The 142,251-nt window shown below is 43.2% G+C and overlaps 1 protein-coding gene, 2 long non-coding RNA genes and 1 pseudogene across 5 annotated transcripts, besides 22 other annotated features; 1 reads left to right on the top strand and 3 right to left on the bottom strand.

Annotated features, from left to right (window-relative positions):
- On the bottom strand, positions 34,173–37,364 carry PBX2P1 (PBX homeobox 2 pseudogene 1; annotated as a pseudogene).
- Positions 42,110–42,249: an enhancer, noted in NCBI's record as "active region_20652". NCBI's record gives its function as "activates an Ori minimal core promoter by ATAC-STARR-seq in GM12878 lymphoblastoid cells {active_cell/tissue: GM12878}" and the evidence as "EXISTENCE:reporter gene assay evidence [ECO:0000049][PMID:35858748]".
- Positions 70,327–70,850: an enhancer, noted in NCBI's record as "H3K27ac-H3K4me1 hESC enhancer chr3:142861418-142861941 (GRCh37/hg19 assembly coordinates)". NCBI's record gives its function as "activates a minimal SCP1, AML or CMV promoter by ChIP-STARR-seq in primed H9 embryonic stem cells {active_cell/tissue: H9 hESC(primed)}" and the evidence as "EXISTENCE:reporter gene assay evidence [ECO:0000049][PMID:30033119]".
- On the top strand, positions 80,628–85,730 carry LOC105374137 (uncharacterized). The gene is made up of 3 exons (XR_924554.3): positions 80,628–80,715; positions 81,492–81,540; positions 85,357–85,730. It is a non-coding gene; the product is annotated as an uncharacterized LOC105374137 (long non-coding RNA).
- On the bottom strand, positions 89,412–93,655 carry CHST2 (carbohydrate sulfotransferase 2). The gene is made up of 2 exons (NM_004267.5): positions 92,885–93,655; positions 89,412–92,782 (listed from the first exon to the last, which is right to left on the bottom strand). The coding sequence occupies exon 2, from the start codon at positions 92,607–92,609 to the stop codon at positions 91,017–91,019; it is 1,593 nt and encodes a 530-aa protein (NP_004258.2). The 5' UTR covers positions 92,610–92,782; positions 92,885–93,655; the 3' UTR covers positions 89,412–91,016.
- Positions 90,053–90,182: an enhancer, noted in NCBI's record as "active region_20651". NCBI's record gives its function as "activates an Ori minimal core promoter by ATAC-STARR-seq in GM12878 lymphoblastoid cells {active_cell/tissue: GM12878}" and the evidence as "EXISTENCE:reporter gene assay evidence [ECO:0000049][PMID:35858748]".
- Positions 91,014–91,655: an enhancer, noted in NCBI's record as "H3K27ac-H3K4me1 hESC enhancer chr3:142840613-142841254 (GRCh37/hg19 assembly coordinates)". NCBI's record gives its function as "activates a minimal SCP1, AML or CMV promoter by ChIP-STARR-seq in naive and primed H9 embryonic stem cells {active_cell/tissue: H9 hESC(naive and primed)}" and the evidence as "EXISTENCE:reporter gene assay evidence [ECO:0000049][PMID:30033119]".
- Positions 92,113–92,472: a silencer, noted in NCBI's record as "silent region_14797". NCBI's record gives its function as "represses an Ori minimal core promoter by ATAC-STARR-seq in GM12878 lymphoblastoid cells {active_cell/tissue: GM12878}" and the evidence as "EXISTENCE:reporter gene assay evidence [ECO:0000049][PMID:35858748]".
- Positions 92,113–92,939: a biological region, named in NCBI's record as "H3K27ac hESC enhancer GRCh37_chr3:142839329-142839970".
- Positions 92,298–92,939: an enhancer, noted in NCBI's record as "H3K27ac hESC enhancer chr3:142839329-142839970 (GRCh37/hg19 assembly coordinates)". NCBI's record gives its function as "activates a minimal SCP1, AML or CMV promoter by ChIP-STARR-seq in primed H9 embryonic stem cells {active_cell/tissue: H9 hESC(primed)}" and the evidence as "EXISTENCE:reporter gene assay evidence [ECO:0000049][PMID:30033119]".
- Positions 92,533–92,732: a silencer, noted in NCBI's record as "silent region_14796". NCBI's record gives its function as "represses an Ori minimal core promoter by ATAC-STARR-seq in GM12878 lymphoblastoid cells {active_cell/tissue: GM12878}" and the evidence as "EXISTENCE:reporter gene assay evidence [ECO:0000049][PMID:35858748]".
- Positions 92,793–92,872: a silencer, noted in NCBI's record as "silent region_14795". NCBI's record gives its function as "represses an Ori minimal core promoter by ATAC-STARR-seq in GM12878 lymphoblastoid cells {active_cell/tissue: GM12878}" and the evidence as "EXISTENCE:reporter gene assay evidence [ECO:0000049][PMID:35858748]".
- Positions 92,923–92,972: a silencer, noted in NCBI's record as "silent region_14794". NCBI's record gives its function as "represses an Ori minimal core promoter by ATAC-STARR-seq in GM12878 lymphoblastoid cells {active_cell/tissue: GM12878}" and the evidence as "EXISTENCE:reporter gene assay evidence [ECO:0000049][PMID:35858748]".
- Positions 93,003–93,052: a silencer, noted in NCBI's record as "silent region_14793". NCBI's record gives its function as "represses an Ori minimal core promoter by ATAC-STARR-seq in GM12878 lymphoblastoid cells {active_cell/tissue: GM12878}" and the evidence as "EXISTENCE:reporter gene assay evidence [ECO:0000049][PMID:35858748]".
- Positions 93,263–93,312: an enhancer, noted in NCBI's record as "active region_20650". NCBI's record gives its function as "activates an Ori minimal core promoter by ATAC-STARR-seq in GM12878 lymphoblastoid cells {active_cell/tissue: GM12878}" and the evidence as "EXISTENCE:reporter gene assay evidence [ECO:0000049][PMID:35858748]".
- Positions 93,543–93,832: a silencer, noted in NCBI's record as "silent region_14792". NCBI's record gives its function as "represses an Ori minimal core promoter by ATAC-STARR-seq in GM12878 lymphoblastoid cells {active_cell/tissue: GM12878}" and the evidence as "EXISTENCE:reporter gene assay evidence [ECO:0000049][PMID:35858748]".
- Positions 93,543–94,097: a biological region, named in NCBI's record as "H3K27ac hESC enhancer GRCh37_chr3:142838171-142838670".
- Positions 93,598–94,097: an enhancer, noted in NCBI's record as "H3K27ac hESC enhancer chr3:142838171-142838670 (GRCh37/hg19 assembly coordinates)". NCBI's record gives its function as "activates a minimal SCP1, AML or CMV promoter by ChIP-STARR-seq in primed H9 embryonic stem cells {active_cell/tissue: H9 hESC(primed)}" and the evidence as "EXISTENCE:reporter gene assay evidence [ECO:0000049][PMID:30033119]".
- Positions 94,098–94,599: an enhancer, noted in NCBI's record as "H3K27ac hESC enhancer chr3:142837669-142838170 (GRCh37/hg19 assembly coordinates)". NCBI's record gives its function as "activates a minimal SCP1, AML or CMV promoter by ChIP-STARR-seq in primed H9 embryonic stem cells {active_cell/tissue: H9 hESC(primed)}" and the evidence as "EXISTENCE:reporter gene assay evidence [ECO:0000049][PMID:30033119]".
- Positions 94,293–94,422: an enhancer, noted in NCBI's record as "active region_20649". NCBI's record gives its function as "activates an Ori minimal core promoter by ATAC-STARR-seq in GM12878 lymphoblastoid cells {active_cell/tissue: GM12878}" and the evidence as "EXISTENCE:reporter gene assay evidence [ECO:0000049][PMID:35858748]".
- Positions 102,335–129,714, bottom strand: LOC105374138 (uncharacterized). 3 transcript variants are annotated; one of them, XR_001740939.2, is made up of 4 exons: positions 129,208–129,714; positions 128,569–128,748; positions 104,586–104,750; positions 102,335–103,580 (listed from the first exon to the last, which is right to left on the bottom strand). It is a non-coding gene; the product is annotated as an uncharacterized LOC105374138 (long non-coding RNA). The 3 variants fall into 3 exon arrangements; XR_924555.3 differs by having other exon boundaries at positions 128,569–128,712; XR_924556.3 differs by lacking the exons at positions 102,335–103,580; positions 104,586–104,750 and adding an exon at positions 122,215–122,356 and having other exon boundaries at positions 128,569–128,712.
- Positions 127,936–128,584: a transcriptional cis regulatory region, noted in NCBI's record as "candidate enhancer chr3.4297 targeted for multiplex CRISPR interference". NCBI's record gives its function as "positively regulates CHST2 gene expression with high confidence in K562 cells {active_cell/tissue: K562}" and the evidence as "EXISTENCE:mutant phenotype evidence [ECO:0000015][PMID:30612741]".
- Positions 128,013–128,152: an enhancer, noted in NCBI's record as "active region_20648". NCBI's record gives its function as "activates an Ori minimal core promoter by ATAC-STARR-seq in GM12878 lymphoblastoid cells {active_cell/tissue: GM12878}" and the evidence as "EXISTENCE:reporter gene assay evidence [ECO:0000049][PMID:35858748]".
- Positions 138,852–139,633: an enhancer, noted in NCBI's record as "NANOG-H3K27ac hESC enhancer chr3:142792635-142793416 (GRCh37/hg19 assembly coordinates)". NCBI's record gives its function as "activates a minimal SCP1, AML or CMV promoter by ChIP-STARR-seq in naive H9 embryonic stem cells {active_cell/tissue: H9 hESC(naive)}" and the evidence as "EXISTENCE:reporter gene assay evidence [ECO:0000049][PMID:30033119]".
- Positions 140,416–141,198: an enhancer, noted in NCBI's record as "NANOG-H3K27ac hESC enhancer chr3:142791070-142791852 (GRCh37/hg19 assembly coordinates)". NCBI's record gives its function as "activates a minimal SCP1, AML or CMV promoter by ChIP-STARR-seq in naive and primed H9 embryonic stem cells {active_cell/tissue: H9 hESC(naive and primed)}" and the evidence as "EXISTENCE:reporter gene assay evidence [ECO:0000049][PMID:30033119]".
- Positions 140,853–141,051: a silencer, noted in NCBI's record as "fragment chr3:142791217-142791415 (GRCh37/hg19 assembly coordinates)". NCBI's record gives its function as "represses an EF-1alpha promoter that drives an FKBP-Casp9 reporter gene in an ReSE screen in phorbol 12-myristate 13-acetate-treated (for megakaryocytic differentiation) K562 erythroleukemia cells {active_cell/tissue: K562(+PMA)}" and the evidence as "EXISTENCE:reporter gene assay evidence [ECO:0000049][PMID:32094911]".

The raw sequence follows: 142,251 nt of genomic DNA, 5'->3' as shown, positions 1-142,251 counted from the left end.
TCAGTGACCACAGCTACTCCATCCTTGTGGATATACTCACTGTGACAGCATTGTGTCAGCCCTAAGGTAAATAGTAAAAAGGATGGCCAATGACAACTGAACACATCATTCCGTCTTCATGGTTGTTTAGTGCTTCTTCCATGGGATACCTTCTGGTTGGCATCAACTTGCATTACAGAGATTCTCACACTTTGTGACCATTCCCATAGGTCCATTTATGTGCCTCTTTCCTGGACCTCCTTATCCCCGTTCTTCCAGTATTTCTTCTTTCAGACCTCTGACTAAAAAGCCAAGCCATTTACCACTGCCTGTTAGTGCATTCATAGTCTCACCTTGAACCACTTCTCCTTTCGTAAAAGTTTACAATCATATGTACCACTCAATGTTCTGCCCTTTGAGATGATTGAGATCTTTATCAGTTATAATAATGTCTGCCGTTCTCCCCAGAATGCTATGTTGTTTTTTACTTATAATTGTTTAAGTTATCTGACACTGAATAACAAATCACTCCAAAATGTGGTGGCTTAAAACAGCAGCTATTTTGTTATTTGGCATAATTCTACAGTTTAATAGGGACTTAACTAAATCAGTCTTCTGTAGGTCTTGCTTGGAGTCTCCCATGCAGATGCAGTCAGTGGTCCAGCTTCAAAATCCTAGTTTGGATTTTGCTTCTTAAAATTATACCTGGCACCAACCTTCATAGGTGCATTCCCTCAAAGCAAACTCTTGAGATGGAGGTTTCCTTGTGTGTCCTCTTGGGAACGGCTCCTGTAAGCCAGTGATGGAGCAGAGAGGAACAGACCCCTGAGCTGATCCCATGGGGAGCTCTGAAATTGAAATGGCTCTTCAGAGATGTCCCATACTGAAGCCAGGGGATCGGCATTTGTACCCCCACTTCAACTTGTCACTGGAGTAAGGCAGCTCCCTTTATCCTAGGACAATTTCAGGAAAGGACTGTGCTATGAGCGGTTAGCAGGCAATGGGCCTGGCCACTGAGGGAATAAGTGCCTCAGTCCTGAGGAGCAGAGCTGAAAGGCACATGTAGCATCCACTGTATAGCCCAGATAATTTACTACACAAGCTTAATCCTCTAAGTGGACTTATTAATAATAATGAGATACTAGGAAGTATAACTGTGTTTCCAATAATACTTAAAGACCCAGCCGACATAACGACAATTCAGGACAGTGAGAAAGTCGAGTATCAAAAGCCTAAAAGCCTCAAAAACCTAAAATCTCATGACTACTAAAAGAAACAAATTTTTTAAAAAGTGGAACCAGCCAGGGCCACTAACCAGGGCTATAGTTTAAATCATTTTGAACTTAAAAACCAAAAGGTCCTCTGTCCAGACAAAGAATCAGCTGGTGCATCCCGAAATCTGCCGTCTAAGTTAGTCGGGTAAAATTACTGCTATTCTGAGAAGGTATGAGAATAAAAGTGAAAATAAGGACACAAGTAGGATAAAAATAATAAAACATTTAAGTCCATGGTGTAAGCGTAAGAATAAGATCTTCAATCACTGCGTGTTTTATCTCCTTCTTAAGGGTGTTTAGAGTGTTTGACAGAATGGGATACATCGGACTTGTGAAAATTAACTGTTGAAAGGGGTTTAATTAAATAAATTGCTAATCTACGTTTAAATGGGGAGAAACATCTCAAACTCCTAAGTTTTGGCAGATTAGTTGTTAAGTAGTGTGTTTATTTAGAGAAATATTAGTTATTTAATAATTAAAGAAATGTTTATTGTTTCATTAAATCCAAAAAGTTAATAAGTTGAGCATCAAAGGAAAGCTAATGATATAGTTTGGATGTTTGTCCTGTCCAAATTTCAATGTTGGAGGTGGTGCCTAGTGAGAGGCATTGGATCATGTGGCGGATCCCTCAGGAATAGGTTAGCACCGTCCCCAAGGTAACGAGTGAGTTCTTGCTCTGGGTTCAAGCAAGTTCTAGTTGATTAAAGAGTGTGGTGACCGGGTGCAGTGGCTCACGCCTGTAATCCCGGCACTTTGGGAGGCTGAGGCGGGTAGATCACGAGGTCAGAAGATCAAGACCATCCTGGCTAACATGGTGAAACCCCGTCTCTACTAAAAATACAAAAAATTAGCGGGGCGTGGTAGCGGGCGCCTGTAGTCCCAGCTACTCCGGAGGCTGAGGCAGGAGAATGGCATGAAGCCGGGAGGCAGAGCTTGCAGTGAGCCGAGATCGCACCACTGCACTCCAGCCTGGGCGACAGAGCGAGACTCCGTCTCAAAAAATAAAAATTAATTAATTAATTAAATTAAATAGAGTGTTGCACTCTCCCCCCAACCTCTTGCTCCTGGTCTTGCCAGGTGATGTGCCTGCTCCTTTCTCCTTCTGACATGAGTGGAAGCTTCCTGAGGTTCTCCCCAGAAGCAGACGGCAGCACCATGCTCCCTGTACAGCCTGCAGAACTATGAGCCAATTAAACCTCTTTTCTTCATAAATTACCCAGCCTCGGGTAATCCTTTACAGCAATGCTAAAACTGACACAGCTAGGTAGTAGTGAGTGCTCCCCTCCAAACACAACCCCCGCCCCCACCTCAGATAGTAAGTAAGAGAGTCAATAGAGATAATATCACCAATGTGAAACTCCCTTACACAGGCTTGGCATGGAATCTGTACTTGATATATGTTGGTATTATTTTAACCATAAAATCCCCCAGATTCAAACGACAGTACCAAATAAAAGACAGTTCAAAACTAAATCTATATAATTGGGTATTGTCCATGGCTTTTACTTTTCTAAGCCCGTTGTGTTCCATTCACCAGACAATTGTGAACCTACGTGCAGGTATTTATGAAATTCTCTCGGTTGGCCATGGTAAAGGAAGCTCTATCTGGTTCTCAGTCAACTCTTTCCATCCTTGTTCTTCCTGGAAGGCAGCAGAGAGAGTGTGTTCCAGTGTTCCAGCGACTGTCAGCTGGAACCAGCAATTAATTATTTGAGACTTTATCCAAAATCATTTTCACTGAGAAATCTGCTCTACTTCCAGGGTAGAAAAAAATCAGAAAAACAAAACAAATCCAGATTTATTTTTGTGTGGTACAATAAACAGAAAACGCTAACTACCAACACTTGAGAGAAGCCAAGAGCCAGGCAAAGATTCAGGTTTTAAAACCAATTCCTTCCCAAGTGTGTTTTTAAGCAGTCAGGGCTTCCAAAATGCACACTGTACTCTCAAAACAACTCTCCTGGAAGGATCAAAACAAATTCCAATGAGTTTATTTCCTTTTCTTTGTAAAGCATTTAAGCTCTGCTCCTGCAATGAGGGACCTCTGTCCCTGGACTAATAACCTCTCTTGGAAGTTTTTAATCCTGAAGCAAGATGTAGGTGTGTGAGCTTCCTGGCTCGAGTCAAAGCCACTTTAATGTCAAAAGAAGTGAGTGCACAATGCCCACTCTGTTCTCACAAGTTTGTTTTTGTTTTTGGATTGTGTTTTTTTCAGACTCTTAACTTCCTTTTCATTTTATGTTGAGTTAGTATTTAAGTTTCAAGTCACTTTCTCGAGCCACCTTGTCAGCAATATCAGCGAAGTTGACCCAAGACTGCCTAGCAAGAGAGAGACCCTGGTGGCTGCTCTATGCCTCACCATCATCCTTCAGCACTTTCTCCTTCTCAACAGATTCACAAAATACGGCAAGCAGCCCCTGGAGAAACAATCTTCTTGTCTTCCCAGTGGCTTTCCATGCGGTGCTATGGAAGAGAGGGTAAATCTCTGGTCTCCAGAGGCCTGGATTCCAGCACCAGCACTGCACTAGCTAGCTGTGTGACCTTGGGCAAGTCACATCCCCTCTCTGTTTCTGAGTCCTCATGGGTAAAATGAAGGCACAGGGTTAGATAATATATAAGACTTACTTATTATCAGCCCTCAAAACTGACAGCTTTTAAGCCTCCCCCTCCCTCTTCCCCTTCTGTCCCCCTTCTGAGAAATCTGATAAGAAAGCCCAGGTGCTCCCTTGGAGTTTCATGCAATGCAAGCACCTGCTAGATGTCAGAACTCTCACCCTGGCCCCATTCCCTAATCACCATAAAAACCCAAGCTAGTCTTCTTTCCCTGCTCTCAAGCCATTTGAGACCTGCTTGGGATCTATCCTGCTCTCTCCAGAAAGCCTCATTATATAAGAAACTAACCTTTTTTTACACTATTGATATGTGTGCAGCATATCAGCCTTGACATCTAAACCAAATTTGGGGTGGGAGTCCTTCCAGTTTCTACACAGTGACTGCAGATAATCTTTGGCATCTGTGTTCAAAGGCTGCACCATTCAAGAGAAACGTAATGTGAGCTGCACATGAAGCATTAATAGAAGCCACCCTAAAAAAGTAAAAATTTTTTAAAAGCCACGTAAAATAAATTCTAATAATATACTTTATTTAATCCAATATATCCAAAATATTATTATTTCAACATGTAATCAATGAAAGAAGTATTAATGAGATAGATTAACATTATTCTTCCCATACTAAAGTCTTCAGAAGCTGGTGAGCATATTGCACTGCAGCACATCACAATTTGAAGTAGCCACATTTCAAGTGCTCATAACACATGTGTGGCCAGCGGCTAGACAGTGCAGGTCTAAGGAATCCCAATGAAGGCCCCAGATTCCTGAAACTATTGTTGTTTATTAAAAGTATTACATATTTATGAAAACTAAGATGCTATCAGTTATAAGATGCATTATTTCACATACCATTTAAACATTTTAATTATGAATGCCATAAATTCAGAGATTTTAAACTGAAAAAAAGTATGTACCTTAGAACTCTTAAATATATATATTTCTTTAAATATATATAGTAGTTTCCTCTAAAGGGCCTGACCCCAGGGAAAGGTGTAAGATGAGAAAATCAGTGTTTTGGTACCATTACCAGTTTGGTATTATTACCCTGCAAGATCCTGTTTCTCTCCTTGGACCCTAATTCTACCTAATTAGGAATTCTACCCAATTCCTGTCAATCCTTGTTTTAATGGATTGACATCTATTATCTAATGATAATTAGATGACAAAAGAGCGTTACATGTCTCCCTAAAATGTACATGTTGAAATCCTAACCTCCAGGTTGATGGTATTAGGAGGTTGGGCCTTTAAAAGGTGATTAGGTCATGAAGATGGAGCTCTCATGAATGGGATTAGTGCCCTTATAGAAAAAAGGCCCCAAAGAGACCTCTTGCTCCTTCCACCATGTGAGGACACAGCAAGAAGTCAGCAGTCTGCAACCTGGAAAGGGACCCTCACCAGAACCTGACCATGCTGGTGCCCCAGTCTCAGATTTCTGGCCTCCAGAACTGTGTGATAAAAATTTCAGTTGTGTGTAAGTCACCCAGTCTATAGTACTTTGTTATAGCAACCCATACGGACTAAGACAGGGAGTACTCATTGTACTAGGGGAATCCTTAATGTGACACTTGCATTTTCAAAGAAGACAACTAAAATGAGGCATTTATTGAGCACTGTGCCATGCAGTGAGCTCATCTAATCCTCCAACAAACTCGTGAGTTAAGTATTATTTCATTTCCATTTTTCAAAAAAGAAGAAAAAAAGCAGACTCAGAGAGGTTAAGTAACTTGTCCAAGGTCAAACAGTATAAATGGCAAATTCAGGTTAAATCTCTCTGATTCATTAGCCCATTTATTTTCTTGATAACCTAAATAGGGAAGTGATAAAGATGGGTTGAAAGATAGAGTCCCAGAAGGCAACTACTTACCTACTCCTCTTTAGGAAGAACCCACTCACTCCTTCTCAAAGGCCTTAACAATTGACTTTCAGGTGGCCTCCTCCATCAAACCACCATCAAATGTCAGCTCTGACCACAGTATTTGGCCACCCCTGGTGACTCAGCAGGTTTTCTTTGCAAAGCTGCAAGCAGCCCTTGGAATAGGCAATCCCCTTTTTAAAAAATGCACATCTTGAGCTCCAAGGAAATGCCTCAGTGAGCAGAATCAAGAGCACACACCAAAAAAAATGGTTGTGTGTGCAGTTTTGGAGGTGAGACTTTGCACAGTTCAGTAGCCATGGCCTATCACTCATGGCAGGATGGCCACACAGCTGCAGTTCTCAAGAGCCCGGCAGCCAGGGCCAGGCAGACATTACTTGTTTTTTTGGGGGGGGATTTTTGTTGTTGGTGGTTTTTTTAGTCCATGGGCTTGAAGCAGCCTCAAGACCTCAGCCCAGTATAAAGGGCTGCCTAGCAAGCCAGCCAGACTGAATTCCAACCCAGTTCAGAGAATTGAAATGTGAGAAGGAGCTATTCTTCAGCATAACCAGCACCACGGCATAGGCAACGCTTCAAAACACACAGGCAAAGAAACCCCTCAATTAAGTCTCTCAGCTGGAAGTATGTGGGTATCAAAATTGTTCTTAAGCACTATTTATCACTCACAAGCTGAGAATATCAGGGGAAAAAAAGTAAACCTGAAAAGCGTCATTGGAGACATTACTAGAGAAATAAATAAGACAGTGCAAAAAAAAAAAAAAGAAAGGAAAAAAGGTGTTCCAGGCTCTGTCAATGATGAGGATTAGAAGTGGACCGTTTGACAAAAGAATTTTCTCTACCACTTTTAGCTGGGGGTCAAGGCATTTCAAACATTAACCTGTCCTGGACATCATTACAATTTAAAGATACTTTATAAATGCCTTGCTCATACCTTCCTACAAAAACTCACACTGAGTTATTTTTGTCATTATTTTCCAATTTCTAGGTATTTGGAATATTTAGAACTACTGCTGCTGCAAAGGCTAAAATAGTCTCATAACAAGCCAAGCCCTCACATGCTTAGAATCATGAATTAGCTCCTTCTTTGGCTTTGCCACACCCAATGACAGCCACACACCTCTCCCCAGCTTATTTGAGGTGGAACAGAACCAAAGAAAGAGCCAGTTCCATGATCCTAAGCAGTAAAATTTCAGACCAGTGCATTGCGGAGGACAGGCCTCAACTACTTAATCCTAATGGGTGGAAACAGGGGGAACATGCTTCATTTTTCTACAACCCTCAGGCCAAAGTCAAACTTCACTCATGCCTTCTTTGTCACTCGCTTTCCATAATGATGACTTGAATAGTATTAACTTTAACAATAAAAATAATAGACCCCTTTATATCTTGAGACCGAAGCCCTGGAGAGCCAGGGGCCTGTGATCGCCCTCCCGACCCCAACGAGGGATAGCCATGGAGGCAGGACCACCACCCTATGGGTCCAGAGGGTAGAACATGGGGCCAGAGAGGATTATTCTCAAACCCTAAGGTTTCATGTTGTTTTCCCTGTCAGGTTACATAGGACCTATGACCACTTTGTTCTGTCCTATTTCTCCCTTTCAGAATGGAATAGCCTACATTGGTCCTATCATTGTATTTGGGAAGCACATAATTGGTCTGGTTTCAAAGGTTTGAAGCTGGAGAGGAATTTTGCCTCAGGATGAATTGTACTTTGAGTTTCACCTATATCTGATTTAAACAATATTTAGATGAGACTTTGGACTTTAGACTTTAGTGTTGTCTTTGGAATGAGTTAAGATTTTTGGAGCTGTTGGGATGGAATGAATGTATTTTGCATGCAAGAAGAATATGAATTTGGGGAGCTAGGGGCAGAATGCTATGGGCTGAATATTTGTGTCCCCTCAAAGTTCATATGTTGAAATCCTAACCTCCTATGTGATAGTATTAGGAGATGGGACCTTTGTGAGGTGATTAGATCATGAGGGTAGAGACTTAATGGATGGGATTAGTGTCTCTGTAAGAGACCCCAGAGAGCTCTCTCACTGTCTTTCCTCTATGTGAGGGCACAACAAGAAAATAGCCATCATAAACCAGGAAGCAGGCCCTCAACAAACACCAAATCTGCCAGTGCCTTGATTTTGGACTTCCCAGCCTCCAGAACTGTGGGAAATAAATGCATTTTTTTGTTTAAGCTACTCAGTCTATGGCATTTTGTTATAGCAGCCCCAACTAAGTTACATTACTGCTTGCTTGCTGTGTGCCAGGCCCATGCTAAGCATTTTGCATACCTCACTTCACTTAATCTTTATAGCACTTGGCACTATCTAAGATTCTCTTGTTCACTTACTCATTTTTTATGTCTCCCTTACACAAATCTAGGCACCAGGAGGGTTGGAAGCTTGTCTCATTCAAAGCCATTTCCCCCAGTGCCAAGAATGATGCCTGGCACATAGCAGGCACTGATTAAGTACTTACTAAATAAGTTATTTTATCTTTATAAGAATTTCATAATGAAAACATTCTTATCCTAATTTTGTAGGTGAAGAAACAGAGACAGAACAACTCAAAATTTCATAGCTAATAAGTGGCAGAACCAAAATTTAAACCTAGATCTCTGGGACCAGAACATTTGCTCTGAAACATCTATGATCAGTTATGAAGCTTTGGCTGAATCTCTTTAAACCCTCCACAAAAAGGATTAAACAATGAGAATATTATATTATGTAGCAAGAAGTTCAAAGGTGGAGGTAGTTCCAAGATTGAGCATCCTTAGTGTTGAACATCATCAAGGACATAGCTTCTCCATTCTTCTCTTCAACCTGTCCCCTAGACTGGTGGCTCCCCTGACAGCCCTAAGATGGGTACCACAGGTATAAACACTATATGCAAACAATAACATTCAAAGGTAGCACTGAAATCTATCCCATCTTGCAAATCTTATTGAGACTAAGGGGAATTTTCCCAAAGCAGCCCCAGTCAACTTCTCCACTCGTCTTATTGGCCAGAATTGCATCACCTGTTGATACCCAATATAAACACATTACAAAAGAAATGAAATGACCATATTGCAAATAAAATGACCATATTGCCTTAGACAAATAAACTTTCGCCCTCAGGATTTGAGAAAGGGCCACAGCCCCTTATCCAGGACATAAGCATGCAGAGAAGAGTGAAAAATTGGGGTTCTGTTGGTGTCCCAGTTGTTATTGTTGCTTAAGAAAATTCCTTAAATTAAGTGGCATAAAACAACAACAATTTAATTATGCTAATAGATCATTTGGCAAGGCCATAGCAGGGTGGCTGGCATCTGTTTTATGACATCTGGGGCTTCAGATCAGAAGATTAAAATGGCTAGGGGGGTGCAGAATAATTGGAGGCTTTTTCATTCACATGTCTGGTACCTGAGTGGGAATTACTCAAAGGCTGAGCTCAGCTGGGATGGTTAACTGGAGCACCCACACACGCCCTCACTGTGTGGCTTGGACTTCCAAACAGCAAGGTAGCCTCATGATAATCAGACTTTTTATATGGCTTCCCTATGCTCCAAATATGAGTGTTCCATTGAACAAGAAAGAAGGTGGATCCTCTTTTATAATTCAGCCTAGGAAGCTATATAGCATCACTTCTGTTAGATGAGTCAGTCATAAGCTATTGGATGAATCAGTCCTAAGCCTACCCAGACTCCAGGAGAGAGTATAAAAACCCTATGCCTCCATGGAAAGAGTATCAAAAAATTTGTGATCATTTCTTAAAACCACCACTGTTATCAAAGGAGTAGACAAACAACAGTATCTACCTTTGGATCAGAAATTAGTTACATTTTCAGAAAACGATCACGGAATAATCACACACATAGAAAATTAGTAATGTCTTGCAGACTCCTATAGCTAATTCCCTGTTCAGTAGATAGGCTGTAGGATAGACCACCTACCCACTGAATTCATCTATAATTTAACAATCAGTAAGGTTAGTACTTTTCAAAATAGATGAAGAACACAATCTCTGCTTTAGAGTTGTAAAGTTTAATGAGAAAAAATGGGCTAGCTTACAGCTCTTTTCCTTTAGTTTTTTCTAGCAGTTAGAAGTTTTTTCTGTATACTTCCTCACTAATTCTGCTCATGTCGTATGGCCCTCTGTGCCCTGTTTGCTTCTGCTTACCTGTCTGTATAATGGAATCAGCCAGCCCTGGAGGAGCAGGTTCTTGTGATTTCTTTCCTCTATTCACAACTGACATTAAGGTCCTTGGAAACTGTGCTGTTTAAATGCAAAATGTTGTGACTATCATTTCATTATTTGAAAGCTGAACAGCACGAGGATAATTTTGTTGTCACGTTGCTAGGTTACTGACAGACCTCCCTGCCTGCACTGAGATGCTGAGACTTGCTGCAGCTTTGCACCAGGGCAGCCTTTCTCGGGCTGAGATATAGGTGGGGAGAGAGTTGACCTACAGCCAAACAGCTATGGACATCACTGGGAAGAGAGGATATTTAGTTTCCAGGTACTATGACTGTGTTTGCTTGCTCTGTGAATCCAGCAACTCAGCTTCTAATATCATGCTAGCCAACCGATGAGCTTAACCCTGACAATGATCAGATTGCTTATCTGGAAGGGCCAAATCCACATGCACTTCATTTTCCAGAGAATAAGGATGGAGAAAATCAAACACAGCAAACAGGCAATAATACCTGGAACGCCTTTCTTATGCTCAAGGCATGGCATTGCCCTTCTGACACATTTGCCCACATTTTTATAAAGGGAAGAGGGGAAAATCTCATGCTATTAACACTGCACTGTTAAAAAGTCTCTCCCAGGCCAAGCAATCTGTTGGCAGTCCCATAGTAGATGCTATTGTAAATGTCTAAAGAAAGATAAGCTCTCCGAGATATGACATTTAGATAAAGTGACAAATAATTATACACACACACAAAAGAAGGAGCTCTCACCCCACGTTCCTCCAGGTGAGGACTATTTATTGAATGTACTCTACTGCTAGAGAAAACTTTCCAGCAGTTTTAACCTGGTGAGCCTTTGTCTCTTTAATAATGATTTAAGCCAGGCAGCAGCATCCCGACTCTCAAAAACCCAGGCATATTTTCTCCCTGGCCATGTGACCGTGAAGAATAATTTTAGAAAATTCTGAAATGATCTCATCAATGGGGATGTGATATTCAGTATTCATCTGAAATCCTCTACCCATCTGTTTTCTTCTAGAGCAACATGGGAGAAAAAACAAGGAAACCAATAAAGTTGTTACAAATGAACATGGGAAAGAAAAGAAAGGCAGAGAAAGGAAAAGAGAAAGTCAAAAGGAGACAGATGGAAATCAAGCTGGTGGCGAATTCTGCCTGGACAAGGCAGGGGGATAGAGACCAGTCTTCCTTGGAAAACCACGAAGCTTACTCATTTGTCCCCAAGGATTTACTGGCACCTTCTCTGTGGCAGGCCAGTTTCAGGTGCTGGAAAGGCATCAGTGAACCCTGACTGGGATGTAGAGCCTGGCCAGAGAAGCCAATTAAGCACACAAATAAATGCGCGTTTACGGACAGTGGTGGGAGCTGAAAAGGAAACACCCACAAAATATCATGAGCGTATACAGCTGGTACATCTCATTTACATGACAAGGTCATGGAAGGCCTCCCTGAGGAGGTAACATTTGCTCTTGAGAAACACTAGGAACCCATGGAGGGTGGCTGGAAAAGTGACCAGCACAGCAGAGGCTGGTGGGCATGTGCAGCATTAGGGCATAGCCGCGAAAGCAGCTGGAAGACAAAGTGCACCTCGTCCACTGCCACCATTGCATTTGCAATGAAAAGTCCGAAATGAGCTGTAACCTGTGGAGCTCTCTCTACTCCTCCTCCCCTTTCCCAGGACCCCTAGAGAGAACAATTGTTCTGTTTACAGGAAGATTGGTTCACACTACATCTTTCTTAGGTAGGAATGAAGTCAAAGAAAATTATCTGTTTGGTTTTATAATTTGACAAATGAACCTCTTTCGATCCTTATCGCTTTTCATAGGATCTTCGTCACTCTTTGACCCACATAAACCCTCACCTCATCCCCTGGCATATAATTAAATGCTTTCCTAGAATCTAGCTGTAAATGAGGCTTCACAGTAAGCTATCTTTCACAATAAAATGGGAAAAGATCTCAGTGTATACAAACAGAGTGAATTTATGTTATACCATCTTTAAAAAAAAAAATCAAAGGTTTCTGGGGCTGGAAGAAAACCAAATATTTCTCTTGATTTTGAAAGAGTTCCTCAGGGGGCTCATCTCACAGAAACCTTCAGCATTGTTACATCAATTTGCTACAACTTAAATTAAAATTATATAAATTCTGTGAGGAAGACCTAATACTGTTTCTCAATCGCTTGAATCATTTTTCTTAATGCAGCATGGCCACATCCTCCAGATGCCGGTAGCCTGGACAGAGATGGGAGGCAAAATTCAGAACTGGCTCCACTTATTCAAAGTCACATCTGCCATCCTGCAATAAACATTCTATATGCAAATTGCCTCAAGAGACTCCAGAAATTGACTAGTTTCTTATGCTGTATCTTAACACCAAAAGAAATTGAAAACAGTTTTATGGCTTACGTCCATAATACATTCCATCAGTGTGTCCTGTGTTTCTATCTGTGTTTAATATATCAATATATTAAACCCTTCTTTGAGTATTTGCTTATGCATCACCAGTTCATTTTTTATAAGAGAAAAAAAGAGCTTCCAAAAATATTTATCCAAATGAGAGCTATTAATGGCCAAAACCAAGCTGAGTTCAAGCCTCTATTGTTCCTGAAATTGAATTGTTTCAAAAAAGCAGTAGGAAAAGTTTTGCAGGTTAAAACCATTTACGATGTAGAAATTAAACCCCATTTTTCCAGGAATTAAAAGTCCTGGGTGGACCTGAAGCTCTGCTTTGAGTTATTCTGTTCTGGCCATAACGTTTGGGCCACTTCACTGCAAAAGAATTTCCATCTCAGCTTTATAATCCAATTAAAGAGATCGAGCAAAGCCACTGTGCTTCGTGTTTTCTTTTTTAATCATGAGATGAAGATGATTATATTTTTGTTTTGTAGGCTCCAAGGGGGAGTATTAAATTCTTGGTTATGTTCTTAGAGGCTACATTTTCCTCCTAATTCTATTGCTCTTAAGAAGAGTTTGGCAGAGACCTTCAAAGCCGTTGTGTTTCTTTTATTTTGCTTCCCTGGAGCTTCGCAAAATGGTAACAGCTCATGCCTCCTACATGAGGCCCACCTCCTCCCCATTGAGAGCTCATATCTCACCCTAGCTTTGGAACTGCAACAATGGCATTGCGGAGTGGTTTTAAATTTGTTTTTATTACAGCACTGAAAGCTGAATATATGAGATGCAATTATGTCCATCGTATACACAGTTCTGTTTCTTGGTGAATTTCATCTAAGGAGTAAATATGTCCAATCAAGTTTCTGCGGATGCCTGTGACGTTGGTGCAGTGAACTATGGTAACATTACTCCTCCTTTGGGGGACACGTGCTATACAAATTTTGCATCATGATTCATAGAATCACAGACTGTTGTTGCTGGAAGAAATCTTAGAGAACTTAATCAAGCCTTCCTCATATTACAGGTGAAAACACAAAAGCCCAACGATACTTCCTGTCCAAGTTCACACAGCCAGTTGGTGGTAAAGTTGGGGCAAAAATTCAGGTTTTCTGATTTCTAGTCCAGGACTGCTTGGGCCAAACCACATTGCTGCATTATTCTATGGGTTTATTTAATATATTATATTGCAAATATTTTGCTAATTATATAAAAACAAGTTAACTATCTGAATAAATGAAAAGATAGACCATGTTGGACGGAGAAGCCTGAGCAGTATAAACATGTTAGTTTTCTTCAAATTAATTTACAGGCTTAATTCAGTAGGTTCCATAGATTAGGGATAGGAAAGTGTACAGTTAAATTATTCTGAAGTTTATGCAAAAGAATAAGCAGTCACTAATTGCTTTCAAATTTTTGGAAAAGGCAAATCTACCACATATAAGAATAAATTATAAAAATACATTATAAACTAATAATTTTTATAAATAAATTATAAAAATACATTAATTAAAGTACAGTACTGCTTTAGGAGGAAGCAGGTGCATAGGTTAGAAAATACTGATATCATTGAAGCAGATCTTAATGCTCAGTTATATTTCAAAAATAACATTTCAATTTGGTGGGTAATTAAAATATAATTCAGTGGATGATGTTGGTACAACTGGCCATTTGTTAAGATAATAAAGTTAAATCTCCGTACCACACTTGCACAAAGGTAAATTACAGATGTTTTAAAGATTTAACTGTCAAAAATGCCAAAGCAAATAAATCCATAATACAAAGTATTTAGGCAAAAAAAGTTAAACTGATCAATTTTCTAAAATTCTAAACAAAATCATAGACCTGAACATTGTTTATACTTATTAATACATGTATATCTATAGCTATTTGTATATATAAAACAGAAGAGTCAATATTATTCATCTCTAAAAGCCTTACAAATAAATTAGTAAAGGAGAAGCACGCTAACAGAAAAAATGGGCAAAAGATCTGAACAGGGAAAAATCACAAAAGAAGAAATGCAAATGAAATAGATAGATGTTTAATCTCACTAAGAATTAAAAAAAAATGCATGGGGAAACACTGAAAAATATTTCCTCCTATCATGCTAATGGAAAATCTTTTTCCCAGCCCTTTTCTTTTAAGATAATAAAGTTTAGATGCTAGTTCAGGCAAAGGGGGATTCTTACACACTAACAAAAAGGGTATCCAGTGATACACTCTCAACAGATGGGCAATTTGCCATTATGTATCAAAAGCTCCAAAATGTATTGAAACACTTTGGCCTATATCTGCCATTTTAAGAATTAATTCAATGAACTAATAAATGTACAAAAAAGCTTTATGAATAAGAAATTCCTCATAGTATTATTCATAATAGAAAAACTTCAGGAATATTTCAAACATCAAAAGCAGAGAACAGTTAAATAAACTATAAATAGCCATGTGATAAACATCATGTAACCATAAAGGATCATGTTTTTGAAGAATATTTAAAGACAAGAGCTATGAATTTTTTAGTCAAATAAAAAGTATATATTGCATGCTACCTATTTCTTCTCAAAAAATCAGAAAGACATGCACTGAAATATTAACCTTTTTCTGAGTGGAGAAATATTGAATGATATTTAATATTTCAGCTCTTCTGAATTTTTCAGATTTTCACAATAAACTAATATTTATGGGAGAAAAAGTATGCTATTGTAAAATAAACACAGAATACCAAGTTAGAAAGATGCCAGAGCTGGTCCCAGCATAGCATGCCCAGCCCCTTCTCTAGTCAATATAGATACAAACAATTGTTCTATGCTGTGAGTCCTGGAGGTCCACTGGACTGTTAAAGGTTATGGCTGGGGAATGACTCTGTGAGATACTCAGCAGCTGGAGGGGATAGTTCATGTTGCTGGTGTTTGTGGGGGAAAATAAAATAAAATTTATCACCATTAAAAAACCTCTAGGGCAGGGCTGTCCAATCTTTTGGCTTTCCTGGGCCACATTGTAAGAAGAACAATTGTCTGGGGCCACACATAAAATACAGTAATACTAATTATAGCTGATGAGCTAAAAAAAATTGCAAAAAAAAATCTCATAATGTTTTAAGAAAGTTTGTGAATTTGTGATGGGCTGCATTCAAAGCCCCCATGGGCTGCAGGTTAGACAAACTTGCTCTAGGGTATTTAATGTATGCAATCTTTACAATCAGCCTCATTAACCCATGGGAGAACTATCGTCTATAAAACAGACTCCCCTTCACATCTTCTCCTCAAGCCACATGTTGACTTTCCATGATGTCTTTTCCCTAAAGTCTTCCCATGATACTCACTTTATTCTAATTTCACTTAGATAAAATGTAAAACTGGCCCCCAAATACATATAACCCAGAGACTTTAGTGAAATCATATAAGCCAAAAGTAGATGTGACTCTATTAGGGAATAAGCTAATGGTGCATAGAAAACTGAATCTCAGAGTGCAAAGAAAATAAGGCTCAAGCAGAAGTTGGAACCATTTTTCCTGGAGGAGATGCAGAGAACCTCCAAGCTCAGAGTGAAAGGTTCAGGGAGCAAAAATGTATCTGGGGGCTGTAATCAGAGTGATTAATTAAAGGGCAGAATACAAAACAGCCAAACCAGAGTTCCTACATCTCTCACTTCCACGTTTATTAGTGAACATGTCAGCCACGTGATTGGCCTCCACATAAAGCCAGAGCTCTGTCCTATAAAAATGTTGAGTATTTCTCTTGTAAGTCTTAGTCTGCTTGTGCTGCTATAAAAACTGGGTAATTTATAAATTGAGACTCAGACTGAGGAATTTATAAAGAACAGATGTATTTCTCCCAGCTCTGGAGGATGGGAAGTCCAAGAGCAAAGAGGCAAATTTGATGTTTAACTGAGGATCCTGTCTCTGCCTCCAAAATGGTGTCTTGAATGCTGTGGTCTCCAGAGGGGAGGAATGCTGTGTCCTCACACGGCAGAAGGCAGAAGGGCAGAAAGGGACAAACTCCCTCCCTCAAGCCCTTTTATAAAGGCACCGACTCCCCTTCACCAGAGGGGAGCCCTCATGGCCTAATCACCTATTAAAGGCCACAACTCCTTGATATTGCTGCATTTAGGATTAAATTTCAGCATGAATTTTGGAGGGGACAAAAATACTGACATCACAGCATCTTGAGAATACTGACTTTTTCACATAAGTAGTGGTTCTGCACAGTAACGTCCATCCTATTTTGGCATTTTTTAAGAAGGGAAGTATGCTGAGATTTGCTGTGAAAATGGATCAACTCAGCTACAGAAGAAAACTTTAGAACTGCCTTAGTGGTCCATATTAATCAGTCTAATCCTTTTTTTACAAAAAGGAACAAGCCGCCAAGGTTTAACAAACATTTAAGGGAAATCAACAGCTTGTAAGTGAATCTCTAAGGCAAAAAGAATGACTGATTACCAAGGAGGCATGTACAGACTGAAAAGAGACTACAACCATCAAAACAGAACCAAACACTTCAACACAGGACAGAGAACAAATACAATGTTTTGCAAATTAAAAAATAACTGTCAAAATAAAAACCATAGGTACAAAAATATAATTAGAATGAATAAGATCTAGTATTTGATAGCACAACAGGGTGACTACAGTCAACAATAATTTATTATACATTTTAAAATAACTAAAAGAATATAATTGGATTGTTGTAACACAAAGAAGGGATAAATTATTGACATGATAGATACTCCATTTACCCTGATGTGATTATTACACATTGTATGTCTATGTCAAAATATCTCATGTACCGCATAAATATATCACCCATGTACCCACAAACATATATAAATATGTCACCATAAATATATCATCTATGTACCCACAAAAATTAAAAATAAAAAAACTATATAAGAGCTAGAAGACAAAGTCAAAGAAAGATTACAGATAAAAAATAGGAAGAAGAAGTTTTTTTAAAGGAAGAGAAAAACTTAAATGATATGATAGATTGTGTAAAGCCATTATTGCATTGCTATAAAGAAATACCTGAGACTGCATAATTTATAAAGAAAACAGATTTAATTGGCTCACAAATCTGCAGGCTGTAACAAATGGTTCCTGCCTTTGCTCAGCTTCTGGGGAAGCCTCAGGAGCTTTTACTCATGGCTGAAGGCAAAGTGGAAGCAGGCATGTCACGTGGTGAAAGCAGGAACAAGAGAAAGTGGGAGAGGTGCCACATACTTTAAACAACCAGATCTTGTGAGAATTTACTCACTACTGGGACAACAGCACCTAGCCACGAGGGATCCGCCTCCATGACCCAAACACCTCCCATCAGGCCCCACCTCCAACATTGGGGAATTACAATTCAACATGAGATTTGGGTGGGGACAAATATCCGAACTGTATCATAGCTCTAACTTCAATCCAGGAATTCTAATACCAACCCAACAGGAGTTCCAAAGATGAGGAAGAAAAGGAGTTGGAAGAAAGGAAATAAAACAACCATAGGAAAAAAAAACTCCTAGAGCAGTAGCAAGCCCATCTTGGATGCTGCAATTACTGAACACAAAGGCCTACACCTAAATATATTCTCATGAGATTTTGAAATATCAACAATAAACAGAAGAAGTAAAACTTCCAAAGGGGCATATATATATATATATGCCATATATATATATACTCAATAAATATTTATGGAGTACCTACTATGTGCCCAGCCTTGTCTAGGCTCTGGGAATTAACAAGATACATATCTCTTTTGCATATATATGTGTATGCATGTGTGCTTGTATGTGTATTAATATATATGTGTGCATATATATGCAAAAGAACTGGCATCAGACTTTTCACCAATCATACTGGATGTTAGAAGATGCAGCAATGCTGGTTAAGTTCTGATAGACGTTCATTTTCAACCTAAATTCTATAGCTAGTCATACTATCTATCAGGTGTGAGGATACAATGACTTTTTAAACATGCAAGCACTTGGAAATTTTACTTCCCAGTTACCCTTTCTGAAAAACTTATTTGTCATTTGATGTCAGTTAAAAGTTAAATAAAATGGAAGAAAGAGAAAGACATGGACCCAACCAGAAGTGCAATAAAATAAAATCTCACAATGACGGCCATGCATCAGTATCAAAACCAGAAGTACAAATCTAAACAGGAAGTCAGAAGCCTCCCTTAAAAAGGTCTTCAATAATAGTATACTTACTATACTATTATTGAAGTAATAATAGTATATTTACTTCAATAGTAGTATAACTAAGATGCTTGATAAGCTTACTAATCAAGTAAAGATATCCCAGTGTGGTGAAAACCTCAGCCTCCAGAATCATACTGCCCGACTCAAATCACAAACTACATATGTGACCTTAGGCAATGACTTCCATTTTCTGTGGCTCAGTTTCCTTATTTGAAAAATGTGTATAAAATAATTTATACTTTGGGGCCAGGCACCGTGGCTCACGCCTGCAATCCCCGTACTTTGGAAGGCCAAGGCAGGCGGATCAACTCGATCCGCCTTTGGAACTCGAGGGAGGAGTTCAAGACCAGCCTGGCCAACATGGTGAAACCCCGTCTCTACTAAAAATACAAAAAAAAAAAAAAAAAAATTAGCCGAGTATGGTGGCACATGCTTGTAGAACCAGCTACTTGGGAGGCTGAGGCAGGAGAATCGCTTGAACCCAGGAGGTTGCAATGAGCCAAGATCGTGCCACTCCATGCTAGCCTGCTCGACAAAGTGAGACTTTGCCTCAAAAATAATAATAATAATTTATACTTCATAAAGTCATTGTGGCTATTAAATGAAATAATGCATGTAAAATATTTAGTGTCTGGTTCTCAGTAACTTCTCTATAAAGGTTGGTTTTTATTATTGTATTTTTTGTATCAACAAGAAAAGAGAGACAATTCAAGATTTTGAAAAACAAAACAAAGCTGTCAAGAAATGTTGTATGTCAAGCCAAAGCAAATTAAAATGCAGTATGATTTTGAGCAAATGAAGACGGAATATGAAGCTGAAAACAGAAAATCCATTTGACCTTGAAGACTGAAGTTTTTGCCTTTGAGTGCCACAGGTTTGGTGATTTAGGATTATTTTTCCTTCTCTACAAGTCTAATCAAACCACTTGGTTCTCCACTGAATAATATTTACATAATCATAATTTCCAATTGCTATTTAATGGTATTCAATTTTAAGAAACTAACCTATCGTCAAAGCACAGAAGACTTAATTATAGTTACAGATTGGAATATAAATGTAATAAACCTTGATCATGTAAAAGTAATGATCAAAGCTGAGGAGGAGGGGCCAGAGAAGAGTAGAAGGAAGTGTAGGAGGCATACATGTTCTCTTCTTACATAATAGGTATCCAAGAAATAGTGGTTTAAGCATGCTGTTTATGATTATGAAAGTAACCCAAAGAAGACATTTTAAATAATAACATAAGATTTTTAATGTCAGGAGAAGAGAGGGGTAATGTAAAGTGCTAAATTCTATAACTTCTAAAACCAACTTAGTTCTAGGGAGTAGGACCTGGTAAAGGAGGTCCTGAAAGCAGACAAAAGTATAATTTTACTTTTTATTTTATGCCTTGATGCTATTTGAGACTTTTCTCATGCTCTTGAATTGAAACTTACAGTATTCAAAAAATCAAAAGGCACTGGTTCAGTCACTCAATAAATATTTATGGAGTACCTACTATGTGCCCAGCCTTGTCGAGGTTCTGAGAATTAACAAAATTCAGTCATTAGTTTCAAAAAGGTAACATTCTGGTCAGTGAGACTAATAGTAAACATGGAAACGATTTGATGAATGTATTCGTCTATTTTCACGCTGCTGATAAAGACATACCCAAAACTGGGTAATTTATAAAGAAAAGGAGGTTTAATGGACTCACAGTTCCACATGGCTGGGGAGGCCTCACAATCATGGCAGAAGGTGAAAGGCACATCTTACATGGTGGCAGGCAAAGAGAGAAATGAGAGCCAAGCAAAAGGGGGTTCCCCTTATAAAACCATCAGATCTTGTGAGACTTATTCACTACCATGAGAAAAGTATGGAGGAAAACAGCCCCATGATTCAATTATCTCCCACCAGGTCCCTCCCACAACATGTGGGAATTATGGAAGCTACAATTCAAGATGAGATTTGGGTGGGGACACAGCCAAACTATATCATTGGGTAAACTAATTTCACATAGTAATTGCTATGAAGAATACTGGGTAATGTTATATAGAGTGGCTACAAAAGGGGATATGTGGAATTCAGTTTATCCAGAGTGACCAAAAGAGGACTCCGGGAGGAGGTGACATTTGAACTGAGATGTGAATGAAGAGAAAGTAGCCACTCGAAACTTTGCAAAAGTGTCACATTCAAAGTCCTGAGACCAGAAGGAACTTGAAGTGTTTACACTCCAACTCGCTCAAAAGGAAGCCAGTTGGCTGAAATGGAGTGGGTAAGGGGGAGGCAATAGTGGAATCCAGAAAGTTTGGTGGGGAGCCAGATGTTATTGGGTCTTTAAAGCCATGATTAAGAATTTTATTTTGTTCAATTGCAATGCAAAGTAATTAAAGGGTTTTAAGTAAGAGAGTGCTATGATGTGATATTCACTTCAATAAGTTGACTCTCACTTTAATAAGTTTGTCATTTGAATCAGGCAGTCTTATGCCACATGCTGTGATTTTAACCACTTTCTAATGTCTTTCCCAATTAGTATCAGCATAAGTTGTAACCAGTGAAAGTGAAAGTAGGGTAGACAGCCAGGTATTGTGGTGGTTTGGACTAGGGCAATAGCAGTGGAGATGGAAAAACAGTCAAATTTAGAATATATTTGGAAGTAGAAAAAAACGACTTGAGAATGGACAGATGCAGACTGTTGAGAACAGCAAGGAATCAACTGTGGCTGCTAGATTTTTGAGAGATACTACATGAATGGTGGGGCCCTCTGCTCAAACGAAAAGGTGAGAGGCAGCAATTGAGGGTACAAGTAGGAGCTAAAACCCATTGTTCTGTTTTAGCCATGTTGAATTTAAAATGCTTGTTAGACATTCAAAAGGAGACATGAAATAAGCAGCAGAATATGCAAGTCTGGGATTCAGGAGAAAAGCTCTAACTAGAGATATAATTTAGGAGTCATCAGAGGAGGGATTTCATTTAAGGCCATGGGATTAGATGTGATCACCAAGATGAGAGTGCACCAACAAGAAGACATGCCCAGAGAGAAACCAGGGAGACTCCAACATTCAGAGACCCAGAAGAGGATGGGAAATCAGCAAAGACTATGATGGAGTGGCTGATGAGGTAGGAAGTCAACCAGGCCAGTTGCTGTGCCACTGAAAACAAGAGAATATGCTTCAAGAAGGTCAGCTTTGTTGGATACTGCTGAAAGGTCAAGTAACATGAACACACAGAGCTGACCATAGGCTTCAGTAGGATAAGAGCAGTTTCCACAGTGGTGGGGACAGAAGCTCAATTGGAAAGCCTTGAAAAGGGAACAGGAGGTGAGGAATTAGAATCAGGAAGTATAGATAATTCTTTGGAGGAGTTGTATGAAGAGAAGCAGAGAAATGTCTTGGTGGCTGAGGGGGGACACGGAGTCAAAGAGGGGTTTTATTTTGACTCATTTGTTTCGTTTAAGGTGGTGATATTAAGCCTGTTAGTATGCCAATGAGAATGATCCATTACATAGAGACAAACTGATGATATTGGAGAGAAAAGAGATATTTGTAGGAATGAAATTTTTGATGAGATGAGAAAAGATGGAGGATACCATGTTCAAGTGGGAGGGTTTGCCTTGGATGGTATCAGAAATTATTTTTCCACTTCAGCAGAACAAGGCAAAGTTTGCAAATGCAGTCATGTAAATTGAGGGATATAATGGTACAAAAATGAGGTACTTCTAATCTGATTGTATCTATTTCTCTATAAATAGTGAGATAAAGTTAACCCCAGGGTAGGCTTAACTAGAGGAGTGGGTTAGTTACCTAGTTAACTACTGTAGGCTAGAGGAGTGGAGTGCTATTCGGGATTTAAGGAGGGAGACAAGACTTAAAATGGAAAGTGAACATCCAGGAAACTGATAAGATTGTCTAGCAGTCTTCAGAGACTATTTGGTAATAATGTAAAAGTCAGAATACTTAGGGAAGTTGTGTGATTTTTCTCCGGAAATATTCAGCTTCTCAATTGCAGGCATGGAGCCTACTGATAGTTGGGATTGACCAGGTCAGGAATATTGCCATATAAGTAGGAAAGGGGAGAGGATAAGGGAGATACAGTGCTTGCAAGGAGAAATCATAGTGCTGTGTCACTATTAAATTAGGTTTCCAAAGATGGCTGCACAACAATCCTCATCATTCCACATGCTCTTCTGCAGTACAGTCTTTGGGTGGAGTATATTTCACCTCTCTTCAGACCTGAGCTCACCATGTATCCTGTTTTGACAAATAGAATGCAGCAGAAGTGATGCTGGGTAACTTCTGGAGAAGGACCTTAAGCAGTCTGCAGCTTCTACCTTTGCTAATTAGAATACTCACTCTTGAGGTCCAGGTGCCATGTAAAGAAGCCCAGGCTAGGCACCTGGACGCAGCCCTGTAGGAAGAGAATGACAGAGAGAGACATATCCCAGCCATCACCACAAAGGTTCCAGACAAGTAAGTGAAACCATCTTGGATGCTTCAACCTCAGTCACCATCTGACTACAACCTCATAAAACACCACAGCTGATGCCATGTAGAGAAAAAAGAACCATCCAGCCAAGCCTTGCTCAAATTTTTGACCCATAGAGTTGTGAGCAAATAAAAACATTGTTGTTTTGAATCACCCTCAGGGTGATTTGCTACATAGCAATGTATAACTGGATCAGGAAATATTCCCACCGCTCGGATGCCGTCATCCACTAAAAGGAAATGAAGAGTTCCAGGGCTGCTGATATAAGTGAAATAGTGGCAGGGTCAATGGAATTGTTGGATTTGAGATTTTCAATAAGGCTGGGAAATTTCTGAAGTGGGAGGACTACAATTGAAGAGTTGTAAAGACAGGAGGTGACATCAAGGAGGAGAAAACATGAAATTGGTATTTTGAGATGGTGCTGTTGTAACTGATGAAAAGATCATGGGTATGACCACAGGGTTGGGTGGCTGTAATAGGGCAGAGAAACCAGGAGGTCAAGGGACAGAGAGGCCAGGGTGTCAACTGCATAGATGTTAATGTTGCCAGGAACACCGACAAGGAAGCAGCTTAATGTAGTGTTTCAGTATACATGCCGTGGGGTCAGACTGTTTCCAACCCTGACCCTTTCACTAATGGTGTGTGCTGTTAGGCAAATTATCCCCCTACACCTCAGTTTACACATCTATAAAATGAGGATGATAGCAACTATCTCATGGCATTGTAGGAATTAAATAAAATAATGCTTTCAGAGTGCTTAGAAGAGTTTCAGGAGAAGAGAAAGCACTTGGCTAATGCCAACTCTCATTATCATTGGCAGTAGAGATAAAGGCAGCAAGCAAGTGCCAGAGGCACCAAGGACTAAGGTCAGTGAATGACAGCCAGGTGGGGTAGCAGGTGGTAACATCTGATGATGTGCTTCAAAGGGGCTGAGGTCTTTGAAGTTGAAAGTAAGAGAAATGATTAATTAGAAGCAGCAAAGGACAGTAAGGAAGAGACTTACCCTTTTTCCAGGCTTTAAGGTCCATGAGGTATAAAATCAAAGGTGTCTACCTGAAAGGGTTGCAGGGAGGCAGTGTCCTTGGGGAGAGCAAGGTTGCAGTTGGAGTGAGAAGCTAAAGGGGACATTCAGGGAAAGAGATGAGATTTTGCATCTGCTGGTGACAGACCATGAGCTCCTAAGAACATAGTGGAGGGGTTTGGACAGATGAAAAGGAATGGAAGAAGGTCAAACTTTAGGATGTGCAGAGCAGTGTGAGGATAAGGGAACATGCAGTGTTGGGTTATCTAATGGGGATTAAGGATTAAGGAAAAAATCTTAATGACCCACATGGGGTTGATCTAGAAAGTCTCCCAAGGGAAAATGTGGGAGGATCTGGGATGAGTTGTGTCCGTTCTTGTGATGAAACATGGTATGTGGGTAGGGAGGATGGGCAGGAGCCACTTCAGGGCTATTCTGCTGGACAACTCACTTCCCTGGTTAAGCTTTAAAAGGTACCTGGGAGGTGGTGGTGGTAAAGGGGTATTTTTCCTATCTATCTCTAGCTGTAAAGGTGAAGAATTGGAGCATTCATCAGTGATCCATTTATGGAAGCCCAAAGGGTGAGTATTCTCTTCCAGGGGCATAGAAGCTGGGTCACCTGGCCCTGAGCAATTAAAGGGTACCAGGTGTTGACATCTTCCATAGTAAGAAAAAGGACCATTACTAGCCTTTACATTGCTTTAATGCAAATCAAGAAAAGACACTTATTTCTGGCTAATGCAGCCTCCCAGATACATGGCTTGACCAGCACACAGTGTTTTATAGGAATAAAAAGGCTTTACTTCCTCTTAGTACATACAGCCCATAGCAAAGACAACATAGCTGGCTATGGGCTCAACCAGGTGCCCATATCCCATGGGTGGGCCTGACTAACTGCCGGGCTTTTGTTTGGCTGAACATATGTGCAAGACTGGGCCAATGTAGAATTACTCAGGATAACAGAGGAAGGCTGAAAACACTGTCCTCATGTCCTCCATCTCCTCACTCAGATTTCTTCCAAATAAATCTGGTACAAGACCTTTTAATTTTTTCCTTTGGGGACCCACCCTCCTACACTCTCATTCTTATAAACTAATTCCAAGAATGAGGATCTACCTGGAAAATTGCAGCCCCACATCTTCTTGACCAGAGTGATTGAGTCAGCAATGGGTACATGAACCAAGCCATGCCAGAGAGAGGAGCTCAAGGTATCTTGCTGGAGACTCATTGGGAAAAGGTTTCTTTCTTAAGAGGCGGTTACATGAATGGATGTAAGGCTGGTACTGCTAGGTCCATCTTCATCATGGTATGGAGAGAATCTGCCTGAAAATGCAGACAACTTAGAAGAAAGCAGAGTCAACAAATGCAGAGAGACAGTGTCCAGATGAGATACATTTTTTTGAGGGGGGTGGTGGTTCTCTCACTGTGTCACCCAGGCCGGAGTGTAGTAGCACAACCACGGCTCACTGCAGCTTCCACCTCCCAGGCTCAAGCAGTCTTCCCACCTCAGCCTCCTGAGTAGCTGGGACTACAGGCATATACCCCCATTCTCAGCTAATTTTTTAAAATTTTTTCTTAGAGATGGGTCTCACTATGCTGCCCAGGCTTGTCTCAAACCCTTGGGCTCAAGCAATCCTCCCACCTTGGCCTCCCAAAGTGCCAGGATTACAGACATGAGCCAGTCTGCCTGGCCCAGATGGTATGATTTATCCTGTCCAGGTCACCCACATATGACAGTCTAGTCTCACCATGGAGTAAGGCAGGAGCCCACTGATCCAGCTTGTGTTCCTAGTGCAAAGCACAAACTCTGGCTCCTAGTTCTTCTCCTCCATTTGCAGGAATGAAAAAGGAAATCAACAGCTTCATATGTCCCCACCTTCACTAACAGGAAACAAGTGGGGGCCCCAGAGCTCTGAGTATTCCAGGAAAGATCCCACACACCTTTCCATCCCCTACCACCCCCAACACTGTCAGTCTTAACATTGTTAGCTGCCTTAGAGACCATCTGGATTAATCCCTCATACCTCTCATCCCTGTCTGTATCCATAAGACACATGACTCCAGGTCACTCCTTGCAACCCAGCTCGCTTTCCAGGCATCCCCTAATCTGATTCTCTCCCACTCCTCCCCAACTCCTGGAATTCTCCCACTGTGTCCTCTGTGACTCACTGCACATTAACAAAGTTCTGAATCTCAATATCTTTTCTGAGCCTTCCTGTCACCTCCCTACTCCAACCAGAACTGGCTCTCTTCTGAGGACACATTTTCCCTTCCAGCCCTCACAGCTGATGGCTTTTTTCTCTCACACAATTTTCATATAATGGGGCCTGGAGGTTGCTCTTCATTGCCATCTCCCTTCTTCCTAAAAACCCCCAGGTTTGAATGGCATGCCATCAGCCATACCATCCACTACTTGTCCTGGTAGTGGCTGGAGAAAAACACACAACCGTGCTGTAGGTCTCACTTTAAACTCAAGACCATTATGTACAGGCCTTGGGGCCAGGCCATCCCTGCTGCTTTTCCCGAGGCCACTCACTCTCCCACTCTCCTGTGTTTCTCCCCTCTTTTCTCTGTCCCAACGTCCAGCACCTCCTCCCCATCCTCCTTCTCTGTTGATGATGTGGCTTACAATTTCCTTAAGGAAGCAGAATCAATCGCAGAATTTCCACATACTCATAACTCCCAATCAATACCCACTCCAAATCCATATTTTCTGCCTTCCTTCTGCTGCAGTGGATGAGCCATCCAGATTTCCAAGACCAACTTCTCCTCTGGGACACACGATTGTCTCCTCCTTTCCTGCCTACTCAAGCATATTGATCCAACGCTTACCCCATATTTTCTGCATTGAGTGTATTTACTGGTTGTTCAATGAATAAATCCCATGGTCAGTTCCCAGTCCTCATCTGACTGGACCTATTAACAGCATTAAACACAGAAGATCCCACCCTCCTCCTCAATATACCTTTGCCCTTGGTTGCCAGGACACTACCCTTCCTTGGTTCTTCTCCCCCTGGCTCGTGTGTTCATGTCCCTCTCATGTCCCTAGCTTGGAGCTCTCACCTTGGACCTCTTCTCTTCTCTATTTCTACTCACTCCCTTGTGATCTCATCTGGCTCGTGGTTTAAAATACATTGCAGATCTTGAATTTGTTATCTCCAGCTCAGACCTCTTCCCTGAACTCCAGACTCATACATACACCTGCCTACTCAGTCTTGCCACTTGGGTGTCTAGCAGGCATCTCCAACTTAATTTGTCCAACCGAACCCTGTATCTGCCATTCCCAGGTTCTCTCCACCAAAACCTGTTCCTCTACAGTCTTTCCTACCTCACTCAATACATGACAGTGGCGTCCTCTGGTTTCCCAGGCCAAACACCTTGGCATCATTCTCAACTCCTCTCCTTTCCCATTCATCAGCAAATCCTGTAGCCTCTGCCTTCTTACACTTCTCCTCACATTGAATGCCACCACCCTGGTCTCATTCACCACTGCCTCTTGCTTGAACTGTTACACTAGCTTCATAGTAGGTCTCTTAGCTCCTGCCCTGCATCCTAACCATCTATACTCAACACATCAGCTTTTTACAATGTAAGGTAAATCAATACCAGGCCTCTGCTAGAACTTTCCTGAGGTTTCAATATCCCTCAGAGTAAGTACCAAAGTACTGACAACACACTATAAGTCCTTGCATGAGCTGGCCACCTATCTCCTCATCTCCTACCCCTTTTCTTTCATCCTCTCTGCTCCAGTTACACTCATCTCCTGATGTCCCTGACCATGACAAGCACCCTCCTACCACAGGGCTCTGGTACCTACTGTTTCCTTATCTCTGGAATATGTACACATCTTCCTATGTACTCCCTTTATCTCTATACTTAAATACCACCTGTTAGAGAGGATTTCCTTTGCCTGTTCCACATAAAATAGAAGTGTCATCCACACAGATGCTTTCTACCTCCTTACCTTGCTTTATTTTTCTCTATTACACTTCCCATCACCTGATACACTGCACTCCTTTTTTAAAGGGTTTGTTTTCTGATCTCCCCAGCATCTAGAACTATATCTAGAACATAAGTATTTGTTGAATAATGAATAAATTTGAATGCTCATTCCATCATGTCTGTCTCCATTCATTCAGACTGCTATAACACAATGCCTTATGCTGGGTATTTATTTCCCACAGTTCCAGAGACCAAAAGTCCAAGATCAAGGCCCAGTAGATCTGGCATCTGGTGAGGGCCCTCTTCCCTGTTTGAAGATGGCCATCTTCTTTTTGTGCCTTCACATGGTGGAGAGCAGGGAGAGAGCAAGCAAGCTCTACATCTCTTCTTGTGAAGACACCAATCCCAATCATCAAGGCCTTCATGACCTACTTATCTCCCAAAGGCTCTACCTCCTAATATCATCACTTTGGGGGTACACAAAGATTCAATCCATAGAAGTGGTCTGTGTGTATTACCTTAAACGTGGAACTTGAACTCTCTAAAGTCACATTTCTTCATTGATAAAATGGTGACATTAAAAAAAAAAATCTGTCTCATTCTGTTGTTGCTAAATTAAGTGACATGATATGTGTGAACTATCTTCCATTGTGCCAGAACACGATAGGAGCTAAATAAACAGTTGTTGTTGTTGTTAATTGACGTGAATGATAGCAATTGTAGCAAACTGTGGTCAGGAATTCAGTTTTAGAGTACCCACAGAACTCTCCTGATCCCTTTCTAGAACCTTCAGGGACAAAACACAACCCCATTACAAGCAGCATATCTCAGGCAGGCTTGCCCTGTCCCAGCAGACCCTCAGCCACAGCTCTCTCAGTCTACCCACCCACAGGACTTGGGCTCTGCCGACACGCCAGAGCCCTTTGTATAAGAACACTTTTTCTCAGGGAGAAAATAGCTCACCCGTGTGACACCAATTCCATCTTCCAGGACACCAGGGTAGTATTCTGTGCAATGAAAGTAATTTACTAAATGGTCCTCTGGTGTCGTGGAAGAGTGAATTCATTTTGCACAGGTCACAAGTTTACTTCCAGAGAGCAATTTCCTCCCCAACAGAGCAGGCCAAGTCTAATGGAAAAATTGAAGCACAGCACTGAGGGTCCATGCAACAGTGGTTTCTGTTAGACCTGGGCCTCAGGAGCCCAGCTGAGGGAGAGAGAAACATGAGCAATAACTGGCTGTGAGAAGCCAAAGTTGTTCTTTCTTGTTGCTCTTGGGACAGTTAACTTGTCCAGCAGGGACCAAAAGACTGGGAGTGAAGAGGCAGGAGGGCCAACTTGGAAGGGGTGGGAAGAGAGAACAGAGCCAGAGTCCCAATACCAAAGCCAGAACCAGTTGTCCAGAAATACAGTCAACCAAACCTGACTGGTACTGAGAGAGAGTGGTATGATGGGGAAGAAGAAATGCAATGTACTTAACCATATTCATAGAATGTGGTTGGGAACCCCAGGCCAGATATAGGTAAATTAGCACATGGAGTGATGACGATGACTACAAAGCCTTCAATAAATAATAAACCCCCACATCAACCTTGAACTCCTCTCTCTCTCTTCTCCCGTCTTTCTGTCTCTCTGTCTCTATCTCTCTCTCATTCTGTCTCTCCCTCTCTGTCTCTGTCTGTCTCCCTTTATCTGTTTCTCTCTCTCCCTCTCTCTCTCTCTCTTTCTCCCACTCCCTCACTCCTTCCCTCACGTATTTCTGTGTTTTTGAAAGATCTCCTTTTCACGTATGTGTGTACACCCCATGGCTGTTCTTCTCAGATAAGTAACAGCATTTCTTACCAGATCTGGATTTAGAATCTGCCCTTTTTGAGCATTCAGAAATCACTCTAAAATGTCAAACAGAGCAGAGCTATATGAGGAGACATCCACAGCACACACCGTGAGGGCAAGTAAGGCTCAACACTGTATTTCTAGACTCACTTTGCAAGTTCCCTAAGATCAGAAGGAAATCCAACAAGGCAACGGAATTCAATGGTGTGAAGTATGCATTGAGTAGATTACGGTACAGCTTAAAAGGTGAATTTAGACACCACAGACAGAAAGATGACAGTCTATAGCCTTGTTTGCCTTGTTAGTTGTTTTTTGTTTTTGTTTTTGTTTTCAGCACTTTCCACTCGCCTTCTAGAAATCTCAGAGCCTATGGTTTCACTTTAAAGAACCAGGTCAAAATTGTGCAACACTGGTCTACAGGATGTTAACAAGTTCTTTGTGAAAAATAATTATTTGGAATTATTTTTAGAGTTTATCAACTTAACTTCTAGGTTGAAAAAAAGCTAAACATGTGTCTTCACTTAAGTACTTTTCTGTACTTTTTTTTTTTTTTTTTTTTGAAACAAGATCTTACTCTGTCACCCAGGCTGGAGTGCAGTGGTGCAATCCAGTGATCATGGCTCACTGAAGCCTTGGGCTCCCCAGGCTCAAGTGATCCTGCCATCTTAGTCTTCTCAGTAACTAGGACTACAGGCACACACCAGCAGGCCTGGTTAATTTGTGTATGTGTGTGTGTGTACATTTTTTGTAGAGACGAGGTTTGGCCATGTTACCTAGACTGGTCTCGAACTCCTGGGCTCAAGCAATCCTCCCACCTCAACCTCCCAAACTGCTAGGATTACAGGTGTTAGCCACTGCACCTAGCCTTGGTGCTTTAAATATGTGTGTTATGACTCTCAAATATATGGACATAGCATGTGATATTCTCCAAAGTTATTTGATGATGGAAACATTTTTTTAGAGGGAATATCCTGCAGGGTCAGTTTTTCAGGGAACATATTTTGAGAAAGGCTAGATTAGATCTTTCCCTTTTATTGACCCAAAGAAAGAGTAATAGATTCTCTTATGATACTCTTCACAATATTGAACAATATTTTTAAACTGAAGACTTGTATCATGGGCACTTTTGAAAATGTTAGTTGGAGAACTAAAGAGAAAACCACATGATTATCTCAATAGATGCAGAAAAGGCCTGAGATAAAATCCGACATCCCTTCATAATAAAAACTCTCAATAAACTAGGTATTAAAGGAACATACCTCAAAATAATAAGAACTATGTATGACAAATCCACAGCCAATATCATACTGAATGGGCAAAAGCTGGAAGCATTCCCCTTGTAAACCAGCACAAGACAAGGATGCCCTCCCTCACCACTCCTATTCAGTATAGTATTGGAAGTTCTGGCCAGGGCAATCAGGCAAGAGAAATAAATAAAGTGTATTCAAATCGCAAAAGAGGAAGTCACATTATCTTTGTTTGCAGATGACATGATCCTATATCTAGAAAATCCCATCATCTCAGCCCAAAAGTTTCTCAAGCTGATAAGCAACTTCAGCAATGTCTCAGGATATAAAATCAATGTGCAAAAATTGCTAGCATTTTACACCAACAATAGGCAAACACAGAGCCAAATCATGAATAAACACATTCACAATTGCTACAAAAAGAATAAAATACCTAGGAATACAGCTAACAAGGGAAGTTAAGGACCTCTTTAAAGAGAATTACAAACCACTGCTCAAAGAAATCAGAGAGGACACAGATGGAAAAACATTCCATGCTCATGGATAAGTAGAATCAATATGTGAAAATGGCCATACTGCCCAAAGTAATTTACAGATTCAGTGCTATTCCCATTAAACTACCATTGACATTCTTCACAGAATTAGAAAAAAACTATTTTCAAATTCATATGGAATCAAAAAAGAGCCCAAATAGCCAAGAAAATCCTAAGCAAAAAGAAGAAACCTGGAGGCATCATGCTACCTGACTTCAAACTACACTACAAGGCTACAATAACAAGAACAGCATGACACTGGTACAAGAACAGACACAGACCAATGGAACAGAACAGAGAATCCAGAAATAAGACTGCACACCTACAACCATCTGATCTTCTACAAACTTAACAAAAACAAGCAATGGGGAAATACTCCCTATTTGAGAAATGGTGCTGGGAGTGTTGGCTAGTCATACGCAGAAAATTGAAACTGGACTACTTCCTTACACCATATATAAAAATTAACTCAAGATGGATTAAAGACTTAAATGTAAAACTCAAAACCATAAAAACTCTAGAAGAAAATCTAGGCAATACCATTCAGGACATAGAGAGAGGCAAAGATTTCATGACAAATGCATTGCCAAAAGCAGTTGCAACAAAAGCAGAAATTGACACATGGGATCTAATTAAACTAAAGAGCTTCTACACAGCAAAAGAAACTATCATCAGAGTGAACAGGCAACCTACAGAATGAGAGAAAATTTTGCAATATATCCATCTGACAAAGGTCTAATATCCAGAGTCCACATGGAACTTAAATAAATTTATAAGAAACAAACAACCCCATTAAAAAATGGGAAAAAGACATGAACAGACACTTCTCAAAAGAAGACATACGTTGGGCCTGGTGGCTCAAGCCTGTAATCCCAGGACTTTGGGAGGCCGAGGCAGGCAGATTACCTGAGGTAAGGAGTTCAAGACCAGCCTGGCCAAGATGGTGAAACCCTGTCTCTACTAAAAATACAAAAATCAGCCAGGCATGATGGTGGGTGCCTGTGATCCCAGCTACTTGGGAGGCTGAGGCAGAGAATTGCTTGAACCCAGGAGGCAGTGGTTGCAGTGAGCCGAGATCACGCCACTGCACTCCAGCCTGGGTGACAGAGCTAGACTTCGTCTCAAAAAAAAAAAAGACATACATGCAGCCAACAAATGTTAAAAAAAGCTCAGCATCACTGATCATTAGAGAAATGCAAATCAAAACCACAATGACATACCATCTCACACCAGTCAGAATGACTATTATTAAAAAGTCAAAAAAACAACAGATGCTGGCAAGGTTGCAGAGAAAAAGAAGTGTTTTCACACTGTTGGTAGAAATGTAAATTAGTTCCACCACTGTCAAAGGCAGTGTGACAATTCCTCAAAGACCTAGAGGCAGAAATACCATTTGACCCAGCAATCCCATTACTGGGCATATACCCAAAGGAATATAAATCATTCTTTTATAAAGATACATGCATGTGTATGTTCATTGCAGCACTATTCACAATAGCAAAGACATGGACTCAACCTAAATGCCCATCAATGATAGATTGGATAAAGAAAATGTGGTACATATACACCATGGAATACTATGCAGCCATAAAAAAGAAGGAGATCATGTCCTTTGCAGGGACATTGATGGAGTTGGAGGCCATTATCCTTAGCAAACTAACACAGGAACAGAAAGCCAAACCAAACACTGCATGTTCTCACTTATAAGTGGGAGCAGAATGATGAGAACACATGGACACATGGAGGGGGAACAACACACACCGGGGCCTGTCAGGGGAGGGGGTGGGGGAGAGAGAGCATCAGGAAAGATAGCTAATGGATTCTAGGCTTAATACCTAGGTGATGGGATGATCTGCGCAGCAAACCACGATGGCACACATTTACCTATGTAACAACCTGTATATCCTACACATGTACCCCTGAGTTTAAAATAAAAGTTGAAGAAGAAAAAAATAAAAAAGAAAACGTTGGTTGGAACGTTTATAAACATTTCATTTCATAATATGCAAATCTGAACCCTACAGCAGCGAGATTATCATAAACTCAAGTCTCCATTGAACACTAGGCATAGTGGTTTAGCCCACAGACTCTGGAGCCAGACTTCCTGGATTTGAACCCTGGCTTCCTCGCTTGTCAACTGTACGGCTTTGTGCTGGTTATTTCACCTCCCTGTGCCACAGCTCTCAGCTTTCCATGCCTATAATGACAATAATAACATTAGTACCTGCTTCACATTGTCTCTGTGAGACTTAATGAGTTAAAAATGTATAAAGTTCTTAAAATGGTAAATACTAACGAGGCTTTTGAGAAGAATAATATGCCACATAATAAGTCATTTCAAGTTTTCAGTAATAAAATAGTGCTTATATCCTTTGAACCACAGATTTATCCTGTTGCCTTTCCCCATCTAAGAACTGTCCTATTTTTCATGTGAAAAAGAAACAATGGAAATTTAGAAAGTAACAAAAAAAATATTCACTGGCAAGTTACACAATATTCAAATGTAGAAATGAGAGATTGTTCAGTTTGGAATATTTTATGGGAAAATATTAGATAGGAACTAAATATAACTTAGCCTAATCACACATGGTCTCCAGGCCTAGGGACACATTGACATTTTTTTTTTTTAAAGAAATTTCTTTATTTAAAACTGCATTTTTTTTTTCTGTGAAACTACACAAGTTTACAAGTGAGGAGAGAACTGCCCCCGGCCCATGCCTCCCACCCCCCAACCCATCACATTTCCAACCTGTCCCCAGTCCTGCCCGGATCTTTAATGGGAGGGGTTCCCCACTCTGACAGTCTTGTAAAATCCTGAGAATGTCTGAGGGGATCAGATGGTAGGGTTCAGGGCTGAGGATGGGACAGTGTTGATGTTACTTTTCCCCCACATCTGGCTTTTTGCAACCTCCTCCCTCTCCCTACCCCTTGATTTTGGTGTGACAAAAAGATACCTCATTTATGCGGAAATTGAGGAAGATACATATACAAGCACCCCAACCCATAATTAACATATTTGGCAATAACTCCCTTCCCATTCTTCCCCCTCCAATTTTCAAATAGAGTTTTTTAAAAAATTAAAGACATGTCACTCACAGGGGAAGATGGCATCTTCAATTTCCTCAAAATTACTGAGTCCAGCCCTGCCCAAGGGTTGTGGGAAGAAGGGGGATGAGAGGCCAGCAGGGCAAGCCCTTCACTGCCTCCACATCAAATGCGGCAGAAACCTGCCTGCATGAACAAAGAACACCTAATGGATTTTAGGGGGCAAAGCTTGGTGCCCTGTAAAATTTACTTCCTGATGGACAGGCCTGGAGCCAGGGGGGCCTCTTTACCAGTTCTGTTTGTCCCCCTTTCTCTTACCAGAACCCCTTTGGCTATCACCCCTAATATGGGAAAGTAAGAAATAAAAAAAAGACAAGAAATCAACATATTTATTTAAAAAAAAAAAACAAGCTACTTCCCCAAACTAAATTAAAAATTAAGAACCACCACCACCAACAACAACAACAACAAAAACAACAACAACAACAAAAACAGATGGATCCCAGGGTTTCTTTTTCTTTCTTTAAAAAAAAAAAAAAAAAAAAGTTCAACCCCAAAGCCCAGTCAATAATTCCCTAAAGTAGCAGAAACTCCCTCCGAGGTAGATATCTGAGTCAGACACTCTCGTCCACCAAGCGATTCTATTGGTTTAAGATGAGCTGCGTATGAGGTAAGTAAGCTGTCTGGAGGGGCAGGGGTGGGGATGCATGGGGGCGTGTCCCATGTCCTCTGTCCAGAAGTCATGTCCCCATTTTTGGCATCTCTGATTGGGCAGGGCTGGCGTCTCCAGATTCCAGAGCCTACAAGTGGGGTGGGGAAGGGAAAGTGGGGGAGCCCAGGAGAGAAACAGAATAGTTGCAAGTGGGAGTATGTGTGTGTGAGGTGTGGGAGAGGGAGAGAGAAAGACAGAGGAGAAAAAGGGGTCTGAGAAAATAGGTTTCTGGGTATGTGCATGTTTCTGTGTAAGAAAGAAAGCGAGAGAGGAAAAAGTTGGAAAAAAGGGAGAGACAGACCCCACACTCCCCTTAGGGGCCCCATTCTTCCTGCCATGTAATTAGCACCCCCAGCACAGACAGTCTCATTAGGGAGCGGATGACCCCATTGGCCCTTCTCTGTCTTGTGCTTCTCCTGTATTGGGGTTTGTCCTCTGGAAGCCTGCGTCCTCTTCAAGAGTCGCCTTGTGAGAGCCCCCACCCCTGTGACCCTGAGGGGCAAGATCAGTTGGAGGTATCAGAGTGAACACTCCCTGGTCCCTCCGTTGGGGATGTCACTGAAGAGGGGGTCACAGCCTCTTGCCAGCTGCCATTTGCCCTCATTTCCCGTGGGCTGTACATCTGGCCTCCCCCGAGGTTATCCCCATAGCCCCCTGGCCCCATCGAGCGTCGGAGTGATGCCACCTGGGAAGCAGAATAGGAATCTCCGTTGAGCCCAGGCATCCCCAGAAACATGTCTCCAGATCCTGAGATATTGAAAGAGCCGCCAGAGCCTGCAGAGGAAGGGGGTGTCGGGGAGCTGGTGCTGCTGTGGCCCCCCTGGGTGACTGACACGGCTGTCTTGACAGCATAGATGTTTGCCTCCTCTTGGAACTTTCCGATGTTTTTCTTATAGCGAATCTTCTTGTTGCCAAACCGGTTGGAGACCTGAGACACGGTGATGCCACACTTCTTGGCAAGCTCCTCCTTGGCCTCCTCACTAGGATATGGGTTACTCAGGTGGGAGTAGAAATACTCATTTAGGACCTCAGTGGCCTGTCTGCTGAAGTTACGGCGCTTTCGTCTGGCATCCAGGAAACGGGAGCGCAGCATCATCATAGCCTCGCAGGTGCTCTGCTTCAGCTGCATCTGGATGGCGCTGAACTTTCGATGGATGATGCTCACCATGCGTTCCATCTCTTTGGGGGCCACGGGCCTGGTGCGGCTCTGCTCCCTCAGCAGGTTCATGACATGGGTCGTGAACTCATTACATGCCTGCTCATACTTCTCCAGTTCCGAGTGGTATATGTGACGGATCTGGGCAAGTTTGCTGCGATAGTCCGAGTGTTCGATGGAGTTGTCAGGGGACACGCCACCACCAGAGGCTGCAGCGGCTGCAGCTGCTGCTGCTGAGCCGCCCCCTTTCTCGGGCCCAGCCACACCCTCTGCCAGAAGCATGTTGTCCAAGCGCATCAGCTGTGGGTCCACCGGCTCCTCCTCCTGGGAGCTCCGAATGCTGAGGCCGGTTTTCTCCTTGATTTCACACAGGACGCTAAAGAGAGCAGGCTTCATTCGGTGGCAGTTTAGGGCGTGTTTCTTGGCCTGGGCCTCGTCCAGGCTCTGGTCGGTGATGGTCATTATCTGCTGCAGAATGTCCCCGATGTCTTGCTTCCCTCGGCCTCCCGGGAACCCCCCGCTACCCCCACCGGGGTCTCCGCCACCAGGAGGCTCGCCAGGGCCCCCAGGCTCCCCACTCACCAATCCCAGGCCCCCCCCGGGCCCCGCCTGGAGGAGGCGGCCCCAGTAGCCGTTAGTCCATAGCTGGGGGGGGGCCCTGAGGCCCCCTCCCTGCTCAGCCCCTCCCCCCGCTTGGTTACTTCTCCCCACAAACTCGCTGGGGCCGCTGCTCCCTCCGCCCCAACCCCCGCCCGTCTGCCCCCGGCTCTCGGCTCCCCCGGGGGTTCACCCCGGCACTGAAGGGAGACCTGGGATACCGGCTGGGCCCCCCACAGGAGACCCCGGCCCCCGGCGGCGGAGAAAATGGAGCCGGAGAGAGAGAGGAGGCCCAAGCGGGAGTGTGTGTCCACATTGACATTTTGTGTTGGTGGGTATGCAGACAAGTGTGTATGAGTACTTTTGTATATCCTGGGCAATAAAATTTCAAGATTTTGCTATTTTAAATTGCTGAATTGAAAAAATAGCTATTTCTGGGTCATATACCATATTTGCTTGGATATCATGAACCCTTTGTTAGCAGACAGATTTTCAGTGTATGGCCAGATTTAAAGGACTCTTTTTGGGTATTGGTGAATTTACACTGAGGATTTCATGTTCCACTGCAGGCACCTTCTTCTCTGACCTCTCTCTGACTTAAAGCTTTGTCCCCAGTCTCTCGCTGGGTCTCTTCCTCTTACTAGCACAAATGCCAGACTCTGCCCTAAAACTTTCCTTCAAAACTCCACATATTCTTATGTCCTCATAGTCTCCCAAGCTAATTGCAAGTTTCCTCAAAAAAAATTTCTGTCCTTAAAGACATAATGTATGACTGAAAACCCTTCAGACCCCCTATTCTCGACGTAGGAAAGGCACTTTATATCATGTAAGTCCTAGTAAGGCTGAAGCTACAAAAGAAGCCTATAAACTTTCCAAATTCATTCTTGCTTGTCATCTCAAAAATGCACCTGAGGGTGTGGTTGGTTTGTGCCTCTCCCCAGGCCCATTCTTGCCCCTCTCTGTGCAGCCTTGGAGACTGCCTCCACTGGACCACATCAACCTGGCTCCACTGCCAGCTGGCTCTTGGTTGGGTTTGGCCAAGACCGACCCCTCAAGGTGAGGCAGGAGGAAAAAGAAGAGAAGATGTTGCCTTCCTGCTCCCACCCTGCCCTGCAGCATGTTTTCTGGTAGCGACTACATCTCTCCCTGACTTCAGCTCCCACCAGACTGGAGTAAAGCACTTTGCAATGTTCTTCATCCCTTCAGGCCTGGGGTGGTAATGACTGCCACTGTTGCTAGTCTCTGGGTGCCTCAGCAACCCTGCTCGTTCTCTTAATCCTGTCCACACCCCTTAAGGAGCCTCTTCTTTGCAGTCTCTTGAACTATGTGAATTGGATTGGTTTTTGCTAAGACCTTAACTGATAACAGAGCTCTGATAAAAATACAACAATTTTATGTAAATCCTAATTCTTCTCATTTTTAAACAAAAATAGGATATTTGCCTATACATATATAGTCTCAGAGGTTAAAAAAAGAAGCTTATGTTAAAATTTTTAATTTAGAATCCCACAAATTTAATCCACTTTAGCAAACTCCCTGGTCCCTCACCTTTGCTCCTCTCTCTGCCTGGAAATTCCCTAGATCTCCTCATGGCTGACTTTTTCTTGTCATTCAGACCTCAAAGTAATGGTTACCCATTTAGAGAAGGCTTTAAGTAGCCACCCACCTTCTCCCTCAGCATTTGAATTTAATCCTGTACACAACACCTTTTACTATTTGATATTCTTGCTATTTGTTTGTTTGTGTGCCCTGTCCCATGCTGGGACATGCGCCCTATGACAGCTGAGACTTTGTCCATCTTCTTCACTGCTCTGTCCTCAGCACTTGGCAACTACTTGGCAACATAGTAGGTGCTCAAAACCTATGTTGAGTGAATTAATGAATGAGTTGGCATTTTACAAGAGATAAATGAAATAAATTACTGTCCTTGTTCTCACAGAACTCACAAATGAAAGAAATTTATAGTAGAAGAAAGCATCATAATAGAAGAACACACAGACTCCCACATCTAGCCATGGCAAACTACTTTATGGCAGTGCAAACATCCCAGTGAACAAACCACAAAGGTGTGATAAAATGGAAAACAAACAAACAAAAACAAAAACAACCTGTTTTGAAGACATTGGAAACTCAAGGAAGCCAGGATTTTCAGGGCCAGGAGTCCAGAGTGAAGAGAAACTCACTGAGGTGAGCCCAAATCACTACTTTTCTCTTCAGAGCATTTTCTGATTCATATGCAGCATGTGTGGAAGGACTGAGAAGCCAAGTAGAAAGCAGCTGCTAAGAAGCAAAAAAAAAAAAAAAAAAAAAAGCAGAACAGAACTTTCACCACCTAACAGGGCTAGGAGTCCAGGGCCAGCAAGACAATCAGAACTTAAAGGGTCAAGATCCAGGAGAGAAAGGAAGCAGAAAGAAATGAGCCCAACCATGTGGGCAAACATTTTTCCCCTTGAGGCATTTACTGATTGATAAGAAGCACCTATAGAGAGGCATATAGTGGCTTCTGAGACTATAAGAAACTGGGCAGGACTATCAGCAGTGTTACAGTGCTGGAATAGTTTTTAAGTTTTCCCTGGAAAAAGAAAGTATCATTCATAATCTCTGCTATTTTATATATATATTTGGCATTCGATAAAATGTTAACAAACATATCAAGAGATATGACCAAGAAATTTTTTAAAAGATTATAGAAATAGACTCTCTAGAAATCCAAGGAGTTATATAAATACCTTAAAATCCTATGATTGATAAGCTGATAAAAATAGATAAGATTGAAAAAAAGTAACCAGAAAATTAGAATCTACAAAAAAGAAATCAAATGAAAAATCTAAACTGATATTACAAACTAAGAACTCAATAAATAGACTTAACAGAAGATTAGACACAGCTGGAAAAGGGACTAGCAATTTGGAAGATAAAACAATGGAAATTACTCAGAATGAAGCACAGAGAAAAAAGATAGAAAAAAATATAGGAGACCTATGGCACCTAGTAGAAAAATTTAACATATATGGAATTAGAGTCCAAAAGAGGAGGGAAAGACAGGAGGCAAAGCAATATGTGATAATGACCAAGAATTTTTCAAAGCTGACAAAAAAACGTCAAGCCACAGATTCAAGAAGCCCTTCAATCCCCATGAAGATAAACAGAAAGAAAAACGTGCCAACACACATCATGGAAATCTGCTGGAAACCAAATACAAAGAGAAAAAACTTAAAGATAAATACAAAATAATGTTTGCTTCAGAGAACTGGATAAAGATTCACAAAGAAGGCAACAATTCATTTATTCAACAAGAATTCACTGGGCACTTAATAAGCATCTATCACCAACTTGAGTCTTTAAAGAAACAAAGATATAAATTGCATTATCTCTGTTGTCTAGCAGTTCAAGTTTCATGTGTAAGAGAGATAGAAATGTAAACAAATTCTGCATAAAGCCTGCCAAAACGGATTTTTTTTTAACTGCAAAGGAAGAATGACGCTTGGAGCAGGCAGGTGTGAGGGGGCACAGAGAAGCTGCAGAATATTTGCATGTTGTCTTGCTAAAGTTTCTAGGCATTAAACAACCCAAGCAACAGCACAAAGGAATGAAATTGGACATCTCATCGAGCAATCGTGAGTTGTCTCTTGGGGTTCAGCATGGGGAGATGACAGGGAGTTGCAGAAAATGAGGCTGAAGAGTAAAGTTGGAAACAGATTCAGTAGGCAGTTGGGACTTACCACAAGTTTTTTCAGTAGGAAAGGGACATCACCAAGTCATTCTTTAGGAAGAGCACTCTGGGGCAACTTCAAGGGTACTCTTGAGAGGAAATCGATAGCAGCCCATGAGACCAACTAGACAGCTACTTGTCATGGTCCAGGCAAGCAAGAGAGAGTACGGCCTGAACTAGGGCAACAAAAATAGAAGTGACTACATGAGAGGGTATTCTCTAGACATTTCAAAGCCAGAATCAACAGGACTTAGCAGCCATTGCTTGTAGGAGACAGAAAAATAAGTCCAAGTTGACTTGGGTGTGTGGAGGATGTCACAATGATGTTAACACAAGGATAATATCATGAGGCTTGTTGCGTTAGAAACATCAATAGAACATTTCTGAAATGTCCATCAGGGAGCTGGAAAGTCCAGTTTAGAGCCCAGATGCAAAATTAGGAGCTGATACCAAGCTGTGAGGGCAAAGGAGAGAATGAGGCAGCCTGTGGCCTGGCAGAGCAAGAACTGAATAAAGACCAGTGACCCTGAAGTTAACACATCTCAGGAAATACAGATTATCCCAACAAAATAGTCTTAGGTTACTCATTCTGAGACTTGTGAAAATATTTTAATTAAAAAGAAATCATTAGGATGCGCATTACACAGGAAAACTGTTTGAGAAACAGATCTATTACCCTTTGTATTTTATGTTGTCCTGAAGCCTTTTGCTAAGCTGCATCCCAATTTTTTCTGCTTATACAGCAGAAACACTAATGATATGAGCTGTAGTTAAAAAGCACTTTCCAAGTCTGCTACTTGAAAACTTCAGTATGAATAATGTCAGAGGCATGGGGGAGGTGGTTAAAGGCTATGTCTCTGCTGTGTTTTTAAAATAATGCACATCAAATAAAGAAGAAACACCACTTAAAACTGAGATTAAATTTCCATTACATTAACCAATTACTTTGATTTAAGTATCTATGTATATATACACATATACATACACTGTCTGTATGTGCCAAGTGGGAAATTTTTTCTCTGTTATCAGTCAATTCCTCTCATTTCACTTATGATATATGGATAAGAACCTAACTTTGTCAGAGATTAGGAGCATTTTTGCAGCCCCACATTACTGCAGAATACTAAAGTTCAGGTCAAGAATAACAGACTTCCTTCTGCTGCAGAAATTTTCTCACAGAGCTACACCGGATGCAATTTGAACTTTTGTGTTTCTTAACTACTTGTGGTTTATTTCTTTAAGTCAGTTGATCTTGCTTCAAGTCCCTGAGGCCACTAGAGAGAGGCAGCTTGTTAAGATTTGTGCATCTGATCTTTGAAGATGACTCCCCAGATTCCTTTCCTACACCCCTAAAAACCAGCACCCAATAGTATCTACTCTATCGTGGGCCTAATTAGAGAGCAAAACAATTAACAGTTACTGAGTTCCTCCTCTGTGTTCAGCACTGCTTCATGTAACAAGAAGCAAAGAAGCCGTGGAAGAGATTTAAGTAAATGGAAGACAGAAGTTATATTTTTAAAGAAACTAACCAAAAATAGCAAGACACTATCATTGAGGGCTAAACTGAGCAGCATCCAGTATTAAATGCTGTAGGATCTTCTACAAAGGAGAGACTTGAGTGGACTGTGTGAATCTGGAAGGCTCTGTGAAGGAGGGAGAATTTAACCCTGGAAACACTAGTGGGTCTCTTTTACCCCTTTGCTCTGGGTGTAGCATTTATGTTACATTTTGGCACCCAGCCAAGGAAGAACGTTATACCACAGACCTGGTATTAGACACAGTTGAATTCTTTGAAAATTCAAGCCTTCTTCATCACACTTTGTAGTAAGAGGTCAAAGCTACAGTTTCTCTCACTGCCAAGCCCTCATCTGTGCTGCCTGTTCCAATATTACACACACACACACATACACACACACATACACAGCTGCCTGAACTTGTATAGAGGTAAAGCAGGGAGAAGGATTCTCTTTCCCCAAAGTCTGTAGCCTTATGTGAAGAGGGATAGTGCAGCTGATTCCAGGCCAATCTCAGGCCACATGGCGGCATCATGGAAGCTGGTCTGCAGAGCCCCTAGTTCCTCACCTCTGCCAACAGCCTCCTTTCATCCTCATTTACCTCCCTCTGGAATGTTTTCTCAGTAAGTTCAGATATCATGGGTTGTCACTCACCACGTTTATTAAGCACCTACAAAGCACAAAGTACTCTGCATGGAGTAGAATCTGTGAACCCAATGAACAAGGGAAGGAACTGCCAAGAAGTATACAATCTATAGGGGGACCTGACCGAAAATTCTAAGGCTGGCAGTATGCTAGAATTGTACACAGACAAAGCTATAGGATGGTGTAAAGCTTAAACCTACAGGCATCAGAATTTTTTTAAAAAGCCTTGTGGTTTATGAAGGTCTGCGGGGCAGGAAGAAGGAGGCAAGCGTTCATCAGCCAGTTCCTGAACACACGAGACTTGTGAGGGAGGACCTCGTGGGTCAGCAGCAGGGAGGCCCTCACAACTCTCAGGGAAGATCTCATGAGATTCAATATGAGAGGGAAAGGTGAACGTTAGACCTAAAAATAAAAAATAGGTGAAGGGGTTGTTGATAACATATATTTGAAAGAAGTCCCAGAGTTTGTCCAGTAAAACCTTCCTGAGCTGTCGTATTGCTAAATTCCACCTCTCTTTTTCCAACTCCTGATATGTAATGTCATCTTATCAAGACAGGGGCTGGTTTCTGCATTAAGGATATTAAGGGAGGAAAAAAATCAGTTGGGAGGCTCAAGGAAGATAGCCTCAGAAGATGGTAGGAGATGGCCTCAGAACCCAGCCCAGTGAGTAGACTCTTCTAAGGTGGCACTGGGGAGAAAGGCATGATGGTAATAGATGGGGAGAGTGAGCTGCATGTTCCAGAGAGCACATGGACTCCAGAAGAGCTGGATACATTGACGTCTGGGGCAGCATGGAGAAATTAGGAGGAGACCAGTGAGAAGACAGTGGGGCCAGTTCCCAGAAGGCCCTGCCTGCCAGGCTACATGGTGCAGAGTGGATTACATAGATACCGGGGAGCCAGCAATGTTTCTGAGCAGGGGTAGAGACTAGATCCCATCAAACAACCCCACAAAGTCACTGACTGATACAGCCTCTGTGACTATTTCAATACACATGGAAATATTTATATTTCAAATGAAAACTTCCTAAAAGCAAAACGTCTCTGCTAATGCAGTGAGAGAGGTGTCAAATGAGAGAATAAGGGACATTTCTAGGGACAGGGGCTTCCATCCACTCCTCAGACCACTCCTTGAACACCAAGATGGCATTTCTTGAGGCTCATTGAGGGGATGTGAAGAAGGTATAGCCCAAAGGTTCTCAGCCCATTTTCCTCTAAGACACCCAGCACAGATGAGGGACCCCGACAGAATGTACTCCACGGTGCACCCAGGGTCATGAGGACAACCAGCTTATTGGGTGGTCTGAGTCAGTCAGGGTTCATTATTTTCTCCCAGCCACTGCCTTCAGACCTGCTCTGTCACATTTCCCTTCTCTGCCCATGGACACAACTTCACAAATCCCAAAACATTCCAGTCACCGTCAGTTCAACAAACAAGCTCATTCTGATCATCAAGACTCACTTTCAGGCCCAGTCCAGTCTGAATCAAAATATCCATCCCATGGATCCATCCCATGGGATTCAATACTCAGCCTTCTCACCCTCAACACCCAACCCATCCCACCCAGCCTTGCCCTGACCCACATGGAGATGGAGAGTGGTCTGCACTTCCACTGCCCCTTTACAGCATCTCCACCTTCAGCCGTCCCTCCTCCAGGTTAGAGCAGGGAAAAGGATAATGGTGCAAAGTGGGCACACAAGCTTCCTGACTGGTGCTCTTACAACCCAGTTTGGTGGCCTCGGGAAGCTCCCACACTAGGCTCAGGAGGAAGAACCAAACCCTTCTCCCCCAGAGTGTATGATTCATTTCCTTGATCATGCCCCTTGAATCTTTATCTTCTCTTTGCACAAGTTGGAGGTATTTGTTGAGCTAAAGATCACAGTGCTGGTTTGGTCACCTCTTAGATGTTACAGGGACCTATCAAGCAGCAATTCCCTAGGAGCTTCTTATCCAATCATTATTGGCTTTGGGGCTTTAACTGAATATTTCAAGATAGCAAAAGTGTCATTCAACATCTGTTATGTACACAGATTACCACCCACTACTTATAATAAACCATTTCTCTCCCTTTCATTCATAAAATCATGTCAAATGCAAGTCAAAGAGAATGAAATTATTATACAGAAATCTGAATCTGCTCTAATTTATGTTTTAAAATATATTATTCACAAACTTGGATGCTTGAAGCATGACTAATAACAAGTTTCTTTTGACACACCTCAAAAGCGATGCTTTGCTACATATATGGAGCCCTTCCTTTGCTCAGGGAATTATAATCATATGCCAGTGTGACTAACTGGAATAATGGAAGAGAGGTCCATTTATAGGTATATATAAGTTCTAGGATGTCAGTATTAAGCAACAGTGTGTATTACTAAATCTCATATCATGTGGGCAGGGAAGAAATCTGGCTCATTGCACCTGACATCCCTGATTCACTTCTCTGACTGAGGCAGGAAGGAAAACAATGGAGAAAAAGACAGTGGGAAAAGGCAACAGCAAAGAGCATGTGGCATGGGAGTGGCACCAGTGGCTTCACACGTGCAACCCCACAGCACACTTTGTAGCATTTTCCAGCCACGGTCCTCGGGTTGTGAATACCTTTGGTCTCCATGGCCCCCTGTGTGGTGACCAGCATTATGGGCATTGTCTGAAAGTCGGCCTCAAATTCACTAGCGCTTGAACACAAATACCCATCTTCACCCCTTGGTCTCTTGAAGATTAGGGTCTTAATCTTCACAGTAAATTATTAGAAGATTGGGGCAGCTGCAATATACATTAACCTGTGCTTCTGCAAGCCAGGGAGGTTGACGGAGGGTCACCAATTTTTGTCAATTTCCTGGACTCCTCTCGATTACAGTCATGTGTTGCTTAATGATGGGGATATATTCTGAGAAATGCAGCATTAAGCTATTTCATCACTGGGCAAACATCATAGAGTGTACTTATACAAGCCTAGATGGTAGAGCCTACTGCACACCTAGGCTATACCATATAGCCTATTGCTCCTGAGCTACAAATCTGCACAGCATGTTACTGTGCCGAATACTGTAGGCAACTGTAACACAATGGTGTTTGTGTATCTAACCATATCTAAACATAGAAAAGACACAGTAGAAATACAGTGTAAAAGATTAAAAATGGTGCACACCTGTGTAGGGCAGAGTGGAGCTTACAGGACTGAAAGTTGCTCTGAGTGGATCAGTGAAGGAGTGGTGAGTGAATGTGAAGACCTAGGACACGGCTGTACACTACTGTAGACTTTAGAAACACTGTACACTTGGGCTACATGAAATTTATAAAAAACACTTTTCCTTCTTCAATAACAAGTTAACCTTAGCTTACTGTAAATTTTTTGTTTTATAAACTTTTCCATTTTTTTAACTTTTTTACTCTTTTGTAATAACACTTAGCTTAAAACACAAACACATTGTACAGCTGTACAAAGATGTTTTCTTTCTTTATATCCTGATTCTATAGGTTTTTTCTACTTCAAATTTATTTATTTTTTTTACTTTTTAAACTTTTTTGTTAAAAACTAAGACAAACATACCCATGATCCTAGGCCTACAGAGGGTCAGGATCTTCCATATCACTGCCTTCCACCTCCACATCTTGTCCCACTGGAAGGTCTTCACGGGCAATAACACACATGGAGCTGTCATCTCCTGCGATAATAATGCCTTCTGGAATTCCTCATGAAGGACCAGCCTGAGGCTGTTTTACAGTTAACTTTTCTTTTATAAGTAAAACTACACTCTAAAACAATGATTACAAGTATAGAATAGTAAATACAGAAACCAGTAATATAGTTGTTGATTATCATTGTCAGGCATTATGTACTGGACATAATTGTATAGACTATACTTTTATAGGACTAGTAGTGCAGTAGGTTTGTTTACACCAGCATCACCGCAAACATGTGAGTAATGCATTGCACTGTGGCCCTAGGATGGCCACAACATCACTAGGCAATAGAATTTTTCAGCTCCATTATAATCTTATGAGAACCGTTACATATATGGTCCATCGTTGACAGAAATATTGTTTTGCAGTACATGACTGTATCTAAAACATTTAGAATCACAGGTCTATCAATCAGTCAATAAACATCTAGGAAGCACCCAATAGGTGCAAAGCCTTGTGAGACCCCCCCAGGTCTATGAGAAAGTACAAGCCAGTCGATCTCTAAGACTACGGAGATTGGACTCCTATCTAATGATACTACAGCTCACAGCATATCCTCTTTGGGAATGGATTTCAGAATATGGTGTGGATCCGGAGAAAAAGAAAGAAAGGAGGAAGCTCATTGCGAGGTAGAAGAGATAATAAATTTTTAGCAGAAAATGCTTGGAAGATAGTTAGAAATTAGGAACTATGAAGAATTCAGATTTTTTTTTCTTTTATTACTATACTTTAAGTTTTAGGGTACATGTGCACATTGTGCAGGTTAGTTACATATGTATACATGTGCCACGCTGGTGCGCTGCACCCACTAACTTGTCATCTAGCATTAGGTATATCTCCCAATGCTATCCCTCCCCCCTCCCCCCACCCCACAACAGTCCCCAGAGTGTGATGTTCCCCTTCCTGTGTCCATGTGATCTCAGATTTTTAAGAGAAGGCAGATCCACTGATATGACGACTTCTGAAACTGGGAAGTATGACTCATGAACAAGTCAGATTCTTCCATTCAACAGATTGAGCTGAGTGACTTCTAGGTCCTTGCTACTCAAAGCATGGGTCACAGACCAGCAGCAACAGCATTACCTGGGAACTTGTTAGAAATGCAGATTCTCAAGCCCCAGAAATAATGAATTAGAATCTGCATTTTAACAAGATCCCCAGGTGATTTACATGCATTATGAAGTTTTAGAAGTACTTGTCTCAGTGCCAAGCATTTACTATACACATGTTTACAAAAGGAGACAAGGAAATCTGCTTGAGGAGACCATTCTGAGCTGCTAGTAAGGAACTGGCCCAAATTTGTCCTTCTCTACAAATCTAGAGAATTTTCAAGTGCCTGCTGCCTCCCACCTGGCACCCAGTTCCTTCAGTGGGAGCCATTGATTGGTACAGCTGCCTTAGAATTCAAGAGAGCTCTTTTCTCAGCCACTGAAACAAGAAGAGCGATGTTGAATCAGAACTCATTTTGCCCACAGGACAGTGTTTATAATGTGCTGTTATGTGTTGACATTATTTACACTTCCAACTTAATTTATATAAAGTATTTATATTTCCAAAAAAGATCTGCAACAACTTATAACAAGAGATATATTCAATAAGGCCATTCAAATGCAAAACCAACAACAAAAAAATCAGAAGGACAGGAAAAAGAAGATGCAAAAAGGAAATGTTTCAAGCATCTTGGGTATTATGGTTATTTAGAGTTAGCAATAGACATAGCTCTGAGTTTGCTGGTAGCCAACGCAAAGCGAAAACAGGAGGAGTTATGAAACTCTCATTATGTGAAACATATTACTCAACGGAGGCAAGAAAAGAGATATTTTTGAAATGCCCTGATATCAGTGTCAACAGGAAGAAGTTCAGTATTTGGAGAAAGAAAGATTAAAGGAAAAATTCTGGCCCCAAAAATCTTCACACACACACACACACACACACACACACACACACGCGCGCACACACACGCGCGCACACACACACACACACACACTTACTTCGCATAGGTCTCCAGTAAATGTTTTGCATTTTTACTATAAATTCAACGCTGGTGCTCAAATTTAGAAAATATTTCTCTCTTGTCTTCTCCCTTACATACTTACAATTTAAAACCCTGGGATTTTCAAAGCACCGTCAAGTTTTACATCTTGTTTGGCCTTCACATCAGTCTTCTGAAATTACTTCCTCCATTGCACTATAAGGAAAGCAGGCCCAGAAAGGTTCTCTTACTGCCTAACATCCAGAAGTTAGTCTGGAATCCATTTCCCCCAAAACCCAGGCTTGATCCTCAGTGTCCTTAATACTACAAGCTGCCCTTTCTTGGAGGTCAAGATTTAATTCCATTGAACTCTCTGAAAATCTCATTTCCAGCTACCAAATGGCAGACTCTTAAGGGAAGTGACTCTTTAAGGCAAGCAGAAGATGGATCTATAATATATTGCAAGACCAGCAAGTGCCTACACTTAGGAAGCTCACTCTTAAAAGGGTCACTAGGAAAGGACTCTCTATCTAAAATGTGCCTCCATCTATGTGCTTGATAGTGCCAGTTAAAACCCTAAGAGGAGGTTTCAAAGTCTAAAATAACTCTGAGAAGGGGAAGGGAATAAGTATGTCTACCATAATCAAAGAAAAACAGCCAAGAAGAATGAAAAAGACCTCTGCTGGGATCGGCCATTCAGTGACAAGCTTGTCTCGCCAGAATATAACTCAAGGAAAGGTGTCAACATCAAAACTGAGATCTCAGAAAAACAGCATGAGGATGAACTGTGCAGTGAGGTAGCTAATCCACACAGCGGATGACAACAGAGGCTCAGAATACAAATAATGCTGTCTCTGCTGGAGGGAGAACCCCAGCACCATTCACTTCCAGAAGGAAACTCTTAGTGTGTCCCTGCCAGGAAAACTGAGCCAAACACAAAAAAACCTCCAGTTTCTTCTCTCCTTACACTAATCCACCACTCAGGCAAACAAACTGGAAACCTGGAGCTCTGAATAACAGATACCAGTTCAAGATGCTACTTTGGGATAAAGCGAATCTGCTCTGTGGTCTGTTTAGCAACTAATCACATTTCCTTTTTTTGTTGCTATGGCAAGGAAGCTCAGAGCCAAATCCGTTGCCTGCCTATAGCAAGGGTTCAGGACCAACTGATGTCTCTTTCTTTGTAGTTTTGGTTTTATATTTGTTTCCTATACTAATTTGTCTAAAGGCTGGCATATTTTTATAAGCCACATTAAACTGGCTTTGGAATGAGATAGGATAAAGATGATAGATAAACAGGAAGAAGGGAGGGAGAGAAGGAAGGAAGGAAGGAACATCCATATTATGTGCATGTATATCTAGATGAGAGAGAAAGATTTGATTCCTGAACAATTATCCAGAAAGACTGTCTGGGCAAAGTGCATCATTGGGGGTAAGAGAATGAGAACATCACAGCATCTGGCCAGAGTCCTGTGTGAGTCCCATAGGACCCTGACAGGCAAAAGAGATGGTTGACAGAGCCACTGGCTTAATGGGGTAGGAGGTCAAAACTAAAATGCCTAGTGTTGTTGTTCATGCCTGTATTACCCACAGCCACTATTAATGAGGAGGTACCATGTACTGTGTACTTTCCCACGCTGTCTTTTTTTATTTAGGAATAATTTACACACAATAAAATACACAGCACCATTTGTTGAAAAGACCATATTTTCTCCCATTGAACTAACTTGGCACCTCCATCAATCCATGCTTTCCTACTTAATCTTTACAGCAACCCTGTAGTGTCTTTCCCCTCTTTTAGATACTGAGAAACTGAAGCTCAGAAAGATGAAGTGACTTACAAATGTCACACAACTTCTAAAATGAGGCGTGTGATTCATACTCAAGTCTTACTGTATATCAAGGCCATCCTTTCAGACATTATACTCTATAGCCTTCAGCCTTCAAAGACCCAGGAGGACTTCCCTAACATATCTCATCTTCCTCTGTCTCATTTTTCTAAATTCCAGTTCCACTCGGACTTTGCATTTAGCTACGGTGATGGTGGTCATTATAGCGACTTGCATCATTTTCTAATTGATTCCTATGTCAACTCCCAAAACTTTTTCTCCCCTTTTCAACAATATTGTTTTGAAGTTAGCCAAGCCAGGTTTTAAATTTCTGTCTTCCCTATCACCAAGCACAGTGCTGGGTACACAGTAGGTGCTCAATAAATTCTTTTTCTGAATGGGAAAGTGAATGTTCATTTGAACAGTGAGTCTTGTGCCCCTCCTACCCTGTTCAAGGTACTTTAACTTTTAGGTTAAGTCTCACCAGATCCAGACTCAGTTCACCCAGAAATGAAGACAGTTGCTGCTCTCTCAGGCACAGATGCAGAAAAGGATTTCCAAAGACAAGAGGACAGTCCCTTCATTGCCCCAGTCCCCAAGTGTTCAGATGGGTTTATGCCCCCAGCTATTTGGATAGCCAGGTGATACTACAGATTAGCAGAAGAATGGTGGATTTTTGAAACCCAAGGGAATGAATTTCAAGAAGCTTTCAAACTGCCAAATAGTTCATAAGCAAAACTAAAGTTATATTTTGACAAATACAATGACTTTTCCCCCACAACACATTTCCTTTTCTTTCTTTTTTTTTCTTTTTCTTTTTTTTTTTTTTTTTTTTTTTTTTTTGAGATGGAGTTTCGCTCTGTCTTCCAGGCTGGAATGCAGTGGCGCGATCTCTACTCACTGCAACCTCCACCTCCCAGGTTCAAGCGATTCTCTGGCTTCAACCTCCCGAGTAGCTGGGACTACAGGCACATGCCACCACGCCCGACTAATATTTTGTATTTTTAGTAGAGATGGGTTTTCACCAACACAACATTTCCTAAAGCTCATAGACAGTTTACTATTTAGAGGCATTCAGGACAGAAGTCTAACACTGGACTTATTTTGAAAAATTGGCAGCATTTTAGTGGGAAAATTTCCCTATATAAAACTTGGAAAGTAAGGAAATGGACAATGAATGGTTAAGTAAAAGGAATGTTTGAAAATAATAGTTAAATCCCCTTCAGCCACAGTAAGGCAGCAAGAGAAGAAAAAAAAAGAATACCAGGATCAGAGTCAGAAGGCATGAGTTCAAGGCTCCACTCCACATTGCAGAGCTGTGCACTGGTCCCTTAAGCCATCCACACTCCAGGTTCCTCCTTCAAAAAGGGGTTGTTACCTAGAAGATGCACATCATGCCCTTCTTAGACAATTCCAACTACATGGGTTAAGCAATAAGAATAATAATTTTAACAATTAAAATGGTATAATCAAAGTACATAAGTACTTTGAGTCTCTGCTATATTTAACAATATATGGCTGGGTGCAGTGGCTCACGCCTGTAATCCCAACACTTTGGGAGGCCAAGGCAGGTGGATCACTCAAGGTCAGGAGATCAAGATCAGCCTGATCAATATGATGAAACCCCATCTCTACTAAAAATACAAAAATTAGCTGGGGGTGGTGGTGGGCACCTGTAATCCCAGCTACTTGAGAAGCTGAGGCAGGAGAATCATTTGAATCCAAGAGGTAGAGGTTGCAGTGAGCCAATATCACGCCACTGCACTCCAGCCTGGGTGACAAGAGCGAAACTCTGTCTCCAAAAAAAAAAATATATATATATATATATACATATACAATTATATATACATATGACCACACAGAGTTGTATACCCTAACCAAGGATGCTACATTTTAGAGATGATTTCAGTATTTTCCAAGGTAATTCTGGACATGTGCCATTTTCACCTTATATACTATATTTAGAATCTGGACCCTCACCTAAGCCACAGCTCTGCTCAGCCTGCTTCACACCTGTCTTATGAGGGTCAGTGGAGACAGTGTGTGTGAGCTGCTTTGTAAACTAAATTTGCCAGAAAACCATAGCTTTGTCATAAATATGAAATGTGTATGAACTACTGGACACACAGGAATTACAAAAGAAACTGAGGAGTGAATCATGAAGCACTGTCAGACAAGGCAGCTTCTAAGGAGTCCTGAAGATGTCGTTCTGAATAATTAAAAAGCAAATCTTCCCAGAAGATGTAAGGTTATAGAGCTGAGCTGTGGGCGGGGAGGTCCACACTGGAAGCTCAAAGAACCCCAGGAAATGCAGCTGAGAAGCAGAGCCCTTGGAGGACAGGAATGTCTGGGAGCCCGGAAAGCCACAGGCCTGGGGCCCACCGAGAGGGTAACACAGTGACTGAGAGGTTAAAGTAATTCTGCAAAACAGCTTGTCCCTTAGAGCAGTTTCCCTCCCAAGGACACCATCAGCAGGAAATCATGGGGCGGTCGTGAGAGACCGAAGTCCCCCGGGGAGAGGTTAGGTATCCTATAGAGAAACACAGGGGTGAGGACGGACAGCAGCATCCGGCGACTCAGAAGGAATTAAAAAGCCAAATGGCAGAGTGTGTGACATAGATATGAAATCCAGGTTCTATGAAGAGAAACCCTCCTGATTCCACAGCCAATGAGAAGGTGAGCTTCCAAATCCTGTTCGTGGGATCCGTGGGTGACCCCTAGTACCAGGACACAGTCAAGAATTTCTGTTTCCACAAGCAAAGTTAAGTGGAGAATTCAGCAAATCTGTTGGGAAACCAGGGACAAAGAACTCGGACTTTTTCAAAAAAGGGCTGTCTGTTGTTTCCTTCAGCTAAATTATGAGAATACATTCTCAGCTCTACCTTGTAAAAATGAAAAGAGTCTTGCAGGGAAGGACAAGTCTCACCATTTCAGAAACTCAAGAAGCAGTTTGATTGTCAAATCAAATCAGTCTATAAACATTTTTCTAAAAGTCTCCTCAGGTCTTTGCAATCTTTTAGAATTATCTGAAGAAAACAACAGCAATGGGGAATCTCCTACCAGATATGAAGAAATTTGCTTAAAATATATATGTACATGCACAGCAACTCAATTACCCACACCAATGTAATTTTGTTTTTCCTTACCAATGTAAGGAAAAACAGGAAATTCACAAACAGCTATGAAGCCACACAATATCAGTGGCCACCATTTACTAAGGTCTTGCCCTAGCAAGGAAGGACTTACGACAAGCACCTCACATACAGGAGCTCATGTAATCCTCCAGAAAACTCAGTGTTAATAACAACACTGGCAACTTATGCACATTATTTCATTTAGTTCTCAGATCAAATCTTGGAAGAAGGTACTACCATTATCCCATTTTACTGATAAGGAAAAGATGAAAAGACACTAAGTAACTTGCCCACGATCATATAGCTAATGAGTGTGCACCAGAGAATCAACCCAAGTATCTAAACCCATTGCTCCTACCTCTGACTCTGCTAGACCCTCTCCATATTTTACAGATTAGGCAACTGAGCCTTAAAGAAGTTAAATAACATCAAAGAATATATAGCCAGTGTGTGGTCACATCAGGATTTGAACTCCAGTCATTCTACTTACAAAGCTTATGCTCTTAAGCTTGGTATTAGATTAAACTGACTCTCATACCCAACCTAATTTCTAGTTGGATGTTATTTGAGGTTTTCATAAAATGTGAAATTGGGAAAATCCTAGTGCTTCAAACCAACACCCAAGCCCTATAGCAGAGGGCTGGTTGAAAAGAGCTGGGATAAATGTCTGAGGGACCTGTCCTGACCATAGGTTTTGTACTGCCCTGAAGGATGGCCCAGAACACCACTCAGACAACAGCAAAGCCAACCCCACCTGCTCATAACAGCCCTGGCAGTGAGGATTGGAATACTTGTAGGAAACATGGAAAAGGGGAGTCTATTGTTTTGTTGTTTTATTGATAAATTAACTTATTTCTCACATTAAATGGGAGGAAGATGAGTACCTCATAGAATGTAGTGAACATCTGCTGTTTGGGGTTTACCACCTGCTCCCACTGGGGACTCTCTATTCAAGGTGTTCTGCCTTCCCACCAAAGATGAGCATGTGACCCAGGCTATGGCCAAGGGAAACCCTCAAGAATTGAATCTTGAGGGGAGAGACACATAAAGAAGTTTCTGGACTTGACTCATCCTAGCAGCCATGCCCTGGACACAGTGATGGCTGGTTCCTGTTACTGTGCTTCCTGGGGTTTCCCCAGTCACTGTTGTCCCGAAACAAGATCCAACAGCTGCTCCTTTAATTCTGTGAGCTGCCTCATAGCCTCCAGCACATTTCTTTTTCTCTTACGTTAGCTAGGATTGGTTCCTGTTGCCTGCAACCAAAAAAAATCCTAACTGAATTTCAAGTGACCAGGGAGATGCATCATTTGGCACTGGTGAACTGCATCAGAATCCACTACAGAAATCAAGAGGTGACTAATGTGGAAGAGCTAATGTGTGGAGAACTGTGGGCTATTTCAGGAGACAAGGACATGAGGGAATCAGCTCTGATTGCATTGGGTTTCTGCACAGTTCTACACCCCTGAAATCTTCTGTCCCTTGCATGATTCACATCTTTCACTGTTATTCACCATTTAAACCCCCAGATTTGTTGTCCTATGATAAGTGGCTCAGCTGTCTAGAACATGATGCTAATGAGGGCAGCACTTCTGACTTGATTCTTGTGGGCCAGTTACCTTAGTTCTGAGTCACAGACACTTGAAACCTGGTCAAAGCTCTTTTGACATTTCATGGAGCCAAAGTAATGAGGTTGATGGACAGCACTAATCAGTGCCACAAATTCAGGTTCAGCTCATATTTCTTAAGGCCCTTCTCCATGCCAGGTAGTGCATTAGGCACTCCAAATGCATGACCTCATTGGCTGTCCAGTAAGCACTGTGACAAATGAACTTAACTGAATTACAAATGAATGACATAACTACATTGAAGAAGGTGAGGAAGAAAGGATCTGAACTAAGTCACTTTGGAAAACAGTATCTTGACTGGACACTATAAGGCTAAAGACAAAAAGAATGTACATAAATACTGTACTCTAGTTGGTAAATTTGTTTCTCACAAGCGTGCTAAGTTAGCAATTCTGAAACTACTTTGTGTGCTAGTGTTGAACATTATAAGTAAACATATTATAGATAATGAAAACCAAGTTTCTTTCTGTTAGAGAAAGAAGTTATCAATAAAGAAAGGGAGATGGCTAGAATAAACCCTGTGGGGCTGGATTGGAGCCAGAGATAGCAGTGTGAACTTATGGCTATTTTATTTTATTCTGGCAAAATATACATAACATAAAACTTACCATCTTAATCCTTTTTAGGTGTACAATGCAATGATATTAAGTACATTCACATCGTTATGCAACCATCACCATCTACCTCCAGAATTTTTCTATCCTTCTGAACTGAAATGTTCATGCCCTTTGAACAATAACTCCCCATTGTCCCCTCCATCCAGCTCCTAGTAACCACCAGTCTACTTTCATTCCTCTATGAACTTGACTATTCTAGATACTTCATATAAGTGGGATCACGTAACATTTATCCTTTTGTGTCTGGCTTATTTCACTTTGCATAATGTTTTCAAGGTTCATCCATGTTGCAGCATGCATAAAAACTTCATTCCTTAAGGTTGTATAATATTCCATTGTATGCATATGCCACATTTTGTTTATCCATTCATCCATTAATAGGCATTTGAGCTTCTTCCACCACCTTTTGGCTATTGTGAATAATGTTGCTATGGACTTTACAGTACAAATGTCTGACCAAGTCTCTGCTTTTGATTCTTTGGGGTATATACATAAAAGTGGAATTGCTGGATCATCTGGTAGTTTTACATTTCACTTTTTTTAGGGACTGCCATATTGTCTTCCACAGTGACTGCACCATTTTATACTCCCTAAGGCAATACGCAAGGGTTCTAATTTCTCCATATTCTCACCAACACTTGTTTTCTGTTTTGAGGATAATAGCCATCCTAAGAGGCGTGATGTGGTACCTCATTGAGGTTTCAATTTGCATTTCCCTAATGATTTCTGATGTTGAGTGTTTTTTCATGTACTTCTTGGCCATTTGTATATCTCCCTTGAAGAAATATCAGTATCAAGTCATTTGCTCATGTTTAATTGAACTGCTTTGTTGTGGTGGTTTTTACTAAGTTTTTGGAGTTCTTTAAATATCCTGGATATTAATCTCTTACCAGTATATGATTTACAAAAGTTTTCTCCCATTTTGTAGGTTGCCTTTATCTTCTAGATAGTATCCTTTGATGCACAAAAAATTAATTTTGATGAAATCCAATTTATCTATTTTTTGGCATAATATCCAAGAAATCATTGCTAAATCCAGTCACTAAGCTTTTCTCGTGTGTTTTCTTCTAAGAGTTTTATAGTTTTAGCTCTTATGTTTAAGTCTTCAATCCATTTTGAGTTAACTTTTGTGCAGGGTGTAAGAAGTATTTCATGATTTCAAAATTTTGTGCGTGGCATAAGGAGTATTTCCTGATTTTAAAGTATCAGGAAATATTTCCAAAAGCTGATACCTCCAGCTTTATTGTTCTTTTTCAAGATTGACTTCGCTACTCATGGTCTTTTGTGGTTCTATATAAATTTTGGAATTTTTTTTATTTCTGTAAAGAAAGTGCCATTGAGATTTTGATAGGGATTGTTTTGAATGCATAGATCACTTTGGGTAGTATGGGCATCTTAACAATATTAAGTCTTCCAATTAATTAACATGGGATATCTTTCCATTTATTTACATCTTCTTTGATTTCTTTCAGCAATGTTTTGTAGTTTTTAGTGTTCAAATCTTTTACCCTCTTGGTTAAGTGTATTCCTACTATTTTATTCTCTTTGATGTTAATGTAAACGGTCCTTTCAGATCGTTCATTGCTAGTCTATAAAAATGCAGCTGTTTTCTTGGTGTGGTGATTTTGTAACCTGCAAGTTTGCACGATTCATTTATTACTTAACAGTTTACTTGTGCAATCTTTAGAATTTTCTACCTGTAAGTTTACGTCATCTGTGAACAGAGATAATTTTACTTCTTCCTTTCCAATTTGAATGCCTTTCATTTCTTTTTCTTGCCTAGTTGTTCTAGCTTGCCTAATTGCTGTAGGACTTCCAGTCCTGTGTTAAATAGAAGTGGTGAGAGTGACTGAGTATGATGCATTGGATTTTGAAATAGAAATAGACACTTAGTAAAAAAAACAAAAACTGGGAAAATTCTAATAAAGCCTATAGTTTAGTTAATAGTATTATACCAGTGTTCATCTCTTAGTTTTCATAATTATACTGTAGTTATTTAAGATTTTAATGCTAGAGGAAGCTTGGTAAAGAGTATATGGGAACCCCGCACTATTTTTGTAACTCCTCTGTAAATCATAAATGATCTCAAAATAAGTTTTTTAATATCTGAAGGAAAATAAAAGCATACAGAGTAAATACATTGGGAGTCCTGAAATATCTTTCTAGGCAAATAAGGCATACTTTCACTTTTCATTAGTTAATTACCCATAGTAAGTGTCCACCACCTCTGCCACTCTGGTATATAAAGTCCTAGAGGGCAACTGGCCAGACATCACATTAAAGAAGCACTATGGCACTGGACTGAGTCAATTCTGAATTTCAGCTTTGGGGATTTCTCAGGGCAAAGTTGTTTAATATCTCTGAAATATGAAAATATCTTTCCAGGATTGTTGTGAATATTAAATAAGGTCATGGTTAAAAAAGCACTTAATCCATGGCAGGTATTTAATAAATATCCTTTCTTTTCTCTTGTTTTAAACATTTAAGACTACAAAGGGAAAACGAGATATGGTACCTTTCACATAAGGGCCTTACATTCTAAATTGGGACAAAATGTACACATATGTTAAATAATTATCAAATAATAGCTTTACATTCTATTACAAGCAAGTGCTAAGATCCAGTAGCGAGTGGGACAGTGTGCAGCAGAGCACAGCACACACAAAAGTAGAGAAATGTGAGCTGGCATCCCCGGGGCAGCCTTCAAAGGAGTGGGGCTGTACTGAGCTTGGTGTGCACAGATAAGAAAATGTTGGGGGTGGTCGGGTGCGGTGGCTCACACCTGTAATCCCAACACTTTGGGAGGCCAAGGTGAGTGGATCACCTGAGGTCAGGCATTCGAGACCAGCCTAGCCAACATGGTGAAACCCCGTCTCTACTAAAAAATACAAAAAATTAGCCAGGCCTGGTGGTGGACACCTGTAATCCCAGCTACTCAGGAGGCTGAGGCAGGAGAATCACTTGAACCCAGAAGGCAGAGGCTACAGTGATCCACTGTACTCCAGCCTGGGCAACAGAGCGAGACCCCATCTCAAAAAAAAAAAAAAAAAAGAGGAAAAAAGAAAAAAAGGAAAAGTTTGGGGCTGAGAGAGGCAATTGAGCCTAGGACAGGAAGAGGCAGAGACCTGAAGATACAAGTATATCTGGGTGGGTACCAGATAGTTCCACATTGCAGATACAGCAGATCAGTGGGAGACACATTCATTTGGAGCATGGAATAGATGTGAGGAACCAGGGGAACCATACTGACTAACGGGGAATGGAGCCAAATTCTGGAAAACCTGAAAGGCAGGCTGAGGGATTCTTTTCTCTTTTTTTTTAAACCGGGTCTCACTCCATCACCCAGGCTGGAGAGCTGCAGCACCGTCATAGCTCACTGCAACCTCGACCTCCCAGGCTCAAGCAATCCTCCTACCTCGGCCTCCTAACTAGCTGGGACTATAAGCATGTGCCACCATGCCTGGCTAATTTTTGTATTTTTGTAGAGACAGGGTTTCACCATGTTGCCCAGGCTGGTCTTGAACTCCTGGGCTCAAGTGATTCGCCTGCCTCAACCTCCCAAAGTGCTGGGATTACAGGCGTGAGCCCTCATACCCAGCAGGCGGCTGAGTCATTCTTGATGGCAGAGGCAAGAGCAGCTGTGGTGGATCCTTAAGTAAAGATGGAGCTCAAGGTAAGCATATAATGCTTTAGTTTGATCTGTGTTTGGTAGTCACAGAAGTGTTTTAAGCAAAGGAATCATAAGATCATAGCACGGTATCTTGAGCAGAGTTCTGTTGCAGGAAATCAAAACCACTTTGCCAATTTTAAGCAGAAATGTTAAATGCCTATAAAGTCATTGAAAGGGCTGCAGGACTGAACTCTAGGCCATTCTGTTAGAGGGATTGTAAATTGGTGAAGACTTTTTGGAAAGCTGTTGGATGACATCTATCAAAACTATAAACATGTATTATATTTGATTCAGTAATCGCATTCTAGAAAAAACTCAATTTTTAGAAAAATGTATTCTAGAAAAAAATTGACATATGAACATAAATATACAAGGTGTTCATGGGAATATTTTTTCTACTAATGAAAAATTAGGAACTCTCAAATGGAAGAGATTAAATAAAATATAGTATAAAAATATTATGCAGTCATTAGAAGAATATATTGAACCTTTATGGAAAGTTATCCCAAATTGTTCATTGAAAAAACAAGTCACAAAGCAAAATTCATAGTATTCCCATTTATGTGTTTTAAATGTGTACAGACTATACAAATGCAAAGCAGTGTTCATAGTGCTTGCCCCTTGGAGTAAAGCAAGAGTGATGGGGGCCTGCAGTGGACGAGTCTATCATGTTTTCCCCTGAATATTCCTGCCTTGTTGGAGTCTTTCATGAGAAGCATGCATTCATGTATTACTTGTGTGGTAAAAACATCAGTAACTGGTCACCTCCTTCAAACTCCTCCCTCAAACGCATTAAAGAAAACAAACCTGCACTTAATTCAGATCATGATGGGGCTGAAGGAGTACTGACATTCCTATCACATGAGAAATGAACCAGTGTCCATCTCAGGTAAGATGATGGCTGAAATGGAACAGCAGGCCAGTTTCTCATGATTTTGCTCTAGAGGACTGGGGCAGGAGGGAGGAGGGAATTTAATTTTTCTTTGGTGTGCCAGAAAAGGTAGTAGTCTGTACCAAAGGGGGTATATTGAAAGGATATGCACACTTTTGGAATTGTTTGCAAGACTAAAGATCTAGGCTTTGAAAACAGGCAGAGAATGGGAAGCTGGGCTGCCATGAGCACAGCCAAGTTCCCACGCAGGGTGTTATGAGGTCATCACCAGCAGAGCCAATGCCACACGGCTCTGCCTTCTGCAACTAACCTCCAGCAGACCCTGCATCCTTGCATGACTCCCTGAAAATGCCAAATCTTAATGCAAGCATCTTATTTTCCAAGCAAATAAAGAGTAAAGAATAAGATGTATCTGCCCCTCTCTTTGGTTTTATCAAGGGTCTCTGGGACCTACCTCTCTCTAAAACTCTCCCAACAATGTAACATTTCCATTAAATAAGAAGAGTGCTCAGTGACAAACGGCAACCACACTTGGATAGTTCAACTCCATATTTTGCCTGATTCGTAAACAAGAGCCCCAACCTGCCTTTCCATTTGCTTGGGTTTAGCAAATGGATTTGCTTCTGATTTTTGAGTGCTTCGAGTTAGCTTAGCACTTTGCAAAGTGTGTAAGGGAGGGATGCTCCCCAGAGAAGAGGCCGCCTGACTTCTGAAGAGGGAGTGAGCAGCAGCATTCACGAGCTGAGAAGCAGAGGAGACAACAAATGCCCTCTTCTACTCGCCTCAGCTGAAGCAGGGTGCCCAATTTCAGGTGCCCCCTCGTGTCAGGAAATGAAGTAAATCAATGACTGAGAGGGCTCTAGGCTGGCTGGCTGGAGGACTGGAGTTTCATATGCACTGCCTTCAGCTGGCTGATGGGTTCTATTCCAGAAAGGAGTTATTCAGCCTAGACTGGGGAGACAAAAAAGCAAATTCAATGGAGGTTCATAAAACTTATGAAGCATATGCAGAAAAGTACCTCAGCAACTCACTCCTGGGCCTTGTCCCATAAATAACACAAGGACAAAGCGGTGAGGAAAATGAAACTGGAGACTGGGGGGGAAAGATCTCTTTTTCACAAAAAGGAGTTTAGGTGATGATCTCTCCTGCAGCAGGCAGTGGTTGCCAGAGCACATGGGACGGTGGCAGGGCTTCAGAGAGGTCCATTTCATTTTAACATTTTTACCACTTTTGGTATTTGTAGGTATGCAGTACTGGCACTTCTTGATTTAGGATGTAGTTGTATGTTTATTAGAAGAGGAAGAACTCAGAGGGAGATTATTTCCCAGGTGCAGGAGCAGTTCATGACTACCATATTCACTTCTCCATTTCACCCATGCTCTCTCCATAAGACCATCACCACTTTGGGTGAAGAAATATCCAAATTTCTTTTCTCTGGGAAATCTCTAGCAGATGTGGACACAGCAAAGAGGAGCCTGAATGCTCCGTCACATCTTGGCAGACATAGAGTTCTTGTTTGCTGATGGCTAAAGGATGTGCGTGTGCTGTTTCCATTGCTCTTGCCAAGCTACACCGAGGGATGCGCAGGGGAGCGTCAAACTCCAGGCTGCAACTGCCTAAAACCCTGCCCCTTTTCTTCCTCCCGTAAACTGAGGACTGAAGCCAGAAGGGTTCGGGTGAGAAACAACAATTACCTTGGGATGCATTGATCAAGAACTTTTTTCTGAAGGGCCAGGAACAAGCAAATAGTACTGCAGATGGTCTCTCTCTGGTCATTTTCACAGCTTTAGATCAAATCACTTTTGGCCAAAATGATGGAGCAAGAACTGCTCTGAAATCACAGTTACAGAGAGAGTAGTATTTGATTTGTATGACAAATAGAGCCAGGAAGAAACTGGAGGGTGTGACCAAGAAAAAAAAAAAAGCCAGGACAAGAAATCAGGCCAAGTAAGAGCAGAACTAAGCCCAGCCAGATCTAGAGACACAAGTGGCCCATCTGCTTCCTCACAATAGATTGCTTCAGTTTAAATTTTTTAAGAAACAAAAGATATAGGAGACTAGATGCCATAATTTAAGACAAAGCTGTAGCTAGAAAGGCCAATTCTACAGAGAACTAGACTGTATATTGTTTTCATTATCTGCTCATACATCCTCTGTTTTCACATAAAATCTAGTGCCCATTTCAAAAAGGAGAAATGTATATGCATTCACTAGCCCATTGTTACGGAAGCTATTTGTATCAGTTAGAAATGTATTCTGCTACAAATAACAGAAAACCTGACTTCTAGGGCCTTAAATAGACAAGAATGTATACGTATTGGTCTTATGCAAGCAGCAGTCTGGGGTTCAGCAGTCTTAGCAACAGCTCAGAGACTTAACTGACAGCAGGGCTCCAGCTCTGCTCTTCTTTCTGCACCACAAGCCTTGTATTTTAGGCCTCCATCCTCGTGCTTACTGCTTCATGTTTCCAAAATAGCTGCTGCACCTTCAGTCATCACATGTACATCCAGGCAAGAAGAAAAGAAAGAAATTGAAAGGCGTAACATTTGTATTCAGAATGCAAATAATTTTCCAAAAATCCCTTAGAAGCATTCTACTTACAACTCAGTGATCAGAATGTTGTCGCATGGCTACTCTTAGCTATGAAAGAGTCTGAGAGGTGTACCCTTTTAGCTGGACATACTGCCAACCCTTAACAAAATCACCATTCTATTACTAAAGTGAAAATATATATTGGAGAGACAACTGGCAAGTCCACCACAACAGCTGAGCTGACCATACCACACACAACTACAAGCAGCAGCCAAAACAACGAGCCTGCCATTCAGTGCAAGTGTTGTCATCTACAGGACAGCTGTGTGAAGAACACGGGCACTTTATGTTAATGTATTATACAAATGTATAATGCTCATATGTTTGTATGTGGGTTAGATTTGTCAGTAGTTCAGTTTTTCAAACCTATAAAATGGATCTAAGCAGAGTTGGAATTATTTGGTGCAGAGAACAGGCAAATAACGCTCCTTAAAATGTGGGATGTGCAGCTAATTTAAGTTTTCTCCTCAGCTGCCCATAGCCTACCACTTGTGATTATTTGATCCCATAATTACCCAATTTCCAGTTCCATTCAAAGGAATGGTTATGGAACAACATAATAGCTCTTGGAGTTCCTGGCCACAGGACTGTATCACAGGTCTGAAATGCTATCAAAGTTAGTCTTTCTCTACCTCCAACTGTTGATACAGGCTCTAAGATCACCCAGCATTTATCATACATCAAGTTAAATGTCACTTTCTCAGAAGGCCATCCCTGGCCACCTTCCCTAACACATTCGATGCTTCCTTGTCCTCATTTATTTTCCTTCATGGTGCTTCTATACATGTATTTCTTACGTGTCTAAAAGCTCGATGACAGCAGGTGCTCTGCCAGTACTCTCCTGTGCCCAGAGCAGTGCCTGGCATACAGAAGATGCTAAATGTATGTCAGTTCAATGATTTTTTAAGCAAACATTTGTTGAGTTATTATTAGGCATGATTCAAAATGCTTTGACCATTTTAATTCATTTAAACCTTACAGCAATCATATAAGTCAAATGCTGTCATCCTGTTTTTCAGATGAAAACATTGAGGCTTAAAGAGGTTAAGATTGTACAGTAAATCACAGAGCTGGGGTTCAAATTCAGACAGTGGCTCCAGCGCTGTGATGTTAGCCACTGTGTTATTCTGCATCCATATTGTGGAAGTTTCCACAACACAATGGGTTGGATTGCAGCCGTCTACTCTTCCTGACACATTAACATAGGAACTTATTATAGTTCTCCAGTTCTGCAGTTATGTTTACCTATTAATCTTTTTCTCCTTTCTCTGACCTCACTCTCCTACCACTTGTCCTGACCTCAGATCTCCTTCAAAGCTTCATTAATTGGGCACAAAACAGGCACTGATAAAGATTTTTAAATGCATTAAAGTCCTTAATTTCTTGCAAAAGTTATAGTTTGTTGGAAATAACATACATTTTAAAGCCAACTATGAAAAATGGTTACCTTTTTTGCTCAAGGAATTTCAATAACAACAGATGTAATTTTGCCAGTCCCATTAGTTACCGTTTATTGGGTACCTACTTCATGCCAGCAGTGTGCTGAATGCTTTCCATGCATTATTTTTAATCCTTTACCCTGTAAGGAAGGTAACATTTTTCCCATTTTTGAAAGAGAAAAAAGCATCAAGAATTTCAGTGAACTGTCTAAGGTTGTACCACAAGGAGTAAGTGGGAGTCAGTGTTCCCATTCACCAAGTTTCACCATATCGTAGATAGATTAAGTACCTATCCAGTACTCAGGTCCTCATAAAGAAAAGAAAACTTAAGAGGCAATAAACATTCAACCATGGACTTAAAGAAAATAAAGATCCTCAGCCTCCTGAGTAGCTGGGATTACAGGCGCCCGCCACCACACCTGGCTAATTTTTGTATTTTCAGTAGAGACAGGGTTTTGCCATGTTGGCCAGGCTGGTCTCGAATTCCTGACCTCAAAGTGATCCACCTACCTCAGCCTCCCAAAGTGCTGGGATTACAGGCATGAGTCACTGTGCCTGGCCTTGTGTGTTTGTTTGGAGACAGGGTCCCATTGTGTCACCCAGGCTGGAGTGCAGTGGTGCAAACATGGCTCACTGCAGTCCCAACCTCTCAGGGTCAAACAATCCTCCCACCTCAGCCTCTCAAGTAGCTGGAACTACAGGCACACACCACCATGCCTTGTTAACTTTTTTATTTTTTTGTAGAGATTAGGTCTCGCTATGTTACCCAGGCTGCTCTCAAACGCCTGGCCTCAAGCAATCCTCCCACCTCGGCCTCCCAAAGTACTGGGATTACAGAGTCACTTCGCAAATCTCAAGAGGAAAGGAAGATCGTGACTCAGTAGTCACATCTTATCAGCCCAACTTCTCGCAGACAGACCTCTCACCTCATCCAACAGCTCTTTTCTGCAAAGGGTTTTTAGCTCTCTTCCAAAACATCAAACCCAGCCTCAAAGGTTTAAGATTGGGCCATCATTGGAGACGATGACAAGAGTATAATTATCTCCAATTTAGAGGAAGTGACGACTCAGAGTTTAAGTAAATTGCCTGAGGTCATTTATTTAGTCATCTGTGGAACCCATGTTTGAGCCATCATCTTTTGACACCAAGTCTGTGCTCTTTTCTCCATTTCTAAGAGAAGCTCCATGGTCCAGCACAGGACATGAAGCAATAAGAGAAAACACATGGTGGGCATTGGCAGCACCATTGGAATAAGCCCATCAGCTCAGGTGTGACTTTGGGGGATGCCACAGCAACATGTGTTTTAAAAAAAAAAAAAAAAAAAAAAAAAAAAAAAAAAAAAAAACAGCTGATTTACTTCATAGTCACAACTCATGAGATTTCATTATGTGATACCTTGGTGGTTCTTATCCCCAGGGAGAAAACATCAGACTCTCTTTGTAGAATTTATTCCCCTGGACATAAGGGGCTTAGAGATTTCTAGAATTTCTGCTCATTTCCTCAATCGAACAGATGGTGGGATAAAAGGACATTCTGGGTCCCTTAGATGACAGGCTGCCTGTCACAATGGCAGAACCTGCCGTGGGCTCTGGGTTAGACATACCTGGAACCAACTCCCACCTCTGCCACCTACCAGGTGAATACCTTCAGTTCCCCTAACAATAAAATGGGGGTAACTGGTCATGCCTCAGGGGTGGGCATCAGGGCATGAGGAGCTGATGGAAACAAAACCTTGAGCACAGTGGTGACATTGAGCAAGCTCAGCCATTATTTCTGTCCCTTCCAGCTGGAGGGTCCCAGAGGAGCAACTTCCACCCAGCTGTGGGGAGTTAACAGGGCAGAGAAGCCAAAAATTGCTCCTTCTTCAAAGGTCAGCAAGACATTGCCTAAAGGGACTCTGACTTCAGATCTAACGAACCACACTGGCTCCCTAAATGAATCATGCGGAGAGCGAGAGCTGGGACGCATCCTTGCACCCTGCCACAGCAGCCGTGGGCAGTATTTGCTGAGGAACACCATCACTCACACGGAGGAAGGCCAGGCCAAGGAAAATACCCAGGAGCAGCTTGTTTGCAAAGCAGCCATCCAGAATCTAAGTACAGTTTTTTAATAAAAATGCATGAAAATACTGTTTTTCTTTGTTTATGCCATTTCTAGCATCAAAACGTTGTCTAAGAGACACATTACCATAACTGTGGTCACCCTCTGTGCACATAACCTGCTTCTTTCACAAAATATAATTATTCCCGCTCTCCAGGCTTTTAGTCAAAGATTAACTTGTAGCAATTTAAAAGGTCAAAGCTGAGATCAAACTGCGTGTGTTTTAATCTCCAAAAAATGTAAATTGGCCCAAAATTTCAAACATAACAAGCCTTGTGGGTAGACTCTATGTTCATGAAAAGTTTCCCGTGACATATGAACGAGTCTTTGGATAACCAGCCTTGCATCCAGGCAGCAGATGTAACCTCTGATGAGGTACTTGCCACGGTACAGTAAATGCTGATGCTTTATTGAAAAGGAACAAGCAAATAGAATACAAATATCACAGGCTCCAAAATGTTCCATGGTTGAAATGAAGGTGGTTGAAATCTCCGGCATGGTGGCCATGATGATTTATTCAGCCAAATGTCTAAAATAAATGCCTTGGTATGTTTGTATTGATTATACTTATTTTTGCTGTCAGAAATTGTATCTGCTAACTCCATCTCTGGGTAAAGGGGTTGAGTTGGGGACTATAAATTCTGCCAATGGGCACTATAAACCGTCCTGAAAAACGAGCCCCACTTGCATGGAAACAAAATGCATTCCTTTCCACATGGTTGTTCTTCAACAAGAAATAATGAAGGAAAACAGTACTGTGCAATTCTTAATGGCATTTTAATAGTTTAAATTAGGAGCAAAAGGCCTCTTGACATGTGGTTTTGCATAAACATGGCCCTTTCATGATATTAATTAGGGTGGGGAGAGAGAGATGTCAGACGGCAGGCCTCAGTCCAGCTTGCATGATGAGGCAGCCGAGTAGCACAGACTCCCCTTGTCCCCTCAGAAGCAGCAGCCAGCCCTGGAATTTCATAGTAAGGCAAACCCTATCTGCACTCCTGCATTATGGAATTACTTACAACAGGCAAATGACTCTTCACTTGCCACCAAAATCCGTCTTTTCTAACCTCTAGAGAAGGTGATCGTGTTAATGAGATTCCAGAAGACAAACAGCTATAGGAATGAGCAGATTTACAATTTGGAGACATATATGAAACCGCAGCATGCCAACAAAGAAGCACCTAGGGATTTTTTTGTTGTTTGTTTTTTGAGACAGGGTCTCACTGTGTAACCCAGTCTGGAGTGAAGTGGTACCATCATGGCTCACTGCAGCTGCCATCTCCTAGGCTTAAGCAATCCTCTCACCTCAGCCTCCAGGGTAACTGGGACTACAGGCACACACCTCCAGGCACATGCCACCATGCCTGGCTAATTTTTTTTTTTTTTTTTTGCGGGGGGCGGGGGTGGTATGGGGGTCTCACTATGTTGCCCAGGTTGGTCTCAAACTCCTGGCCTCAAGCAATTCTCCCCTTTTGGACTCTCCAAGTGCTGGGATTATAGACATGAGCCACCTCAACCAGCCTAGACTTGTTTCTTCTAGGTAAAGTTGATATTAATTGACACAGGCATTGCAGACTTGTTCTAAGACAGATTTGTTATTCCTATACTGACCCTGGGAATGCTAGTGACCAAAACGGGCAAGGTCCCTGCTCTAAAGGGGCTCCCATTCTAGCCACATGTGTCAAGTAAACAAATGAGCCAACAAAATATCAGATAATGGTAAGTACAGTGAAGAAAATAAAACTGGGGTTGGAAAAGACAGTACCCATGTAGTCAGAGAAGGCTCTCAGAGGAGAGGATCTTTAAGCTGAGACATGTGTGGCAAAAGGGAAGCAGCCATGCAGCAATCTCAGTAAAAAGCATTCTAGGCAGAGGGCACTGCAAGTGCAAAGGCCCTGAGGTGAGCCTGTGCCATGTTCCTTTCCTTCACCACTAAAGTAGGTCCATGGCACAACAGATCTTCTCATGGCAGCATTTCCCCAACAGATGGTCTAGTACTTCAGGGCAGAACATGGGCACGTTTCTCCTACAGAAAATGGCCACTTTACTGAAGAAATGGACGTCCTGCTAGGGGATCATATGGACACAGAATCCCAAGACAGGAGGGAAATATAAGTGCTAGTTTCTAGGTGCAAGAACTGATCTACAGAACCCCCTTTTGAATTCTCCAGGACAATTACAAGCAGCAACCACACATAGAATCAAAGTAGAAGCATATGTGTGGGGGGGGGCAGTAAGGAGTTCTGAGAAGGTGTCTGGCAAACATCAGCTCATTTGTTTTTAAGAAATACTGAGGAATCATACACCCTATTGGCAAGTAGGCTGATCTGGGTCAGTCACAAGTTTTCCCCTGCCCCATACCTCTTATGCTGGCAACAGTACCTTAATCTACAAAGGGAAATTGGAGCTGAGGACTACCAGTTTGGGCAGCAGGAGCCAATAAGAAGATGAGTCTCCATGGGCTGGGATGAGGGAAGTTGACTTCTACATCAGGGGCTTGGGTGAAGACATGATGCTCCCAACTGGCTTCCAAATGGTATCATGTTATGTCTTGAGAGGCTAGAGAGGAAGACTTGAATGGGTCTTATTTTTTTCGATTATAAGGACAGAACTACATAAGAAGCATGGTTCTGTTGAAAGAGTCATTCAAAATGCACAAGAAGTAACAGAGCTATCTGTGTGTCTTTTCCAAGCCTGCTGTAGATGTCCTTCCCTTTGGAAGGACAGTGCCATTGTAAAGTCTGGTATACATCCAATTCAGATGTATCTCTTGAACAGTAACTACTTTTATTATAACAACCCAAGTTTGATCATTTCACAAACTGCTCACCTTTGAGGAACTAGCTGGAGGCAACAGCAACACCAAAGAAAGTGCATTGTTATGATAATATATAGAATTCCTCCTAACATCTCTCTTGAAATCTTGCATTTTGCCTTCTTTATATTTGCACCAACTACATCAAACACAATGTAGAAAAGTCTTTGACATTCTAGATAAGAAGAATTAGGTGTTTTGATTTATATGATTACTCTAACTGCATTAGCCCTGGGGAAGTTGTTGACTAAATCAACATGATTGAATCATGTTCCAAGGGTTTCTCACCGTACTTCTGTTTGATGTATAGAGTGATTTTGATGAGGAATCCATAGAAAATGAAATAGAGACATCCTTCACCAAAATGGAACAGATTAGCTTTTGCACTGGAAGATTTGGCCTTAGAGTTCATAAATTACCTGTTGACTATGCATATAACTCCATGATATCCCTCAGGGAAATGGATGTTTCAGCGTATCAGCTCTGCTGAGATTTGATATGATTCAACCATCTTGGCAGATGTATTACCAACTGGGAAACTGAATTTTTAACTAAAGTTGTATGTACACAACAGCACAACGGTTCAAAAAATGAAAAAGTGTAGTTAATTAAGATCTAACAATGCCAAACAGCTAGCCAAGCTGGTTTTTGCTCCACTAAACTGACCAGTGGCTTAAGAAAATGGACTCAGCTAACCAGTTGATAAGGAACTGAATAGATACATTCACACCAAAACATACAAGTATATAATCAGAGTTATATTATCCATAATCTGTTCTCTTTTCAGCTGTGGCAGCAATAAATGTCGGTACTCACAAGTAAATAGATGAATTGTTAGAACAGTAAATATTCAATAAATGTTTGCTAAAACACAGTAAGTAAAAATATATATATATACTGAAATTTCTATTAGAATAGTAGTTTATGTCTTGATACTTTACAGGCCATAAAAATAAGTTGATACTAAAGAGATAACTGAGAAGAAAGAATGAAAAATGTAAAACAGCGACACCTAACAAAACCCTCTTGTATTGAGATAATTGTTCTGGTTGAATGACCAGATACAGCATCCAGATGTTAATCTCTAAATACCATTCTCCAATAAAAAGGAATTTGGCTCCTTGGAATAATGGCTGATTCCAAGACAAAGAAAGGAAAGTAAAAGATAACCTTGGACCATATTATGCTTCTAAAAATAAATGCTCGAAAAATGATGAGGCATGTCAAAATGCACAGGAACCAACTGGCCAAATCTGGGACGGTTATAGGTGGGTCTTTTTTCTTAGAGCTCCCAAGATGGGGCGGGCAGCTCCCAAGATGGCAGCAAGTCTTTTGTTCTCTGACCTGGGGTTCTTGGCCTCACAGATTCCAAGAAATGGAACCTTGGGCCATGCAGTGAGTGTTATAGTTCTATTAGAAGCCGTGGGTCACCGAAGAGAACAATGGAACCCAGCAACCAGTGTTCAGCTCGATTAGGACGAACCCGGGCACTTAGCCGTGCAGGAACAATGGCGAGCCTCTAGCCTGATCAGGAGCCACAGTGGGCGCCTCACTGGATCAGGAGCACAGCAGGCACCTTGCCGGATCCGGAGGGGTGGAAGTCAGCGGCAGGTCTGCAACTGCGGCGTTCAGCAGTGGTGGATGGCGAGCAAAAGCTCAGCTTGAGCCGGAACAAACCCGGACCAGGAGAGTGTGCAGTTGCAAGATTTAATTGAGTGAAAACAGAGCTCCCATACAACGGGAGGGGACCCAAAGGGGGTTGCCACTGCCAGCTTGAATGCCTTGGGTTTATATCCCGATCACTGTCCCTCCCCCTATGCTCTCAGGTGATAGATAATTTGACTATTTCTTTACCTCCTGCTTTTAGCCTAATTGGTATTTTAGTGAGCCCTCTTTACTACCTAATTGGTCAGGTGTGAGCTGAGTTACAAGCCCCGTGTTTAAAGGTGGGTGCGGTCACCTTCTGCAGCTAGGCTTAGGAATTCTTAGTGGGCCTAGGAAATCCAGCTAGTCCTGTCTCTCAGGACAATTTCAACAATAAAAGAAATAATCATAGCAATTGGTGATTATATTAGATAGGATAGAATAAAATAAAATACATTAATCCATATTTATATAAATAATTGAATAAACAAATAAATGAGAGAGAAAGGAAAACTATTCCTTGCAGTAGAATTTTAATTAATAAGTATAGAAGAAATGATGGAAATAGAAAATTATCATTTGACAAATACCACAGTAATAATTGTTCCAGGCAAGAATTATCAGCGGATGCTAAAACTAATGGGTACAAGTATGAAAAACAAGATATTTACATGGTCTCAAAGTATCTCCCCATAAAATACTTCTTTAATTACAAAGGGGAAAATAGTAACTTTCCAGTAGAGAACCTTGTGAGACACCACCTTAACCGAGTTATCAGAGTTAATATTGCCAGTTGTAGAATAAATCAATCTCATGTGCCTCCTCATATGTTGCACAAAGAAGGACACAACATCACTTCTGTGATGTTCTTGTCAAAATGCATAACCTGAATTTAATAATTATGAAGCATTAGACAAACTCTAATTAAGGGATATTCCACAAAATAACTGGCCAGTACTCTCAGAAGTGTCAAGGTCATGAAAGGCAAAGACTGAGGAGCAGGTTGTCACATATTAAAAGAAAATAAGAGACATAACAAATAAATGTGACATGTTATCCTGAATTGAAACCTGGACCAGAAAAAAGATATTAGAGGGACAATTGGAGAAATGTGAATAAGATCTCCAGATTATACAATAGTATTACATCAATTTTTTTAATAGTTTTACTGTGGTTTTATGAAATGTTAACATTTGGAGGATCTTGGTTGAAAGGTATACGAGAATTCTTTTTACTATTCTTACAACTTTTTGTAAGTCTGAAATTATTTTAAAATCAAGCATTAAAAAATAAAGAAAATGTTTTTAGTGGTTCTGGCTGAGGTTATGCCTGGAGTTGGCAGTTAGGGGCAGGTTGTTATAAGAACCAGCTGTGTAGAGATCAGACTGTATGGTCCATCATAGAGCTAAGAAGTCAGCCACAAATAGAGGACAGCGGTGACTTGAGAGTTCGAGGGTTCAGATAAAACCTAGTCCCTGCACTAACCTGACAACCTTACTCCATACCTTTGATCACTAGTCAGTTTTCACAGTGCTATAAAGACTACCACCTGAGACTGGATAATTGATAAACAAAAGAGGTTTAATTGACTCACAGTTCCGCATGGCTAGGGACGCCTCGGCAAACTTACAATCATGGCTGAAGGCAAAGGTGAAGCAAGGTATGTCTTACATGGTGACAGGGAAGAGAGAGAGTAGGGAACACTGCCGTTTTTAAAGCCATCAGATCTCGTGAGAACTGACTCACTTATCGTGAGAACAGCATGGAGGAAACCAACCCCATGATCCAATCACCTCCCTCCAGGTCCCTCCTCCATACCTGGGGATTACAATTGGAGGTGAGCTTTGGGTGGGGATACAGAGCCAAACTATATCACCCACAGATGCTTCAACTCCACCCTATTTGCAACTGCTCTCAAAATAGAGAACAGCCTTGGGGCTTTGGACAAGTTACTTAACCTCTTCATTCTTCATTTATAAACCAGAGCAAATAATAGCAGTTAAGTCATAAGGCTATTGCGTGGATTACCTGAAATCATGTGTAAGGTACTTTTCTGGCACAGAGAAAACTCTTGATAAACGTTGGCTACTCTAATCGTCATCTTCTTCATCATCACCATTTTTTTTTTGCTTAGAGAGCCTCACCAGAGGCACTCTGTCCAGCGCGGTCACCACTGTAACCCCAGCCCCTCACACGATGCCTTCACAGAGTGGGCACTCAACAAGCACACTATTCAAATGGAAGGAAAAAGTATCTGGCCCCAGCTGACCTCGTGAATTATTTAGGACACAGATCTAGCTGTTACAACAGAGATCCAAATTACCAGTAACTTAAATAAGGCAGAAGTTTATTTTTCTCTCACAGAACCATCTGAACATGAGTAGTCCATGACTGTAAGATGCCTTCAGTATCAGGACCCAGCTCCTGTCTTGGGGTGGGGCCATTCCCGGAGGCTCCTGACCTCATCCACATTCCGGTCAGCAGGAAGCGGAAAAGACAAGGAGGAAGGACACACCCTTTAAGGACACAGCCCTGAGAATATACGCATAACGCTGTTTTCTTCTCACTAGCCAGAACTTGGACGTGGACCACATCCAGTTTCAAGGGAGGGTGGGAAATGTAGTCTTTATTCTGGGCAGTTGCATGCCTCTCTAAAACTTGCTGGTCCTGTGACTATAGATGAAGGGGAGAATGCGATTCAGAAGGCACCAGGAATCCTGCCAATCTCTCCAGCTTGATCACTCACATTCTATATGCCAGCCCTACTGGACTTCTCCCAGGACTTTGCACTCACTGCTCCTTCTGTCTAGTACCCTACCTGGGCCCTAACCCCACCACTTAAGAGAATTCTGGTTTCACCTTCAGGCCCCAGAAGAGATGTTACTTTCTCTGTGAAGCCTCCTTGAGTATCCCTCCCCAACCACCCAGTAGGGATTAGCTCCTCCTCCCTCCTTGAACTTGTCTTACAGTGGCATTTGTCACACTGTCCCTGAACTGTTTGTTAGTCTATCTCTCCTACTGCAACATACATTCCAAAAGGGCAGAGACTATATGTCTGTGTCCCTTGCAGATTACAGCTCTTTAAATTTCTGCTGAATTATCAAGTACATACTTTTGAGAATCTATATTTGAATTTCCAAGCTACTGAAGCTTGGCCCAATGGAAGAATATTCTCAGCATAAACATGACCACTCTACGCCAGACCCAGGCAGGTAATAGAGAAGGTAACTGTGAAATCAGACCCACTGCTTATGAGAGAAAGGACCTCAGATGTGGTGGGCCTGGGAAAGCTTTTCCTGCTCTTGACTTATGTTTCTGCCTGGCTGAGCTGCAGGACAACAGAGACCCATCACTGACACCTCCCGCAAGGAAATCAGCCAGACCAGGAGCTGTCTCTGGACTCAGGACAGCACCTATGCACTTCCTGAGCAAAGAGAGTTGGTGTGGCAGCATCAGGACTCTGCCGGCTGAAGTCACAGCACAGATGGTTAAAAGCCTTTGATTTTTTTTTCCAGATTAATTTATACTTTGGTGCCCCGTGAGCCTTAGGCAAAACTGTGTGAGCCAAGGAGAAAGAGCATTTCAACCAAAACAGTTTTTTTGTTTTTTTTTGTTTTTTTTTTTTTTGCTTAATACCATTTCCTTTAGTTCCAAATCAAAGTCTTAAATTTATGTTTGTGGATTTGAGGTTTGTTTTTGTTTATTTGAGTAAGGAGAGTGAAGGATATGGTTTTAGGTTGTTTTCCTTACCCAAAGTTCCACAAAGGGGCAGAGAGAGAAAAATATCAAGCCCATGTGGAAGAATAAAGAGAAGTAATCATGTGCTAAGTTGCTCTATTAAAGGCAATCTAATCCGAAATCTAATCCTAGCTCTATTACTGGGCTTAGAATTTCTGTTTTACCCTCGTTTCTTTGCTTAATGCTATTTTCTTCACTTCCAAAACAGAATTTTAAACAAAAGTTTGGGGATTGAGGGTTTGCTCTTGTTTGTGAGGGGAAGGTAGAGTTCTTTCAATATTAGAACACCAGGCATTCTAGGTGTTGGGCAATATCAGGAGTTTCCTCTCATTTAATTTTCTTGCCAACTACATAAAGGTTATAAAACAGGGTTCAGAGTGACTAGCTGGTACATAACAGTGTCTTCTCATCAGAGAGCACCATCTGGAAGAGAGGCCATTGAACTGGGCACAGTGGCTCACGCCTGTAATCCCAACACTTTGGGAGGCCGAGGTGGGCGATCACCTGAGGTCAGGAGTTCAAAACCAGCCTGACCAACATGGAGAAACCCTGTCTCTACTAAAAACACAAAATTAGCTGGGCATGCATGCCTGTAATCCCAGCTACACGGGAGCCTGAGGCAGGAGAATTGCTTGAACCAGGGAGGCGGAGGTTGCAGTGAGCTGAGATCATGCCACCGCACTCCAGCCTAGCAACAGAGTCAGACTCTGTCTCAAAAAAAAAAAAAGAAAAGAAAAGAAAAAGATACAATGTTTTCTCTGAATATTTAGGAAAAGTTAAGGGGCACCCAAGAACTCTTTCATAAGGACATTAAAAAGCCCACAGATCATTCTTGTTCCTTGGCCCATGCTAGACTACGATGTCACCAGCTGGTAACACCTCTATCCATCAACACCTCCCTCACTTCTTGTCTCTTACTGGCTGTTCAACAGGCCAGTGAGACTCAGTGTACTTTCTGGGAGATGCACAACCTCTGTGCTCTGTGGCTGTCTCCTTTGACAGTGAGCACAGAGTTATCACATGAAATAGTAATAGTTGTCACACAAACACACAAGCAAAGTCTTTATTTTTAAGTACATAATACTGTGGAAGATGACAGGTTTGGAGTTTTTTGAGGGGATTTTCCCCAACCTACTGTGAACATCACAGGATGTCTTCATAATGCCTTGAGGACCTGATCCCTAAAAAATGATATCCGTGTTTGACTAAGTGTTAAGTGTGCATCTTTATTAACAATGGGGTCACTGAGGTCCCATGGCTGTAATTCTGATTAAGAAAATAAGCACATAGTCTTCCTAATCATTCCATGTCAGCTAATTCTAAATTGCACCAAAATGGAAATAGTTGCTTTCCCCATGCCCCTAGATAGGACATTTCTATTAACATTGCTCACTGGTTTCAGAATATAGATGATACATGATAATTATTCAAATAAAAAATTATATCCTAATTGGGTATTTGGGTTAGATAACTTGAAGTATCCTTGAAAAAAACTAAAAAAAAAGAAAAACAAAGATTCTTCAGTAATTATCCACATGTGAGAAGGAGTTTTCTGATGTTTTCTTCTTGGCAAATAACCAGACCTATTCTAGGTTTTTAACTTGACAGCAGGCAATGTAGCCATGTCAATCTAAAATAAGAACACCTGTAAATTCTTTTTCTTTTTTCTTTTTAGAGTCAGGGTCTCACTCTGCCACCCAGGCTGGAGTGCAGTAGTGATGTAATCATAGCTCACTGCAGCATCAAACTCCTAGGCCTAAGTGATCCTGCCACCTCGGCCTCCTTTTTTATTTTATTTTATTTTATTTTATTTTATTTTATTTTTATTTTTATTTATTTTTTTTTTTGGTAGAGATGAGGGCTCACTATGTTGGCCAGGCTGGTCTTAAACTCCTGACCTCCAGTGATCCTCCCACCTTGGCCTCCCAAAGTGCTGGGATTACAGGTATAAACCACTGTGCCTGGCCTAACCTCTTTAATGGAGAAATTAAAGGTGAACAGTAAGAGCATGGGCTCTGGGATGAAATGGACTGGCTATACCAATTACTAGCTGTGTGACCTTAAGCAGTTTACTCCTCCTCTCTGTGCATCATCTGTAGACAAGGATATGAGTAGTGGCTATGTTAGAGGGTCACTGTGAGGACTAAATATATGCACAGAACTGTGGCTAGAGCAGGGCACTACATCAAGATTGCAAACAATCATCCTCTGGATGTCAAAGGAAGGAAATATTTTCTACTCATTCATTGCCAATGTAAAGTTGCTTTTTAAAAGTGAACAAACCACTGGACGCAGTGGCTCATGCCTGTAATCCCAGCACTTTGGGAGGCCGAGGCAGACGGTTCACTTGAGGTTGGGAGTTCGAGACCAGCCTGGCCAACATGGTGAAACCCCGTCTCTACTAAAAATACAAAATTAGCCAGGCCTGGTGGCAGGCACCTGTAATCTCAGCTACTCAGGAGGCTGAGGCAGGAGAATCGCTTGAACCTAGGAGGCGGAGGATGCAGTGAGCCAAGATTGCTTCATTGCAGTTCAGCGTGGGTGACAAGAGCGAGACTCCATCTCAAAAAAAAAAAAAAGTGAACAAACCATCATCTTAGCTAATCTAAAAGGGCTGGTACTTCTCCCTGAGCAAAATGCATTCACCTGCATCAGCTGGCCATTAAGTGCACTCGACCCCTGTTTAGCCTCACCTTGCACAGCTCTGATATGTTAAAATGCTATTTGTCTATGAGACAGCCTCCTTACAAATACACATACACATGCATGTTTGTGCACACATGACTGTGTGTGTATCTAGAGAGCTAGATATAATGGATAGCTAACCATCTATTGCCATGGTCTGTGGATTTTTCCCCACACTCAGTGGTGAGAGCCAGGGTGGCCAACTGTGGAAATTACTCTTGCCCAATGCGTGCTCCTCCAGGATACCCCAAGTCTAGTGTGTTTCACAATGTGTTCTGTTTAGTATGTAGTAGCTCTGTTCTCTGCCATTTACTGGAGTTATAGACCATGCTGGCTGTCAAAAATTATATAAATGAAAGTACTTAACCTGCCACAAAGAAACAAAGAAAAAGTAAGATGTTGGATATTAAAATGCAAGTTACCACAACCAGAATATTTTCATCAGAGTGGTGAGGTAACCATCTATAAGCAATTAAGACCTCCTGGAAGTCCTCTGATATTTTGGGGGGAGAATGGGAATCATAACATTACTGTAAGTTAGAGAACTGACCCACAGTCTGTAGAATGGGGACTGGAAGAAGTAATGACCAGAAGACAGAAGTTATTGCAGATGGTTTGAAAAGCCCGGAAGGGCAACTGCCAATGGCAATGCCAGGACCACATCCCCATAGAGACAATGTTATTAGTCATCACTCCCACTTCCAGGAGAGCAAACCGCAGCTACAAGGAATATGAATGTGTTCCTCTCCTGCCCCCAGCTTGAAGCTTCCTAATATGCATTTTTAAGCAAATTCTTAAGTTACAGAAAAGAAGTGACTCATTCTTTCTGTCTCACATTATTAAAAGTTGTGCAAATCATTTATGTTAATATGCATATGTATGGTAACATGCATGTATGTTCCTTAGATGAGACTCTGTTTTTCTAAATTCACTCAAAATGAATGTGTTATAGCTGGGTGTAAAACTCTTAGGGTAAGAAATATATTCTTACTAAAGGGGATAAGTGGAAATCAGAAAAGAAATGAATAGATTTACATTGTCATTTATACATAATGTAATTTGTAGGGTGTCTGACAAACCAAACTTTCTCATCACCCAAAAACAAGCTCAGAAATGGAAATCTTAGTCTTTTTATGTGATTTATACAACGCTTGTTTGCCTTCATCCCTCCTAATATCATATGCTTGAAAAGACTCTAAGAATCGAATCCTGGACCCAGCCACATGGCTAAAATGCTGCAGGATGGAAGCCCAGAATTCATTTTAACATGTATTATTCCCTAGACTGTGACAGAATTCAGGTTTCACTTAGCCTTCTCCAGGCTCCCAAAACCAAGAATCTAGTGGGTTGTTAACATATTCATAGGTAAACAAATGCTCAGTCCTTTGGCAGGCTGCCAGGACATGGTGCCAGGAAGGGATCCAGGCAACCATGGTGAAGCTGTGGGGGTCTTTCACCTCCCTCACTCTGTGGGACTGGACTACTGCAGATGCCACACCTGGCTTTCTGAGCATCTTATCTGTAAATTTATGGAATCCTGTGGACAAGATACCTACTGGTAGAGTCTTGAAATGCAGCCAGAATTACTGAACTGAGGTGGTACTCTTTAGGCCAGCACAACCACTCCAGGCCAGATGTTTGCAAAATGCAATTGACTATAAGTCTGTAGAGCAATCCTTCCCAAAAGCACAGGAATCACCTGAGGATCTTATTAAAATGTAGATGGGAGGATCGCTTGAGCCCAAGGGTTCGAGGCTACAGTGAGCTATGATCGTGCCACTGAACTCCAGCCTAGGTGACAGAGACCCCATCTCTAAAAATAAATAAATAAATAAATGCAGATTATGATCTGGCAGTCTAGAGAGGGGCTGATACTGCTGGTCCAAGGACCCGACTTTGAAGAGCAATGCTGTAAAGTGAGACCATTCCATACACAGTAAAATAAACATGGTTTGGAGGCATCCCGCGTGCCAGACACTGTGCCTTCTGCTGGAAGCACACAGATAAGACAAGAGCCCTGCCTTACAGGAGCTTGTCCTGTAATAGGAGAAACAGCTTATAACACACTGGGTAAATTCTGCACTTGTTGAGATTCTTTGCACTATAAGGAAGAAAACATCCAATCTACAGTGGCTCAAACAAAAAGGAAATGTAACTGGCTCCTCTAATTGCAAACCAAGGGTAAGGCTGACTTCAGACCCATTTTAGCAGGGCTAAAATGACTTCACCAGAACCTAGCTTCCCTTTGTCCACCAGTCTGTGGTTTCTCTCTCCGTATCTTTTGGCTCTGCTCTCCACAATTTGACTGTCTTCTAGAGGCACCATGGATACCAGTCCTTATGTCTTCTCCTCTTTAAATAAGAATGCCTGCCTAACCCCGAAATCTGAGCAAAAATATCAAGATATCTCATTGGCTCTAATTGGGTCATGTGCTCAGTCCTTAGCCGATCATTTTGGTCTTGGGAAAGTCAGCATGGCAAATGCTAGAGTTGTGTGTGAAGTTAGATCCAACACAACCACATGCACCAAAGAAGCAGGAGACAGATTTCCAAAAGAAAATCAGGGCTTGGATGCTGGGCAGCCACTGTCCCACAGTCAGTGCTAAGAGGTGTTTTAGAAGCATGAGCAGGGGGCAATGAGGGCATGGAGAAAGACACCGGTACCTGATAAACACTATCAATGTGTGTGTGTGTGTGTGTGTGTGTGTGTGTGTGTCCCCAGATACAGGGCAAAATGGCAAAGTGCACACAGTGCCAGTCTGGAAAGGACTGCTGATTGGTTTCTTGGGGGCTTTTAAGTCAACCCTCCTCCACCCCTACCTCTACCATGGTGCAAATCAGTCACTTCAGAAATAGTTCATTCACTACTTCCTGTGCAGGAGATAAGAAATGAAAAGTGTGGTTTAATTGCTCCCAAGGTGATTAAATTGCCATATTGACCAGACTGACACACATCTAATAATTTGAGGCCAATATAAAAGACTGTGCAGCTGAGTGCTAATTTGTGCAAAGAGAAAGGAGACATTGGTGTGGGCTAGAATAGAAGCTTCCACAGGCATTGAACAAACAGATGGAATAATGAGCTGGTTTATGCATTGGAACAAGACAAGACCAAATGAGTTGTAGGAGAGGACAGTGCCATCTTCAAAAGCAAGCACAACTGCAAGAGTTGAGTGCCCAGATCAATGACTTCCTCTCCGCCATGACCCTTTCTACCATTACTCATGATTTCAATATCCATTTTAGGAACCCATTTGACATCCTGGCCTTTCAGCTTCTTATCATCTTCGTGCTCTGATTCAACATAGCTACTCTTGTTGTTGATCAGTGACAACCTCACCACCCCAGAAATGTAGGTTTCAAGAATTCTTACCCACTACATTTCTGCATTCTATCATACCATAACCATATATATATTTCAAATATCTGATCTCATAGAGTTCCAGTCCAATATTTCTCCTACTTTTTCCCCATCCATTACCCATCATCCAACTATCCATCTTCTCCACACCTGAATAAAAGCAGCAGAATGTAGCTAGAAAAAAAATCATGCAACCTTTAAATTCATTATAGCCACAAATGTCCAAAATAGCAATGATGATTCTGATGACAACCTTGGTGATATCATTTATTAACATTTATTGAGTATCATTATGAGACAGCCTTATTCTCAGTTCTGAGTCAGTGTGTAATTTTCTTTGGCTTAATTTAGCTCGGTATTTCTCAAGGGGACCACTATTAACATTTGGAGCAGGACAATTCATTATGTGGGACTGTCCTCAGCAAGGCAGAACATTCAGCATTATTGCTTCCAGCCCACTAAATGCCAGTCCCATTCCCTAGTCATGGAAAAAAAAAAATTCCAAAGGCTGTCTCCCAATCTTTCCCCCAACCAGATTGCAGGGACCGTCCCACACCCAGCTGAGAACCACTGGCTGAGTAGAAAGAGCACTAAATTGGGCATCAAATCTGATACATACCATATTCTGTGACCTTGAGCAAGTCACTTAGCTTCTGAGTTTCAGCTTCTTCTATAAGAGAAAGATCATAATCCTATTTCTGCCCAGTAATCATAAGTTTCAAATGATCTAATAAAATATTAATGAGAATATTTGCTGTATCCATTAGGACTGTACTTGGCTGTGAGTAACAAAGTCGGCAGCAACAGCTTAAACAAGTAAGTGTTTATTGTTCCCACATCATAGGTATTCTGGAGACCAGTGGTCCACGCTGATGAAGTGGCTTCATGATGTCATCAATATCCCTGGCTCCTCTTTCTGCAAGCAGCTTTTACTCCCTGGCTCCCTCTCAGTCACAAGGTAGAGGCCCCACTTCCATACTCAATCTGCAGACCAGCCAGAAAAAAAAAAAGGAAAGAAAAAGGACAAAACAGGCAAGAAAAAGTTCTGCCTATATCAGATATATAAAACTTACCCAGATATCCCCAGCAGAATTCCATTTACATCTCATTGGCTGTCACATGATCATTCCTACCTACAAGGGAAACTGGGAAATATTTTTAGCTGAGCATATTGCCTCCCTGAACAAAATCAAGGTTCTACGAATAAGAAAGAAGGGGAGAATGGGCAGTGGGTGGGAAATCAGCAATATCTGCTGTACTTGTTAAACTTACGAAGCATTATAAAAGTATAAGGCGGCATGATCATTAAACCCTGAAAGAAGGCATATCATAAAATACAGTATCTGCATGAATTTCACTACATGAATTCCATCTGGTGTCCCATTTATCTGCATTACTTAAGGCTAAGTAAGTGAATGGTCTTATTTATATCCAACAAGCATGGTGGCCCAATTAACTACTGAGGCACATCTCTGCCCACATTTTAACATAGCAATGCAGAGTGAAAAACCTTGTATGTAGTGGACTCTAAAGAAAATAACCCCCAATTAGTCAACGTAGCAGGAGAATAATAGTAAAGTATATTAATGAATACAGAAGACATTTATTGGTTAAGACCACCTGGCATGCACTTCCCCTACTTTTGATCATTGCAGCCTGATTTTCTTGTGAAAAATCACTTGCCCACATTGTGTGCAGATTGGTGAGACTATCAGTCAAGGTAGCTTGCTCAGGTGCCAAGGCACAAACACCTGACCCAGCCTCAGCTGATCCAACTCTCTCTTCCAGGACTTTGAATTCTAAATGTGTGAAATACAACAAAGAAAGAGAGGGAAGGAGGAAGGGGAAAGAAACACGGAAGGAAGAGGGAGGGCAGGGATGGAGGGATTGGGGAGGGAGGGAGGAAACCAGAATATCCCACCTGGTTCTTCAACTGTTCTTCCAATTGTGTGGGCTTTCCCATCTTTTCCAGCTAATTTCCTGATTTTCTCAATCTAGTTGAGTCCGTTTTGCACCAAAAAACCTGAACTAACACTCTCAGACCACCCTATTCAGCTGTCTGCTTTAGTTTCAACCTCATCTCCTACTAAAGTTTGAGGAGAATCCCAAAGGGCACTTCTTCTTTGATCCCCAGACATTCTGTAAAGACATTGATAAATACTGGAATGACCAAAAGACTGGTAGGAACCAAGGAAATAAAAAGTCTCAGGGTGAGAGCATGTCAGAGAGCTCTGGACTGGGAATCAGAGGCTGTAATTTCTAGTTTGTGCTCTTTCTCTAACTAGGAATGGGACACTGAGTACATCATTCAGCCTTTCTGCACCTCAGCTTCCACACTTGTAAATGACTGAGCTGACACTATCACACAGCTTTTATGGCATGCCAACATTTCCTAACTTTGCTACATCTCCACCTGCTCACTGAGTCCTGCCTGTGCAGCCTTTAGAGTTGCAAGCCATGTATTAGCCTCCTGGACACGCCCTGCTCCTTAAGCTTTGATGAGGCCACCTTGTCCTGTAAAATTTAAACAAGATTGCCTAGAATCATCATCTCACAGTTGGGGAGAAACTTTTCTCCCTCCCAGACACCTCTTGGGGTAAACCAACACTTCCATGGACCAACTCTACCTCCAGATTTCCTTTCCGTGAATTTGCATTCGCCTACCTTTCACCTCCTTGTAGGAACTGGCATGTTTTTGCCCCACGTCATCCCATTTGTCACTACCTTGATCCCTTCAACTTTCAAAGCACCACTCACTAAAGGCTAGGCATGTGGAAACCTTTACTTGAGGTTTGGGGAAACCAAGGTGACTACACGGCAGCACAATTGAGCAAACAATTCCACCGTGGGCCCTGGCTCTTCCAGTCATTGGCCATTCTCTTCTCTTCTGGGGAGAGCCATTGTGATCTCCCCTCTTGGTCTCCAGTATCCTGTCTTGTTTGTTCCCTGTTATTCCACCCTTTACCTCTTCCCCTCTCCTTTCAAGCTCTTTCCCGCAACCCCCAAATTTCCTGTTTGGGTTCTTTACAGAGCTTGTTTCCACCACTAAAACAGCCTAGGACAGTGTTTTCCTAAACAAAAGTCATTCTAAGAGGAATTTTGGCCAAAGGCACTTAAACTAACAATTTTTTTTTTTCTGCTGCACAAAAATGCATCTCTAAAGATACCGAAAACACTTGCTCCTTGTCTGAAGGCATAATGCCATAGGATGAGTTTCTCAGAAAGCACTGACTGGGACAAAAAGGGTTTGCTATTTTGTTGGTATGCCTTAAATGGAAACAGGGTAGTCTCTGATGTACCAAGCAAAAAGAAAGAGACTTTGCCATGCACTAGCTGTGTGACCTTAGGAAAATTACCCATGTGAACCTTCTATATGCCCTTCTGTAAAATGGGGACCATAATGATACCTATTTCACAGAATCGTGATGAGAATCCAATGGAATCACACTTATAAAATGCTTTGCACAGTGACTGGCACATCATCATTCTTGCTATTTAGGGCATTTGAAAGTGAAATGAAAATGGTGATAGAAAGTTATAAAGAGCACAGCACATGAAGTCACTTGGGAAATGTGAAAATATAAATGAGAAACTATGTGAAGTAAAGATTTAACCTAAATAATGTGAACTCAGAACTCACATCCTTGGGAGAATACTGGTCTCACCAGCAAGTAGGTCTGGTTAAATAACAGGACTAAAAACAATTGATATGAATGTTATTATCTCAGAAAGAAGATATGTTCTCATTCCTATTTTCCTTTAGAGAGGAATAATGTAACAGCATCCTTCATGTAAAAATACTGAGCACCAATATGAGAAATGAAACATTTTAATTCCTCCCAGGAGCTAGTTCATTCATAGAAAGACTGGGAGCTTGCCAGAGCAACTGGGACATCTGAAAATGGAAATGTAATATTTAGACTTCTACATTGTTTCTGAAAAATTTTTCAGTTCCTGAAATGGTTAAAAGATGATCATACTGGCCATGACCTCTACATGTCAAAAACAAATACAGCCTCAGCCAACATGACCGTAATACATTTTCCTATTCAACTCAAAAAATGTGTTGGACTGTAATTCAGTTGTTACCTTTCGTTTGGGGCCTTCAGTTTGTTTGTTTCTCTTTCAAACATTAATGTGGAAAAACATTTGAGGCCTTCCATGGGCATTATTTGGTATTCCTTTTTGTCTATATTAATTTGCCTTGCTTTTTCAGCTTCTGTCTGCCCCATACATATGAAGTCCAGGACAAGAGAGGAAACGGGCCTATAAACAAACAATTCCAATCTGTAGCAGCACACACTGACAGATCTATGCAGGAGGCAGTCGGAGGAATAACAGGACAGAAAGGCATTTCTGCATCTTGGAGCAGGGCTGATGAATAAAAGTTTCAAAAAGATCCAGGGTCTTAATAATGAGATTCACAAAGTGGAGAAGAAATGGGAGGCAGGGGGTGCAGTAGAGAGCGTGGAGAAGTTATTCAGAGGAAAATGGGACATATCAAGCCTACAATAAAAAAACTTAGCTGACTATACTTAACATAATAAAGAGGTATATCAGTTTGTTTAGCACATCTTGTACATTTACTCCTTGACCTTATTGTGACTTGACCTTTTGCTTTTCCATGCATAGACTTTCTGTCTCTATTACATACTACGCAAATCAAGGGAGAGCCCTACAAAAGTTACAGAAGGGAACAGCCAGAGGACAAGGACACCATGTTCTTCATCCTCATGCAAGACATCTGACCTGTTCTTCTGAGAGGAATCCCAGGAACAACACACGCTCTCTCAGCCTCCAGCCGGATCAGTTCTGAGTGTTCTCAAGCCCAACCAATGATTGAGGGGGCACTGTCAATCTCTTGCTGCAATCATCAAGGATTGTTTGTCATGTATGCACTGACCTCTTTGGAATTCCATCATGCAAAGTGCGCTTGCTTGTCTTTGCTTTCATTATAGTTACCCACAATAACTCATACCTTTGCACTCATTTTCCGAGAACTTGTAGGACACCATTATTTGCTGTCTCCTATAGCCAGGCATTTCATCCTCTGCATCTGGAAACAGGGCCAGCTTCAGGGATATACAACCTGCACAGTTACACAGGGCCCCCCACTCAGAAGGACCCCAAACTTGGTTTCATTCTGTGCTGCTGCCATCTTGAAAGGCTTAATTGTTTTTTCAACAACGGCATTGCATTTTCATTTTGCACGGAGCCCTGCAAATTATGTAGTTGATCCTGTCTAGAAGACTAACTGCCTCAAGGTGAATTTCTATCAAGCCCTGTCTTTACACCTGGGATGGGAGCCATTACAGACTGGTTCTGAGTACAGCTTTTAGCCCCAGTGATCATTTTCATTGCCATTCACTTGGTAGGGTGACTATTACCAACCTAAAAGTTCAAGCAGCCCAAAAATACTTTTGATATTTGATTACAGATAACTGGTTTGACCAAAAGTTAAGGTTTATCCTTGGCCATCCTTTATCATCCTGTTACCATGTGTACAGACAGGCTCCTGCTCCTTCAAAGCTCCTTCATTTAGAAACAATACCAGCACCCCCTACCCCAAACACTGGTTCATACAGTTTCCAATTCTATAAACTTAATGTGTTATGCAAAGTTCAACATTTTCTTAGCATAATTTGATTAAGGATGTGCAGAATTGCATCAGATGTAATAAAAGCCAAGCCCTGTAATTTCAATTATTAAATACTTGTACCAAAGCCTGTACCTGAGCAGCTCAGTGGCTCATACTTGAACTGCAAAAGTAGCAACTGAATGTACAGAAAGCAGGGAAAGTGTCTGAATGAATTGTTTTCTTAGCTGTGACAGATTTGAAAAGGGTTTCCTCAAGGTGAAGGACAAAAGGGGTCTATAAACTGCGCATTTACCTCAGGACATCCCATCACACACCTCAAGTCATTCCTCAAATTGTGATTGTCATTTTCTACCTATCCCCATTGGATCCTGACGCAGAACTGTCAAGCTTTCTAATATAACAATTGGCCGACCACTCACTCTCCAGAAGCCTGAGATCAAAAGTGTGCCTCACCACGCATCTGTTAGCTGGGATTAGAACATTCTCTCATCCAGATCTCTTCAAGACGATGCAGAAACTCAATTGTATGTGTGTGTGCATGTGTGTTGTGTGTAGGGAAGAAAGAAAGTTGGAGGAGGATGGTAAAGTGACACCTTGTCCTTATTTACCATGCCTACATGATGAGACACGCTTTTCATTTCCCTCTTGCTCTTCCTAGAGTCATCTCTAGAGTCTGCGTTTCAAGACCTAGGGAATATTTAATAGCCTCCCCCAAATTCACATTAATTTCAAACCAATCACATAATCCAGCTGCAACTGTACTGTGTACAACAGAAATCCTGGACAAAACTGGCTGTGGCCAAGCAGGGAATGTATGGGAACAGGCAGCCATTGTCTCGCTCAGCATCCACAATAGGACAAACTTCCTGAAAGTAACCATCCCTACACCTGCAGAAAATCTATTAGGTGGGTGCAAATGTAATTGCAGTTTTTTACCATTACTTTCAATGACAAAAACCACAATCACGCTTGCACCAACCTAACACATCACAGTCCATCAAACTACACATTCACAGCACTCAAAACAATAAGTGCCACATGACTTCTGCAAAAAAAAAAAAAAAAAAAAAAAAGCAGCTTTTTAGCCCTCCCTTAGACCCCTGGACAACATTTGCTCCATCACAGTCCATCAAACTACACATTTGCAGCACTCAAAACAATAAGTGCCACATGACTTCTGCAAAAATAAATAGCTTTTTAGCCCTCCCTGAGACCCCTGGACAACATCTGCTCTGCAGGTTTGTTCTGATCCCCGCCCTTATGGTGTTCATGCAAGTGGGAAAACAGTAACAATCAAATTCCTTACTTTGAAACATTTACCTCTCCACATTTAGAAATTGTGCATTTTTTCTCTAATTCATCGCTGGGAAATAGTCTATAAACAGTTGCCCTGGAAATCTTGAAGATATTCCTATTGCTCACTCCCCACATCTAAATAGAGCCTATGGCTTATTTCCTTCAGCAAACTTTACTGAACAGGCTGGCATTTTCCCCACACAGGTAATACACTCTTCCACTCTCTCCCTTCCAAGTATTTTCAAAATTTGATAGTTGCATATTTCATTCACTTATTTAATAAATATTTATCATGCACTATGTGGTGGACACTGAAGGGTATAGATTTGCTCTGGCCCCTGCCTGCAAGGTATCCACTGTCAGTCTGAATGAGGTCTTTGAGTGGCTCTGAGCTCCTTGAAATTTAAGCCCCCAGCCTGTGCCTCTGCCTTGTTCCAAACTCAAATTTGTTGACTAAACGCACTGGGTAAACTTTGTTTTATAAATACAGCTTACTCATTAACAAAGGCATTCCAAAGCCAAGCGGTAAGTAAGGAGTGCTATCATTGAGCAGAATTTGAAAATGAAAATCACTCTGACAACCTGCTCTAAAGAATATTTTCTCTTGCTGACGGACATATTGCCAGCTTGGGAAATGTGAAAGGATCTCGTTCATATTTGCTGCCTCAAGAATGGTCACAGGCTCTGTTGCAATTTGTCATAGCACAGGTCTGCTTGCACTAGGGGTTGACAGAAGCTTGTTAACGCCAAAAATTCTTCTCTCTCCTTCTCAAACCTTCGGAAGCTGAATGTCACTGATATGACTAGCTCAGCCCTTAGTGGGAACACCACCTGTCTCACTTTCCTAGAAGGCAGCTAGGTACAAATCTCCAGGAGCAACAATTCACCTTTTCAAATTACAGAGCACAGGAGTGGCAGAGTGGAGAGAATGCAGCTGCTACAAAACAAGATTACGAACGGAAACCCTGTTCAAACAGAGCAAGCAGAGGATCTGTTGGTGTTTAGCTTAAAATTTCATCTGAGCAGAGGCCACAAATGCTCTGCCAGCTGCAAAGGCTCTATCTAGCATCTAATATTGTTTTAAATACAAGATCCAAAACATCATAATTCTACTTTAACACAGTCCAAGTCCTTAGATAAGCTGAAAGAAGAATGAATTCACTGCTTGAAAATCCTTCACTCAACAACTAGGCATGAATTTCACCGCAATTGTTAAGAGCTGATTCTAATGCCACACAAAATTTGTTTATAAATGGTTATTTTATTCAGAGTGGTTGCTTTTTAATGCTGCTCTCTTAATTTCCTGTTAAATCTGTTTCATCTATAGCCATCCAATATTAGTATTTATTTTGTTCATTTAACTTTAAAGTATTCTTAAATTAAATCTATTACAAATATTCTACTGCTGGTGAAGCTAATTCAGCATAGGCACTACCACAAAAATATGGAAAACATGATCAATGTATTATAGATGTAATCTGGCTTCAGAAACACAATACTAAAAACTATTTTAGTAAATTAAGAAATAAGCATTCTAGATTGTGTTATAAAATCCATTTCTAAATATACCCCTTTTTAAACCTTTATGCTTCTTTACCTTGGAATTCTTACCAGCGTAGCTAGATTTTGTATTGCAATGGTAATTATACTTAAGAATCATTGTGTGTTAAAATATTCCCCACGTACAGATTATTTTTATCATCTTTTCCCTAAAATAAAATTCTCAGCATTTAACCTATGCATGTTGGCTTTCAGAGATCTCATAAAAAATCACAGTGAAATAAAACCATGATGATAGTGAACTTGTACTGTATTTACTGTCATATACAACTACACTGTCTCTTGTTCCCATTTGGGCTTCACAATTTCTTCTCATAGTATAACATTCTGCAGAATGTTTCAGTACCAAATGGGTTCAGGACACAACATCATAACCACTACAGGAAAATGTAACGGTTTTCTCCCTGGAAAATACCAAATTTCAAAATCCTACACACTAGTTCATTTTCATTTCCTCTTTACCACAATTCATTATCATATCTAAAAGAAGCTCTTGGCTGAAGCCTTATACTGTCTGCAGCATGTTACTTTCTTTGCAAATTTACTTTTAGGAAACATGATAAAGAAAAGCAACATATTCCACAGGCATCCCAAGTAAAGCATTATAAATTCATATTCTCTCTTGCACTGATTTAAATGGGAAGCAAGTAAGAAAAGGGAAAACCCTTACGGTTCTCAGATGAAACTTCGCTGCTTTCATCCACCTCCACATACCGTGTCAGGGTCAGAAAAACACTCCAAATAGATACTTCTGTCACTTTGCTAAACCAACGAAGCTGCTACCATCGCCAGCAGTATGTTCACGCTACTTTCCTGAGGTCTGTGTTCTAATCATCAGAACTTTTAAAAATTACATACTTTTTTTAAAAATCCTTTTTCTGAACCAGCCTCAGCACCAAAACATTGGTCTCTGCTTCAAGGTTCCCCATTTTAACTGAAGAGGAATGAAAAACCAAATGCCTTCAAGTCCTGAAGGAGTTGCTTCTTCCTGTGTTCAAAGTTGAAGAGAGTAGTGTGCTTTTTCTTCCACTGCCCTGTTTGGTTTCTGCCTTTAGAATACAAAGATGTGTTTCACTCCTGGACACCTAACAGGCTGAGATTTACATGTGAGAAAACATCCCCCAGGTTATTACCAAGGAGGCAAAAATTGCTCCCACCCAGTTTAGCTGCCTTTCAGGAAAGAGACTGGAAAAATGGAAACGAGGGAGGGGAAGGAGATTCTATCTGAAGCTGAGGACAAGTAACACAGGTGAATCCAAAGTAATGGAGGCAAATATTAAAAAGAATATTATTTATTATCTTCTTTATTAATACTCACATGTAACCTTTGCTTTTTACACAAAAGTCTGCTTTAGAAGAATGCCTCCTCGGCTTATCATGCCCAATGGGGCTTTTTGTTTCTGGACCACTTCCCCTTTCTCCACCCCCACCCCCACATCCAAATTACTCTTAACATGTTCACAGATACCACGAATATTTTGTAAACAAGATTTGGGTTACTGGAACTTGATTTCATTAACATCCCACTTCAAAATGGAAGGCAGGTGGAGGACAGGGTAAGAAATAGGAGAAAGAGGACAAGAGAAGGCAAAGAAGAAGAGGGGCACCTGGTCAGAACGTTCAAGTCTTGCCTTTTCTTAGGGGTGTGTATTTTGTGGCTGTTCCTTGAAATGCACTGACTCAAAACATTGACAGCAAGTGTGTGTGTGATTATTTATATATCTATAATAGAATATGTGGGCTTCCTCCGTTTGAGTCTGGACTGTGTTTATTTAAACACACTACGATCCTCTTTATAGGTATCACCACAGGGAATCAGGTCTCCTGGGAACCCCTTTTAGAGACGGGGCTTCCGAAGCAGGGTCTTGCTGAGGTCTTTGACCTCCTCAGGGCTGTTGACCCGCTCATAGCCCAGGACGGCCATGGGCTGGTAGCAAAACTCCTCCACCTGTTTGATCTGCTGGAAGGTGAGGGCGGTCCGCCAGGCATTGGCGGCCTGCGTGGCATTGCGTGCAGATACCACGAAAGGCTTGGAGGAGGAGCCCGAGCCACTGGTCATGTTCAGGGCAAACTGCTCCATTTCGGGGCTCACCAACAGTCCCACAAAATCGTACACTCTCCGTAGTGTCTTGACGGGGTCTCCCACCAGGTCCTCGTACCGCACCACCAGGTAGTGGCCCTGCAGCCAGTCAGGGGGCTGCAGGGCTGTCTGCAGCGTCTTAGCCATACTATTGCAGATGACCTCCATAGCGCCCAGAGCGTGGTAGTCTGCGGGGCCGCCCACGCCCTCCTTCTTGGCGCCAAGCTTGTGGCCCGCGGCCTCCAAGAAGGGCATGCGGTGAGCTCGCGGGTCTCGGCTGCGCACCACCTGTAGGCTCTCACGGATGAGGCCGTGGCGCGAGCGGATCCGTGAACTCGCCACCGCGCGGGGATCACGCACCAAGTGGATGACCTTGAGGTCCAGGGCCGGGTCTCGCAGCAGTGGCGCCAAGACCGCCACGTCGAAGACGCGCACACCCTTTATGACTAGTGTGCGGTACTTGCGGCACTCCTCCTCGAAACGCGCCAGGCGCTGTGGCGGGCACTTCTTGCACACGCGGTCGTCCACCAACCCCACGACCTCCTTGCGGTAGGCGGGGCAGAGTGGTGACGAGCACACCACCTTGTTGGTGGCTGCGCCGAAGATGCCCAGCGTGGTGAGGTTGCGCCCCCCGCTGCCCGCGGGGCTATACAACTGGAAGACAGAGAGGTCGCAGCGGTAAAGAGCGCTCAGCATGTCCCGCGCTGCCCCCTGCAGGGAAACGGCGTCCCCCGGATACAGTTTTTGCCATACATGCCACACTGGCTCGTAGAGAAAGAACACCTCGGGATTCTGGTTGAATAGCTCGCCGAAGAACGACGAGCCAGAGCGCCACGTGGTGAACACGTACACCAGCTGCCGCTTGTCCCCGACGCCCCCGGTGCCCCGAGTGCCATTGCCTGGAGGGGCCGCAACCCCCGCCATCCCTGCCGCGGCTGCAGGAGCCGCCCCGACGGCGGCAGCGGGAGGGCGGTAAGGAGTGCGGAGGTCCAAACGGGCATGAGCACGGGGCGGCCCGGCCGGAGGCGGCCCTGGGCGCCCCCAGCTGCCTCCGGCTGCCCCCGCTGCGGCACCCAGCGGCCCATCGGGGTTGCACTGCTGCAGCGGCTCCTTGTGCCACTTGTAGTCCAGGAGGTTGAGCATAGTGAGCACCAGCAGCAGTGCATAGCCCGCGCACAACACCAGCGCCTTCCTACGGAACACCTTCATTCCGAGAGGGGACGCGGGCCAGCGGCGTCCTGGGCGCCGGGGCCACTGCGGGAGCAGGGCACGCGGCGCGGCTGCAGGCGCAGCCTGGAGCAGCCGAGGGAGCGCGCCCGGGGGCAGAGCTCGCTGCGGGCTGCGGCTCATCACAGGCACAATCCGGGCCGGCGGCGCGGCGGAGGCAGCCCTGCAGCCCGGGAAGGGGACGCAGCGGGCTGGCTGCTGGCGCCGGGACTCGGGCCGCGACTCCGAGGCGGGCGCGGCGGCTGGTCCCCAGCGCCCAAGGCTGGCTCTCCCATGGCAGCGGCTCCGGGTAGGACCTGCGAGGGGAAGCGGAGTGAGCGGATGCGCCCCAATCTCCCTCCCAGCCTCCTCCTCCTAAGTAACGCCCACCCTCGGTTCTGCCCGGTTCCTCCGCTCACCTGGAGCCGAGGGCGCGCCCGGGAGCGGCCCCGGATCACCGCCCGGCGGACTGTCCGGCTGTCACTCGTTCCTCGATTTCGCTCCCTCTCGCTTCCGCTGGGGGTCCCCGCACCTTCGAGGGGTCTGGGGAGTCGGCCGACTTATCCCTGGGCAGTTTCCGGGCAGCGGGCGCCCTGCGGCTCGGGAAGAAAAACTTTCACGCGGCCCAGAGCCCCGCTCCGCGCTCCGCCGAACCCGGCGCCTCCCGGCTCCAGCGACGTCTCCTCCGCTTTCTCGGGACCGCAGCTTCCTGTCTCGCTCAGGGGAACGAAGCCGGCTGGGGGCGATGGCTGGGGGCGGCTTATATGGGACTCAGCTCCCGGCATAGCGGCGCAGCCCCTCTCGCTTTCGGCCTCCGTGCGGCGAATTTTCCCACCTCTCTGGCAGCGGTGGATGGGGCACAGCGCGACCCCGCAGCGGCGGCGGCGGCTGCTTCCATCACCGGGAGGATGCCCGGGCGGACAGCGCAGGCAACCCCCGCCGCTCCGCAGCCTCCGACTGGACCAAAGGACCCCGAACACACAGCTCTAGGCAAGGAAACCCAGGTGTGCAGCACTGCCCGACCCGACCCAACCCGCCCCCGGTACCAGCGCTTCTGGCCAACGAGGTATTTAAGCAAAGAAAGACCCCGCCGCAGCCGCCGCCGCCGCGCGAAAGCGGCGCCCAGGAGGATGCTGCTACCCGACTCCCCTTACGCCGGGCGCCCGCAACGCGCTCGGACCAGCCTCTGCGCGGCTCCTGCCAGCCGGCGCCCGGTTGGTGCGCGCCGCCGTCTGTCGCCGCGGCTCCTCCCCTCCGCCGCGCAGCCCTCCCCCTTCGCCGGCCCCGCCCCCGCCCCCAACGCCGAGCCGGCTCCCACCGTCGCTGCGCCTCGGGGGCTGGAGACGCGACCCGCTTTACCGCGACGCGCGGGGGCTGCAGTCCACGGGTCCGAAGGCTTAGCTCTGCGCGCAAAGCGCCGGGATGCGAACGCGGGATCTGGAGCTCGTCGGTGCCGAGAGCTGCCAGAGAGTTGGATTCTGCGTGCAGCTGCCGGACTCGGCCCCATGTTTTTGCTCTCAGAAAGAGTTGGTGATGAAGTTTGGGCAGAAATCCCCTGTCGGCCGTCCGCTCCACGCTTCCCTCGGGGCCGACACTGCCAACCTCTCCGGGCACTGAGGACACCTCTGCGCCCTGGAGCGGTGGGAGGACGCGGAGCGCCGTTCTCTGGCTTCCGACACCCTGCCCGCCCTCTCTAGTGGGTCTGTGGCTGCGCCCTCTCGAAGGAAGTAATAAATCTTTCTGACCTTGGGGGTCAGAGGAGACGCTTCAGTTTTCCGGAGGGGTGTGCGGGCGGGACCGTCTTTCCGCTTTACTGGACCTCTGGCCGGGGCTGCTCTTGTTTCATTGTGCCCCACATGCGGAGCCCCGATGCTCTCCGCATTTCCGCTCGCGGTGCTGCGTCCACTGTGATTGACGTCCTCTGGAATTGGGGTGATGGGGGAGGGGAACGCCCCGTTCTAATTTGCAGAAAAATACTTGTCCCGCTTCTTGGTTTTGTAGATGAGATCAAAGAACTTGACCCCAAAGGAAACACCGTTGTTGAAAGAAAATCATTTTTCAGTTGCTTTAGGTTTAAGTACTTTTGTTTAAGGTTATGAGGAAAAGCGTCTCTCTCTCCCCCCAACTCCCTCCCTCCCCAAGAACACTAAGCTGTAGCCTCAACTTCATCTGTAGAATGGGGACAGTTGTAACAGCCTCCGGAGACTGAACGGTGGTTGAGTATCAGAGCGCGCACACGAAAGGTTAGACCTGAGTTCAGGCCTCCAAGTGCCGAAAAGGGAATCTCCGTGGGGCCTGAGGCTCAGCACCCTCGGATAAACAGAGCTCTCGCTGATCCGGAGTTTTGTTGCCTCCTGTCCCAGTAGAGTTTTTAGAAGTTACTGCACAATTATCTTTGTAGCGTTTCGGGCAGACTTTTCAGAGGACCGTTCTAACATTAAAATATTGCTGTTTGCGCCATTATTCTTCCATGAGTCTTACAGAATCCCCTGAGTACAAAGACTTGAAAAGTGACTTAACTCGCTTTCCACGGGTTTTTAACTCTCTTACGGATTTAGTTTCAGGGGAGAAAAATGTTCAAAAAACTTATTTATCCTTGTTTTCCAGAAAAACCCATAATGTCACGAGTACAGTTCAGCTTATTTTTTCTCCTGGGGAGGGGGATTGGGACAAGGACAGCAGAGCTCAAATTTTATATCCAGCTTTCTCAAATAATATGGCATTGCCTCTGGAAGTGGGTCGAGACAGGCAAGAATCCCTGTTAACAGATGAAGGTGGTAGAGTTTAATTGAGCGACTCCCCATCTTTTCCTTTTCTGGAATCCCCAGCCTCCCTTCGCCTACTCTCTCAAATGCCCCTGCCCCTTTTTCACCACCTCTTTTACCACGAAAACTAAAATGACATTGGTGCATGAAAAGACTGATGGGAGAGAGAGGGAATTGGGGAGGAAAGTAAATCTCAATTTTAATATTCAACATGATTCCAAGAAAAATAATTTCTAATATTTTTCATTTAGTTTCTGGCTTTGTGCTTACCCAGAAAAAAACTGAATTGCATTAGTCGATGTAGGGACCCTTTTTAAAAACAATTGTTTGCATAGAAATAATTCCGTTTGCAATTTTGTAACACTTTACTGGTGTTGGCAAAATAGTAAATCCATTTGCCAGGTGCCCCCACAGTGCTCAGCTGGCATAAATTTACGGGTTCTGGCATCTCCACCCTCTCCTTGCTTGCAAATTTTTCCCATTTTGCATGGTGTCATGATTAATTCTGAACTTTGTTATAGCTAATGACATCTGAAAACTTCATAATGCCTTCCTTCCCGCATTTGTTTGGAAATTCCTTTCATTTTAATCTACTTATTTTAGCATAGTAATGACCCAGACATATAATATGTCACATAATAATGTCACTTGCACAAGAGCCAGTCATGCCACAGGGCTAGCCTTAATTTCGGCTCACTGGTTTAGTTTGTCACAATTCCATCTCCCCCAGGATGCTCTTTCAGTCTCTGTCTTCTCTGCTGCCTGTTATGTTCTATTGGAAACTGTCAGGCCTCTGAGCCAAAGCTAAGCCATCATATCCCCTGTGACCTGCATGTACACATCCAGATGGCTGGTCCTTGCCTTAACTGATGACATTCCACTACAAAAGAAGTGAAAATGGCAGGTCCTGCCTTAACTGATGACATTACCTTGTGAAATTCCTTCTCCTGGCTCATCCTGGCTCAAAAAGCTCCCCCACTGAGCACCTTGTGATCCCCCCCTCCACACCTGCCCACCAGAGAACAACCCCCTTTGACTGTAATTTTCCTTTACCTGCCCAAATCCTATAAAACGGCCCCACGCCTATCTCCCTTCACTGACTCTCTTTTCGGACTCAGCCCGCCTGCACCCAGGTGATTAAAAAGCTTTATTGCTCACACAAAGCCTGTTTGGTGGTCTCTTCACACTGATGCGAGTGAAAGAAACTTGCTGTGGCTTTTGCTTAATCCTGGACAAATGTCCAGAGATCTTCAAGGACTTTCTTCCAGAGTCTGAACTGGGGAAAGATGCAAGGCTGGGTTACCTGAACAGTTCCCATTTGGGCCTATCTGTGTGAATCCTAGAAGATTCACCTTTGGAAAATGTTTGCCCCTGGGCACCAAGATAGATTCACTCCCTCATATTTTGAACAAATATGCATTTTCAATAGAACTTGAGATTATAGATTCAGGTTACTCATAATCCTTGATTTAAGATATGCTGCCATTGTTAGTCCAAGTGGCCCTTTTAAATGTCCTATGTTTTAATATAATGAATATGCATGAACCCATTACACAGCCCAAAAACCTCCAAGAGTAACCGCTCTACTTAGTTTAGAAACTGAGATGAAATGATAAAGTTCTAACAGGAAGGAAAAACAACTTGCTTTAACAATCTCAAAAAGATACAAGACTACTTATGGCCGGGCACGGTGGCTCATGCCTGTAATCCCAACACTTTGGGAGGCTGAGGTGGGCATATCACTTGAGCCTAGGAGCTTGAGACCAACCTGGGCAACATGGCAAAACCCCATCTCTACAAAAACTACAAAAAAATTAGCCAAGTGTGGCAGTGCATGCCTGTAGTCCCAGCAACTCGGGAGACTGAGATGGGAGAATTACCTGACCCCAGGAGGTCAAGGCTGCAGTGAGCCATAATGGTGCCACTGCACTCCAACCTGGGCAACAGAGTGAGACCCAGTCTCAAAAAAAAAAAAAAGAAAAAGAGGTTGGGCACGGTGGCTCACACCTGTAATCCCAGCACTTTGGGAGGCCGAGTTGGGCAGATCACCCGAGGTCAGGAGTTTGAGACCAGGCTGAAACCCCGTCTCTGCTAAAAATACAAAAATTAGCCTGGTTTGGTGGTGCGCACCTGTAGTCCCAGCTACTCGGGAGGCTGAGGCAGGAGAATTGCTTGAACCCGGGAGGCAGAGGTTGCAGTGAGCCAAGATCGCGCCACTGCACTCCAGCCTGGGCAACAGAATGAGACTCTGTCTCAAAAAAAAAGAAAAGGAAGGAAAAGAAAGAAAAAGAAGAAAAACAGTACTTACAAATTGAAACAACACTATTACCAGAGGGATTTAAAGGAGGGTTCCACCAAACTTTCAAGAACTAGATTGTTTCAGTCTTATCTCTATCAGAGAAGAGAACAAGAGGGAATATTTCCCCCAACTCATTCAAAGGGGATAATAACTACAGAGGGATTTCAGAGAAGAAATTTGGTACTGTCTCTGATTAATTTATACATAAAACTCTTAAATAAAATATAAGCAAAACAAATCCACTCAAGTGGGGAAAAAAGGACAATAAACTAGAACCAATTTGGGTTTATCCCAGAAATATAAGGATGACAATAAATATTTAGTAAGCACCTATAATGTACCAGGTGCTGGTCTAGCTATGTGAGATGCAAAAGTGAAGCAGACAGGCCTAGACCCTACCTTCATGAAGTTTACACTCTAGAGTGGGAGATACTCAGTGCACACACATTTAAACAAATAAGATTATTTTTGAGAATGGTAAGTACTATAGAAGAAATAAAATATTAATGTGATGGAGAGTGACTGGAAACAGCTATTTTTAAATTGGGAAAGTAAGGTTTGCAAAGGGGAGGTGACCCTTGCAAAGAATGAGGATGCAGCCAGATGAAAACTGAGGGATGAGAGTTGCATGCAGACGATACTGCAAGTGCAGAAGCCCTGAGTGGGGATGAGGTCTAGCCCAGTGAATGCGATTATGCTGTCTACCTGATTGGGGTGTGCCTGGTTTACAAAACCTGAAGGGGTTTCCTTAACATAGACTTTAAAAATCAATTTGTTAAGAAGCACAGATTGGGCACAGTGGCCCACTCCTATAATCCCAGCACTTCGGGAGACCAAGGTAGGAGGATCAATTGAGCCCAGGAGTTTGAGACCAGCCTGGGCAACATAGAGAGACCCGCCCCCCAAAACCCTCCCACTACCCCTTACCCCCATATCTACAAAAAATATTAAAAATTAGCTGGGCATAGTGGCACAGGCTTGTAGTCCTAGGTACTCGAAGGCTGAGGTGGGAGGCTCACTTCATTCAGCCCATGAGTTCAAGGCTGAAGTGAGCCATGTAGGTGCCAGTGCATTCCAGCCTGAGTGATACAGCAAGACCCTGTCTCAGAAAAAAGGAGGAGGTGGTGGCAGGGGGCAGGAAGGGGAAATAAGAAAAAGAAGAAGCACAAAATGGATGTTATGGGAGAAGCGCACACAGGTTTGCTTCTCTAAGAACATATGTAGCTAATTTCTAAATGTGTCACTCTGGTGTTGTCTTTGAGCACCCCTCTCTCTTCCCCAGACTCCACTTGGAGTTCCTCAGCCTTTCTGCATCTTCACCTTTGAGACCTAGCCCAGCTGTCTACTTCCCGGGTCTCACCCCAGCCTGGAAGATTGGTAACAAAGCCTGTGGCTTCTTCTTGCAGTTTTTTCCTTCCAGATATTAGAGGACAGGAGCTAGCTAGCTGGACCAGGAGATGCTCCGCCACCACACCTATAACCACTGACTTCTCTAGTCTGCCAGCCATTGCTCTGTTCCCTGTGGTAGGCATCCTATTGGGTTCTGCCTGACCCACATCCATTCTTTTCTGTGGTAACAGTATCTGAACCAATGCACCCCATTGTACGTGGATTTGGTGGGACCTTCAGCCAAAGTACTCCTCCCCTCCTCCCAAGGGGCAGGTACATGACCCAAGCTCAACCAATTAGATGTTCTCTCCATGAAAGTTGCATTCATTCATTCACTCAGTCACTCATTCGGTCATCCTATATGTATTGAGTTCCCACCATGTGCCAAGCAATCTGAATCTTTAGCAGAGAGATTCATAAGAAGGAAAATGGTTGCTGCCCTCTCGGGCCAACAGCAGAGCCCTAAAGCAATGGCTCATTATCTCTCAGAAGGGACCCTACCCTTTTTAAGACTATTGTTTGTTCTTTGTTTAAAGTCTGTGAGCTACCCCAAATGCTTCCCCAAATCCCTTTCGCCTCCTGCTTATGTTACTCACCGTCCATTTCTGTTATTTACAATCAAAAATTTCTGGCTGGGTGCAGTGGCTCATGCCTGTAATCTCAGCACTTTGGGAGGCCAAGGCAGGTGGATCACTTGAGGTCAGGAGTTCAAGACCAGCCTGGCCAACACAGTGAAACCCCTTCTCTGCTAAAAATACAAAAAATTAGCCAGACGTGGTGGCATGCACCTGTAATCCCAGTTACTTGGGAGGCTGAGGCAGGAGAATCGCTTGAACCCAGGAGGCAGAAGTTGCAGTGAGCCGAGATTGTGCCACTGTATACCAGCCTGGGTGACAGAGCAAGACTCCATCTCAAAACAAACAAACAAAAAAAAAAACTCTAATTGACAGGCTGGCTTACTGCCTAATTACAGATTTGGTTTCATTCATGCTTTTGTCCCTGTGCCTTGTTCTCCATCTGTCCTTACAATGGGGCTTTCTCTTTGAATCCCCACTTTTAAATTCTGGTTTCTAGAGAGCCAGTCATCCTAAGGAACTCCGTCTCTGCCGCACATCAACATCAGTGGCCTCATCATTCACATCTTTCCTTGGGCTTGATTGTCACCATCACTGGCTGGGCTGCTCCCTTGTGACCCCTGACAGCCAGGATTGCCTTTACAATAACGAGTGTACTCTTCTCATTGGATTTACTTCCAAAAACACATCTAATTATCATTATAATTATCTCTTGATTTCTGTCCCAAAGACTTTCTGGGTTATTTTACTATTATTTAGTTATAGCCCCCTCTATCTTTTTTTTTTTAAGATAGTAGGTATGTGAGGTAGTTCACAAAGAATAAAACAAAAAAAAATGATAAAAAGGAAAATAACATAAATCCAGGGGTATGGTCTGTGTAACAATTCATTCCATAAGGTTTTGCATTTGCTAGAGGCAAACAGCAACAACAAAACCGCTTTGAGTTTCCCAGTAATCATAGTAAAAAAGGAAAATTAGCTGGGTGTGATGGCTCACACCTGTAATCCCAACATTTTGGGAGGCTAAGGCAGGCAGATCACTTGAGGTCAGGAATTCGAGACCAGCCTGGCCAACATGGTGAAACCCTGTCTCTACCAAAAAATATAAAAGTTAGCCAGGCATGGTGGTAATGCCTATAACCCCAGCTACTTGGGAGGCTGAAGTGGGAGAATCGCTTGAACCACTTAAGGTGGGAGGCAGAGGTTGCAGTGAGCCAAGATCTCACCACTGCACTCCAGCCTGGGTGACAGAGTGAGACCCTGTCTAAAAAAAAAAAAAAAAAAAAGAAGAAGGAAAATTGTAAAATCGCTTAAGAGATTCACAGCTTTGCCTGACATAGGGACTCAAGAAAAAAATCTTACCTTCCTTCAATAATGTGAGCTTCACTCATGTGATTTCTTTATTTACTGCTTTATTCTCAATAAAGGGAATAGCCCAGTGTCTGGCACATAAGTGCTCAATACATATTTATTGACTGACTTACTCTGGCCCCTTATAAAAGAATTATGTGTTACAGAAAGTAGACTATGTCCTTCAATATATCTCTACAATAAAAACTACTGTAGAGTCAGCTAGGGATGTGCTGGTTCTTATAAACCAAATCAATGCAATCAAATGGTATAACATCAATGCTCAGTTCACTAAAGGCAATTTCGTGTGGACTACATCCACCGCTCTGGAGGTCTGGCCTGCTGACTCATCTGAGCAGGTTTTGCAAAGCTATTTTCACCCCAAAGTGAGTAGGGATGATGAGCTTCTAGGAAGAAGCTTCTTGGAGAAACTCCTGCAGAGAAACAAGAGACTTAGTTTCTGTCACCTCTTTCCACAGCTCCCTGCCAAACCTTCCCAACAGTAGAAGCTGCATCTTTTGCTACCCTCAATTAGAAAGTGGTCTTGAACCATTTTGAAAATTATTTCAATTTTCCCCTGGGCTTTCCCCTCAGTTTCCCATGATTCATGAGTTATGAACCCACCAGATAGGACTGAAGTCAGCTCTGTCCAGTGTGCCTTGCGCTGACCACTGTCCCTCACCTCTGTCTGGAGCTCCAGCTTCTGGGAATTCCTCCCTGAAACAAGCCTGTTCTCTCCATGGGGGCCTGCCCCTGATGACTGGGTGCTTAGAGGGACCTGGTGAAAGTACCACCTGGTCCTAATGGCTCAGGAGAGATGAGCCTTGCTGTATTCTGAAATACAACATTTGAAATCCTGGAAAAGCTTCAACACTGCGGTTTTAGTAGATGATCAGAAATGCTTTAAAAATAAGTAACCAGCCCGGCACGGTAGCTCACATCTGTAATCCCAGCACTTTGGGAGGCCAAGGCGGGCAGATCACCTGAGGTCAAGAGTTTGAGACCAGCCTGGCCAACATGGTGAAACCCCGTCTCTACTGAAAATACAAAAATTAGCTGGTGTGGTGGCAGGTGCCTGTAATTCCCAGTTACTTGGGAGGCTGAGGCAGGAGAATCACTTGAACCCGGGAGGCGGAGGTTGCAGTGAACCGAGATCATGCCACTACACTCCAGCCTGGGTGATAGAGCAAGACTCCATCTCAAAAAAAATAAAATAAAATAAGTAACCAGTCATCAAAGTCAACTCTCATGAGGAAGCAGAGAAAATGTCACATTAGTAGAAACTCCAAGAGACATTCATATGGCTCTTCAGTAATAGAATTCTGTTTAAACAAATAAAGCAATGTCTACTGTAATACCCCCATGCCTTCAATGTCACTTCTACATCAGGTACTGCAGAATCTGATTTAAAAGGTTGCCAATTGGAAAACCTCTTTATTGGCAGAAAAAAATTAAGTTCCTTGAAATTTAGAAACCAGATCAGCTCCGGTACAGAATTTGGAATCAACCCTAGATTGAATTCCTTACAGGTTTACTTTCTGGGTCTATGTTCTTGGAAAAGATATGAAATTTCTTCAGGCCTCAGTTTTCCCCATCTATAATACAGAGCTAATAGCTGTCTCATAGAATGGCTAGGAAAACCTGGAGAGAGCTCAGAAATAAAGCCCATGTCATGGCACGGCACTGACTGGTTAGGAAATAATAATTCTGCCCCAACCCCCAGTGAAAGCCCAGGGCTAAGAGCCTCTTTTTCCTGGGGAGGAGATAAAGCCGGTTAAAAGAAGAATTCAGGATCTACAAACAGGATGCTGTATCACTTTCTTTACCCCTTTCTTGATAAGGACATTGGGGACTTGTTTTGGTGAGGTCCTTTTGCGGGGCAGGGAGGGTTCTGCTTGAGGTTTGTAAGGGAAGAAAGATGGAGAGGAGATTTCAGTGATCAGCGGAGAGGAAGAGGCCCTTCGCAGCCAGTTCACCTGTGACTTTCATTGGTCTTGACATCCACTTGGCCTTGCTATCCAAAGTGTGGTCAGTGGATCGGCTGAATTGGAGTCACCTGAGAGCTTGCTAGAACTGCGGAATCTCAGGGCCTACACCTCCTGTGTCAGAATCTGCATTTTAACAAGACCTCTGAGTGATTGGTCCACATTCAAGTTTGGGAAGCATGGTAGCAGCCACTATAGTATTTAATGTTGAGTAAACCTCCACAATAAATAACTCAGTGTTGTGCAGGTGGGTGAACTGAGCCCCCCTGCCTTTTCTGTTGCATGAGGTTATCAGGTGCATAGTAAAGCCTTCTTCTGAGCAGCTGCTAGCCCATGCAGTGCACTTGTGAAAATTAGAGAGACAGGTCCAGAATGGCTATATTAAAAAGGCAAAAAATAACAGATGCTGGCAAGGCTTCAGAGAAAAGGGAACGCTTATTGGCAGTGATGTAGGATTTTTTCTTCTCAGTCACTTTGCAAGCCAGGGACCTCCAGCCAGCAATACCCCTCCCAGGCCCCACTTGGACACGCTAGCATGCCCCAGCTCACCTGTGTTATAGCTTGTGCCCGCGTTGGGCCATTCCTGAGCTCTTGTACCACACCCTATTTACACCTATCACCTGACAGGATTTGCAGGGTAATTGCCCAGAACTAGAATGCTGATCCAGATTTTTACATTACCCATCCCTTCTGTTTCTTCTGAGCTGCAGCCGGAGATCACTGGTTGGTTCACAGGAATAAGCAGAGTTAGTCTAAAAGGTAGGCAAAAATTTAACTAATAAGACTAGAATTTAATAACAAGTATATGATAACTTTTAAAAAATAATTTTTCTCTCTCCAGTCATCATTTTAGTTAAAAAAAAATGATAGGACTGAATTGTTCGCAAAATAAGCTTTAGTCTTATACTTGGCCTGATTATTTGCATCAAGTGCAGCAAGAATAATTATTTTTCACATAGGCTTTTAAAATTGGCTTTGATGGGGCCGGGCACAGTGGCTCACGCCTGTAATCCCAGCACTTTGGGATGCCGAGGCAGGTGGATCACCTGAGGTCAGGAGTTCAAGACCAGCCTGATCAAAATGGTGAAACCCCGTCTCTACTAATAATACAAAAAATTTAGCTAGGCATGGTGGTGGGCACCTGTAATCCCAGCTACTTGGGAGGCTGAGGCAGGAAAATCACTTGAACCCGGGAGGCGGAGGTTGCAGTGAGCCAAGATCACACCACTGCACTCCAGCTTGGGCGACAGAGTAAGACTCTGTCTCAAAAAAAAAAAAAAATGGCTTTGATGGAACTCTGTTCAGGAATCTCAGATAATACCTTTTAAAGCTGAGCCCAGCCATGGGTTTGTACCCTCAAATACCTATGAGTTGGGTAAATTCCTCTTTTTTTTTTTGAGATGGAGTCTCACTCTGTTGCCCAGGCTGGAGTGTAGTGGTACAATCTTGGCTCACTGCACTCTCCGCCTCCCGGGTTCAAGCGATTCTCCTGCCTCAGTCTCCCGAGTAGCTGGGACTACAGGCAAGTGCCACCATGCCCAGCTAATTTTTTTGTATTTTTAGTAGAGATGGGACATCACCATTTGGGCCAGGCTGGTCTCAAACTCCTGGCCTCAAGTGATCCACCCACCTCGGCCTCCCAAAGTGCTGAGATTACAGGCATGAGCCACCGCACCCAGCCTAAATTCCTCTCTTCTTGAGGTCCCAAGATGACATGGGGCTCCTGGGCCTGTTAGGAAGTGACATTCTTTACTCACCACAGGTTAGGAACCCTGTATAGGGACTAGGTAGACAAGGTATGAGGCCGGTTTTCCCAACAGGCTTTTATTGGCTCTGCAAGTCAAGCTTGATTTTTTTAAGGGAAGCATGCCCTTTCCAGTCCAAGCCTTGGTAAAACAACCAGTTTCTCCAGCTGCATCCTGCTGCAAAACAAAATGGATTCTTGTTGATTGCACTGATGCAAATAGCTATGTTGCCATAAGTTAAGAATATTCAGTTTCCAAATTCTAGAGAAACCAGGCAGAGAGAAACAAATATGCCTCAAATTTTGTTCACAGGAGTATACCTTACTCAATTGTTAAAAGCTGTAGATAGCTCAAAAGAAAAGTTTCCTTGGCTCTGAAAAACAAAACAAAGATCAGCAGTGTTTTAAGCAAAAAAGTTTAAAAAGATTACTTCAGTTTTATGTTAGTTCAGTCCATTCAGTTACTCTTGTTGGCTTGATATTCATGAACATTTCAGCTCTTCATGAGTCCTGTATGTTTTCCTCTATTCCAGTGTTACAATATCCAAAGCTATCAGAAACCTGCATTTGAGATCAGCTGTCAAAGTCCTATAGCTGATTATAAACCATAGTTTGAAGAGGATCAAAACAAAGCAACAATTGTCTGTGAATGACAAAATGTCTTTGGGTAGTCACAGTCAAAAATATGATTGACAAAGGAATTTGCTTATTTCTGTGGTTTGCAATAATATAACCTTAATCATGATTGATAACATATACTCAGATATTAGAATTTTAGAAATCCTATACAATTTTGGGACATATATTAATATTATTCACTGAAATATAACCTGAAGGTTAAACCTTATTTTGGCAATCCCAAATAAATAAACACGTCAAATAATCCTGTTTACCTCTCTTTCGGATGCTCCAGGGGCCCTCTGTAGCATCCAAAAGTAAGGATTTAGAAAAGACAATTTTGAAGCTGAAATTTGATTTTGGGAGGCCTATCAAACATGCTAAATGTTCAAAACACTTGATAGTTTGAAATAAAATTCCAGGTTACCACAAGTCATTTAGCCAAAATGATGACTCAAGAATTTTTTAAAAGGCAAAAACCTTTCATTATCCTTTACTATTACATGAAAATCTTGTTCAAAAGAGAGAAAATCTAATTTCGCCCTCGCATTAGTCTGCTATTAATGTCAACCACAATTTTTTAATGAAACCTTATAAATAATTCTATCCAATCTTAACTAGTTTGGTCATGAGGTGAGATTCTTATAGACCTTTTATAACCCTTTATAAGTTTTTGTTAAAGAGCAGATTAGTGCCTTAAGAAAATCTTGTGCTTTTATTTCAATGCTCAATTTATGGAAAAACCATATAATATCCTTTTGAATCTAGTCAATATGTTCATGCACAGAGTTTCTCTTACAAGATTAATTTTTACAAACCTTCCACAACTTGGTTAAGCCTTTAGCTTTATCTTATTTAATTTAAAACAATCTTTTAACCCTTTAAACTACACAAAAATTTACATTTTCATGCCTTCTTGTAATTTTTACTAAAAACATGTTTTACTTTTCTTACACACCTTGCATGTAAATCTATTTTGAGTAGTCTCAATTAAATGTTATAATGGTAACACTTACCAATTTTTAATTTTAATGTAAAACCTGGTAAGTTATTTTAATTATGTGCTAGGTGCAGCTAAGGTCTGACACTTCCCAGCATAGTTAGGGGCATAGTTAATGCCATATGTCCCCAGGCCTTACCAAACTGTAAAGCAGGCAAGTTGAACAAATTTTCAAAAGCCAAAGAAGCAGTTTATAACCTTAAAACATTTAGCAAACCTAGTGTCTGACCTGCATAATCTACACCATATATTTACATTTTGAAGACATTTGTATTTTACCAATTATCTTTAAAGCTGTTTTTATTTCTCAAATATGAAAGTCACATGAACTAAAAGGCATTACAGCTTTTGTTTCTTCAAAAAAAATTGATCTAAGCGCTTATTTTTCTTTAGGCCAATCAGTTAGAGCTCTTTTTTATAAACATCACACATATAACACATATATAATTACACAGGCAGACAGAAGAAGATCCAGTAGTTGTAGGATTTTTCATTTACCAATCTACTAATTGGATTACTGGCTTCAGGGTGGAGCCCTTAAACAAACAGGGCTAGGAAAACATGCAGTTTCTAGGGCATAAGAAACAGGCATAGCTGGATGACAAAAACAGATTTTGAGAGGGATATATCTGCTTTTAATTCCTGGGGTTTCATGAGGAAAAAGGAGGTCTTTTTTCCTAAACAGAGTCCGTGGCACCTTCTCTGTTTTTCCCAAGGAGTCCCATGCTCTCAGAAGTTCCCTTAGGGCCTCTTATGTGTGCATTGAGTGGCAAGACAAAATGGAGAAAAATAATTCAGTCAACTGAGGAGACAAAACATCTTCCAGCAACACAAGATCCAATAAGAGAAAAAAAAGAAGATCTTTTAAATATACCTATAGCTTGGATATCTACTTTTAGTTAAGCTGGCTTTTAACCATAACATTCTTTAAGAAAATACTTTTAAATCCTTTGTTACCCGACTTTAGCCAAGTGGCCAATATTTCTGGCTTTTGAACTTTACCAAAAGTAACCTCACAGGTGAAACCAACAAGCCTCAACTAAGGTTATGACTTAACTACGAGCATACAAGGTATTTTCAAATAGGTGGTAAGCAGTTTTCACAAAATCTGAAATCTTTAAAGGTAGCTCAGAGAAAGGAAGATTTAAGAAAGGAAGTTAGAAGCTGTTCTTCGAGGGGAGATATTAACTAGAAAGTACTCATTCCCATTGTAAAATGGCAGAGACCAAAAGAAAGTACTGCCACATTGTTACAAGGTCAAGCTCCCAAGGATATAAAACAAGATGAGACCTCATCTAGTTTTTTTTTTCAAAATTTTACAGTGATCTTTACCATTCCTTTACCAGTTTGCACAGGGAGAGAAAGGTCAGAAGTACGACTGGTTAAAAAAAACTTTACCCTTTGCCGGCATGTCAGGTTTCTGGGTTCCCTTCCCCCAAGTTCAATTTTAAGCCAAGCAGTTTAAGGTTTGGGGAAATTAGCTTTTCCCTGTTTGGGGAATGCATCTGAGGGGAGTGTCCTGTGGTACAGGGACACGATTACCTATCCACAAAGAGAGGACAGAGGAAGAAAAGGAAAAAAAATAAAAGTTCTTTTTTGCAAAGGAGTCCCAGTGATTCAGGGGGCATTTGAGAGAAATACAGACTGAAGATGATTGCTTACCCATTTGAAAAGGGGGGGGAAGACTGTCCCTTAGTTCCTTTCTCTTCCCAGCAAATACCAGGGTATGTGAGGGTCAGAAAGAAAAGACATTCCCCTTCTTTCTTCCATCCTTATATCCCGAGTCCTGGTGATCTCAGCAGGGTGCCACCCATGGGTGCCAATGCAGCTTTCACCCGTGTTAACAGGAGACCCAGGTGGTAGGAATTATCCACACTCACCCACGCACTACCTATACCCCATGCTGTCGGTAACCTTTGAGTTTCCCAGATCTCATTTATGCCATGGATACTAGCATGACCTCTATCCACGAAATGGAGGAGGGGGCACCTAATCAGCAGGAATTAGTCATGCTCACCTGTGCTGTTCCCCTTGACTTCTGTTGTTGTCTGCCTCTGGATCCCTCAGATCTAGCTTTTCTTTCTAGGGCTTCAACCTGAAGCTTGGAATTGAGTTTGGGACAAAAAGGTGTCTCAGGAGGATGCATAGACTCATTAAGTTAGGGAGTACCATGAATTGGGTCCTGGCCTAGTAAGACACCTTTCAAAAGGAAAAAAACCTCTCACACAGAAAAGCTCCCTGTATTTGCAGGGCTATGTGAACTCCTGACATGGTGGAGAAAAGAAAAAAAAAAAAAGCTTAAGTGCACGGGGGAAGGTGCCTGGGGAAAAAAGCCTCTTGATCTATGAAAATGGGTTCCTTCAGCAGGGGAAAAACCCTTGGATCACTGTACCCTCCTTGCCAGGCAGAAATCACATTGTTCTGAATTGCATATCTGATGGCTAGGCCAAATGCTCATTCTACCTAGTAATATCTCTGCAATATGCAACACCCTTAACATTATAAAAGAAGAAATAGGCACCATGACAGCCCCCAGAAAAGAAGAAAAATAACATAGAAAAGACTGCTGGATTGGAACGAGGCCAACATTCCCAAACCCCGAGAGCAATTGGCTGGGGCGTTGGGGACCTCTCCAGCACCCTGTCCTCTGTAGCCAGGCCATTCATTCTTAATGGTCTCACCAGAGGTTCAGCACTTCATCTGCCTTCAGAAAAAAAGTCTGAGGACAAGAATCCTCAGAAAAAAGTGAAGAGTCTAGGTCTACATTTATTTGCTCTTCAGGTATCCCAGACAAGCCCCCAAAATAATGTAGGATTTTTCTTCTTGGTCACTTTGCAAGCCAGGGACCTCCCATCTGGGCCCTGTTTGGCCACTCTGGCATGCCTCAGCTCACCTGTGTTATAGCTTGTACCCATGTTCAGTGATTCCCAAACTCTTGTACCACACCCAAGAAGAATGAGAATATGCTCGACATTGAAGGGTGAGGAGGGCAGAGAATTTTATTTATTTATTTTTTTTTTTTTGAGATAGAGTCTCGCACTGTTGCTGAGGCTGGAATGCAGTGGCACAATCTCGGTTCACTGCAACCTCTGCCTCCCGGGTTCAAGCGTTTCTCCTGCCTCAGCCTCCCAAGTAGCTGGGATTACAGGCAACTGCCATGATGCCCAGCTAATTTTTTGTATTTTTTTTTAGTAGAGATGGGGTTTCACCATGTTGGCCAGGCTGGTCTTTAACTCCTGACCTCATGATCTGCCCACCTCAGCCTCCCAAAATGCCAGCAGCAGAGAATTTTATTAAGTGATGAAACAGCTTTCAGCAGAGAGAGGATGTGGGGGTGGGCACCCTACACAAAGGCAGGAAAGTCCCCAGTGTGGCTGGGTCCGGGGCTTTTTATGGACTCAGAGTGGGAAGTATGTGCTGATTGGTTTTGAGTATGCAAAAAGAATGGTTAAAGTGAAGGCACCACTCAAAGGTGGGCATGATTGTGTAGAACACCAATTAGGAAAGGGTAGGTATATGTAAAATAGGTTAAGGGTGAAGATCAACTAGAAGAAAGTACGCCAAATAAGAAGACAAGTTCTCAGTCTGGTCCAAGGATTTAACCTGTAGCTTGGCTTTCAGGCTTTAAAATGCCTTTGGCTTGGAGGTGGGGTTTCACCAGAGACCCAACCCTCTCTGCCTAGGCATTTGGCTGCCTCCTGCTACTCTCAGTGGGAGTGTAAATTAGTTCAGCCACTCTGGAAAGCAGTTTGGAGCTTTCTCGAGCAACTTAAAACAGAACTACCATTTGACCCAGCAATCCTATTACTTGGTATATATCCTAAGGAAAATAAACCATTCTACCAAAAAGACACATGCACTCATATGTTTCATCAAAGCACTAAGCAAAGATAAGGAATCAACCTAGGAACCTATCAACAGTGGATTGGTTAAAGAAAATGTGGTGCATGTACACCATGGAACACTACACAGCCATAAAAATACACAATCATGTCTTTTCCAGCAATATGGAAGCAGCTGGAAGTGATTATCTTAAGTGAATTAATGTAAGAACAGAAAACCAAATACTGATGCTCTCACAAGTGGAAGCTAAATACTGGGCACATATAGACATAAAGATGGCAACAGTAGATACTAGGGACTACTATGAGGGGAGAGAAAGAGGGAGAAAAGGGTTGAAAAACTACCTGTTGGTTACTATGCTCACTACCTAGGTGATGGGATCATTCATACCCCAAAGCTCAGCATCACACAATGTACCGTACCCATGTAACAAACCTACATGTACCCCCTGAATCTAAAATAAAACTTGAAATTAAAAAAGAATGGACCGGGCACGGTGGCCCACACCTGTAATCTCAACACTTTGGGATGCCAAGTCAGGTGGATCACTTGAGGTCAAGAGTTTGAGACCAGCCTGGCCAACATGGTGAAACCCTGTCTCTACCAAAAATACAAAAAATTAGCCAGGTGTGATGGCAGGCGCCTATAGTCGCAGCTACTGAGGGGGCTGAGGTGGAAGAATCGCTTGGACCTGGGAGGCGGAGGTTGCAGTGAGCCAAGATCACACCATTGCACTCCAGCCTGGGCAACAGAGTGAAATTCAATCTAAATAATAATAACAATAATGACATTATAATAATATAAAATAATAAATTACTTCATAATACTTTAAAAGAGAGAGAGATGTGTCTCCCTCCTCTCTCCTATGCAGCTCCTCACCAGGGTACACAGCCAGAGGGCAGATGCAGGATGGATTTCAGTGGCATTCACTGCAACACTGGTGATTTGTTGCCAGATATAACCTGTACAACTGTATGAGGGCCTGTAAAAATAAGTAAAATAATGCTTAAAAATTCCCCAAAATTAGCCCACCACCTTAAACCTCCACATGTACCAAAAGCAGCAGAAATAGCTGCTTTGCTTGCATTAGCCAGAAAGAAAAAGAAATTATAGCCACACTTCATTACAGTAGCAACACATTGTGACACTGGTTCTCTATGAAGAAAGACAAGCGCCCTGGGCACGTCGTGAGTCTCACAGTGTACATTGCCACACACAGAAGCAAATTCTATTCTAGGCAATGTTATCTCTTATCCGTGTAACTTATAAACTCTTATGCAGAGACATGGAATTTTCCACAGGTGATCTCTGTGCTTATGTGTGTAATTTCTATGGTGTACTGGTGAGTGAAGTGGAATGTACAATTTCATACAGATATCATTTGGCATCACAGGATTAAAAACCCAACAGGGGAAAACACTGAATAAAGAAAGTAGCTCTCAATCTAGTTGGTTTCATTCCGCGTCTTCTCAGTTCTATTATTAGTCTCTTTCCCCCTTTCATCTTCTATCGCAGTTGCTGAATTGTGAATTCCCAAAGTTTCTTGTTTGTTTGTTTTCTTGGAGACAGAGTCTTGCTCTGTCACCCAGGCTGGACTGCAGTGGTGGGATCCTGGCTCACTGCAACCTCCGCCTCCCAGGTTCAAGCGATTCTCCTGCCTCAGCCTCCCAAGTACCTGGGACTAGAGGTACGCGCCACCACGCCCAACTCATTTTTGTATTTTTAGTAGAGACGGGGTTTCACCATGTTGGCCAGACTGGTCTTCAACTCCTGACCTCAGGTGATTTGCCCGCCTCAGCCTCCCAAAGTGCTGGGATTACAGGCGTGAGTCACCGCACCCAGCCGTATTCCCAAAATTTTATGTCAACTCTTTATACTTTGGCTCAGATCTTGCCTAATTACATGCTGAAAAGTTAGATGCGATTTTGGTTCAAAATGTAACATCTCATTAGTTTTCAGACGATATATCTTCGTCCTTCTATAGGTTTCTCTTTTCTCAGTCACAACATTACATGTAGTTCTACTTACTTCAAAGGAACAACTTTTCAGCTCAAGTACAGTTTCTGCCACATCCATTTCTAGAGCACAAAATGTTTTGTTGATTTCGTGCACTGTTTCTTTGCTTTGCCTTGTTAGCTGTCAATTTTTATGCACAATTTTATTGTTAGGACACAACTTATTATGCAGAAAAGTCTCTTCTGCAAATCCATGCCCCACTTACAGTTTTTGGAGACAATCTGCATTGTAATGCCACAGGTCAAATTCCAATTCAACAAATAACCTAAACCCCTAGCCTTTCTATGAAAATGTTGTTTTCTTAACCTCCAGCCAGTGTTCCATTTGTCATTTATTTCAGGATCTAATTGGCTTAATGAAATTTTTATGCAGCATAAGAAATTAGGAATTTATTGTAGCGAGATACTGTTTTGATTTTTATGACAAGCACCTGGGTTCACCCAGATTTTTTTCCCATCATTATTTTAATGATGGATATTTTGTTTCTTTTATCCCCAGTATCTCATCTGCCTAGAACAAGGAGACTGGTGTGATTTTGACCTGTCATTGTAGTTCATCATTGTATACTCATCATAGTGAGCCATGCAAATGTATAGCCATTGCCACTGCCTGGACTCTGTGCCCGAAGAATGCAAATTTGATGTACGACATCATGACATGTGGTGTTGTGCTTGGCAGAATGGCAGCACCAACGAAGCAGGAACAGTAGTCACTGATGACAGAAGGAAGCGCTCTCCTACTGGTGAAAATTAATTCTTCTCAGTTAACATGCATGGCACTGCTTTGGAAGCTTTTGGATCTCTGGCTTGTTTAGCTCTGTCCACAATAATGTGGAAGCCACAACATCTTTACATATTTGGAGCATTTTTGCTGGTGTCACCAGGTCACGGCTCTTGGGTATCCGTTTCTCAAATGTGGCCCTTCTGCATAGAGTGCTGTGTTGGAGAGGAACCTAAGAGAGGTGGTGGCAGTTGGTATGTTTTGGCTGAATGGCATTGTTTCTTAAACAGCTGGATTTGGCCAGCCATCATGGCCATCAGTTTGGTGTTTACGGCCCTTATGAAGCTCCCATTTCACTCAAGAAGGCAATCGTTTACTTATGTAGTGCTGGAAACCCTTAGAAATATGTGCTCAATAGTTGCAGATGTACCCACAGCTTTCCCCTGGTCCCAGCCTGTGTCAGCAATCTTTTACATCCTTTTAAATAACCCACACTGCAATCCCCCAATAGAATATTATCCATCTGGTTATTTATGGCAAAGTGCTGAATATGCACTGTGTTTATTTGGGCTCACATTTAGTCTAATCCCATGGTTCCTCCTGATTCAAAGTCTTGATTTACCTACAAGACCTCCCACATCACTGATTCTTGCTGTCAAAGGAAGGCGGATAATGTCATCAGCTTGCATGGTTTACTTTCAAAGCAACTTGCAGATACTAGTCCTTATATCTCCCACGAGAGAAGGATGGAAATTTTAAGAAGACTGAACATGTGGTACTAATTTTGCCCATAAATAACTAGGTCCAGCAGAATTTTAGCAACTTTATTTCAGTGTCTCCCAAGGACTACTGAATGCCTAAACACTGCTCAGAGAACAGAAAACTAAGAAAAGAAGATCTTCTCTCTATCCTCCCACATCCAATCATTCTCCTCCCCATTTCTCCCACAGAAATGCCACCTGATTGGCAGCAAATAAGCAGGTAAGCCTCATGGGCAACATTAGAGATACATAAACATGCCAAATAACATACATAAACAACTGAGATACATAAACTGACCTAGTCCAATGGTACTGCAAGCCAATGACAGCAAAAGGAATGCTGAGTCCACAATCAGGAGCTTCTTTCTGCCCTTGAGTTCTGTGTTTATTCTCCAGAGTCACAGTCTCTTTCAAGTGGTCCAAAGACCTTCTTAAAGTGAAATTTAAACACTCCCTGTCCTCCCATAAATCACTATGTCCAAGGTTGGGTACTGACAGCCTGTTGGAAACACCCTCCAGCTGATTCTGGTGCACACTTAAGTTGAGGAATCACCGTCCGTGGCAGCAGCACACACCTTGACTCAGCCTTTCATGGTCTTTTCCCCGATTTGGAAAGTCCACTGGTCCCATGCCAATCTCTATCCAAAGAAAGCCTCATCCAGGGAGACTTACAGAATTACTACAGGAAAAAGCAAAAGCTAATGCCCAGAACTCCTTCCGGAGCTCATGTCTGAACCGCTGAGTTAGCTGATATTATAGAGATGCATGTGCTTGTCTTATTTCCTTTTGTATGGGTTCCTAAACCTCATTCATCGCTCTACTACTTTTATTCTCTTTCACCATAAGCAGATTCCACTTGTCCTATTGTTTAATATTTTCTTTCATCTGACTCACTGTTCAAGACCTAATTTATGTTTATTTTAAATAAAAATTATATACCACCACAGTGAGTTGAAACCATTATCATGTTCTAGAAATGAAAAGTAACCAAAAAATAAAACAAAAAAGTTGTAACATAATAGTTTGATTATGGCCTATAAAAGGCTTAGACATATTCCTTATTTTTTTAAAGGAGGGGGAGATTAGTTTTAGAAAGCATTAAAGACAGAATGCCCCAAACTAAAATTGAAAATCATTTCTCATTCTCCTAAAAATTACCTCATGAGTAAGTAGTAGGGTTCCTAGTCTTTAAGAAACTCGGCCCCAGATATTTAAAGTTTCTCAAAGACAAGGGTAGTGCATTATGGGAGCTATTGTGATTCAAAGGTAGACGTACTGCTGCATAACAAATCAATGTGAACATTTTCTAGTACCGTCATGTACATCTTTAAAACCACTTCAGGACTTAGCATGAGTGCTTTGCATATGGAGTGCTCTGAACAAATATTTGTTGAGGGAATGAATGAAGGAATGTACAAACATCCTGGCTGTAAAATTGATTTTGTACCTTTTCTCAATTTAATTGCTCCATTAACCTCTACTGGTTCAGTTCAGTGTCCCCCTAGCACAACACAAATTCTACCCTATGATTTCTTTCTCCCATGTGCTGTGTTCCAATTACACAATTCAAGTAGACAGCACCTGATTTGTATGTGATTTCATTGCGGTCAGTTTGGTCATTTACGGAGGCTGAAGTGGATTTTTTGTTTGTTTATTACACTTCCCATCTTGCATGCCAAATCATCCTTTTGGTTTACACTAGGTCATGAACCACACTGTTTATTGGAGCTACTAGTTGGCTTTTAAGTTTGGGTTTTGGTTTAGGGTTGTATGTCTAATATTAATCCTGCAGTCACTAGCTTCTCTGTACCTGAAGGTCTGTGTTTACAGCTATGAAACCTAAAGCAGTTTCACTCAACCTGGAGCTCTGACTCCAGCTCACTAAACAACTTTTTCATGTTATTTTCTTATTAACTTAATGTTAAATATTTCCATTCCTGGCTCATGAGCATTGCAAAATATGATAGCAATCCCTATGCACCCAAAACTGAGAATTCTTTTGAAATGCTTATGTAAACTACATATGCATACAGTTTGCTTTTAAGACTTTTAAAAACTCTTACTTTGCTTTGCTTTTAAGTGTATATAGACCTTCTTTTCAGAATAACTTATAATCAATTATTTTCTAAATTCAGAGTCACATGGGTACTATATTATTAGTCTGCTTGAGCTGCTCTAACAAAATACCATGAGCTAGGTGGCTTCAACAACAGGCACTTATTTCTCACAGTTCTGAAGGCTGTGAAGTCCAAGATCAAGCTGCTCACTGATTCAGTTCCTGGTAAGAGCCCTTTTTGCAGCTTGTAGGCAGCCACCTTCTCTGTCCTCAGGTGGTAAAGAGATCTCTCTTGGTTGATCAATCGATCGGTCTCTATCAGTCGATCGATCGATCTATCTCTTTCTCCCTCCCTCCTTATAAAGCCATTAATTCCATCATGGGGGCCCACCCTCATGATCTTAGCTAACCCTAATTACCTCCCAGAGGCCCTATCTCCAAATACTACCACATTGGAGGTTAGCACTTCAACATATGAATTTGGAGGGGACACGATTCAGTCCATAGCAGGTATTGTACATGCAGTTACAATAAAAGAGAAAATACATTCTGCTTCTCATGAGGCTTGGCATTTTTACTCACCAAACAAGCAAAACCTAATAAGACTCATATTCAACATGTTTTTTGAGAAATACTAGAGGCATGAAATAGATATTTTTCCCCAAATTAAATCACAAAACACACATATAGTCTGATATAGTCATTTTCCATTTCAAATATTATTACAATCTCCTTATGGAGTACACATTGGTATCACCTATGCCAGAGGGCCATTTGTTATGACAATCAAAATCTTTAAAAGTTTTTTACTACGAATGTTCTGCTTCCACTAATGAAAAACTTGCCTATTTAGATCAACATACCATTGACTATGAAAGTTAACGGATATATAACATGAAGGGCCAAGAAAAGCCAAGAGAACCTCAAAAGAAAAAAAGTAGGAGAACTTAATTTTTAGATATCAAGACTTGGTATAAAGCTCTCATAATTAAGAAAATATGACATTAGTGCAGAAACAAAAAAATTGACCATGGACTAGAATAGACCAGGCAGCTCTATCACAGTCTCATGTATATGTCTCAGGATCCTTGGGGTGTCACTTTGCCAGCAGGAAACCTCTGTGGCCAGTGGCGCCTTTATCTGAGTTTTCCTTGGGCCTACTGGGCTCATTCTACCCACTTGGCCTGGTGGGCTGTGCTCAGCTTGCACTACCAGCCCAGAGCCCACACCTGTCAAGGGCAAGCCAGGCACAGAGCAGCAATGGGTGTGTGAGTGAGCAAGTATGCAGTCTGGCTACTGCACACAGCCTAGCATGCCAGCTGTGGTGGGGTGGGCAGCTCCAGGAACTGGCATGGGTACCGGCTCCCTGCAGGGCTACAGCTGGACCAGGTATACTGCAAGCAGCTTCCACTGTGGGCACCGGGTAACGTGGTGGTGCCCAGAAGCTTGGAGACACCAGGAACCACAGAGCCCCAAAGAGGGTGTCACACCCCTAGCTTGGGGAGCTCCTAGGTCTGGGTTCCCCAAAGGGCTGCAGCACTTCTCTCCTATTTTCTCTTTTTCTCGTTGCCCGCAATATGGCAAGTAGGGGGGTGTGTTTCATCCCTGTTTGTGTTATAGCTCTTTCAGGCCCGCCATTTGGTGGGTCCCAAGCTCTTGTCCCTTGTCCATGAAGAATGAGATACACAGAAAACTGGAGGGTGAGCAAGGCGAAGAGGTGCTTTATTGAGCAACAGTACAGCTCTCAAGAGAATCAAAGTGGGTAGCTCCTATCTGCAGGCAGGACATCCCAATAGCTCTGCAGCCCTCAGAAGAGGGGAGACCCAGAATAGGTAGCTCCTATGCACAGACAGGTAATCCTGTTGTCTGTGCAGCCCTCAGTGGAAAGGAGACCCACAGTGGGTAGCTCTTCTCTACAGGCAGGTTGTCCTGTTATCTGCTGTAGCCTGGCTGAGTCCAGGGTTGTTACAGGCTTCAGAGGTGAGGAAGTATGTGCTGATTGGTCCATGGGTGGCCATGGGCAGGCCCAGAAAAAACACCGTTAAGTTCTCATTCCAGTCCACGGAACTGGCAGCCTGGCCCCCAGACTTCAGGTCATCCCTGGCTTGAAGGTGGGGTTTCACTGGGGACCTGCCCCTTTCCACCCAGGAGCCTTTCTGCTTCTGGCCACCATTCAGAGCACCCAGGCCGTTCATGCTGAGGGGCACCTGCAGGCTCATGCCAGGCTGCCCTTAGCCCCACTTCAGCCTCCCTTCCATGATCGTCAACACCCAAAGTCCAGAAGGGGCCGAGGTAGCAGGAGGCTGGCATGTCAGTGCCACCCCAAGCACCTGAACACCCAGCCAGGTCATGACCGCACCCAGGCTTGGCCACAACTTTGCTCCGAAACTGGAGCAGGTGCCAGGAGCGGGGAGAGGCCAGGCAGTGGGAACAGGTACTTCCAAGCCTGCAGAAGCACCAGGGGTCTTCCCAGGCCCCTGAGAGCACAGGGATGCCTGAGTCTGCAGCCACAGCTGGGTGGCTACAGTTGCACCCAGGAATGCAGAGCTCCTGCCCCACCAACTTGAAAGGGGGCAGGGCTCCCGTTGGCTCTGCTAAGCGTGCAGCCCTGGCTGTGCCTCCACTGCTGCAGCCAGCATCTTTGCAGCAACTGCTCCAAATGGGCTGCTGCTGCCATCATATATGTGGACCCTAAGTTGTGGCAAAGTGGGCACTGCCAAAGGGTAGGACAGAGACAGCCTAAGTAGGACAGAGTTCAAGACCAGCCTGGCCAATATAGTGAGACTCCATCTCTAAAAAAAAAAAAAAACTAGTGGAAAGATAAACCATGAAATGAGAGAAGATGCTGCAATACATGTAAGTAACAATGGACTTCTATCCACATTACACAAAGAATTCCATAGATCAATAAGAAAAAGGCAGGTAACCTAATAGGAAAATATGTAAAAGGTTTGAATAAGCTCTTCACAAAGGAAGAAGATGAAATTGCCAATAGACATGAAGTTTCTCCATCATATTAGTAATCAGGGAGGTACAATTAAAAACAACAAAAAAGAGGACCAGATGCAGTGGCTCACGTCTGTAATCCCAGCACTTTGGGAGGCCAAGGTGAGTGGATCACCTGAGTTCAGGAGTTGAGACCAGCCTGGCCAACATGGTGAAACCCCATCTCTACTAAAACTACAAAAATTAGCTGGGTGTGGTGGCAGATACCTATAATCCCAGCTACTCAGGAGGCTGAGGCAGGAGAATTGCTTGAACCCAGGAGGCAGAGCTTGCAGTGAGCCGAGATCACACCATTGTACTCCAGCCTGAGCAATAAGAGCGAAACTTCATCCCCCAAAAAGTAAAAATAAAAACAAAAACCACAAAGAGCTACTACACACCACCGCCAAAAATGTAAAAAATCTGGCAGTGCCAACTGTTAGTGAGAATAAGAATTCTTATACACTGCTGGTGAAAATCATAAATTGTTGCTACTTTGGAAAAAATGGTTTTGGCATTTCCTAGCAAACGTGAGCATTTTGATACCCTAAAACCCAGCAATTCTGGGTCATTCACTATTCCTTATTTACTGGGCATATTCATTAGAGAATCTGTGGACATGCACACCAGAATGCTTAGGCCAGAACCTTCAAAACTACACTGTTTATAAAACCCAAAGAGCAAAAACAAATACAAATGATTTATAATTATATAGTCAAATGATGGAATATAAAATGGAAAAGAATGAACTAGAGCAGCAATCTCCAACCTTTTTGGCACCAGGGACTGGTTTCATGGAAGACAATTTTTCCACAGATGAGGACAAGGTTGGTTTCAAGATGAAACTGTCCCATCTCAGATCCCTCGAATGCACAGCTCACAATAGGGTTGGCGCTCCTATGAGAATCTAATGCTGCCGCTGACCTGACAGGAGGCAGAGCTCAGGCAGTGCTGCTTGCTCGCCCACTGCTCACCTCCTGCTGTCCAGCCCAGTTCCTAACAGGCCTCAGACCAGTACCAGTTTGCAGCCCAGAGGCTGGGAACCCCTGAACTAGAGTATAAACAAATACATGAATAAATTTTGCTATTACAGTGTTGACTAAAAGGAGCAAAACATAGAGTATTATCTCCCTCTGCCCAGAGAAACCAGCCTCCTCCTCTCCGCTCAGGGAAAAGTACCCTGTAAAGCTTCCCAGTGCCCAGTGACTCTGTCATTCTCTACCCTGCCAAAACACAAATTAATTGCCTGTGCTTCTCAAAGGGTCATAGAATTTCAGAACAAGAAGGAACCATAAGGAAAAGAGACTGAAAGATGTAAAGAGGGTATTTGAAATGACAAAACTACAAAACTAAAAAAAAAAAAAAAAAAAAAAGGTCAATTTCTGCAGGGGAAATACCCAAACACCCCACACCTTGCCCTTTTCATTCCATCTCATTAATTAACTTCTCCTGACTGGAGTTTCGCAAACTCTATTATAAAAGAAAATGTTAATGACCACCCACAGTAAGAAGTTGATTTTATGTCACAACACTGTACATACACACACAAAATTTCACAAAATAATATTTACATATTACGTAAGATGCACTCTGATATTTTCCATTCTACTCTATTTTTAATGCTATTCTTAAGCCCAGAATTATTTTCATGGAGTATTAATGGATTATAACCTATATTTTGAAAAACAGTCTGCTCCACAATGCCTCTTTGGCCAGATGGCAAGGAGCTCTGCCTTCAATCCTGGCTCAGCCACTTAGGAGTTCTGAGGCCTTGGGAAAATTACTTAGCCTGTCGGAGTCTGTGTTCTCATCTATAATATGGGATCATTATGTTTACTAGGTTATCATAAGGGTTTAAGAAATGTATATGTAAGGAATTAGCACAGTGCCTGACACACAACGAGTGGTCAATAACCAGTGGCTTTGCTATCAGTTTATCTATTTTTGAATTATATTCTTCAACTGCATGACTTCTCTAGAATGCTATGGCTCACAGAAAGCTGCTGTGAGGGACAGTGTCCTGTCACCTCCCAGATTCCTGCCTTGGGGACACAAACTCAGAATTCAGCTGATAGATTCCAGTGGAGATTAGGGGATGAGGAAGCGTGGGGAGAAGGGAGGAAGAGAGGCAGTTTTCTATCTTCCAAAGCCTGTGAGCACAGACCATTTCATCCTCCTAAGCACAGATTGAGAGGCTGCCAGAGCTACAAAGAGTCTTTAAGGTAATCAAAACAAAATTCCTAATGTGAGATCTGAAGGGAACATTTACTAGCTTGCATCAGGAAGAATGGCTTAGAACAGTGGCACCCAGTTTGAGAAGGGGCAATTTTGTTTGGAGGTAAGCTTTTAAAAACCACAAACATACACACACTCACACAGGCATGACCATGCATGCACACACACACACACACACACACACTCCTCTGAGTTGGCTGATAAGAGTAATCATATAGTGCAACAGGCCCATTTTACAGATAAGGAACCTAAAGTCCATAGAATGACTAGCTGAAGGTCATAAGATCTGGGCCAGGAACACAGTTCTCTTCTTAGCCAATGCCTTTCTCCCTCTGCAGCTGCCAGCTGCATACTTCCAAAGCATGCCCTAGACACCCACTGTGCCTCATGCCCCTGCATACAGTGGGGTTACATACTCGTTTTGGAAAACTATGGACACTTAACCTTCTCTTCCTATTTTTTTTTACAAGAACCAAAATTGTTCTGTTCATTTGTTTGTTTTTTGTTTTTTATTATTTTTGGTGGGGGTAGGGTCTCACTCTGTCACCCAGGCTGGGGTGTGGTGGTGCAATCATGCTTCACTGTAGCCTCAAACTCCTGGGCTCAAGCGATCCTCCCACCTTAGCCTCCTGAATAGCTGGGACCACAGGTGTGCACCACCAAACCTGAGTAATTTTTTAAATTTTTTGTAGAAATGAGGTCTCACTCTGTTGCCCACACTGGTCTTGAACTCCTGGCCTCAAGCGATCCTCCTGCCTCAATCTCCCAAAGTGCTGGGACTACAGGTGTGAACCACCACACAAGTTTTTTGTTTTTTAAATCTGTGCAGAAAGTAACATTGATTCCATGTGATGCTAGAAGTATAACCACTCTACCAGCCTGTTTATCGGTAGCCCCAAACCATCAATTTCTCCTTTTGTGATCTTTTCTGAAGAAGCTACAGTGGCCATGTAAAAACTGTCTGTCTTCCCACCTTTTCATTCACCTCATTTGATTCTGAAAATCAGAGAATAATCACTGAACCATTAAAACATAGTTGAATCACTGCTTGATGAGAACCCAAGTCATTTCTTTGGCAGCTGGCACTGCTAGCTCCCATTTAAGCCGAGGGACACAGAAAATTTAGGCCATAAAGTCTGGGCTGGCCTGATCCACTCAGTCTGCAAAAGGCAGGAATTTCCCACATCCAGAAGGCCAAACAACAGCTCAGGCTCAATGTTTCTAAGCTTTTGTCAGTTTAAGTTAGTGCTTTAATGCAATTTTAATAGGTAGTGATTTTATTTTGTATCTAATGAAACCAGCGGAGCCTGAAAACAGACATCAGACTTTGGAAGATAATGAGTCTGTTAGCTCTGGTGCCAGCGTAGCTGAGCAAGGTACAGTACTTAAGGTACAAAGAATAGACGGCTTCAGAAGAGGCTTTTATTAGATTCATTAGGATGGTCATCAAATGAATGATTTCATAGCAGATCTAATTAACCAAAGAATGTGCAGGAGTTGCATCTTCTTCCCGCTAATTGGGCATCTAGACGCCAAGGCGTATTCGCTACCTAGAGATACAGCACACAGATAAACTTGATAGGCTCTTTGTGGGAAAGTGTTTCATGAGGGGGGATTTTATAGCAGAATTTTGAACAACACAAGATAAAAACTTTCCAGGCTTCTGGCTCCTGATGGAGGACCAAGGATGCCTGTGAACTTATCCCTTTTCCCAGCCATGAGGAGAGGCAGCAGCAACAGCAGACGTGAAACTCTGAGGACTCCCCAAAAATGGTGAGACCCAGGTTAAAGGAGAAGAGAAAAAGGCAGTGCCAGACAGCAGAGTGAAGTGTAGGGTGGAGATTTGCTCTGCCAGGTACTCAGGACTGCTCTGGAGCAAATCATCGGAATGCAGAGAAGGCATTTGTGACAAGCAGACGGCAGCTGGCAACACTGAAGATCTCCACAGTGGAGTGAGGCTTGCTGCTGGCAAGCGGGGCTCCTGGCCACCTGCCTGGCTTGTCAATATACCAGAAGGCTGGCCTTCCACATGCCCCATCCGCTCACACAAAAGCACAAGCCTCCAATTTCAGGAAAACTCAGACCTCCACATCCAAAAGGCAAACTCATGTAAGCTACTAGGTGTGTGGAAAATGATCAATCAGAAAAAAGAAAAGAGAGCATAGCAATTTGAAAATAGGACCACGAAAGTAATTTTTTAAAAAGGGAATAATGGAAAAGACTGAAGACCCAGTTGTTCATTTTAAAGCCAGAGTTAAAGTCTCCCAAATATAGAGAAGGAAAGGGGAGGGGAAGGGAGGGGAGGGGATGGAAAAGAGAAAGAAAGAGGGAAGGGAGAGGGGAAGGGAGAAAGAGAGAAAAAATATGTCAAGCATGGTGGTATGTAGCTATTGTCCCAGCCACTCCAGAAGCTGAGGTGAGAAAATTGCTTGAGTCCAGGAGTTCGAGTACAGCCTGGGCAACATAGCAAGACCCCAGTCTCTAAGAAAAATAAAGAAAACATATGGCAGAAAATTAGGGTCATGGAAAATATATTCAGAAAGTTTTACATCTATCTAATAGTAATTCTAGTAAAAGTTTACAATTATACCTGAAGAGAAGAAATAATCAAAATAATAATAAAAGAAGTTGCAGCCGGGCGCGGTGGCTCATGCCTGTAATCCCAGCACTTTGGGAGGCCAAGGCGGGCAGATCACCTGAGGTTGGGAGTTTGAGACCAGCCTAACCAATGTGGAGAAACACCATCTCTACTAAAAATACAAAATTAGCCGGGAGTGGTGGCACATGCCTGTAATCCCAGCAACTCCGGAGGCTGAGGCAGGAGAATCGCTTCAACCCGGGAGGCAGAGGTTGCGGTGAGCTGAGATCGTGCCATTGTACTCCAGCCTGGAAACAAGAGCGAAACTGTGTCTCAAAAAAATAAATAAATAAATAAATAAAAGAAGTTGCCACTGAACTTTCATGTGAAGAAAGATAAGAGTTTTCAGATTGAAAGGGTTCATCAAGTTCCAAACAAGATTTAAACAAACAAAAAAAATACCCTCATCTAGATACATCCTGTTAACATTTCCTGACTCCAAGGATAAAAAGAAAATCTTAAAAGCTTCCAGAAAAAAAAAAAATCAGATTATCAAACTGGAACAAAAATCCGGCTTTTTTAAAGCAGCACTGGGCTCTGGAAGACAATCACGTGATGTATTTAATCGTCCAATGAAAAGTCATTTTCTACCTAAAATTTTATGCCCTGGCAAATATTAGAGTAAAATAGAGACATTTCCAAGCAAACGAGTACCAAAGGATTTATCACCTACATCCTCCATATGAAAGAACTAAGCAAGCAAAATTAAATGAAATAAAATATATTATATATTACGTAAATCAAAGAGTGGCCATTGAATATGATCTCATAGAAGTGAAGGAAACCGGGAGAATTTAAGGGAAAATGCATTAGGCTGTCATGCTTGAAAAATTTCTCTTTAACAAGCAAAAAAATTTTTTAAAAAAAGGATTACATCTCTACTACAAGGCTCAAATCATAGTTGGGTCCACAGTGGCCAATACCTACATAATGACATCATTGCAAATACTGTTAACAGGTTTTCAGCTTTTAGAATTAACCTAAAGACAAGATGACTGCCTTAGTTATAATTACATAAACAGAATGCAGTTGTGGTAAACCATGGCATTGTAAATATACCAACTATAAACTGAGGAGGGGAGAAGAGGTCAAAAAGAGAGACAGAAGAGATGAAAGGAAGAGTGGGTTGGTAATCTACAGGAATTCCCCTGGCTGACAGTCCCCAGAAGAATTAGGCAAAATAACAGGCAACAGAGCAGTAGTATGAAGTGAGCTAACATCTTTCTTGATAGAGAAAAGTAAAAGGGTTCCACTTAAAGTTGATAAATCATGAAGTAGAGGTACAAGCATGTTACCTCGATTTAGGACAGCAAGCACCAGAAAAATTCAGGACAAAATCTATGATCAGTGGCTGCCTCTGGAGGCCCTGCTATAATAGTTGAGAGCAGAGATTTTTAATTTCCATTTTTCATGTTTTTATATGTTTGAAACTTATCATTTTACCATAAGTACATGTTTCTTATGGAATTTTTTAAAATTAAAAAAATGGGTTTTAAGTACTGTGGTCTTCACCAGTGCTTTTCAGATGCAGTTGATAGGAACTCACTGAATTGAATAGATTCATGGCCTTCACCAGATTACAAAACCCACTTATCTTTAAAGAACCTTCTTCAGATGGATGTGAAAGATCAAAATAAAGTCTCAGATATTTCTTTTTTTTTTTCTTAAGAGAAAAAAAAAGAGTAGCTGTGTGAGAACTCTAAAATATATACACAATTAGCACAGTTCGACTACAGGCATAAGTCTCCAAAAGAATGACTGTTGCCCCCGATAGTTCATGCCACTACTAAGGAAAAACATGTGCAGTGCTTAATCCTCTTTCTCTTTTCTGAGTGGTAAGCTCTTCAGGTGCTCAGTGATGATGATAATATTGATTATCATTAATGATGATGATGATTGGGATTGAATGAGAGACTGGAGAGCAGAGAGAAGCCCTAAGGAAATTCTAAACCCCTGTGGCTTCTAGGATCTTAACAACACTAAATGTCCCCAAGGCCCTTTTCATGTTTCTTTTGATGAAATCGTTGGAAACTGTGTCTCTCCTGGTATCTCTACTATAACCCTGGCATCTTCATGGAGCAGGAAAAAAATGAGTTGTCTTGGCCAGGTGCAGTGGCTCACACCTGTAATCCCAATACTTTGGGAGGCTGAGGCAGGAGGATTGCTTGAGACCAGGAGTTTGAGACCAGCCTGGGCAACACAGAGAGACTCTCTCTACAAAAAGCTTTTTAAAAATTATCCAGGAAGAAATCAGGGAGGGCTAACTCCACGGATGACACTGACTGGGGATCCTGCATGTGTGTAGACATGGATTTATGAAATAGAGTGGGAAGAAAGAGGAAGTTTCCCTCCCCCTCCCCCTCTCCCTCTCCCTCTCCCCACGGTCTCCCTCTCCCTCTCTTTCCACGGTCTCCCTCTGATGCCCAGCCAAGGCTGGACTGTACTGCTGCCATCTCGGCTCACTGCAACCTCCCTGCCTGATTCTCCTGCCTCAGCCTGCTGAGTGCCTGCGATTGCAGGCGCGCGCTGCCACACCTGACTGGTTTTCGTATTTTTTTGGTGGAGACGGGGTTTCGCTGTGTTGGCCGGGCTGGTCTCCAGCTCCTAACCGCGAGGGATCCGCCAGCCTCGGCCTCCCGAGGTGCCGGGATTGCAGACGGAGTCTGGTTCACTCAGTGCTCAATGGTGCCCAGGCTGGAGTGCAGTGGTGTGATCTTGGCTCGCTACAACCTCCACCTCCCAGCCGCCTGCCTTGGCCTCCCAAAGTGCCGAGAGTGCAGCCTCTGCCAGGCCGCCACCCCGTCTGGGAAGTGAGGAGCGTCTCTGCCTGGCCATCCATCGTCTGGGACGTGAGGAGCCCCTCTGCCTGGCTGCCCAGTCTGGAAAGTGAGGAGCGTCTCTGCCCGGCCGCCATCCCATCTAGGAAGTGAGGAGCGCCTCTTCCCGGCCGCCATCCCATCTAGGAAGTGAGGAGCGTCTCTGCCCAGCCACCCATCGTCTGAGATGTGGGGAGCGCCTCTGCTCCACCGCCCCATCTGGGAGGTGAGGAGCGTCTCTGCCCGGCCGCCCCATCTGAGAAGTGAGGAGCCCCTCCACCCGGCAGCCGCCCCGTCTGAGAAGTGAGGAGCCCCTCCACCCGGCAGCCGCCCCGTCCGAGAAGTGAGGAGCCCCTCCGCCCAGCAGCCACCCCGTCTGGGAAGTGAGGAGCGTCTCCGCCCCGCAGCCACCCCGTCCGGGAGGGAGGTGGGGGGGTCAGCCCCCTGCCCAGCCAGCTGCCCCGTCCGGGAGGGAGGTGGGGGCGCCAGCCCCCCGCCCGGCCAGCCGCCCCGTCCAGGAGGTGAGGGGCACCTCTGCCCGGCCGCCCCTACTGGGAAGTGAGGAGCCCCTCTGCCCGGCCAGCCGCCCCGTCCGGGAGGGAGGTGGGGGGGTCAGCCCCCCGCCCAGCCAGCCGCCCCGTCTGGGAGGTGAGGAGCCCCTCTGCCCGGCCGCTCCTACTGGGAAGTGAGGAGCCCCTCTGCCCGGCCAGCCGCCCCGTCCGGGAGGGAGGTGGGGGGGTCAGCCCCCCGCCCAGCCAGCCGCCCCGTCTGGGAGGTGAGGGGCGCCTCTGCCCGGCCGCTCCTACTGGGAAGTGAGGAGCCCCTCTGCCCGGCCAGCCGCCCCGTCAGGGAGGGAGGTGGGGGGGGTCAGCCCACCGCCCGGCCAGCCGCCCCGTCCGGGAGGGAGGTGGGGGGGGTCAGCCCCCTGCCCGGCCAGCCGCCCCGTCCGGGAGGTGAGCGGCGCCTCTGCCCGGCCGCCCCTACTGGGAAGTGAGGAGCCCCTCTACCCGGCCACCACCCCGTCTGGGAGGTGTACCCAACAGCTCATTGAGAACGGGCCATGATGACAATGGCGGTTTTGTGGAATAGAAGGGGGGGAAAGGTGGGGAAAAGATTGAGAAATCGGATGGTTGCCGTGTCTGTGTAGAAAGAAGTAGACATGGGAGACTTCATTTTGTTCTGTACTAAGAAAAATTCTTTTGCCTTGGGATCCTGTTGATCTGTGACCTTACCCCCAACCCTGTGCTCTCTGAAACATGTGCTGTGTCCACTCAGGGTTAAATGGATTAAGGGCGGTGCAAGATGTGCTTTGTTAAACAGATGCTTGAAGGCAGCATGCTCGTTAAGAGTCATCACCACTCCCTAATCTCAAGTACCCAGGGACACAAACACAGCGGAAGGCCGCAGGGTCCTCTGCCTAGGAAAACCAGAGACCTTTGTTCACTTGTTTATCTGCTGACCTTCCCTCCACTATTGTCCTATGACCCTGCCAAATCCCCCTCTGCGAGAAACACCCAAGAATGATCAATAAAAAAAAAAAAGGAAAAATAAAATAAAAATAAAATAAAATAAAAATTATCCAGGAGTGGTGGCACATGCCTGTGGTCCCAGCTACTCATGAGGCAGAGGTAGGAGGATTGCTTGAGCCCAGGAGGTCAAGGCTGCAGTGAGCTGTGATTACGTCGCTGCACTCCAGCCTGGGCAACAGAACAAGACCCTGTCTCAAAAAAAGAAATGAGTTGTCTTGCTATTTGTAGTGAATTCTATAATTTTGTGTTGCTTCAGCGTCCATTTTGAATATAGCTTTAAGCAATTTCCCATACCAGAAGCAGGGCTTAGTCACCGTCTACAGTTTCCAGTTCTCTGCCTCCTCCCATTTCCTCAATATGGTCAGTTCAGATATCTGGCTCATACAACCCCCTCCTGGTGACAGCCTCCCCGTGGGACAGCTAGATACAACCTACTTGACTGGCTCCACTGACCAGACACAACACATGCACTGTGGAGATACGCCCCAGTGGCCTCCTCTCAGGCACAGCAGGACTCCAGGGCGTCCAGAGCCTGCCTGCTCTGAACCCACCAGGGAGTCCAGAGCCTGCCTACTCTGAACCCACCAATTGGAACTCCCACCTGGGTAATGCCCTGGACCCCAAAAAAAGACACAGGCTCGCAGATCACCCGCACTCTTTCGCTCCCCGCCCGCCGGTGGGCTTCCCATGTCCCAGATGGCTCCCCACTTCCTATCCGTCCTGAGAGGCGCGCCTCCCTCTTCTCTGGGCTGTGGAATGCTCTGCTTCTGTTAACTCACCTGTTTTGTTGAGAGGCCTCCTCTGTGTCTCCCCCAGTCGGATGCACCTGAAACTAACTTCTTTCCTGGTCGGGGCTCTCCTAGAGAGTGGCTGTCTTCGTAGGAATGAACTGGACACAGATGGGACAAGAGCAACGAAGGCGTCTGCCAGGATAAACACGTTTTCTGTGTGTGGGACCCCTAGTCATGGTCGGACACTTAAGCATTAGGCAGTCAGCTGGGATAAAAAAAAAGATTCCATGGGCCGAGCGCGGTGGCTCACGCCTGTAATTCCAGCACTTTGGGAGGCCGAGGCGGGCGGATCACAAGGCCAAGAGATCGAGACCATCCTGGCTAACACAGTGAAACCCCGTCTCTACTAAAAATACAAAAAACATTAGCCGGGCATGGAGGTGAGCGCCTGTAGTCCCAGCTACTCGGGAGGCTGAGGCAGGAGAAGGGTGAGAACCTGGGAGGCGGAGCTTGCAGTGAGCAGAGATCGTGCTGCTGCACTCCAGCCTGGGCGACAGAGCGAGACTCCGTCTCAAAAAAAAAAAAAAAAGATTCCATGAAAGGCACCTCATCAACACCCACAGGAACCCCATGGGGCAGGGCGAGGGTTTACAGCCACTCCGATGGCTATCAAAGGGTGTAGCTCACCTCTCCACTCTTTGTGTCCGAGCAGCCTTGTCTGCTGCTTTGACCAAGAGAATGCAGTGGAAGTGAAGTTATGTAGCCTCAGAGCCTACACCTTCACAGGCCTTGTAGTGTCCAACCTCATCCCCTCGGAACACCTGTGGCCACCATGAGAGGAAGAAGCCCAGGATGAAAGACCCAGGTGAGAGAGTCCCAGGTGTCCCAGATGAGCCCAGCCCTGGCTGTCCCACCTGTTGAGACCCGCTAACAACAGCCCAGTCAACCCACAGGATTGTGAAATCATAAACCAGTGTTGCTTTAAGCCACTAAGATGTGGGGTGGTTTGTTAGCAGCCATAAATAAGTGACACAGAGCTCGGATAACACAGCCCACTAATTGTATAGCTCAGGAACTAGAGGTAAAGTGATTTATTAGGTCCTTAAAGGCAGAATTAAGATAGAGCCCCACAGGCCGGGCACGGTGGCTCACGCTTGTAATCCCAACACTTTGGGAGGCCAAGGTGGGCAGATCACTTGAGTTCAGGAGTTCGAGACCAGCCTGACCAACATGGTAAAACCCCGTCTCTACTACAAATACAAAAAATTAGCTGGGCGTGGTGATGGGTGCCTGTAATCCCAGCTACTCAGGAGGCTGAGGCAGGAGAATCACTTGAACCTGGGAGGCGGAGATTGCAGTGAGCCAAGATCATGCCACTGCACTCCAGCCTGGGCGACAGAGCAAGACTGGGTCTCAAAAAAAAAAAAAAGATAAAGCCCCACAATAAAACCAGTGGCTTCTTTAGCACGGACATGGTTCTGGGGTCTTGATATAGACAGAACAATGTCTGTGCTAAAGAAGCCACTGGGTATTGTGGGGTTTGCATCCACTGTGCCCTGGAAGGATGGGCAGCTGGCTCAGGGACCAGAGCCAAGTAGATGGGGGAGAGTTCTAGCCTGAAGCCACAGGGTCAGACCTTTCTCATTCCCTGACTTGGCAAAGTACCCAGGAGACCTCCAGGTTAGTGTATGGTGCGGGGTGGTGAGGGGTGACAGGGAAAGAGCCTGCCTAAACGTGCTGGGGGCTCCTCCACCTTGTCTGTGACCTGAGCTGAGGAGCTGAGAGGTTGACAAATGGAAGAAACGTCAGAGAGAAGCCTGAGGGCTCCCTCCTGATGGCCTGAGCTTCAGATGAGAGGCTGCAGAATTGGGATGATGCTCCACAGCCATCCCCTTGTTGAGGGCAGGATGGCCTCTAAAGCCTCACACCTGCCATAACCACCACAAGGGCCGCTCAGCCAGCGAAGCCAGACAGGCCTGAGGTGGGGGAAGGGGGGTGGTTAGGGGACACTCAATGATAAGGGAAGGAAATGGGGAAGGAAGAAGGGAAAACGGAGAAAGAAAAGAAACCCCGGGAGGGCTCTGGAAGCGCCCCTCCTCCCCTGGACCTTGGTTGATCTGCTTTATGCCTGCCAGCCAAGGAGGAGGAGGATGAAGGGTCATCTGTGAGGCTCAGGGCAGCCATCCGTTTCTCTCCAGTCCATGCCTGGTCCCTCTCTCTGGGCCATGGCAGGAGGTTTCCCCCCAGCTCTGACCTCCCCAACCACTCATCTCTCACCGTGTCCCACGATGGTAGAAGGAACTCCTCAAAACTCAGATCTAGCGCTCGCTCTCTTACAAAAATGTGACGTCCTCATGGCCTCTGCAAGCTATTTGCACAGCACATTTGAGACTGTTTCTCCCCCATAGCCAGGGACACCTGTACTATCACGTAGCGTTTTCCTTTTAAATGACTCACTTTTCGACTTAAATAAATGTATTGAAGTCATTCTAAGCAATAATACCCATGACATTGTGGGTTTGATGTGCTGTTTATAGTTTTTCGCAATGTGCATTAAAATAATTACATAACTGAAAAATGTAAATGTTCCTTGTGTGCCACCTAAAACCATCCCACTGACTGTATTTCACTCTGAAACCGTATTGAAAGCATACCAGTCAGAACACTTGGGTTGCAAGAAACAGGAACTGAGTCTCTGATTATCGTAAGTAAAAAAAGATGTTATAGGAGGCTGAGGGGGGCAGGGAGAGGCTGGTAGTCTCACAGGAGAGGGAAGAAGGAAGAAGGTCCAAGCTCACAAAGGACAGGGTCAGTAGGTCTAGCCAGGGGTGGGGGGCCTCAGAGACTGGACTCCAGCCCACCGAGGTGCAGAAACTGGATGAATGACAGCTGGGCGTTTTCTGTCTCTACATCACTCTGCGATTCAAATTCCAGCGAGGGAATTCCCATCAGCCTGCTTGGATCCCGTGCCCACCCCTTGGGTGCGATTATGGAATGGATACTGCACAATCAAAAAACTGCTGTTCACCACGAGAGGACTCTTGTTTCCTCTTTACTGAAAATGGCCTCTGTAACAATGTTCATGGGTAGGATAGTTCACAACTTCACATGTAAGGTGGAAATAATTTTGTGTCTTGGGCAGATTTGGTTTTTTTGGGGGGATTTTTATGTTCATTTATTTAATGTTGGAGCTTTTTAGAAGGAAGGGTGAGCAATAGAGGAAATTAATAGCATTATAATTGTCTAGCTTTTAAAAGCAAATTCAATTTAAATACATGAGAAATGCTGTCATCATCACAATCTACTGATTACCTGAACTCCAAAAATATCCCTCTGGCTCACATTCTAAGACCAGTTGGACTCCTCCTGGTTTGACTCAAAAGCTCAGAACCAAATTTTGGCCCACTGATGTTAAGTGTGTGGTTTTTAGCCTTATTCCAATTTTATGTATCCATACTTGTTTTTTATTTTTTGCATCACTACTTCCGAAACTCTACCCACTTTCTCTTATGCAATGTTTCCTGCTTTTGGAATTTTGATTAAATATGATACAAAACAAGTTGGGCAATGTAGTGATGATGATGATGGTGGTAAAGATGATAATTTGCATGCACGGACCCAATAGGATGAAATGGGTCAGCTTTGGTCAAAGCTCCATTGGAGTCAATAGGTGTCAAGTACTCCCACATTTCACAGGTTGGTACAGATCCCTCACACAAGACTTGCAAAAGAAGAGATCAGGAATTTCAATCAGCCCAATACCACCTTGAGGGTATTAAAGAGCTGACGTTGAGGAATGCTAGTGTTGAGATGTGTATGTTTTCCTCTCCCTCCTTCTATGGGGAGAAGTGGGAGAAGAGAGCACTTGTAGGGGGTTGAGGGGCAAGAGGAGAAAATATGTGGCATTTTTTGTTTTTATTTTGAGACAGGGTCTTACTCTGTCACCCAGGGTGGAGTGCAGTGGTACGATCTTGGCTCACTGCAGTCTTGACCTCCTGGGCTCAAGTAATCCTTCTTCCTCAGCCTCCCAAGTAGCTGGAACTAGAGGCACATACCACCATGCCTGGCTAATTTTTTAAATTTTTTTGTAGACAAGGGGTCGCACTAGGCTGCCCAGGCTGATCTCAAACTCCTAAGCTCAAGTGATCCTCCAGCCTCAGCCTCCCAAAGTGAAAAATGTGGAGTTTTTTGTTTGTTTGTTTGTTTGTTTGTTTTTATGAGTCCTCAGGATTCCTACTCTTTCAATACAACAGTTCCACAAACTCACATCTTAATAAACAGATCTTAATGATCACAGAAACCAATTCTTCACACAACACTGGTCACTGGGTTCGCAGATGCAAGTCTACATGATTTCCACAAGAAAGCCTATCACTGAACTAATGGAAGCATTTACTTGAGAGCGGACCATAGAATCGTTCTAACTTTAGCAAATTCTACTCCAGCCAGAAGCCTGGACTTCCCCTAGGCGTCTTTGGATTTTGTTGTCTTGATCTGCAAGCTTTCCAAGTTTTCCCTTGTTTCGCATTTGGCTAACACTGGTCTTTTGAGGCTCTAAGGACTAGACAGCTGCTTCCCCTTTCTCATAAAATGTGCTGACAGAGGCCACTGCCCAGTGGCTGTCAGGTAGATGTGGAGTTTGAATAGGGAATGGATAAGGAAGAAAACAGAATATAGAATGGTGGTGGGCCCAGGCAGCAGGGAAATCCAACATGTGAACATTAGAAAAGTGTGAAATATCTTGACTAGATTATCAAGCCAGAAATCAAGTGGTGAGGTCCTTGCCTGTCTTCTTTATAGGCAGGGAGGTTAAACAGCCCTGCTCCTCTGTGAAATGTGGTAGCTAAATGCAGCGCTCTCATGGGGAACCAACCCACTTTACCTAATTGCTAAACACTTCAAGATTGGGTCTTTATACATCTCCTTAATGATAGGTTGTAATGAATGTTCAATACATTTTAACTGATGTGGTGGGAAAAACGGGATTGTGCAATTTAAAGCAAGTGGTACGAAACTCTACCGGATCAATGTACTCTCAGTTAAATGTTTTTATTATAATTACAGAAAAACTAACAGATTAAAATAATTGATTCAAAATAAGAAACTGTTTCTTAGTTTCCTGAGGTTATGGCTTTTAGAACGTTATCTTTTCTGAAAATCAAAACACAGCAAATGAGATTTTTTTTCTTCCATTGTTTAATTATTTTTCCTTCACCTCTGGGATTGTGCCTGACAGTTAGAAAATGAGAGATCAAGGCATCCTAGGGCTCCTTATTAATTCTACACACCAAAATTTTCCAAATAACCCTGTGTAACATACAACTGACCATAAATATTTTAGTCTGAGAAATGTATATAATGTTAAATTTATGGCTTGGGGATAAGCTGGCTTTCCACTCCTTATGCTTTTGTTTCCCAGAAATTCCTAAAGACAGATGTTACAGAAGAATTTTTTAGAAAGAAATTTTTGTTAATAAGTTATCAACCCAAGAAAGAAATGGGCAAAAGATTTGAGCATACATCAGTAACCAAATCAGTTTCCCATATTTGGAAATTTCCCCAATAGGAGAGCAGAGTCCATATCCCACTGGAGATGCCAAAGAGGAGCCAACACTGCATTCCTGGGCTCCTCTGCACCCAGGCCCAGCCTGTGCCCTCCGTCTGGCTAGTCAGCCATGCAGGGACAGGAGCAGACGAGAATCTGATCTGAGAGTGGCAGCAGTGGCAGTTGAGCGTCCATGCTGCAGTGCCTCTGCTTCCACCATTCTCCAAGCCTGGCTCTCCTGCCTTCCTAGCAATTCCCAGATCTGCCCAGCAATTCTCTTTCTCTCAGTCATCATGAGTCAGTTTCTGTTGCATGCAACGAAGAACCCTGATTTGGACAGCACTAAACTGTGATTCACACAGTGGAGAGAGACTGTGCTTAGATAAGATGCCAGGCCTAGAATGTGCCTCAGTTTCCCAACTAAAATATGGAGCTGCTAACACTAGCTCTATTTCACTGAATTCTTGAAAGAAAAAAAAAACCTGTAAAAATGCAAAATCCTTTGGAATTGTTAAGTGACATGGACAAAACAAGGGTGTGTACACGTTTTTGAACCAGCTTATTTTACTAAAAGAAATGCAAATTTCAAAGCCAGAGAAGAAAAAAAAAACAGATTCCATGCAGAAATGCTATTCCATGTCCATGTTCCAGTTTCTCCATGCAGTAGGTGGGAATTCAGCCTACACAACAGCCTGCTTGAATTTCTCTGCTCCTGGGAGCCACCTGGGAGCAGAAAAGAGTTTATTCACAAACCCAACAATGCCATCTAAAGTTTTGAAAAGCATTCCACTTAGCCATAATTACACCTGTGTGTCACAACTTCTGTGAGCTTCCCTGCCCTGTATTGAAGCCACTGAGATAAATACAGGGCCCAGGTCTCAAGAATTCATCCGTGCAAGTTGTTTTCTTCTCACCACCTGCAACCACCAATCACAGCATCTGAGGTAGAGGTGAGGGACATGGTGATCATGTCACAAAGAATGATCTCAGAAGGAGGAAAAGCAGCAGACACAAGGAAACCCAACATCAGAGGCCCGTTCTTGAAAGAAAAGGTCACGTAAAAGGGAAAATTTTAAAAAGAAATAAATGCAGTGTATCTGGAGAATAATCTTTTATTATGACTGTTTTTTTTTGTTTTGTTTTATTTTGTTTGAGATGGAGTCTTGCTCTGTCGCCCAGGCTGGAGTGCAGTGGCGTGATCTTGGCTCACTGCAAGCTCCGCCTTCCGGGTTCACGCCATTCTCCTGACTCAGCCTCCCGAGTAGCTGGGACTACAGGCGCCCGCCACCATGCCTGGCTAATTTATTATGACTCTCTTTTTAAGGCTGGGCAACATACTGAGACTCTATTTCTACCAAAAAAAAAAAACTTTTCCAATTAGCCAGGCATCATGACACACACCTGCAGTCCCAGTTACTTGGGAGGCTGAGGAGGGAGATCGCTTGAGCCCAGGAGGACAAGACTGCAGTGAGCCATGATTGCACCACTGTACTCCAGCCTGCGTGGCAGATTGAGACTCTGTCTTAAAAAAAAAAAAAAAAAAAGACTTTCTTTTTAATCTTACAAGGTCCAGAAGATGCCCACAAACTTTAGAGAATATCACATACTTTCATTTGCAAATCTGTCCAACAGTATCATGTCCCCTCTCACTGCAAATGTGTTGGAGAAGATGAACAAGAGATTGCCAGTGGGCTGACACCAAGGAGAAGGAAAAGAGCCCCCAGTGGCTCTGGGGCATTTGACCCAACAAGCTGCTCTGACCAGTTAATGTTTTCCTGCTGGTGTCAATGACTTGGAAAGTCAATTCTATCCATGCAGCCTTTTCATCAGTTATGATACCCTGAGTTCATCTTCTTTTCACACCTGCAGCTTAGAGAAAATTCTGTGAATCAATCTGTCACCCACCTGCCTGCACATGTTTCCAACAGGCACAGGTGTGGCTGCAGCCAGCCAGCCTATAGAAAACCCAGAGATTCCTTTTAGGGGAAAGTGCTGCTGAGAGAATATAAAAATCTGGGCACACATAAGAGAGATCTGCAGACCTCTGTCTCCACAAACCAGGCACCTCTTACGGGGAACAGAGAGCAGGGAAAGGAAGACTGTTCTCCAACTCTGCGGGCTGAGTTTGTCCATCCTCCCACACACCTGGAGGGAGGGCCTTGGTTCAGAAAGCTCACAAAGTGCTTGTAGAATTCCAAGGAAAGAAGATAGGCAGTGAGGAAGGTCCAGCTCCGACCAATCCCCACAGCGCAGAAATGTCCAGTGAAAAATGGCTCCCCTTCAGGACTGTAACGGGCCTGTGGTGCCCCGGCTCCCAGGGTAGGGAAGTTGGGCACCCCAGGTTTGCCCTCAGCCTGCCATGCCCTTAACCCAGGGCACAGTGAAAGGCCTCCACTCAACCAGAAATGGACACTTCCTTTGCACAGTTTCTAAATGTGTGTGGCTGGGCGCGGTGGCTCACGCCTGTAATCCCAGCACTTTGGGAGGCTGGGGCGGGTGGTCAGGAGTTTGAGACTAGACTGGCCAACATGGCAAAACCTTGTCTCTACTAAAAATACAAAAAAAAAAAGTAGCTGGGCATGGTGGCACGCACCTGTAGTCCAACCTATTTGGGAGGCTGAGGCACAAGAATCGCTTGAACCCAGGCGGCAGAGGTTGCAGTGAGCCAAGATCGTTCCACTGCACTCCAGCCTGGGTGACAGAGCGAGACTCCATCTCAATTAAAAAATAAATAAATAAAAAATAAACAAAAATAAATAAATGTGTGCAACCCCCTGAGCTTCAGCCACTGCAAGTTCAAATGGCATCTGCTCTGCCTAGCTCGTGGGGAAGTGGAGGGGGATGGTGCAGACCTTGGCTCACCCCCCACACCCAGTATGGCTCTGTAATTTCTATTCTATACAGTGCATTCATAACTCATTCTACTGGGCCAAAGCACGAAGAACTAACTCTTCAGAGAGTTTCTACAATTTGCGTTAGCATTTTTCAAAATTATTCCTAGATGAGACACAACTTTATTACCATCTCTAGCTGCCCTTTAGAATTCTAATATTCTCATATTCTGTGCATCCCACGAGGCCCCTTTCCTGACAAAGATATTTACCTTAGATGTGTGTAACTTCCAGGAGTCTAAAATATGATCATAGAGCTATTAGCTAACACGGCGGCTTTTAGCTTCTTGAAAGCAGAATTCACATCATTAAAAAGTCTTTTAGAATATTCGTCTTTCCATGGCTTTTCTTTATCCCCCTATGTGGGGAGAACTTATTATAGACTATATCTTGTATCCACCAGGGGACCCACAGAAATGAGGCCTATGTGACATTTTATTAGCCCTGTAGATTACATTCATGATGGAGGGGGAGAAAAAGCAAGTTAACATTCTCAGGAGGCTTGTAATGGTCCAAAGTTTTTCCTTCAGAAGCCTTGGTCTGGGCAAGAGAAAAGTCAGACTCCTTAGTGTCTTCTCGTAGGGCTCACTTCTGCCTTGAGAGGCCAGAAGACTGTTGCTCTTCTAGAAACCAACCCTGAGAGGTCCCTCTTGGATTCAGGGTTGGTTTAGACAGTGGCTCTGAAGCTTGAGCGCCTGTCAAAATCATCCAGAGGGCTTGCTTGTTGAAACACAGATTGCTGGGCCCTGCCAGAATTTCTGGTTCTGTAGGTCTATGGGCCTGAGAATCTGCATTTCTTTTTCTTTTTTTTTTTTTTAGATGGAGTCTCACTCTGTCGCCCAGGCTAGAGTGCAGTGGCCCGATCTCAGCTCACTGCAAGCTCTGCCTCCCGGTTCATGCCATTCTCCTGCCTCAGCCTCCCTCGTAGCTGGGACTACAGGCGCCCGCCACCACACCCGGCTAATTTTTTGTATCTTTAGTAGAGACAGGGTTTCACCATGTTAGCCAGGATGGTCTCGATCTCCTGACCTCATGATCCACCCACCTCGGCCTCCCAAAGTGCTGGGATTACAGGCTTGAGCCACCGCGCCTGGCCGAGAATCTGCATTTCTAACCAGTTTCTGGGGATGCTGATGCCGCTTGTTTAGGGACCACACTCTAGAACCACTGGGGCACTGTTTTAGGATACTCTAAGGGAGCCAATATACAAAGGTTCCTACTGGCCCCCAGTCCAGCTGCTCCTTGGGTCGATGGCCCTCAGACCCCAGCTGGGTGCACTGAGCGCCTCCTCCTTAGGAGTCCAACTTTCCCAAGACTTCAAGCCAACTGCGGTCCATGCAGCTCCTCCCTCACCACAAGGACAAGTACTCACTGGCCCCGCCCCGGTTTTCCTCCAGAGACCCAGTGTAAAATGAAAACGTGGGGCCTCTCTTTAAAAAATTAAGAATTTCAATACAGTGACAGTGGAGCATTAGATCAAGCATGGCCCTTCTCCCCAGGGCTTGGCCCCTGGGCCCCTGCAATTCAGAGCAGTGAGTTCTGATTCTTTCTGGGCCCCAGCCTCCTGTCTCCCTCAGGTTTTCAAACAAGAATCCATCCTCCCTCTGCTCCAAGCCCCTCCTTGACTCTACAACTTCTGCCCCTCAAGAAAGGGGCATTGGTATGAGAGTTTTAGAGGAAATGTTAAATGGCTGTTAAAGTTGTAAAATGTTCCTACTCTTTGATGCAGCAATTTCACTCCAAGAGATTTATTCTTCAGTGGATAGATTCCCCGAGGAGCTCTCCCAGTGCTCAAAGCCTATTCACTCTTACGGTGCTTGTAATAAGAAAAAATAAAAATAACAACAGCTTAAATGTCTCTCAATAGTAATTAAAGAATGAGGCAGATTTATAGGTAATGATCAGGAAGTATACCCAAGATCTCATAAGTATCAAAGGCAAGTTGAAAACGTTGAGGCGGGTGGGCATGCGTGTATGAGTACATGAACAGAAAAACAATTCAGGAAACTTGAACAAAAAATTGTTAGCCATCGCCACTGGGAATTTTCACTTTACAGTTTATGCACTCTACATTTTAAATATTTTTTTTTTTTTTTAATTGATCATTCTTGGGTGTTTCTCTCAGAGGGGGATTTGGCAGGGTCATAGGACAATAGTGGAGGGAAGGTCAGCAGATAAACAAGTGAACAAAGGTCTCTGGTTTTCCTAGGCAGAGGACACTGCGGCCTTCCGCAGTGTTTGGGTCCCTGGGTACTTGAGATTAGGGAGTGGTGATGACTCTTAACGAGCATGCTGCCTTCAAGCATCTGTTTAACAAAGCACATCTTACACCGCCCTTAATCCATTTAACCCTGAGTTGACACAGCACATGTTTCGGAGAGCACAGGGTTGGGGGTAAGGTCATAGATCAACAGCATCCCAAGGCAGAAGAATTTTTCTTAGTACAGAACAAAATGAAGTCTCCCATGTCTACTTCTTTCTACACAGACACAGCAACAATCTGATTTCTCTATCTTTTCCCCACCTTTCCCCCTTTTCTATTCCACAAAACCACCATCGTCATCATGGCCTGTTCTCAATGAGCTGTTGGGTACACCTCCCAGACGGGGTGGTGGCCGGGCAGAGGGGCTCCTCACTTCCCAGAAGGGGCAGCCGGGCAGAGGCGCCCCTCACCTCCCGGACGGGGTGGCGGCCAGGCGGAGGCGCCCCCACCTCCCTCCCGGATGGGGCGGCTGGCCGGGCGGGGGCTGCATTTTAAACATTCTTATTACCTCATATTATTTCTGAGTATGTGTAGAATTGAAAAATACTTCAGACCTTAACCAAAGCTGTTTTCCTTCAGAAACGTGGACCACCAGTGAGGGCTGCCCTAAACCCCTGCCCTGTTCCTCCAGCCCTTTCCCTCTTACACCATCATGGTCTCATCCCTGCCATTTTCCACCCCCACTGCCGCGAAGCCTCTCACGAAGCTTGATCTAAGCCTGACTGCAGATGAATTTGTTGCATCTAAAATATGTTGTTCTCCCCAGAAATCGGTTCCTATGAAAACCTAATTTAAAAACAGAAAGGAGGAGAAACATTTATGAATCTTTTAGATCTATGATCTTTTAGATCTATTGCCTTATTAATTTTTTCACTCTGAGGTAACAGATGTATTCTTACTTTTACATTTGGACTTTGGATATGGACTGGGATGCCCACCTGACACCTCAAAGGCAAAGGGTTCCATCGGAGACTCCAAGCCTATCTTTATCTTGACTAAACAGCGGCTTAACACAGAGGCTTATTCTCCACTGAACTAGGCCCAGTGTGTATGTTCCTCAGCGGTATTTTTAAATTCTACACATACTTAATAATATAAGAGATAATAAGAATGTTAAAAATTTAGAGTGTATAAACTGTAAAGTGAAAATTTCCAGTTATGAATGACTAGCCTTTTGCTTGGTCATCCAGGGCCCCAGGCGCCCCCATTTTTTGGCTCTGCTTCCCCTCTGGGTCCTCAGCACAGAGAAAAGGAAAGACATGGAGGACAAGGGAGGTTTTGTGGGCCAGGCCTGAAAAAGAGGTCCCATTTCTCTGGCCAGACTGGGAACAGTGGTGTAGTAGACAAAATAAGGGCTCTCAAAAATGTCCATGTCCTCATCCCTATGTGAACCTGTGAGCATGTTGCCTTAAGTACCAAAGAGACTTTGCAGGAGTGATTAAGGTCAGAGTATTTGTCAGACCTCTGAGCCCAAGCTAAGCCATCATATCCCCTGTGACCTGCACGTATACATCCAGATGGCCTGAAGCAAGTGAAGAATCACAAAAGAAGTGAAAATGGCCAGTTCCTGCCTTAACTGATGACATTCCACCATTGTGATTTGTTTCTGCCCCACCTTAACTGAGCGATTAACCTTGTGAAATTCCTTCCCCTGGCTCAGAAGCTCCCTGACTGAGCACCTTGTGACCCTGGGCCCTGCCCTCCGGAGAACAACTCCCTTTGACTGTAATTTTCCACTACCTACCCAAATCCTATAAAACGGCCCCACCCCTAATCTCCCTTCGCTGACTCTTTTCGGACTCAGCCCGCCTGCACCCAGGTGATTAAAAAGCTTTATTGCTCATACAAAGTCTGTTTGGTGGTCTCTTCACACGAACGCGCGTGACAGTCTTAATATGAGATGATACTGGGTTATACAGGTGGGCAAAGAGGGCCAAACAAAACAAAACAGAACAAATCAAAAACAAGGAAACATGAAGATAGAAACAGGTTGGAGTGACTGTCCTTGAAAGCAGAAGTAGCTACACTCCAGGGAATGCAAGTGGCCTCTTGAAGGTGGAAACGGCAAAGAAAAGGATTCTCTCCTGAAGCCCCCATGAGAAAGCGGCCCTGCCAGCACTGTCAGACTTCTGACCTCCAGAACTGTAAGAAAACAAATGTATGTTGTTTCAAGCCATTAAGTTTGTGGTTGTTATAGCAGCCATAGGACAAGTGGTCCAGCCACATGCCAAGGAGGAAAAGACAACAGAATTTGGTAACTAACAGCAGCCTTTTCCTCCATGGATGAATCAATCCCATCCTTTCTGCTGCAGCCAGCTCTGTCACTTTCATGCTGGGATATTACTACCATTCTACCATATTACTACCTACGGCCTTTTACCTGGCCTAGCTTTGGCGGCCCTCACGCTGGTTTCACCTCACACCAACGTCTTCCCCAGTCTGCACCAGAGTGGTTCTCCTAAATTATATGCCAGACCACGTCACTCCTTTGCTTAAAAGCTCCTGTGGCTCTTACAGAAGAAAGTCCAAAATTCTCAGCCTGGCATTCCAAGTCCTCTGTAATGTGGCTCCTGTCTGCCTCTCCGTCCTTACCCCTCAAGCATCATCTCTCCCGTGAGGGTGAAATGCTAGGGTGATAAGCGGAGTAGACGCCAGCAGATGGGGGTCAAAGGGGCTTGGGTGGGTGCTAGCAGTCCCAGCCAGGGCTTCTATCCTTCCTCCCACTCAGCTTCACCTCAGGTGCCACCTCCTGTCAAGAGAGAGAAAGCCAGGGAAAGGCTTCCAGATGTGAGAAAGGATTTGAGAAAAGTTGCCTCATATACCAATAAATACAATCCAAAGGAGCTTGTTCAAAGTCTAAATCATTAAAAGTACAAGCCCAAACAAATTGTTATTGATTCCCTTGGTTACCAAATTCCTTAGCATGCCAGGCTGGACAGTCATCCCCAGCAAGCTGCATTTGTTGATTTTCTTGGTGTGAAAATGAATCCACAGTACTCCCCAGTGGGGAAATGCCTGGGATGTCCAAGAGA

Source organism: Homo sapiens, chromosome 3 (assembly GCF_000001405.40).
Source record: "Homo sapiens chromosome 3, GRCh38.p14 Primary Assembly".
NCBI classification, from domain to species: domain Eukaryota; kingdom Metazoa; phylum Chordata; class Mammalia; order Primates; family Hominidae; genus Homo; species Homo sapiens.
This window is presented reverse-complemented; position numbering and strand designations above follow the sequence as displayed.

Bases quoted from the DNA above. Each gene is read 5' to 3' on its own strand.
- CHST2 (NM_004267.5), bottom strand. From the start codon at position 92,609: ATGAGCCGCAGCCCGCAGCGAGCTCTGCCCCCGGGCGCGCTCCCTCGG.